The 102,786-nt window shown below is 42.7% G+C and overlaps 3 protein-coding genes across 3 annotated transcripts in view; all 3 read right to left on the bottom strand.

Moving 5' to 3' along the window:
* Window positions 1–14,826: 14,826 nt before the first annotated feature.
* Window positions 14,827–17,817, bottom strand: edn1 (endothelin 1). Its single transcript, XM_080787518.1, has 5 exons — window positions 17,563–17,817; window positions 17,133–17,286; window positions 16,859–17,005; window positions 16,432–16,530; window positions 14,827–15,776 (listed from the first exon to the last, which is right to left on the bottom strand). Exons 1-5 carry the CDS (start codon window positions 17,621–17,623, stop codon window positions 15,641–15,643), a joined length of 597 nt encoding a protein of 198 aa, XP_080643644.1. The 5' UTR covers window positions 17,624–17,817; the 3' UTR covers window positions 14,827–15,640.
* Window positions 17,818–21,261: 3,444 nt separating this feature from the next.
* Window positions 21,262–72,892, bottom strand: hivep1 (HIVEP zinc finger 1). Its single transcript, XM_080788278.1, has 9 exons — window positions 72,764–72,892; window positions 69,924–70,073; window positions 36,049–36,102; window positions 27,326–33,081; window positions 27,064–27,194; window positions 26,760–26,935; window positions 26,023–26,124; window positions 24,769–25,301; window positions 21,262–23,111 (listed from the first exon to the last, which is right to left on the bottom strand). The coding sequence occupies exons 2-9, from the start codon at window positions 69,961–69,963 to the stop codon at window positions 21,843–21,845; spliced, it is 8,061 nt and encodes a 2,686-aa protein (XP_080644404.1). The 5' UTR covers window positions 69,964–70,073; window positions 72,764–72,892; the 3' UTR covers window positions 21,262–21,842.
* A 27,412-nt stretch (window positions 72,893–100,304) lies between these two features.
* tmem170b (transmembrane protein 170B) overlaps window positions 100,305–102,786 on the bottom strand; it is a 7,657-nt gene continuing 5,175 nt past the window's right edge. The window contains exons 2-3 of the mRNA XM_080788172.1: window positions 102,564–102,734; window positions 100,305–100,472 (exon numbers count right to left, since the gene is read on the bottom strand). Of these exons, the coding sequence (XP_080644298.1) occupies window positions 100,342–100,472; window positions 102,564–102,734 (302 nt within the window). The 3' untranslated portion in view covers window positions 100,305–100,341. The remainder of the gene's footprint in view (window positions 100,473–102,563; window positions 102,735–102,786) is intronic.

Consider the following 102,786-nt stretch of genomic DNA (forward strand, 5'->3'; position numbering starts at 1 on the left):
ATTTTATTGATCCTTCCCCATCCATCCTTCCTCTTTGATGTCTCCCTTTTGACTGATACCTGTCCATTCAAACTCTAGACACACCTGCCCCAAAGTTATTAGTGCAGCCGCGCCCGGCAGCCAGTTCTCAACAGGCCTGAATATTTAGGTCCTGCCCTACCTGGGCCCTCATCAAACCCTGTACACTCAAGAGAATGTCCCTGCTACCACCCTTAGATCTCCATATAGGGAACTGACCTGTTCTGACATTGCATATGTTGATCTAAACTCATCAAACCCTGTACACTCAAGACATGACCCTAATATGGCCAGTACAGAATTAATTCCATGTTGATTTGACCCCCCATGCCAAAGCGCCAGCGCTCACCCAGCAGTCTGCCGTCAACGAGGCAGATGCGTGCACGCGACCTCGCCCTTAGGCGTCGTACTGGTTATTAAAAAGTCGGGGGAAGATCTGTCTCTACCTTTTTTAATAGTTTTATTGGTCTTGGTTCACTAACGGTTAAAAGTTCACTAAAAGATGGATATAGGAGGGGCTAGCGCCCCTCAAAAAGAGATGTATGAAGAAGAGAAAGTGACTTTCATCACATTCATTCAACTGCAGTAGAAACTTTAATGCTGTGAACAAACCTGACGAATCACGGATGAATCACTATCACCACAGGGAGTTTGTGGCACATTTGGTCCTCATCATTTCCCTACAAGCCCAAGTGGAATTCTTTCTGCTGCGTTGATGGTGGTCCTTTCCCCCCCAGATTATCACGCCTCTGTAGGGCAAGGGTGTGATGACCCGTGAGGCCTGAAAGGTGGACATGGGGGTCAGGGGAGACTATTAGGCCTCACACTGTTTGAGACAATAGCAATTATATTGCCCTGTTTGGAGTCTAGAGTGTCCAGCAGAGAAACACAGAGAGGATACGGGGGAAATGCTAGAAATACATGCTAGCACAGTGCTTTAAGCAATGAGCGTTCCTTACGTTAAGCTAGTTAAAATTAGTGCAATTTGAACACAAATAAAATGGATTGCTTAGCCAAGGAGTCAGGAAGCATGTAAAAATAAATCCCACCCGTGTGAAGTGAGGGGCGCTCTTATTATCATACATCATCTCATTCTGGCCAAAACAGGCGATTTGCTCGTCTACATATGACATACATTTTCCTTTCATTGTCAATGGCATATAATGTTTGTTTCCACACAAAAAAACAGCTCATTTGTTCAGACACATATGACGTAAATTCTCCTTTGATTGTCATTGGCAAATGTGACAAGAGTTCAGGACAAAAACGCTAGCGCCCCTCAAAAAGTAAGCCTTGTAGAGGCCCATAGGGGCAGGAGCCTATATTTCCTGTTTCTGTAGCATGAGGCAGCTTGATGTACAAGTACACCCCACAACCCTTGATGCCGAGTGCAAAGCAGGGAGGTCTTTGTTATGACCCACCCGGGGATCAAACCCTGACCTCCCAGTCTCAGGGCAGACACACTTACCGCAAGGCCAATGAGCTGGAGAGTCAGGAGATCCAGTTAAAGTACAGTAAAGATATAAAATGGACTGCATAGCCAAGCATAATCAGGCCTTTTATGCCACGGTCCAGCAGGCTGCAAACCTAGCTAGTTCCCTATAGTTCTATAGGTGAAAAATAAGTTTCATGCATGATATTTAAATGGCTTCATCTTTACGTCTACACAAAGATGTACAATATAATGAATGTGCCAGGGAAGAGAATTAGCAGGCGTGATTACTGAAAATCTTTAAAGATTGCAGGTATACTGTAGTGTAGGTGGCTTGAATAAATAGTTGTTTTACTAAACTTTCTGTATAAGACACCGCACTGAGATGTCAGACATGTTGACTTGTTACTGTCTGTCCCCTACATCGCCCTCAAAAACACAGTGACTGAAAGGAAGACAATGAACAGTGCTGGTTTTTACTGTTGTTATCAATGAACAAACACCCTCTGACAGAAGAAAACAGTCTGCTTTATGTAATGTCACACAAACTGGAGAAAACAATGACAGTAGAAGTTGCAAATGTTTTTTTGTCCGAATAGGATTAAGATTTTCTGTAATTTAAGAATAGAATAAAGAACAACAATTATTTTTGAATTGTTTCTATTAGTCTGTTTTTGCATCTGCAGGCACCACTTCCTTTTTTGTGTAGAAACAAGAATGCGGTTTGGCTCCTTTCTTAGCCCACCTAGCTCCTCCCAGGTGCTTCTGTGTTTATTCCTACTAACCACAACATATTTAAGGCAGTGGTGTGGACAAAAACATATTGAGAGAATATCCAATATCGAGCTGTATCAGCTTGGGCTGACATGCCAGCCCTCGGTTGGATAAGCTTTGGCAACGTATGTTTTACAAAGACAATGAGAAAATACTGTACCATTTGATCGAAACTTTAAATTAAATAAATGTATTTAAATTACTGCCATTCTTTCTGGCAAGTGCTTCTTGCGGCCAGTAGATTTGTTATTTTTGGTGCACGACAGCGGCACACAACTAATTTTAATTCAGGCTTACGGTAAGTTCCTTCGGCAGAGAGGTAATTTGTGGTGACAGTTGAGGGCAGGATGACATAGCTTTTGCTGCCATCAGCCCTAGGGCTGATATGGCAGCCGACCAATCGACCAAATCTTATCGTTGTCTCCTTTTTATCACCGCCTCAGGGCAAGTAAAGGCTGGGTATACAGTATGTGATAAAATCCATTATTGACAATACTTTGTAATAATATTATAAGCCACAGAACCAAAACATGAGTATTTAAAAATGCAGTACATTCATCGTCTGCATATAATGTGGTGTTACAACATGTAGTGAACAGTGTACAGGTCTACAAAAACAAGCCCAAAAGAAGTGACTAGGCCTCATGAGCAGTGAGTACACACACAGGGGAGGCCCCAGCTATAATATGTGTTAATATAGCTACATCTAAATCACATACTTTAACCATATATATATCAGCTATTTGAAAATAACCCTCCTGATGAAAGTCCTCACTGGGTCGGGTGAAAAGAAGTGGCTGATGACTCAGCATCAGGGAGCACAGTATGCAGACGTCAAAGACAAAATTAGGGAGAAAATGCAAAGTTGCTCTCAGTTGTCCAATTCCTCCACATGTACTCAATAGTTCTCAGCAAAGGAAAATGTTGACCAGTGCAAGCCTTTCAAAGCAGGGGCGGGTAAGGATGACCCCTCTTGCCCCCATGTCCTTCCCTCTATGCCTTTAGGTCTGTCCCCATGTGGGGAAGCCTGAATGGTGTGCCCCGAATAGCCCTCGTAAAGGCCCGGGTTCAGGACTCCTGAGTGGATCAGGTAGGCTATCAGAGGCCAAGAGATGGTGGTTTATGTGTAGAACTTTGTCTTTTATCAGTAAGTTACTCCCAAACAAAAAGAGCAGGTGGCCACTGCATCCTTTTCTGCAATCATTGTGCCATCTGTATGGAACTATGTTAATTATTTATCCAGTGAATAACCCATTATCCTTCTATCTTAGTTATGTCATAAAGATCATTGTACTGATTGTAGTAGTATTGTTTTTAAACTAGACAAAAACCGCAACTAGTTAAAATGTTCCCCACCCAAAATAATTCCAATATAGTCTCCTGAGTGTGATGAAAACAAACTGACATCCCTGCCCAGTGCCCACACATACAGTACACTCACACTGTGTACATGTACACTGCACTTTAATCATTATTGACTGCACTGTAATCATTATATTTAGTAAAACACCTTAAGCTTTGAAAAACAACCTCGTTTTAACAAGTGCAAGATTAACCAAGCAGGGCAGCTTTGATCCCATTTATAGCATAAATAGTTAAATACTTTATTTTATGAAACTTTTCTCTCCCTTAGGGTTGAAGAGATATGTCACACAAACAAAAAGAAACGCATAACTTATTCCTGGCACCTTCTGTTGAGTTAGGTGTATTAATATACACTGACAGTTACAATGTATCTTGTACACTACAGCATACAAGTTGATGTACAATGTCAGACATTCAGATTTTTGGGGCTTATGCTGGTTGTTCAATTGAATTCATTACTTGCGCAAGCAGAGCGAGCAAGTAATAGTTTTCGTCCAGTGCTTCGATGCGTATGTCGCCGTTTGATGTGTATGCGCCGTGCCAGCGTATGACGTAATGACTACTTGTGCTTGATATGGCAGTGGTGTATACATACATGTATACATAGGGGCATTACTATTAATCCTCCCGACACTAAAACATATCGTCATTACGTCACCATCGAAAACCAATTACACCCTGGCATTGGGTCCTTTAATCCACATCTTTATTACGTCATCATTGAGAGCTAGTTGTACCAGTTATAACCTGACGTCATATGCTGCTACGATACATACGCATCAAACGGGGCATACGCAAAGTAACCACAGTATACTGCTAATCAATTTACAAATTACATATACATAATACATAGAGGCATTTCCTTTAATCCACCCGACACTGATCGACATATACGTCACCAGCTGAGATTTGACAGTTTGTAGCGGTCGACAGTACTTGCGTGCTCTGCTTGCGCAATGCCAAATGTCATTGTACAGTTGAGGATTCCCTCAGTTAAAGTTCCCTTTCTACTCTTGGATATATGACTACAAGCTGTGGTTAGCAACAACAAGCAACCTACCCTTCAGTACAATCTAGCAGACTTATAAGGCACAATTAACTCTTTAAGATATGATGGTATATACCTGACCACTGAGGTTTGTATGAAAGGATGAGAATCTTTGAGCGGTGCTCCAATGACTGGCCATGTCTGTCTGTCTATTTGGAGTAAGAACAGCTGGAAAAAATTGGCCTGACAGCGTGTCGTGTGTTTGAGTCCCGTTCATGACGACCTTTGCTGCATGTCTCTCCCCTTCTCTCTCTCCTTCTTTCCTGTCTATCTTCACTTGATACTATCTATAAAGGCAGAAAAGCCAAAAGAACTAATCTTAAGAAAGATGACGCCAGATTCTTTGGAGGCCAAGGTAATGAGTAGGAGGTGCTAAGGTGCTTAGAGCTAGACTTCCGTTTTGGTAGCTACTGCAGTTGTAGGTAATACAATGCTTTAAATCTTTAAGACATATTCAAGTTCAGTTAGCTGATTGGTTTCATCTGGTTTCATTGATAAATATAATTCAGTATTATGTGTGTATAGTGATTATAGTGTTTCCTAATGATTTTACCTAAAGGAAGCATATATACAGTATACTGTAAGGTGAATTGTATTGGTCCAAGCATAGAACCATGTGGGAATCTGTGTCTAACCTTTCAGTGTATGGAAGATTTACCCATTGTTCTACCTTTGATTCCAGCGTGCTCTCTGTGTCTCATCACCTATTGCTATACATGTATCAACTATTTTAAAAAGAATGAATCAGAATTTGAAGGTTTTCGGAAACCTTAGGTCAGGCCCTATAGAAGGCGTTCCCAGATTCGGCCTCAGGCATCAATGGGTTTTAATGTGTAAACTGAAATTGATCTAGTACATGTCATGTATGTCTTAGGAGTAACAGAGGTTTGTGGTTTTCATAGTTTCACTTGTTGACAGAGTTAGAGGCTTGTTTGAGGACACGCAATCTTGTTTTGGTTCAGGCAGATAGCACCATTTCAGCAACCGGGAGATGTATATTAAATAGTGACAGAACAAAATGACAACCAACTGGATTTCAACTGGCTTGATCATGTTGCAACTGCACATTGTTTTTTAGTTTCATTAGTCAATGCACACAGAAAATACTACAGTATGTGATACATAATTTCCATGTTTCATTAGTCAATGCACACAGAAAATACTACAGTATGTGATACATCATTTCCATTTGAAAGCAAATATCGTTTTGTTTGAGTGGGAGGAGGGCACAGGCATGACCTGTGTCTGTCTGTCTCTCTCTCTCTCTCTCTCTCTCTCTCTCTGTGTGTGTTTTTGTCTGTGTGTGACTGTGGTATGCAATATGCATGTGTCAAGTGGGGATATGGGAGCTGAGGTGCAGACTGACAGCTAGCTCAGGAGCAGGGACATGGCTGTGAAGAAAATATGACTGGAATGTGTTGCCACTAATTTGGGAAAAGAATATCATTACTATTTCTCAGGTTTGGATGGATGGATGGATGGATGATAGATATTACTGTCATTGACTGACTGACCAGCTTCATCAGGTATCTCTGGGATACCTGATGAAGGTCGTTTAGACCGAAACGTTGTCATCTAATAAAACTACTGCTCTATAAGTGAAGACAGTGTGCGGGACCCTTTTCTTCTCATTAACTTGAGTGTAACTTCATTGGTCAGTAATGTTCAGGTTTTGTGTTATCATGCGCAGGCACAAAACTCGATACAGGAGCTAAATCTACCGTGAGAGAATAAAAGGACATCTATCATCTTATCAATCATGATGTTCTTTCATCTGAAATAAGTGTGATCCATAGACAAAACACAAGTGCCTTTGTGAAATGCCAACAAGTAGGCTACCTCTTGGTCTCTCTATCACTCTGTGTGTCTCACACACGCGTGCACACACACACACACACACACACACACACACACACACACACACACACACACACACACACACACACACACATGGACGCACACACGCACACGTGCACACAGCGCTGCGGGACGGGACGGGTGGTTGCATGCGTGTGAGTGTGCCTGTTCATGTAAAATTATGTCCTTGAATGCACATGAGTGATCAACGGTACAAGGTAATGAGGACTCCAGTGTATAGAAGACAAGAGTGAGAAAGTGCCTTGGGTGTTTAAGGGCCCTGTCGTTTCATGCTACAATGTTATTATCCCCTTAAAGAATCTTCCATACCGTACATAGGATTAAAAACAGTGCTGTTTTTCCATGTTGATGCCTTGGAGGCTGAACCACCCAAACGACAGCGAATCATCTAGGAAAGAATCCCATTTTGACCGTTCCTGCCTTAGACTTGGCAGTAGCCAACATGGTTGAGGTTCACCTAATACAGGGGTTCTCAACCCGTGGGTCGTGAGTCGCGACCCCTCGGGAGGTCGCCAAATACTTTTTGGGGGGTCCCCAAATATAAAAAGATTATAATAATAATATATATATATAATTTATATATATTAAAAAAATTGCAACTAAATGGCTGGAAAAATGGAAATGAAGAGTTTACATACACATAGTGCATAAACTTTCCTTAATGATTATATCTGGTTTCAGTATTCATTTATATATTTTCTCTATTATTAAGGTTATTTTTGCAGGCAGTTTGTATTGGTGGCGGGCGTCGCGAGACATGGCCAAAGCATTTCCGGGGGTCCCCGGCCAAAAACGTTGAGAACCCCTGATCTAATAGGTGACCCGATGCTTTTCTTTGCACTTTGCACAGACCTGTTCCTCACTTCAAAGAAGCTTGGTGTTTACATCATGGCTGCATCCACATATGGACCAGTGCATACATGTCAACAGTCCTCTCATTCCAGTGATATCCCGTATTTTTAGAACACATTTGAGGCGGATCCCGTATTATTGTTCCTCCCATATTTCACTGCCTCAGGAGGAGATTCAACTTGTGACCTTTCAATGAACTTTGTGGATGCAAGTTAATATGAGCAAGAAATTGTAGCCTTTTTCAGCTTGCAGTTGTAACTATCATGTAAGTCCACAAAAGCCAACAATCTTGTTAATTGTGCCACTGCTGCATCAAACATCAAACCTCAACCCCACATGACGTTACCAACTCCCTGTTGGAACAAAGACTTGAAAATAATTGTTCTTACTCTGTCATTGATAAACATCTCTTTAAACACTGCATTAATTATGGGTATGACCATGTCGACAGTCTTTGCAATCTGATCGGCATAGATTATATTCCATGAAGTTTGATTAATGGATATTGCAATGCAATGTTCTTATTTTGGCAATATCTTCATATTTTTTCCTTTTGGCTTTTTGCCCTTATTGATAGATGACAGTAGACTGACAGGAAATGGAGAGAGAGAGGGGGGGGAGGGGGGGGGGGGGGGGGGAGTGACATGTAGCAAAGGTCTTTGGGATTGGGAGTCGAACTGCATTTCGGTGCCCGGACCACTACCCTATAGCTGCCCGAAGCGTTTTGGCAATACCTTAATTTAAATTTTTATACACTTCTGAACTTCTGAAGTTAAAAAACAATAAATAAAATGCATCCAGAATTATAGTACTGTCAGTGCCCCGAGTCCAAGTTGGCAGCAGTATTTGTTAGCATTTCAGATGTGACTAATGTCAGATCCAGCAACAAATTGTTTCACTGACAATGGAAGGGCATGTTAGATTCCAAGGCCCAACATGAACAATCACCTTGGCATGGCTAAAGACAATGAAACTAACTACGACGATGATGGAGTAAAAAAAGACCTTGACACAATGAGTCTAACCCAGACGTTTATCATTTGGCAGCCGCCCTGTCATAACAATAACTCGGGGTTCGTACTAGTGTTGCTGTCCTGGCCCTGTGACGCTTGTCGCTGGCTGCATGATGGAGGAGACTCTGAGCATGTGCACACACAGTTCAATGACCTCATTATGATCTGGATTATTCATGCTTGGAGTCACTAGTGCAGTGGTTCCCAAACCTTTTCATGTCAAGGACCCCTAAATTGACACGAATTATCCCACGGACCCCAATTTGAAAGGATACGCCAGGGACCCTCATAAGAGAAGATTTTTTACGGCTAACTCTGCCGTAAATACTTTGTACACTCTCTGAGTTACAGACCCATAAGGGTCCATTTGGTTCCTAACTATCATTTAGCTATCATTTTCAACCTTTATTTATAGTTCTCAGATTTCTCTAGCCTGTCATTTCTGACGCAGGCAACAGGACAGTGATTGCTGACACCAAGAGCAAACACACCTAGTAGAGGTGTATTTATCTGGTCTATTTAAAAGATCAAGGAGAGTGGACCTTTTTTGTTGTTGTTTTTGGTCTAGTTGGCTCAGAGATCAGTTGTGTTAATTTTAGATCTACACAGGCATCCTTATACTACTGCAATCACTGTTGTCATCAGAGAAGACCGGTTAAAGCACAAGCAGTTGGGAGTTGACACCAAAAGTATGTTGAACTTTGTTAATGATTGAGTGTTTTGCACTCCATACAGTAGTGTACATGCACATGGTTATGAAATAAATATTTTGACTGTGTGTGTGTGTGTGTGTGTGTGCGTGTGCGTGTGCGTGTGCGCGTGCGTGCGTGCGCACCTGTGTGTGTGCGACTGTGCGTGCGTACTGCCTGTGTGTGTGTGTGTGTGTGTGTGTGTGTGCGTGCGAGCATCAATCTTTACCTTTCTTAGCCCCCAGTGGAAAAAAAGCTGACGGAAAGATAGGAAATTTAAAAAGCAGTATGCAGATAATGTATCATGTAAAGAAACAGAAAAGAGGGAGAGAAAGTTAAATAAAGATGGAGTGAGAGAGAATGAAAGATCTTAAAGCTTAATCTCCACCTGCCTAGCAATGTAAACAAACACGCTGACAAAGGAGGGCAAAGCAAACAGCAACTCAGGAGCTCTTACCACCAAGTGTTGCCATGCATGACTGTTCCTAAGCATTTTACTTCAATATCTTTGGAAAACGAATGTCACCTTTTTCTATTTCGCTCGTTCATGTAGAGGGGACATTCTACCAGAAACGAACATTTCCACTTCTAAAAATACATATCGTGCCATCTCAGTATTTTTTTCTATTTGAATAAATGTTTTTATACATATTTTACCCTTTAAATGTCAGGCCCTGTCACAGACAAATGTGTATGTTAGAATTGTTTCTTTTAAAAATTAGATACAAATAATTTTCTCATTCTTCACATATTCCTGTTTGTATTTAATATAGTTCTATAATTCCTATGAGAAATATAGAAAACAAAGGATATCTTTCTTTACAAAAAAAATCTAATAGACGTAAGACATAAACCCACATTTATCTACACAGTTCAACAGATTAATCAATCAATAGCTTCTTAATGATCTTTTTTGCGACAGAAGGTCGCAGTTAACTATGGAATCGTGCGTTTTTTGTCCGTCAGTGTATCACTCAAAATCCCCATACATGGGGAAAGCCCCCATATATTGTGCCCAGGTCGTGTGACATCACTATGACATCATCAGGGATATCATAGTAAATGATCATAGTAAATGCGACCTGCTGTCGCATTTAAGCCCATATATGGAGATCCCTGAGGTCATCAATATTAGTACATGGATATATGTCAGAACCTGTTCTGACATTCCATATGTTGATCCTTCCCCATCCATCCTTCCTCTTCGATGTCTCCCTTTTGACTGATACCTGTCCATTTAAACTCTAGTCCGGCCTGCCCCAAAGTTATTTGTGCAGCCTCGCCCTAGAGTTCTCAACAGGCCCGAAAATTAAGTCCTACCTGGACCCTCATCAAACCCTGTACACTCAAGACACTGCCCCCGCTGCCATCTTTAGATCTCCATTTACGGAGCTGACCTGTTCTGACATTCCATATGTTGATCTGAACTGTCAAACAGTTTCACTACCTCCTGAGCCACTGCCGCGTTGAAGAGCGAGATCGAGATCATTTAGAATGCTCTCAACCTCCTTTTCCTGTCTGTCTCTATGTTTGTCCTTCTGTGTCCTCCGTGACGCACTGCAGGTATGCCAGCCGAGTGAAAGATAGGGATAGATGGATGGATGGATGAGGAGGTTCTCCCTCAATAAAATGGAAGACATATTTATCAGTACATCTTCTGCACCTCTGGTTAGGCAGAGGTTTTGTTTGACATTGATGAAGAGGGTTAGAGAGGGTAAATAATTGCATCTGGAATTCTCCGGGTGCAACACTAAAACAAACATGTTCCTTTCGTTGCAGAATTGATGGATGCTTTGAGATGTCAGATGTACACTGTATATATAGCCTAGTTTTTTATCGTCTGCATGAATTCATGATGTGACTGAATGGGTATCAACATGCTTTAGTCCATTACAAGACCCAGAGTTTATAATTCCATACATTCTGAACATTCCCTTACCTTTAGGTGTGCACATGAACATGTGGATGCCAAGATCTGTTCTTAGATATGAAGCTCTAGTAACATTTAGTGAAATTCTGATAGCACATATGAGCTCAACTATACTGTAGTGACAGAATTTAAACTGAAAACCCACGTTGTCACACTCACAGTCACACACTCACATTTACGTCACCCATCATATCAGAATGTGTTGGGGATTCTCTCCCACAAGGCATGGTATGTGTTCTTGAACTCAGACGACTGAAGGCAGTAAGAGTGGTAAGGCGGGGTGGTGCTTAGAATGGGATTACAGGCAGACAGAGTGCTGAAAGACACCTGCACAGATTCCCATAATCAACACTTGTGGAAGTGTGTCATCGCATTGGCCCAGGTGTGAGGACAAAATCACAAAATTCACATATAAATGTTATCATTCTAACTTTCTGTTTGCCTAAAATAACAGATTTTCAGCAAGCAGCTCAACTTAGACACAGGTCTCTCCTGTCCGTATAGCTTCTGCTTACCTGTCCAGCCTAGTCCTTGGGGTGAGTCAGCCTACTGAGGTAGGCTACAGTAATTAATCCACTCTAAGCCACAGCAGGGTTTCGTGAGATATAGATATATTATGTTGGCACCGCTGGGGCTGTTCGCTGAAAAACAGGGCGTGTGGAGGTATCGCAGGGCGTCGGTCAAACGTCAGAGGTTTAGTCCTGTACACCCCTCCCTGACTTTTCATGCACAGAGTTCCATTGTTTGGCTCCTGGGCCCGAGAATTCCTATCGAGTTGAAGAGATTCCTCGCACTGTAATGGGCTATTATGTTAGTACTGGACCTATTCAATAGACTAATGACTTACGCCAAACGCAATGTCTCTGGGGAGTCCCGTGCATAGAGCTGCATAGCTCAGGGGCCGCCATTGTGCTCGGGCCCCGGGCCTGTCCACATGTCGTTAACCTCTTCAGGGGCCAGATACTGTACATGGAGAATCCTGCTTCAGGTGATTAGATTTTTTTGATAAATTCATGATACATTCATGATTCACCAAGGTGCGGATAGCGCAAAAAGTCAGACAACTTCATTCCATTGCGGTCCCAAAATAAATAATTGCAGCATAGGTACAACATCTAACTGATGACACATGGGTTACTCTATTTATAGCTAAATAAAGAACACTGTAGTAATAACATTCAACAACAAGATGGTCATAAAAACCAATATACAAGAGATAAATAAATAGAACATTAGAATTAAAAACACCCAATACCAGCTATAGGTCCAGTGCAGACCAACCAGGGGCCCTTGGCTCTATTCTAATTTACCAATTCTTCAACAGATTTTTTAAACTATTCAAATACTGTTCTTTCAGAAAGATGCTTCTGAAAGATTGTGGTCAATATACATCATGCATCCATATTCGTAGATTACGTGTGTCACCGAGGGCATTTAATGATTTAGAAGACAATTGTCATTTTGCTAAGATGTGTAATATGTAACTTTGTTTCTTTTTGTTTGATATTGTCAGAATATTTTCTCATATACTGTAAAAACCACAGAGAACAAGGCTTCTGAAATAAGTGATTGATGGGAGCCAGAATTTTTTTTAAATGTATCATCTGTTCCAGAATCCACATATCACTTTCCCCTTCACTGATTATATTACAATTTGTGGACGGAAATCTTGATCATATCAAACTTCATTTCTTGTCGACTTCATAACATTTTCCTCTGCCGTCCCAGGAGAATGATGGAGGTACCATCAGATCTCTCTCAGTCAACAGAAGGAACATGCCTATCATGGCAGTTCAGTGGTGGCAGTAATGGCCAGATTAATACACAACTGGCTAGAGCAAATAAAGATTGCCCAGTACAGGAAGAATCATCTAATTTCCAGGCAGGGGAATTACCATGCACTTGACTTTGCATGCATACAGTTTATATCCTGCTTACCACCTTTGTTCTATGTAATCCCATTCAATCCATCACAGTTTTCCAGTTTCTCTCAGCTGCCTGCTGAAGCAGACATATCATAGGGTAATCTTAAAAAAAACAATAGATCTGTGATTACAGCACTGTATTGTTATTGGACTTGTACTTAGGAGAGCATGGGAGTATGTCAATATGTAAGCCAGGGGCATGTGTTTTGCTGTGTGATTTGTTTGCTAAATGGGCTGGTTAGATCATTTGCATCATTTGGTTGTTCTGTTGCCAGTTCAAGCAGGTTTTTGATGACTGACATGGATGAGATATGAAAGCTTGAGCTGAGAGTAAATTATTTTTTACAACTTGCATCGTATGCAAAACTGAGATTTATATGTGGCAAATCTGCAGGTCATAATCCCTGCTTTGCAAAAGATGCAAAAAATTCCTGGTGTTAAATATGCAGCTCGGGAAGTGTCCTCTTTGAAGTTAGGCCTATAATAACTGCATAGGTAAACCCCCCAGCCACTCCTCTCCCACTCTCCAGAATGTTATAAAACTGTTTTTTTTAAAGAAGAAATGCCATGACTCATCCTCATCACCATCCTCTCAACCTCTACTTTCCATGGTAAACTCAGCCTGATAATCATTTAGGACTACATAATGTTGTTTAACTTTAAATGACATTTTAATGTCTCATATAAATATAACTTTTAATCCTCTCCCACCTTTCCAAACTCAAGTCTGTCAAACTGTCATTTCTAGGAAGGGTTCATGAAGTGCAGAGAGCAGGGAGGATGAAGCCTTATTTATGCCGGGTTTATACTTAGGTTTGGTCTGGTGTCGTGCACCCAAAATTGCCGATCTACAAGCTTAGACTGCGTGCAACAAAGTGTATCTATCAAGCCCTTATAGTGTACTTCATCGCATGATCACCTTCCTGCAACAATATAGGGTGCAGTATACTTAACAGCTTGGTGAAATGGAAGATGTAACAGAGCATATTATATGCAGAGGTGGCTGTGGTGCATTGTGGAAGACAAAACCCAAACCCCTTCCAAGGCAAGGCTTGGTAAAGGATGATGATTAAGGGACACCAGCTGCAAATAATAGCCTTTATCTTTTGATGACCTTCAGAGTGGAGGGAGGCAGGTTTCTAAAGGCCGAAACGGCCAGTTAAAAAGAGGGACCTCAGAGTGGCTATGCCTTCACTGGAGCTGGCTGGCGCTGAAATATTTGTCACCAAGTCATTTCAGCCGAAAGTGATGTTGCGGATTGGAAGGGACAGACTGGCACTTTGACAGTTTTGCTTGTCATTACAATTAAGGAAATATGGAAGTGTAAACACCTATACTGAAGCAAACATAATCATTCAACCCCACTATTTTCGCTTGTTGAAGAAAATGCAGTGTTTACATTTTGGTTTGGCACAGGGATGAAAGACAGGTTAGTGTTGCACTTAGATTGGCTTCAGCATAAACCCTTTCTGGTCTGCACAACTCTCACTGTTTCTCTCGCTTTCTCTCTCAACACTGAACTTAAAATACTTTATTTATGGGTATGATTAATGACCCCCATTATTCACAGCTGACCTGCCTGTGGTAAACCAATGTGTTCACAGTGGCAATGAAGGTTTGTGCTTTTTCAAACTACTGCTGTAGTTTCTTTCTTTATTTCTATATTCCAAGACAGTGAACTCTCACTTAATCCTGATTTACTTAGTTGTGTGCAGGTGTGTTTGAGTTTGTAGATTGGCTTTCTTTTGGGTGTGTGACAGTCTTGCTTTACTGTGCTTTGATGTGAGATGTCTCTCTATTCGGCTAATGGTCTAATAAGCGGATGGTCTGTAAGAATCAACGATGGCGTTAAATGATTTAAATAAGTAAGTCACTATTTATTTTTGCAAAATGTGGCCAGAAGTTGGCAATGTGTTGACACAACATTTCATAGAAATGACAAAGCATGAACAAAACATGATATGATAGACCAATATGACCAATAAAGTACAATGTGTAACATGAATAAATAAAGTAGAAGGTAAATACAATTTACATTAAATATTTAGTGAAACATTAATTTACAATTCAACATGTAGAGAAAACTCCCAAGAACCATTACATAGTCGCAAAAAACGGACTAAACATGGAATGGTCTGCTACATTAATGTACACTGTACTGTACTGTACTGTACTGTACTGTGAACAGTGTGCCACAAGGCACATGATCATTATGCTCGGATAGGCTTTAAGGTTTTTGAATCCAACTGCATATTGGACAAAAACTGAACTTTGAAATTGGAATCACAACTAATACTGGGATTATTATTTTCAGCAAAGCAATGCCATTGGTTGTGAAGTCCCATTGGTGGTCTTTTCAACAATATCAGAGTGATAGACTAGACACCTTTTTTATGATCATGTCTCCTATCCTGAGATGATCACTGAAGATCCATTTTAGTCCACAAGGGTCAAGTCCTCTCTATTAAAGTCACTTGAACTCCCAGTATTGGGCCTGACTTTTTCCCTCATATTTCCAACGGAGAGCACCCAAGTCCTTTCGGTGGCAGATGGACTTTTTCCACTGTCGCAGAGCCCACTTGCCGGCCTTGCGCGCAACATCGGATGCCTTTCTGAGGGACCACTGTACACAGAACGTGGCTCAGTAATGGCAGATGTACGGAGAGGAGGTTCCTCTATATCTGGCAAGGTGTGCAGATTTTCAGTCTTATTTTCCTTAGGAGGCTGTGCTTTCTCCCTCCCAGGCTCTCGCCCTGTGGTGCTGCCTCACCCTCCACTTCTCCAGCAGCAGGCGAGTCTTCAAAGCAGTCCTGAGTACAGCTGACGTTGCTCTCTTATCACTGCCGTTCACCCTGTAGACAAGCGAGGAAAGGAGAGACAATCAGCATTCTCAAATTCAAACCACTGATCGGCCCTGATTGTGTAGAAGGAAAGCTAAGCTGGGTGGACATGCTGCCAGTCATTACATTTTTGACAGAACCCAAGGTATGCTAGGTATCAGGTCCAGTACAGTTTTAACCTGATACACATAGCAATGTGAAGTTTCCATTTATTAATGTGTCAGAAAGAGCAGACACTTGGCGTCGTAAGATGGTAGTGGGTTTCATATAAGTCATGATGATACATGACAGCAGTTGTGCCAGTGTGGGGCTCAACTACCCCACATCAATTTGACACTTTTGTGAGGGGAAGAGATACAATTTAATTCTGGGAAATTCCATAAAATCCCAGCAATTTACCGTGTCTCAGAATTATTATTTTCTTTTTCTCATGATGATTTAGAATTCTTTGCTTGAGGGATGTAATTCCTAAAAAGTCTTAGCCCTAAGACACGATCAACTAGCCTATAAGTGACATCGTGCAGGCTCATTATGCACGCATAATGATGCCTCTGAGATGTTTTGGCCCACTAAAGACCTGTGCCTTGAAGTTATAATTATCGTGTACATTTATTTTCCAAATACGCTTGTGGTATTTGCCACCATCACTCTGAGCGGTTTGTCTTACCTTTTAATCCTGCTCGTTTTGCCTGCCAGCGTGTGTTTGCACTGCAACTTGCCATCGCCCTCGGCTGAGAGGATCACCTTGTCTGTCGACATATTATACCTGTGCACAAGACATAGAGTAATATTATTGGAATGGTGTACACTTTCAATTAATTACCCCATGTTTTCATAATATTTGGGCGGTTTAAAAATATTTAGGAGATAAGGTTACAAAACTAGTTTCAACATGTCTTATAAATAGATAAAAGAGAGCATGGAAAGATGGATTGGATTATTGGGCAGCTACATGATCAGTTACAGACTGAACGCAACAACATTGCTTTGCAATGGCTCGAACAGTCTTATGAATTGTTTAGACAAGTTGGAACTACGATAAAAGTGCGATATGTTATTACATAATAAGCTGTAGTGCTGTAGCCTGTACGTACCTGAGGCGGTTTTCCATCTGACAGAAGTTTGCACACGCATTGTCATTTTCTCGGACGCACTTGCAGCGCGGGTCCTTCTTGGTGACTTCGGTCCTGACAGCGCGCCTCTTCCTTGGAGCGCTACCCAGACCATAGGAGACGATGCGTCTGTGGTGCACGGGGAAAAAGAAGAAGAAAGAAAAAAGCCAAATTAGAATCAATTTGAGTCGAAATTGTGAACAACGTAGAGCCAGTATAAGTTGTAGAAGAACTATCTTTATTGTTATTCACTCACTCTGGCGTGTTGACCCATATGATATCCAGGTGACAGAAGTAGACACACTCCTTGTCAAGGAACGTGGCGCAAGAGCATCGTTTGGTCCTCGCGTGGTGCACTGGAGTGACCGTGGAGGAGGCAGTGGGCGTCTCACCGGCAGGAGCTGATAGGGCTGCGATTAAAAATAGAAATGTAGTATTTGTTAAAAGTACAAATGTAGTTGGCCTGCAAATTAAAAACGACTATAATTCGCCATTGCTAAAATATTTTGATATAGTTGGATATTTAGCCTATAAATAGACGTTACATGCAGGGTAAGAAATGTAGTGTTAGTGTATGTTGTAGTTGTAGGCTAATTAGTCTTAATAGAATGTGTCGTGTATTAATTAGAGACAGTGTGTCGAATAGCCTACTTAAATTAAAGTTTTTTTTTTTTTAAATATCTTACCTGTGTGCAAAATCCCAGAGTACATCACTGACAACATGGGAAATAAAATGCGTAAATCCATTTTCCCTTTAAATCAGTATAGCTCCTACAAACAAATTATTGATGCAAGAAAATGAAATAATCCGTGTGTTTCAAAAGTTCTAAAAACCCAGCAAAAATCGTGCATGCCTCTGACTGGAGCGTTCTTTTAAGATACAGCTTAACTAGCGCAAAGACATCACCACCCGCTCAAATGTCTTTCTGACAGTGTGCGGCCCCCACATGTGCAACCCAAGACTTTATACAAGTGCTTTACCACGTCCCCTCCTCCTCTCCAGTCGCGTGTACTAAAGTTCTGGCCTTTGGCTTATTCGCAGACAATGCTGTTTGTTAATAGTCACCGATAAGCAACGTGCAAGCCAAGATAAGAACTTTTGAAATTCCTTGGTTCCGAGTGAGGGATGGGGCAGACGCTGTGTGGCTGTGACTGTGCCAAGTTCTTATTGGACTCCCCCAGGCGAGCAATTGCAGCATTCATACAGCAGATGGCAGACAAGTAACAACTATCCCAAGCAGGTTCATAATAATGAGGGATCCTTGTAGGAGTTGCATTTGAAAAGGAAACTAACCTAAATATCGAAGAATTACAATGCGGCTGGGGGGCGTCGTTGGCCAATGTTTAATGTTGATTAACTTAAGGTAATTACCAGATATATTTCCATTTAAGCATTGGGCTATGTCAGTTGGATTGCATCAAATTAAGAAATTAGTAGTCTACACTGAGTCCATATGGTCTGCATCAAGTGCACTACTAGACCCCTGAATTAGGAAATCCAGACTGCAGTAGATTTAATGTGGTCATTTAATGTGATGGTTTAAAAAAGGAATCTGTCTATTAGGCTACACCCAACATTATAGCAATTTAGAAAGTAGGCCTGCCCTACAATAAGCTACTATACAAACGGCACCATGATGACAGTATAATCATATTTGTGCCTGGTACCTTTGTTGCTTCAGTAATACATTTCACTGGCAACAGATAATTAAGGAGTATTTGAGTAATTATGTATCATACATCATGTTCAATTATGCAATTACTGGCTACACAAGTCATTGTCAGCCAAAACAGTTTTTAATAACACCATGGAAGGTGTATGTATTCAAGAGATGCTGTGCTGTAGGTAATGGTGTGTGTGTGTGTGTGTGTGTGTGTGTGTGTGTGTGTGTGTGTGTGTGTGTGTGTGTGTGTGTGTGTGTGTGTGTGTGTGTGTGTGTGTGTGTGTGTGTGTGTGTGTGTGTGTGTGGAAAAATCTAGTGTTGGAAGGTGGTTTTACGGGGAAGTACATTTAATCTAGTACTGTAGGCTACTCTAGTACAATTTCGAGGTACTTTTACTTTACTTGAGAATTGCCATTTTCGATGAAGCTACTTCTACTCATATTCCACTATACACTTCAGAGACAAATGTACTTTATACTCCACTACAATGATTTGACAGCTTTAGATACTAGTTACTTTTCAGATTAAGATTATTATTACAAAACATATATTAACCACTTAAGCCCTATTTTATATTTTGGTCATTAGAAAATAATCAATAAGCTGAACTCATACAGTATAATGTGTAAGCCTGTAGATTAGCTATTTATGGAAATCTTTGACATAATCTATAAGTAGGCTATACTGTACCATTACTACTTCAAGATTATTTATACATGGGGGTATTGCTGCTTTGTAAAAAATCTGAGTACTTTTTCCACCACTACACTGTGACTGTGACTGTGTGTGTGTGTGTGTGTGTGTGTGTGTGTGTGTGTGTGTGTGTGTGTGTGTGTGTGTGTGTGTGCATGTGCGTGTGCGTGTGTGTGTGGACTGTGTGCGCACGTGTGCATGCATGTATAAAGTGGAAAAATCTTAGGTAAAGCATCCTGATATCGTTCTGTGGTCCCTAATCAGAGGCTGGTGTTAAGAGTTTCCACTGGACAGGGGAACAAACTGCTCAAGGCAGCATAAGAGAATATATCTGGTCTCTCTCTGTCTTTTCTCTGTGCAGGAAAGCAACAAGCTACAGATTTCAGCCATTTCCTCTTCACAAAATAGTTAGTAGATATGGTTTGTGTCATGATTTGGCTCTTTGCAGCTCTGCGTAAGAGAACGTGTAAAGCTTTGGAAGCTTTTGGGAATTCTGGGCCCAATGACAACATACATACTGCAAGAAATAACAAATAACATGGCATGCAATTTAGGCTAATAATTAAACTATTTATTAGACTATAGGAATATGTTATGCTTACAAATTTTACATTAATGCAGATGCTGTTTGGTGGGTTATTTACTTTAACAAAAATGACTGCTTTTCCACATTGCCTGCAGGGCTTTGACCTTCTGCATTAACAGGCAGTGACCTCTAGATGCCTCTGTTGGCTCACCATAGCACCTCGTAGGGTTTCAGCACCAAGGAGTGATAGACAAGACATTTCTGCGCCCCAAGAGAGATATGAGGAGTTATACACTAAAGTGGTGTAATGAGGAGGTTTTCATTTTAGTGCTTTTGGATGAAAGCCACTGCTGGTTCCCTCATTGAGTGGTGTGGTAATAAGTTTCCTTCACAGAAGCTGGTTGTGTTCTCGCACTCACGCAGAGCTTCAATATTCAATCCCTTATTAAATGAAGCCCTTGGTTTCCTAAATTAAAATCAGAATGAGGTTCCATCCCTCATTGAGAAACCGCTAACAGTCGGCCCTGTCACTCAAATGAATGTTCGGTTCAGTCATTGAGGCAGTGATTGGACAAAGCCCTTGGAGAACTCCTCATAGTGACTCTTCTGTTTAATATGGCATAACAATAATATTTAATACTGGCATAACTTTATTTATTTCCTTTAAGTCTAATTGTTTTGCTTAGAGGTTTATATGATATACAGTCAGAAATACAAATGTGTACCTGGGAAGGGAATTGGGATGACACTTAATAGGCCTATATCCAGAGAATATGGCTGGAACTTGGGGAAACAAATACATCATCATATTATGCATTATAAGAATTCTTCAGACTATATTTGGTTACATTTTTAACACCAGGAATTTGCCGTTGTTAGTGGGCCAGTGGTTTCTGGCTGGTGTAGCTAGCGCAATTACTGGTAATTGAGTCAATCATAGAGACAGCCATTTAGTGAAATAGTTCAGGACGGGGTCCATCCCACAGCTGAAATTCCATTCAGTTTCACTGTTTCTTTAACAAAAAGCTACATTTTGGGCTTGGCATTATGTCAGAGAAGGATATAATGGGTCCAGATTCTACAGGGCCACAGACTCCAAGCAAGTAATCTACTGTATATTTTAAATGTATGGCTTGTGGCATTGTAGCAATGTGTGGAATAGACAAGAAACAGTGCTTGTTAAATATATTTTGAAATGTAAGAAAAATATCAGGCCATTCTCAACAGCTGACCACCATATTACAAAATGCTAATTTCCCAAGGACACAGCAAAGTCAACCCGTTTTACTTGATTGTCTTAATGCTACTCTTGCAATGCAATTACAGTATTTAGTAACTTTAATTTGTCTCTGCATCTATTATCAATTTACCAATTGTCTTGTTACCTGAATAAAAATACATAAACTATGCCAATACTTGGCATAATTGGATGCCAAATTCAAATTCAGTTTGAATGTGTGTAGTGTTTGAAATGAAAAGACAGACTCTGCTTGAATGTTTGTAAACAAAGATTTACTGATACAGTTCATAATATTGATACCGCAATGTAAAGCTACCATATTGCACATACCTATGGACTTATGAATCATAATGGGCACTAGATGGAATATAATAAATAGGTGAACACAACATCTGTACACATAAACATTGCCCCAAGATCCATAGAAATGTACATTTACCAGTACAACATTAATTTTTCAATATTTACGACAAATTTTGCAAAATAACTGATATCCGTTTTCCCTGCTCCTACTTCCATCTTTCGAACACAAATAACTACTGAATTCATAAGGAATTATGTACAAGGTTCCTAAACAAGAAACTCCAAAAAGGCACAAGTGTCTATACAACATGTACAAAAAAAAAGAAATTGTCTCGAGCTGACGTGAAAGTAAAAATAAAACGATTGGTCATCATAATAAACACAGTCATTATATGATTGCACATACAATATGAATGTCAGATTCTGTGCTTTGAAAGGCGATTTGCAAAGAGACAAACCCCCGAAGAAGTGTTTTTCAGTCTTACAAAGTGACAAGCATTACAAAAAGAGAACAAAGAAGAGCTTTCCAATTGGGGCTTTTCATGTAGCGATGACAAGTCTGTCTTCATCATCGCTGGATGCCTCATTGTCATCGTCAGTAACCTGTTGCCTGGATTGCACTGGTGGCCTTTGAGGGGCATGGTCATTGGTGCCCCTGGCTAGTAACTGGTTGTCTGCTCCACTGTAGGGAGCTGGTGTTGGATGCTGTGGTGTTTTACCCCTTGCCTCCTTCTCCACTGTCTGTGGTAGCTGAGTACGACTTCCTATGCTGTGCCTAGCGCCCACTGATGTCACTTCTGAAGTGGTGCTTACTGTTTGAGGGGTTGGTGTCGAGTAGGATGAGTCTCTCCTTGAAGGTCCCGGCTCAGTTCGCACCAACTGGGCCATCGGAGCTGCTGGGGATTCTGGACTACCCTGCCTTTCCGAGGGCGCAGGAAGAGGACTGATGGAAGGAATGAGAGCAGGCAAAGCGATGTTGACGAACTGCAGACCAGGGATATGTGTTTGGGTATGTGGATATGTGACGGTACTGCTCTGGGAAGTAGGGCTTGCAGCCAGGACTTGCAGGCCCAATGTGGCATTGAGGGTGAGCCCCTGCTGGGGCAGCAGCTGTGCAGAGGCCAGGCCTGTGTTGGTCAGCCCCATAAGGTTGAGTGTTTCCAGACCCATTGGCTGTAGAGTCTGAGCCTGCAGACCAGTGACCTGTCCCAGAGGAAAGCAGGGCACAATGCCACTGATGGGTTCCGGGAGCACCAGGGGCTGGGTGGGGGAGCTCTCATGCTGGGGTAAAGTGTTTGGAGCTGGCAGTGGACTAGTGTTCCTGTGGATGACACTAACTGCAGGGATAGTGAGCTGCACAGGGCCCGCCTGTAAGGGCACAAAGGTGGAGTAAGCTGCCAGACCAGCAGGCACCAGCTGGATCCCTCCTATTGGGACCATGCTGTATGGGGAGCGAGCAGGCTGCTGGGAGTGCAGGGGCAGGTGGCTGAACAGGTGGGTCTGGACCCCTCGTGCAGGTGCGTGGATTGGGCCCTGGGCAGGCTGCTGGGAGTGCAGGGGCAGGTGGCTGAACAGGTGGGTCTGGACCCCTCGTGCAGGTGCGTGGATTAGGCCCTGGGCAGGCTGCTGGGAGTGCAGGGGCAGGTGGCTGAACAGGTGGGTCTGGACCCCTCGTGCAGGTGCGTGGATTGGGCCCTGGGCAGGAAAGTGCATGGCACCTTGAGGGGCATAGGAAGAGGTCTGAGTGCTGCGATCTACTGGGAAGCCAGACTCACTCGTTGGCACAGTTGGCACGCCATGGGATCCATCCTGCAATAGAAGTTAAATAATAAACATTAACTCAAAGTGAAATGACATGGGAACCTCAAACCCGTCAAAACCAACCTGCGCACCATGGGCAACCGGGCCTTCTGCTCGGCCGCCCCCGAACTGTGGAATGCCCTCCCCGCCCACCTGAGAGCACCACAGTCTGTTGACTCATTTAAGAGAGGACATAAGACTTTCCTTTTTAACAAAGCGTTTTTATAGCATGTTTTAAATTGTGTTCCCTTTTCTTAGATGGTTTTAATGATGTAATGCTTCTTATGTTTTTATTTTTTGCTTACTGTAGCACTTTGAGATTCAAACTAATGTAAAGTGCGTTATTACTTGCGCAAGCAGAGCGCGCAAGTACTAGTTTCGCCCAGGACGATATTCGATGCGTATGCACCGTCCCAGCAAATGACGTAATGACTACTTGTGCCTGATACGGCAGTGGTGCCAGATTATATACATGTATACATAGGAGCATTACCTTTAATCCTCCCGACACTAAAACATATCGCCATTACGTCACCATCGAAAACCAATTACACTCCACCCTGGGCAAGACCTATGCAGCGGTATTTTAGCGGAAGTATTGCCCAAGGAAATGACGTTGATGCTTTGGAAATCAGTTTACATTCTCCGCGAATGAAACAAGTGTTGTGATTGGTCTGGAAAATATCGTATCCAGGGGAAATACATCTGACGGATATTCCGGAGGATACGTCCGCCGATAGCTTCTCTGCCTTACGTTGTGACCAGGCTTTTCTTTTCGCAGATAAGTAAGCCTGGGACCGAGGCTAATTACACTCTGGCATTGGGTCCTTTAATCCACATCTTTATTACGTCATCATTGAGAGCTACTTATACCAGTTATACCCTGACATCATATGCTAGGACGGTGCATACGCATCAAAAGTGGCGCAATGTAACCACAGTATACCGCTAATCAACTTACAAATTACATATACATCTACACAGAGGCATTTAGTATTAATATCACTATAGTCCAACATTAAGTAAATTTAAAGCAATTGACAATTTAAAATAAATAATTAAATAATCATACTGTATACGTGATAACATATTTTATTTCAGTTTATATACCTTTTCTTTTCATCGGATATCGATGATTTATTTTTCTTTGATAAACTAAAAAGGGATCCAGAATAATTCTAAATCAATAAAACTATTTCTTTTATAGATAGAAACTTGTACCATACTTCATAATACTACTTTTTTACATGCATAAAGTAGGTAGGTAGCAAATAGCTAAACCTAATAATTCAACATTTCAAACGTTCCTTCACAGAGAAGCTGAGATTTGTAGCGGTCGACAGTACAAATGGCCTACTAGTGTGCAACAAGCAAGTAGGCACTCGACAGAGTGCAGTTCTAGTTATTATTATTATGGAAACATTTTACAAATTCAATGCTATGAGAATCAACTTTTTAAATTGAAAAATGGCCTGTCTATCTTCTTTTTTTTTCCTTTTTTTACTATTCACCTTTGCAGAACAATTAACAGAGCTGTGCAGAAGTGTGATGCATGCATGACTCAAGGCAAGGGGTATGGACAGGAGAGGAAATTAAGGTAGACACTACTAGAGGAGACAGGGAGGGACAAAGAGAGAGAGAGATAGTTGGAATGCATAGGTCTCACCTGGCCGAGCTTGTAGCCCTTGCCCGGTGCTGGGGGACTAGGGGGAAAGTCAAAATCAGGGTAGTCGATAGACATCTGCCTGCATGGTGATACAGGACTCATCATGTGCACTGACTCTGTGTCTGATGCGAAGGGATCCGAGGTCGGGGGAAGGGGTGGGGGGTTGTTGGGGAGGAGGCCAGGACTGGAACTGGACACTAAGGTAGGCATCTCCTTGCTCATGGACACGGGGCTCATCATTGGGACAGACTCTGTGTCCGAAGTGTGGGAGTCAAAATTCCGAGGCTGGGACACCGGGAGGGGAGCTGAGCTGATGGACATCTGGGCTAGCAGGGCACTAGGTGGTACCTCTGCCTGGTGGTACGGGAAGTGCAGGGGGCTTGCTGACACAGATGGATTAGTGGACAGGCCCGACTCTGCCTGACTGTCTTCCTCCTCCTCCTCGTTGTCATCATTGTCCTCGTCATCGGCACCCTCTGAGTCCTCGCCATCAGAATCAGGACGGTCAGTGCTGCCCACCTGACTGCGGTCTCCTGCAGTTGCAAGGTAGAAAGAAGGAATGCTGTCTGAGTATATTCCAGAAAGAACACTAGTCATCCGAGCTAATGCATTAAAGATAAGCTCATAGGCAGTGTTTTTAAACCACTTTCTCATTCATTAAATTCACCACTGAAGAATTACCAGCGCCACAGCGGTGGTGTTTCACACCCTAGACCAGTATAAAGTCCCTAAGCTAGGCAAGAGAGAGAAAAACAAACATGCTTTTAGAGAGTTGGACTACAGAACGCTTTCAGGCAGCTTCGCTCTCTCTCTCTCTCACTCTCTTTTTTTCTTCTAAAATTAGACGCAGCAATTTCCTCTCTAAATGCTGTGCATGCCGCCCACATGCGCTCAGAGTTAACAGGGGAAGAAGATGCATTTAGAATTTGTAATTAGACTGTGGCACTGCTATTGATCCGCACAGCTACAGAGCACAGGCAGGGACAATCGGCATCATACATTAGCACATGCCATTAGGGGAACTATTTAAAGAAGGGCTTTCCTGTTGCTCAATTCCATTGGGTAATGGTGCGAACTAAAATTTTTGCAGTTTGATTTTATAACATTCTGAACAAAACAAATAAGCAACATGTAATATTCTACTGGTAATTTTACTTTGAACCAACAGAAGTATAACATGTGTATGGCTTTGCAACACACAATGGCCCCTGTGTATTTCCCAGCAGTTCATAGCCGAACAGGGAAACACTGTACCTGAGTCCTCGGTGTCGTGATCGTCTAGGAGACCCTCGGGAATGCCCATCTCCATGCATTTCTTACTGTGCGCCTTGGACTTCATGTGTTTGGTCAGATTCCCTGTAACCAGAGAGATAAGATGCTTCAGGGTGGGTGGAGGTTGAACAAAAACCTGGTGGGAGTTTACATAAAAGAACTCTGCTTTCGGATAGGATGCATGTAACAGGTGACTAACGGAAGACATTTTTAAAAGAATGTGGGTTGCTCTGACACTGCAGTGGCGCGTGGGTAGGTTAGTTTGAGAACGAATGGTGAATCATCCTCTCAGTACTAGAAGCTATTCGGATAAAAAATGCCTGGTTATTATCAAGATTTATATAATTTCAATGAACATGGACATTCTAATCACGCATAATTACAGTATTTTACACAGTTGTATTCTAGAGTGGAAAACACATTATTGGTAGAAAAAAGGGCATACATTTCTATTCACAAGCAGCTCTAGTTAATGTTCAAATGCATTTTAAATGGAACAATTTTCAGATGCCTGAAGAAGGTCTTTGACCGAAACGGTGCATTTTTTCTGAATAAATGGCACAATTTAAAACCTTTACATAGAAGTGCATGTATTGTTTGTTAGACATTTTTACTCTTTACCAAGGGTGCAAAATACATGGATTGGACACCCATTTATGAAAGTAATAGAATGTATTACTATTCAAGACAAGTCCAAATAAGCAAATCCGCACTCTCACCTTTAGTCTTGAAGGAAAAGTTGCAGTGGGTGCAGTGATATGGCCGGACATCAGAGTGAGTACGGATGTGTTTGCGTAGCATGCTTGGTTTCTTGCAGCGAATCCCACACTCTTCACAGATGTATTTACCACGGCCACGGCCACGCACATACACATATTCCTCGTTGGATTTGTATCTGTGGCGTTGATGACAGAACCATTAGTGTTAAATAAACATAACTTTGCATTTCAAATAAAATACACAACTTGACAACTGTGTTGTTGGTATGTGAGTAATTATGTAATTATAAGATTGTATTCATACCCTCCATCAAATATTTTGACACGTCTTGGTTCTGTTTTGGATAGATCCTTGTCTGACTCACTGCTGGGCTGTGTCTCGGGCTGGCCCTTGATTTTGCTTTCAGCTGTTGCAGACTTTTGTGTTATTAGCACCTGGCAATGCGAAGAAAATAAATATTATAATTACATCACATAAGCAGATTGTTATCATAACATCATCAGTGTTTTGGACTGAACTATATGCATTCTGTTATCACAGCGTATGAATTAGAATTTGTTCTTACCCTCGGCATGATGTCTTTCAGCTTGCCGGAGTAAGACAGGATGTCAGATTTTCCACTCGTTTTTATTGCCGAGGTGTAGAGTATTTTCTTGGAACTCTGCTTGGAGTCAAAGAGAGCCATGACCACTTTGGTGGGCAGTCCGAGGGGATTTGGGTTATTGGGGCTGACCGGCCAGGCGGCGTATGCTGAGATCTTTAGGTCTATCTGAGGAACGTGGAGAGGCTTCCTCTTCATCAAGAAACACCACGTGAAGGTGGTTGCGGTCTTAAGACTTGGGAAAGACAAGCGGTGGCTGTCTCTCGTGTTGACGACAGACACAGATGAGGTTAGTTTAATCTGACTACCCTGGAAACTGGAGGGCCTTATGGGAGACTTGGCTGAAGACCACCTGTGTTCCTCAGTCTTGTCATGGGGCTTCAGGTTGAACTTGTTACTAGATGGAATGGAGGCACTCTGATTACCTGGACTGGTGTTCGACACAGAGCCTGTCTCCTGAGGAATTGCAGTTGAATGTTCTTTATCCAACCCAGTGCTGTCAGGTGACATGGGTATTGGGCATTCATCAGTAGCCTCTGAGTCCTTCTCCCCATCTCGTTTATCTTGAGGCAATGGCGGGGCCTCGGTTTCAATGGGGCTGTCTGCGGGTTCAGTGGTGCAAACTTGCCTGACAAGTGTAAATTTTCGTTGTCGAGTCACTTCTGCCATCTTGGAGTTCAGATAGTTCACTGACCGGCCATCAGTGAGACAGGCTATTCCATGTTCATCCTTAGCCCGCTTCTGGTGTTTTTCCATATATATGTCCAAGCTATTAGCAGGCGACAGCATTCGTTTGCTGGAGGCAGTTGGCTCCTGCTGTGGGCATAAGGTTACCGATGCCAGTTTCTGTGTGCAATGTAAAGACCCAAGAGAGGGAATTCTTTCCCCACTATGGTTCTGAGTACTGACAATATGAGTTGGAAGTCTATCCTTATTTACATTTGGTGCAATTTGTATATCACTATCTACACTGTGAATGGGTGAGAGGCTATTTTTAATGGACACAGGAGCCGGGTTCATCTTCTCATGGGTTATCAAAATCTGGGGCAGTGGAGCAATGTTTGGTTGGTTCTGATTTAAGGTATCCCTTTGTTGTCCTACAGGTTGTGTCTTAATGTCGGCTTCCTGATGACTGTGTTGAGCAATGTAGACTTTGTGGATCACGTCTGAAGGCTTTGAAACACTCAAAATCTGATTGGCAATAGGTATTGTTAAAATTGGCAAGGTTATCTGAGATCCCTGTGTGCTAGAGAAAGAAAATGTTTGGCTAGGTCCCAGATCAGGATATTGGAGTTGGTATTTGGGCACAAAACATTTCTTTTCATCAGAGTCAGATAATTTATTTGGGGCATTTTCTCGACTGGCAGAGATCTGACCCAGAGGTTGCAGTAACATTTGGCTTGTTTGAACCCTTGATGTTTGATGCCAAGGGTGTGGAAGGCCATGGACTTGAGCGTGCAGCATTGGGTTACCCAAATTAATGCTTTGAACCATTCGCTCATTCTTCTGCAAGGGTGTTTCTCCAGAATATAAGACAAAGGGTTGAATGGGTGGCTTGTTGGCAATATGAATCTGTTGGGGTCTATGGTGAGAGATAGGGCTTACATTTGTGATGGTGAGTTTCTCCAGTGGTATGATATTTTTTCTAACATTTTGATGACTTTCTGGACCTAATTTTAAAGACATCTGACGAACTAACGGCCCCCGACGCCTTTCAATGAGTGGCACCTGGGTTACTTGAGGGATCTGTGCAATTCTAGGCTGCCCTACAGGGGACAAGGGTCTGCTGGGTGATACATGGCTACAGTCAAATGATTTGCTACGGTAGTCAGATGAAATCTCCACAGAGGGCTGAGTGCAGCTTATCTGTTCAGAGGCGGCCCGCCTCATCATCCCTGGTACCCCGAGTGTGTTGAAGGCTGTTGGTATCCCTTGAGGCTCTGTGCTTTTGCTGACAGAGTCCCCCCTAGAGGGACTCTCTGATCTGGATGGCTCATCTCTGTCAAAAGAGGCTGAAACACTGGAGCACCGAGAGAGGCTACTGTCCCTGCTGAGGCTTCGAGAGAGGCTGGACTCTAAACTAGATTCACCAGAGGAGTGGTCCATTTGAGCGAGACGAATTCTCTTCTTTTTCGGAGGAAGTTTCTCTGCTGGCAGCTTGGACAAGCTCTCGCTCCTCTGAGGCCAGCTGAATGAATCTGTGGGTTTATCTACTACCTCAGTACTCTGTACCTCATGTTCTCTGTCAGGCTCCTCTGTGACCAGAATTTCAGGGACCTGAATGTTGTTCTGGCGGACCAGTCGTGACTGGTGGACTGGGGTAGAGGTCTCACTCGCCGATGCTTCCACAGCAGCAACACAATGTTGCATACCTTGTTTTCCATAGTCAGCACCCTTAGGTATAGACATCTGTTCATGGTAACTCTCAATTGAAATATTTGCTGTAGTCTCTGCTTTGATCTTGCTCTGGACATCCTTCTCCATGCTATCGACAGGAGAAGCCCTGTCAAAAGATTCCGCTGTCTCAAAAGAATTGGGTCTGCTGAGAGAGTTGGTGTGTCTAATGACCGATGTACCACTGCCTTGCCTCTGCAGATCCCCTCTCTCCTTAGTAGAAGTACTGATCTGGGCCTCTCGTATTGGCGACAGTCTGGACTCTGATGTATCTGTACCTCTTGCTACGAGCTGGATCTGAGGTAGATGCGTTGGACTGTTCTTGGGCTGGATGTCCAGCACCACCGCCATGGCTGCTGGAAGCTGATATGAATCCAAGCTGACGGAGCATGGGGGAATGACGTCGGTGGGAGATTGGTCTTCATCATCTCCAACACTCTTCATTTTCCTTCTCTTTCGAATTGACTGTTGTTGATCCATTATCCCCGAGATGCCTGTTGATCGTAGGGGTATGGGATGCTGTGTGCTAACCTGGAAAACATCATGCTCGGTCTCCTTCACAGCTACTGGCTTGTTTTTTGGACCATGAAGCTCGGAGCAATAGAATTTCTTGTGATTTTCAAAATTCTCTAGCTTTCTGTACCGGTTTCGACAAGTCTCACACTCATACATTGTGCCTTTATTCTGCTGCAATTTCCTGTTTCTGTCCTGGCTGTGCTCAAAAGATCTGCTTCTTTGCATCATCTCTGTGGAAATACTAGGACCAAGACAGCCTTCATCCATGGAGCGGACAGTGTGGAGTCCATGCCCCTCATTCGTGGAAAAATCCTCTACTGCTGCTTGCCTCACCAAAGTACGAGAATGTATAGCTGGATTTGGGGTAGATGGGGCTGATGAAAAGACATCGTCATTTAAAGAACCGATTTTATCATCAAATGATTGACAGATTCGCAAAGGGTGAGGTTGAGGGGCAACGTTTATAGGAAGAGCAGAGTGTCCTGGTGTTGTAGGCATTGAGTTACTCCTTGTTATTGGCAAACAATCCATCGGTGGATATTGAGGAGGTACAGAGAGTAGAAATACTGGCTTTGATTTATCTGTGGGGGTGAATGGCGACTTGGGTATGTCTGAGCTTGAACTTGACCTTCTTCCCATCATTGGTTTGAGGTCAAACTGAAAAGAGTCTTTAAATATGTACGATTTAGGAGAGTCTATGCTACCTCGCCTTGAAAGAGATGTCCGTCTTGGTTTGACACTATCTAGCTGCTTGTTGTCAACTACTGCCTCATTGTCAGATATCAACTTTGAAATCCTTTCCTCCAGGGAGAGTGCTTTTGTTTCCAGTGGAGGGCGCATTTGCCCTAGTGTGGCTCTTGGTTTTTCCTCTGCTGCTACATACATTACTGTTGCAACCACAGGGGGGAGATTGGTCTTGGAAACGTCCATGTCCATTGGGGGGGTTAGCTTTACAAATGGACTTGGGGGGCTCATGGCCTGATCAGCACTTTCAGAGCGTGAGAAGTAGCCAGAGTCTGTGCTTCCTAAACTGCGGGGACTAAGCAGGCACTTGGCCTGCTGCTGTTGAGAAAAGTCTGTTGCTTGTTGTCGCTGAAGTTGAGCATGTCCACTTAAGAGTGGAGACCTGCACTGTTGGTCCTCATCCTCACTTACAATGTCCAGAGAGGGATTGGAGCAGTCCACCTCTTTCAAGGATGAGAGTACGGTGATGCTGGATCTCAGATGGGCAGACTGGAACTCTCTGCGCTGCACAGCAGCTTGCTCCGGTGCAGCATCAGTGACTCTCGGGCTATCAGCTCTCAGAGGGGATACATTCACTGGATAAACAACGACTTTTGGAAGTGCAGCTGTCACTTTGGGCTCATAACCCCTCTGACTGGAGGACAGTTTGACTGACTCTAAGACAGATGCTGAGTCGGCTTCGCCGTGGCTTGCTTGTGTTGTGCCTACACTTTGCAAACTACTCTCTGAAAAACCTGTGTTACTGCTGTGTGAGGAGTCATGGTCCACATCTGCAGTGCTGCTTTCTCCATCACTGTCCCCACTCTCCTCTACATCTGATTGTGTTCCAAGGGCTTTATCAGATTCTTGGGAGAGTGAGCCTCCTCCAGATTCAGAACGTGCAACAAGGCCAAGTTTTATAGCATGAGCGTGAGATTTCTTATGCTTGTACAAGTTGCTCTTGGTCTTGAATGAGAAGCCACATGTAACACATGGGTAGGGTCTCTCTCCTGTGTGAGACCGTATGTGCTTGAGCAGCACACTGGGTTTTGCACATGCTCGATTGCAGTATTCACAAACATATTTCCCCTGCTTCTTCGGCTTCTGATCCTTAGCTGTCTGCTCAGGACTAAAATTCATAACAGAGGCCATCTGAACTTGGTTGCAGCCAGGTGTGACAGGGACTTGGATGGTACTGGGGACACTGGCTGAGAGGGACTGGCACGTATGAACCACAGGTGGCTGGCTTTGAGGCAAGGCATTGGAGCATGAGGGAACAGGAGCATGAGTTATGGTGGCTGGTCCAGTGCTAAAGCTCACACGTAAACCAGGTTTTTCTTGATTGGCAGCAACGGGTATGAAATGTTGTGCAGTAGCTGGGGTAGACATTTGTAAATTACCCTGTAGTGGTGCTGCTATGCCAATAAAGTTCCCTTGTTTGTCTACATAGTAAGTCTGCATATGGGGCGGTTGACCTTGGAGACCAAAACTTACTGATGACATTGGCTTTATTTCACCACTAGACTGGGCAGTGAGTGCTGGGGTAGGCCTTCCAATGGAAACTTGGAAAGAGTTTTTCCTTTCAGCCAACGTGCTGAAGTCTGGCTCCATGGCCTTTAGCAGGACCTCGAGGGGTGCAGTCGTGTGGTAAGAATCCCCTTCAAAACTGCTGCCACAGCTCTTACTATCCTTGGACTGAGACACTGCAACTGCAGGTGCAGAGGACTCTTTTCCACCGCTGGGTCCAAGAGACTGTGGCTTCGAAGAGGAAGCTTCCCCCTGCTTCAGCTCTTCGTGGTCAGTGGAGGATGCTCCTTCCTCAGGGGATGCTGCAACTGGCTGGGCATATTCAGGATTTGTGCTTCCACTGGGTGACCCAGTGGGGTTGTGAGTGGGGCTGTTGGGATAGGAGGAGCTGGAAGGTTCAGTTTGGTCGGATGGTGCTCTGTGGAGAGTCGTTGTCTTGGACTGCAGGGGTTTCTTCACTGGAGATTTGGGAATTTTCTTGAGCTGATTCTCCCCTACAACCTTTTTCCTCTTCAGGCCTTTTATGTTTTCTGCATTTCTGGCACTGGCCTCTGGTATCCCTGTGGACGTAAATGCATAAGCATGAATTCATAGGCTGTTGCCGTGTCTGATTAAGTGTCATAGTTTATTAAATACCCATGTATATCTGTATATCATCTAGAAGTAAAAAAAGAAATCACACCCGTGTGAAGTTAGGGGCGCTCTTAACATCATGCACCATCTCATACTCGCCAATCAGAATGCCTGTTGCCTGTGATTGGTCAGCTGATTTGCTTGTTTACATATGACGTAAATTTTCCCTTCAATGTCAACGCCGTTTAATGTTTTGATTTTACGTCATATTTAGCAGAATTTTGACCTAATTTCTCCGCACACACACACACACACACACACACACACACACACACACACACACACACACACACACACACACACACACACACCAAATGCTGGATATAGCAGGGGCTAGTGCCCCTCAAAAAAAAAGAAGAAAGTACATTTTGTTGGCATAGTGAGCGAAATGTCAGTCCATACAGTATAATTTATTTGTGTGCATAAATTATCTACTGTATATTCATTGAATATTATCTATATTCCTACAACCTGATCCACTGAAATCACAAATTAGGCTTGCTAGTTATATTTTTGTATTTGTCTGATTCAGCACCAATATTTTATATAGGCCTTTTGGTACAATTAGAATTTGTACATTGTTCTGTTCAAATTATTGACTCTAAAATATCTTCATTTGCATGTCATATGACTTGCATTCGATGATGACACATGATAAACTTGTGCTGCGAGTATTTCTCACTTTTCTCGATTTGTGGTAGATAAATAGAATTGTTATATTATAATACATGTACAGTAACAATTCAATAAACTATTGAAAATACATATTGAGTGACATGTTATACACACACACACACACACACACACACACACACACACACACACACACACACACACACACACACACACACTTTATACTTTATACAATGTGTCTAATTCAAACTAGAATAATAGTACCACCTGAAGTTGATAGCACAAGCAATCATCTACAGTAGCCCAAGGCTTTGACTGTGAGTCTTCATGCTGTCACCACAGCAATCCAACAATAAAGCTCCACTGTTGTTGAACAGGCGCACCCAAAACAGGGTGGCCCATATTTTTCTTTTTTCATATTGGCCATACAATGGCCGTTTTCAGAATGTGGTTTAAAGAACTAGTTGCATAAGTTTACCATTGCCCTGTCACAGTTTCCTGGCTTTTGTACAGTAGGTATTTCCCAAGATGAGGTCAGGATTCCTTCTGGTTTCTGGCATAATTAGACTAAGACTTAGGAACGCCTAGTCTTTACATAAGTTGGGCTAATCCATTCTCCACACAAACATGCAGCCAAAGAGCTTTTAAAATAGCCTGTAACCAACATAACATGTTCTGCAGACAAACCATGATAGTCCCGAAATAAGCCAAATCATACAGCACAAAAATATGCCTTTAGACAGAAGAAAAACATAAATCACTTACAGGGATGGAAACTAGCCATTTTTAATTGAATTAAAATCCATCACTGACATTTTCATGTTTTCAATTATATATATATATAGCACCCTAGTTGTGCCCCCTAGTTTGTGCGTGTGGTGATTCGTTTTGATTATTTTATTAAAATATATATTCATTTCTATAATCGATTAAATGTATTAGTTGTTGCTTGCACACCTAGCCTGAACATATAATGTTGAAGGGTTTCACCTTTGATCTTGTAGAGCCTGGATTTTGTAGGAACAGATCACAACATGGTGGTCGAAACTATGGTATGTATGTAGCCTACACACAGGGTGTTGTTGGAATGAACTGTTTTAAAAAGTGGCTTGTCACAGGGATTACCCTTTGGTTAGTGACATCTTCACTAACGGCAGTATTTTGAGGAAGGGATTTAGATATTCCCGTCAGGTTTTAATCCTTGCCGTTTAACATATCCACACCCAGCCTCATGAAAAAGGGTGACTCATTGCAAGCTTGCACATCCTGCAAAGAAGCTTGGTGTATTTTCAAACAATAAAGTTCTTCTAAGGACAACCTAAGTTTAACTGTTTAATTGTACTGTAGTTACTAAAAATTCTCAAGAACACAGACAACTTAAACGGGTTAGCCGAAAACTACGGTAACTTGGCTTGACACTTAAGTTAACCTTATTGTAACAGATATTCTATTTTAATTTAATTACATCACAAAAGCCAAATTGCAATTGTAAGAACAATGGTTTCAAAGCAATGTATACATTAAAAATGTAAATGTTTGTTATGCAAAAACTGATGGATGGCTGTCTTAAGACATCTCTAGACAGAATCTAGTCATGCATTTCTACTTTTAATTTCAAGATGTGTCACAAGATAGAACATGTATAAATTCGGTAATCACAAATACAATTGCATAAACCAAATATGCAATTGTTTTGGATCATTACCGATCTAAAATCTAAATTCAGGAACCAAATAAAAACTATTATTTCCTAAATAGATCCACAAATAGATCCAATACAGATGTGCTAAAGGACTATGTTGAAACAGGAAGCACTGCTGCAGAGTATTAGGTTTGTGCAGTGGCATCTGCTACAGTACTACTCATAGCCTAGTAACAAAACAAGACTAGTAAACTCTTTGCTATAGAAACTCTTACTTGAAAATGTGTATAGGGCGAAATAAAAACATATAAAATACCTTTTAAAAAAAGGAGGGAAAAAAAACTAGAGGGTAAAAAAAAAACACTAGATCAATATATAAATATACACATACTATTGGACTACTAACACAAAACAAGCTTATTTTTGTCTGTGAGTGCTGGATGAATGGGACATTTTCTAATACAGAGCTTAGAAACACAATTGCTGTATGATTAACGCAAAAAGTCAAATTTAACTTTTCCAAATAAGACATCTCCCATAAAGAACACAAAGTGAAAGCATTCCCATTTCCTCTTTTGAAAATCTTGCTCATTTTGATCTTTATCAGAAGGCATCTTACCTTTCTGTGTGCCTATGGGATCTTTGAGTTCTTTCTGTGCCTCCTCGATTTTATCTGCAACACAGGGAGAGATAGCATTTTGAGCACAGTGAGCACAGCAGATGTGAAGAGATGGGCGCCCCGTATCGAAGGCAGTGAGCACAGAATGTAACTAATGATACTGGTGGATGCTTCCCACACTGTTGCAGGCTGCAGGATGAAGGTTTGTCTAATGAAAAACAGACGTTCTTCCATGGCAAAGGGAGTACACCGGAGCATTATGGAAACTACCATAATTATGAACAGGGCACTTCTCAGTGCATCCGCAAGCATGCACACACAAACACGCAGTCTTGCAAGCACGCAGTGACATGCGTGCGGACTGTGCGCACGCCGCACGGACAAACATGCTTATAGCTTGAGTATGGAATGGATGGTAATAAATAGTACACAGGTCACTCGGTAAACAAGTCAATACAGTGTTCGCCGTCTCCTTATTACTAAGCTGGCTCAGTGCTCACCCACAGATCGATTTACATATTGAAATGCTGCTTGCAACCCTTGGGAGAGATCAGTTCAGTCTATTCAAGCCTTTTAATACAGCACGACGTAGAATCTAGCAGGTGAGGAACCTGTTTCATTACGTGCCATATGGATATGTGGGAGGAGACACTGGTGCTGGCCGTGTGCTGCTGTAATCAATTTTAATTATATAAGCAGGCATAATGTGGCCCGCATGAGGTATATGACGTGCATCGGATAAGAGAGGGGAGATCGGGAGAGGGGCGAGTAAATGGCTCCGCTTTGCAGCGCTCCTGCAGAGCGGCTGGCTGTGGGAGGAGGCAAGAGGGCGCACGCATCGGGCCTTGTGCTTGTTTAGATGCACACAGGTAAATACAAACAAATGCACGTGTACATACTACATGTTAACACACCAGTGCATCAACATGCACATCAAACTCAAGCTAACATGTAAGCATGGAGAAACATGCCGGTAACGGTGTTGCTTGAGGAACCCCATTGCATGTTGAAGTATGAATTTGACACAGATACTGTACGTTACAGTGCTGTACTTTGTTTCCGTCTCCTCTGCCCATGGAAACAAAACAAAACCCATTTCTGTGCCCTACACATAACAGCAACAAAAACGGAGCCTCAAGGACCTGTGGTAACAATTTTGTCCTAGATTGCACAAATGCAAATTGAGGGTGAAAGAGGATGTTCTTCTGTGGTTTCCAAATGGCAGCTTGCTGCCGGGAATAGGCCACTCCAGAGAGGATGGATGGGGGGGGGGGGGGGACCCAAGCAGGCTATTGATGGGGTCAGTGGATTATGTCATCCAGAGTGTGTGTTACTATAGTCACACCCTGCTCCATCTCTCTCACTATCGAGAGGCACACGCCACAGATTACATAACGCGTCCCCACCCCTGCGCTGCTGTGGAGAAAAACAAAGGCGCCCTCCCTGCAGAAACACAGCGACCAAGACACACGGGGGGGAGTGGGAAATGTCTGTGTGTATGTGAAAGAGAGAGAGGAGATAGACGCAGGGAGAAGTGATACACAGAACTGAGAGAGACATCTCTCTGTATGTCATTTGACAGCATGTTATGCTGTGCTCGTGTACAGTATGTTTGCATATAAATGACCATGTGAACTGAACTCACCCTCCGACAGAGGAATGGTGCAGGCTGTGTTTTCCTGGCAAAGATATTGGCTTGGTATGAGGCCAAAAAAGAAAGTATCCGTAACCTTGAGAGTGTATCTGAGCATATTCCAGTGGCCTGCACCATGCATACCCCCCACCTCCTCAAATGCTCAGCCGCCATATACCTCTACTACAGTGCATCAGAGTCACGGCTTCTTCCTCATGTTAAGTATACACTACTAGATTATGTTATTGCAGCCCAATTGGAGATAATAAATGCTTTTTCAGTGGTTAGGAGCTCTGGGCGATTGGTTTTCACTTGTGTATGCTTTATTGTTTACACACGTCTGTGCATATGTCTTGTATTAGAGACCACACTGGCATGCACTGGAAAGTGATTACTACCCAACAAAAATCTTATTAGTGGCTATGTATGGTGGGAGAGCGCTGTGTAAGCTATACATCAGGTTTCGCCCATTACATAATAAACCACAAACGGGACCTCTTCGTGCTGAAAGACAACCATTAAAGTCAGCACCACTATGCTCACATTTTGAATGTACAGCCAGCTCTGAGCCATAGGGCAACAAGGAACAGCGGAAACCAACAGACCGAAAAGGACATGAAAGGCACATGATGCAAAAGTTAATATTATTATTATTGTTATTGTTTTTAATAAGGCGAGGCAGGCCCTCTCTCTGCTCTTTTACCTTGGTAAAATCTGAAAGCGTTCCATCAGAATGGCGGAGTTAGGAAGACAGCAGGGAATGATTACAGGGTTGTTCATATTTCCCTCATTACGGCCGGAGGGGTTGCTGCTGTTATTACTGTACAACGGTTATGAAAGGATTCTGGCCAGCGTTTAGAAGAAGGTCTTTTATGATGTGCTGTCTGAGGTGGTCAGGGTGACAGCTACATATTTCACCGCAGGCACAGAGACATTTATAACACAAGCTTGAATGCATGTAATTGTCCTGTACCCAGGGGAAACAATAAAGGGAATGTAAATAAATGTTGTGTGCGGCCTGTGATGAAAACCAGAGTTCAGTTAGGAATATACTCAGTGACCATGGAATGCAATAGCAAAGAGAGAAAACACAGTTGGAGAGCAATGAACTCATGAAGCTTTGCTTAAACGTTTGCCAACAACTTGACTTCTCACAATTGCGGTCTGAAACTAAATAAAGAAAACTTTAATTTCGCACAAGCACTCAAATAGTTTGGGGAATTCAGTCTATACACATAAAACAAGTGTGTTGACATATTTTAAATGGCGCTAATACCAATTAAATCTATTAAATGGCTCAATGATTACCAGGCTCTTTCAACCACGATTGCAACGTTTTCCTAAATAATTAATGCATCACACACTGTCAATCCATATATCCAACTATTAGAGAGAAGACCAATTCAAGGTAAAACGTACTGCACCGTCAGTATCTAATTTAACAATTGTGGAGTTGGTCACGTGGCAAAAGCGGTGGACAGAAACTGTAGACAAACTGCTGTTGCCACAACAGGGGCAGAAACAAGGACTTTAACCACGCTACTTACACACACTGCAACTCGCTTACAATTCGCAAACCTGGCAACACTTCTCCGTGTTCTCATAGGCCCTCCAGGCCCGCCCCCACAGCTACTTTTCAGTCTCACAATCGGCCATCTTGCTTTTTACTTCGATGCGCGAGTGGACATTTAATGCAAATACATTAATTATAGCTCCAGCAAGCAAACACAAACACCTCAACTCCATCTCATTGTGAATAAGAATTCCGAGGGGAAAAATAATTTTTGGAACGCCACTTTCACCCAGTATGAAGCTAAATGTGGAAGCCGTGTGTGTCACACCAACACTGGTGACCCAGAGAATCCTGTGCCGATTCTCAGGCATCTGGCCTGAGGCACTGCCTGCGAGTTGGCTCTGCGTGCGCTTTTTCCAACTCTCACTGATTTATCCAGCTCACACGTCAATCACAGTCAGCAGCTCTCAGCCTGCACACACACGCACGTCTGTCTTGCGCACACGCGCACACACACACACATACACACACACACACACACACACACACAGAGACACACAGGAATAGGCATGCAGGCTAAGGCGAGTGGCAATTTAATGCAAATAAATTATTTATAGGTCCAGCAAGCAAATCATGATGGTCTGTAGGTCACAATCACATTCCGATTTGAGGGGTTGTGTTTTGTATGACATTTTGGCCAGTAGTTTTATATCTATCTCAGCTTTTGCCTGATAGCACACATGCTAACAGTGCTGACCACAACGTTAGCAGCATTTGATGACAGCTTGCCATAGCAACGTACAGTGTGCGCAGACCTAACGTGAGCTTCTGGGACAGAAACTTGCGTTTTCATGACAGCAGCAGCTGCTGCACCCTGTGATAGATACTGTGCTAAAGATGCTAAAGCAACACAAAACAACATCCACACGCAAACCAAACCAAAACAAACCAGGGACCAGGGTTGCCACATATCGTGGATGTGAGAGTGAAACAAGCAACCAGGTCTATAAAAATGTTAATAGGCCAGTTCAAAGTAGGTAAATCAGAAATGGTCCGGAAATTAGTCTTAAAATAATCAATTATAGTGTTGACTGTCACACTTTGTTGTCTAATGTTGTTTCAGAGCAGTGGAACTCAAACATTTCCATGTCAAGGACTACCAATAGATAAACAAGTCCAAAGTAGCTTATAATGATCAGACTTGGCAACACTGTCTCTAGGTTGAACGTTCGACTTTACAAGCTCACACATATGAAATATGTTTTTTTGAATCTTCAAACTGAGACATATTTGATGATAATACTGTTAGCACAGTCATCATACTCCAAGAGCATACAAATGGAACCAAATGGACCCTGATTTTCCCAGAGAGCAAATGGTATCAAATGGGGGTCTGTGGCCTAATGCATTTCAAACTGGGGCTTCTTGGTATTATATTCTCTGCATATCTTATCAACTTGGGGTGAATATTTCACCACAATACTTTACTGAATATTTCACAAGAATAGAACACAAGAGTCAAATGTACGGTCAAATGTAATCACAATATAGGCTACAGATGTAAATATTTATGACACAGTAAAATGTCGAAAATTAGTGCTATCCCCCCCCCCCCCACACACACACACACACACGACAGGCAAGGCTGTTGTTTGCATCGTTAGCAGGCAGCAGCTACCTTGCCACTGCTCTCTGTGACTGTAGTTGTTTCACCATGTTTGCGTATTTATGAGAAATAAAAAACACTTTCTGTTATTATAATAATTTATAACCCATCCGTTACTACATGTGCAGGGCACACTACTGAGTTTAAAAACACAGCTGAAACATGAAGTGGAGTCTGTCAACTCGCAATTTCCTTCTTCCCATATTGTGCTGCAATGTAACTAGGATTCGCCGGCCGAAGGCCGGCGAAATTCTAGTGCTTCTACAGATTGCAAGAAAAATGCATCTGCTTCTAATTACACCATTACAAGCAAACATAGAATAAACAGCAGACCCTGTACACGAGAACAATGCGGCTAATCATAAATGAGCACTTAATTCTTGATGCCACACGTGTGAGCCGAGTATTGCCGTTGACAGCCAGATGTTGTTGTAGTAATGGTGCAGCAGTGCTAGCTAGGCTGCCCTGTTATGTACCAAGAGTGAGCAGACAGGGCAGAAAGATCAGCCGCAGAGGGGTGATTGATGGTGCAGAATCCTTCACCTCCTTTTCTTAACCAACATCCTACACCCCCAGCCTTCTCTGCTCTCTCATAACATCACCCCCTGATCTTGCCTCATCTGCACACAGTCACTGCTGCTGTTAGGAATCAGTGAACGAACCAGCAGGCTGCATCAGGGTGGAGCAATCATGTCATCTTTGATCAATGCAACGTGATACCTGAGAATAAGCGGGGGCATGGCAGTGGGAGGAGTTGGAGTGGGCGGGGTGCATGGCAATTAGGCAGGGATCCATGGGCTGTCAGTCTCCTTGGTGGCGCTACCATGACAACCGGGAATCTTTCAAGTGCCCTCCTGCAGACTCTACCCACACCCCTCTCTCTCCCCGACTCCCTCTCATTACTTGTCCCCAAAGGGACACAGCGATGTCATCACAGAGTGATCAATCAGCTACTGTAGGGGTGACTCAGAAGGTGGGGAACGCCATTTAAATATATTTTACGCAATACTATTCAGCACGGACACCCTCTAGAAAATGGGCCTAATCTAAGCCAATTTCCTTCACAAAACCAGGCCCCTGCTTGCGTTATGAAGAACAATATTACATTAGAGACTAGACTGTCCACATAAACCCATATAGAACTGGGGCACATCTGCATGGTACAGACTTCTTCCTGGGCAAGGCATTAACCCCTGCCCTGCCTACTGCTTGACTCTGTCAGCCGACCACAAGGCTCTAAGCACCCATCCACCCACACTGCCAGCCTGTACCACACAGGCTTTGCTCAACAGCCTGCCCTGCTGTGCCTCGCCATGCCAAATGGCACACATTGACAGTATAATGGTAGCTTTTTATGGCAGAGCACATAGCCCATATGCATGGTGTGCATGTGTTTCAGAAAACTTGGATGGCTCTCCAGGTTGCCGTTTGTCAGGCTAACATGAGGGGAGTGTCAGTGTTTAGCTTTGAGGGTTCTAGTTGTTTTGGTAAAACATCATCTGTGAGTTTATGGTAACACTAACATAGAATGGCACTGATAACAAGCTAGGACAATGGCAATTAAGCAATATTACACAAGAGGATGTACTATACCGTGATTATTGGCAGGAATGAGGCTTTAGCAGAGTTCCGTAAGCATCACTGAAGTGCCAATAATCTACGTAAAGCACACCCTCGAGTGTAATATTATACAACAGTTACCCTTAAAAAAATATGAATGACTCAGTCAGAACTGCCAGGTGCAGCAAGCTCTCTGATCTATAATCAGTTTGTGTCCCGCAGCCCATGCAGCTCATGGCTCATGTTGCGGCGTTCATCTGCAGCGTTCAGAGTATGGGTTTTATGCCGTTCAGACTATGGGTTTTAGAGGAAGCCAAGAGGGAGACAAACATGAAAAAGAGTATAAAGAAGGATAGAGACCGAACTGGAGCTATCAGAGACCGAAATCAGAGGAGCGGTTAGGTTCTGCTGTCTGTCTGAATAGCAGCATTTTGATGTCTTACGACGGAGGGAGGAGGGGTGACGTGCCAGTATGGTGATGGCTGCACTAGTAGAATGGCATACTGTACACAGACTGCTGAGAGAATAGGAGAGAAGAGTCAGTCCCCCCCCCCCCCCCCCCTTCCTTGTCATAGTGCGGGCGGTAGATATAGATTATGTAACCTGAATACCTCATACCTCCACCAGTCCTGCTGAACACAGCTGCCTGACCCCCCACACGCATTTATGGAACACAGTTCTTATATATTTCCCTATTTCAATAACAAAAATTATACTTCCGTGACCGGGAGTGACGTCAGGACTCAATGGGGCATAGCATTTTGTGGTTCCACTCAAATTCACTCCATACATTTTTCCCATAGAGATTTCCAAAAATATTTATATCGGTTATTTTAAGCCTAGATTCAAGCCATCCAGGCTCCTGGTGAATCATGACCATAAAACATTTGATTCTGTGAAGAAAGTAATAATAATAATAATAATGAAGAAATACCCTTTGTTTTGAGGTTTTCATTTATAAATCTTTTCACATACTGTAATCAAATGTTTTATGGTCATGATTCACCAGGAACCTGGGTGGCTTGATTCTAGGCTTAAATTAATTGATATAATATATTATGTAATATGTATATAAATATGTTTGAAATATGTTTGGAAATCTCTATGGGAAAAATGAATGGAGTGAATTTGAGTGGAACCACAAAATTGCCACGACTGCTATAACAATATAAATTTTAATCTGGTTCTCGGGATGGGATTTGATAAAATTGGTGACCTACCTGAAAATGTACTTTTTGTTTTACGGAGACCCCCGTTACTGAACAAATACTCTATAGCGAGGATGTTGTTGCTATCAGTACAGTAGTACAGTCAGTGTACAGTGACAGTCATACACTTGGTCTAAACATTATTAAAATTATGGACTTATGGACTATTTAACTTTTGAAATATCTTCTTATATCACAAATATCACTTACAGCACCTTTTATTTTCATAACCTGAAGAACCTACGCAACCTACGCTACGTGTAGGTTATCCCAGTTGTTTTTACTTCTATTATAAACTAGCCACTTCAATTTTTTCCACCAGAAGAGTGCCTTAGTTTATTTTTCCTTAGTTGTACCTTTTATTTTTCATTCCATGTCCTGGCACCCGTCCATTTGGTTTCATTTTACACTCTCAAAGTTAAAGATCTATAAGGGTCCATTTGGTTACCAACTCTCCAACATTTAGCTGGGGACCAACTGGAACCCCCTCAACTGGTGGACCACTGGTGGTCCCCAGACCAGTGGGTGAAAACACTGTTCTAAACAATTAAAATCTATGTTTATGTTAATGGCAACACCCTTATAAAAAACCAGGAAACAGGCACGGGTATTTCAACCCTCTCTCCTGGCCCAAAGAGGTCCATGCCAAGGGGGGGATATTAGGCTTCTAGGCTACTCTGCACACGCACACGCTCAGACACACAGAAGGTAGAGGAAATTAAGTGTCCTGACTGTCCTCTTCCTCCCTTGTCCCGGCCAGGCTATAGATGGCCAGAGTGTTCCATGGAAAGCGGAGGAGGAATCCCCTGTTCTGCCACAGATTGAATGTCCCATTACCCCACAGTCCATCATCATTACCCTGCTTAGAGAGAGAGCCAGTGCAAAGTGACTTTCCTCCCTCTCTCTTACCACAAATTACACATTAACGAGGCTGGGCAATGGAGTGGTTTGATCCTTGCCGAATAGACACTGAGAGATGGAGATAAGAGTGAAAGACGGAGAGATACATAGATACATACTAGCGAGAGTGAGACAGTGAGAGAGCGCGAGAGAGAGAGAGATAGCAGAGTCTGACAGAAGTCAGACATTAGCATGCAGGAACAGGTGTGGTCCCAAAATTCTCAGCACAGCATAAATAAAGCTCGGAATCTCATCCTTATTTCTTTATTAATAATGTATTTGCGTGGAGTTCGGCTTCTGACTGCTAAGCATCCTGCCAGTTTAGGAGGCTAGTCTATGTTGGAAAGAGGGAGGAGAGGGAACAAGCATTCCGTAGACATGAGGCAAGTCTGGCCGTAACGCTCCGTTGGGAGAGACCGAGGGAGTGGGGTGTTTATGAGGGACATGAACTGGTACGGTGAATGGTAATGACACTGCTGTGTTGAAAGAATAATTTAAAATATATGGGAGAAAAAAAAACATTAACTATTGCCTCAGGCAGGCAATGATTAAGTATTACTATTATGGCAAGGATACAGATTCTGGACCACTACTTTTACATTCAAGTCACTCACTCACTGTTGTGGAGGTTAGAGAAATAAGGAGACCGTGGATATAGCTGTTACAGTGGTTTGGTGTTATATCTGTATAGTGCAGCTGCCCCCACACAAAACTGTAGGTTTTGTAGGCAGCCCAAACTGATTGTTTGGGCTGCGTGGGCACCCTTGTGAAAAATTGATAAAACGAGAAATCCAATGGGCATGTGTGTGTGTGTGTGTGTGTGTGTGTGTGTGTGTGTGTGTGTGTGTGTGTGTGTGTGTGTGTGTGTGTGTGTGTTTCTATAGGGGAAGCAATAGTTGAGGAGGTGGTAAGCATTAATTTAAGTGAAGCCATTTTCAGCTCTCATCCAGGCAACATTTTCTTCAAAATGTGGCCTGCACCAACAACATGACACATTGCCAAGTTGATGCTTACATCAATTTATGGTAAATCATGGAAGGGGTGATTATGCGGTCTTGAAACCACTACTCAAAAATAAAGCAAGGCTTCACAGTAAACAAACACCCTCTCTTTTCTCATATACTGTATGTCAAGCGTCACCCGGTCAACATCTCGAGTTCCTCCTTGGGGGCATCAAGGCTGTGACACACAACTAACAACAAGCCAGTGGTTCCACTGATGTGAACCCCGCGAGTGACGGCCAGCATGTGTTGTCAAACCACGGGCAGGAAGCACATTTAATTAATTTCAGTATGAAAACACGCTTCATGTGTGCACACGGATGCACAGCCGAGGAAGAGAAGGAGGAGCAGTGGGGGGTGGGGGTTGTGGGTTGCCACACAGCTCAGACTGAAATAAAAAAAGGTCCTTATGGCACTGTATAATCATGTTAATTCATTCTAGATACTTTGCCTGAGGTTGCCTCGCCATTGCACACACAGGCTAAGCGCTTCATGGAAGCGGCCATTAGCCAAGGCAATTAGTATGAGGAAGTCTGCCACTTATGCCGATAGTCTCAGTCGCAACCTTGTGTCGTTTCAGAGAGAACAGCGGATTCTGGTGTTTTGATTAACCACACAAGTATATGGTTATATTTTATACTCGAAAGAAAATTGTGAAAAGCTTCTGTTTTTTTTTTGGTTTTTTTTAGGGATGCACCGATATGGAAATTATTGGCCAATACTGATGTTTAAAATATCAATTCATCCGATGTTTTTCGTTATCCCTTTTGTGCCAGGGAAACAAATAAATCTCAATACAAGGAATAAATGTTCAGAATCTAATACAGCTTGGTAGGCTGCAGATAACCAACACACCAACATAGCCAACACAAAATGTATTCTTATCAACAACTAAATATCGGCTACTGCCATCGTTAATGTCAGTTTTATTTGCCAATAATGACCGATAACAGCAAATCGGTGCATCACTGTTTTTTTTTGGCTATAATGACATCCCCAAAATATGGACACAAATTCAGCTCAGGAGGAATAATATACTTCAATATCAACTTAAATGTTTGATCCCCAAGACTTGTCAAATTCAAACCGCAGGTCCCATACGAGTGTAAAAAGAACTACCGGTACTGTATACTCACAGTGACAAGGTGAATCACATTAAGAACATAATGCTGGCGCACTCCTCCCATTTGCTGATTGGTTACCGTGGCCACAGCTGATTGACAGCAGGGTGACAGCTGTCACTTCAGCTTTAGTCAAAGTCATTCCTTTGGACGGCGACACTAGGAAATGGGCAAATCAGCATAGCCCAGCCCCTCCTCAAGTCATCTAGGAACAGTCCACCTTGACCCTGACCCAGGCCCTGGGCAGGGGAAGCCCTTGACAGCAGGGACGGCTGCAAATTGACCAGTGACGTGCTACTGTTATGTCAAAGACAGGGCCTCACAACAGGCATGTCACATGGTACATTGCTAATGTAGAGTGTGTGTGTGTGTGTGTGTGTGTGTGTGTGTGTGTGTGTGTGTGTGTGTGTGTGTGTGTGTGTGTACGTGTCCGTATATTAGACCATAGAATCTACAGAACAGAATGTTCGCTTCTTACCCCGGACCATCCTGATATTTCAGCGCACAAAGACTCAGCAAGTCCCTTTGTTTTCGAGAACAAAAAGGCAGAAAAAACAACTATATGGCCGCATGTCAACACAAGCAGTCACAAGTCCCCATTTCCGCCCAATCAGCTGTGGCTCTGCAGTGTTTGGGGCGTCGCCGGCGGTTTCCTCTGAACAACGTGACGAGGAGGGGAATTCCTGTAAAGGCCCAGGAAGAGGGGGGAAGGGGGGTAGAGGACGAAGGGGAAGGGAGGGCCTGCCCAAACAGAGCAAAGGGGCGTGACGTCAGTAAAACAGGCTCGGGCACCCTCCAGGGGTTCCTGCTCTCTCTGTCTGTCTCTCTCTCTCTCTCTCTCTCTCTCTCTCTCTCTCTCTCTCTCTCTCTCTGATGAGCCAGAGGGTGGGGGGTGTCGACTACTGAGCTCTGCCAACTGGTGTTTGCCCAACAGCTCACTCATCAGGAGAGGTGGAGCTTGAGCTGTTTACTGGAACATGTCTAGTATTTTCTTATTTATTTTTTTGGCTTCTAAAGCAATAGCAGAAAAACTAAATGTTTGCCTATCTCTCAGCCTTGATTTAGCTGCTCGCCTAAATGTTTTTTTTTAGTCGAGTTGGAAGCAGGTCTCTGGACTCAGAGGACTGCATTACTTGCATAACGTAAACTGGAAATAAATTATATTTGACTAGGAGCTGATCATCCTTAATTGTTGTTTCTAGTAATAGAAACATTCTTTTGAAATGTAGATTATCAGTTTAAAAAAGTAAAATCTTATAATATTTAACAATAAGTTCAATACGTCATTCTGCAATTAAGATTTCCTAAGAATCGTGCCTTCATCAATGTGGGTTAGTTCTCTATCCCAGACAGTTACAGATTATTGCGAGATAGAGTCAAGGTTGTGGAATACAAAGTCTGGAAAGTGTGAAACTGAAACTGGCAAACTGCAGGATGTTTGTGTATCTTGTTTGCCTTTCATTTGTCTGCGATAACAGGGTGATGTAATTCTGACTGAACATAGGAAAAACTAAGTTGTGAATAGGTAGCAGGGTAATGATCTGCCTGTTAAACAGAGAGACAGCTGTGACACAAAACCACAGGGTCTTAGTCCTATAGAAGCTGTGGTTTTTGTGGTATTGTGGACTGTTACCATTTAAAAAAAGGGAGTGGAGTTGATATATAAAGTAGGGGTTTCAGTCTTGTAGGGCACACAGGGTGACAACATAACGCCGCTGCCAAGATCAACACAAGGACCATCAGCCAAGCTGTGAGCCAGAAGCTCAAAATGGCGCAAATGTCTCCTTGGATGACACCGTCCGACACGTTTAGCCTCGCTGACTTGAGCCAGGCCACTTCAGCAAGGGAACTTCCTCCAGCATTATGTTTAGATTTAGTCATTATAGGGGAATTCTGAGGGCTGCACAAGGCTGCACAGTTTAGCCACAAAATGAGCAAACATTTACCAAGGCCAGGGACAACAAACACTGTGACCAAGCTCTTTCTGCAATGTCACAATCTGGTGATATTGAATAAATAGCTACCTTAGAGGTATGGTCAACATCATATTCATGACCTGTGATTAAGCTATCTTAAAACCCTTTTCACTTCAGATTGATTTGAAATTGAAACCCAGTAACGGTCTCTTCTGCTCTGAAAGAATATGCTTTACAGTAATCAGAGGGAAGATCCCATTATATAAACAATGTGTTCCATGTGGTGGTGTGAATCTATTTTTGAACATGGGCGGCGTGCGTGTGTGTGTGTATACATAATGTATTAACACAGAGTGGCGAGCACGGACGGCGCTGGATGCGAACTCATCCCTGTGGGAACATCTCTGTTAATGACAGCTGAGCTGGCGATAATACAGCAGCGAGAATTAACTAATCCAGCTAGTAACCTCTAATGCCCTGCCCTCTGCGTGGCCCATTAGGTTAATAACACCTACAAATACCAGGGAAATGCACACGTACTGTATGCACAGAAACATACTCGGCTAGGGAACAAACACACACACACACACACACACACACACACTACAGTGGTTGTATATCGGACTGAACGCAGTCTAAAAGCATATTATTTAAGGGAGGACAAATGAGTACCAAAGGTCATGTGGGGAGTTTTAGACCGTCTCGTGTGTATTCAGAGAGGTCCCATCCAAACCCCTCTTTTCTCGCTGACCACGTCTCTGCCTGTGGTTGCGTATGGCTGTGCTCCGAACTATATTCAGCGAGGACACAAAGGCTACATTCAGATCTTCCTTTTATGAATCTGAAATGAGCTGCTCTTCTGCTCTCCTCTCGGCACGCGCCTTCTGCTTGTGTCAGCTCAGCGACGGCTTAGAAAGTAGGGCTTTCAATGACGGTGACCACTTTGGTAAAGTGCTCTGAAATGTGTTAACGTTGATTAACATTAACCCACCAAGGTTGCACAATGCATTTCAGTTTATCCCCATAAACTGTACTGTATGCTGTATACACAAAAGCAGTGACACAACCACATGTCTAGTCTGTATAATCTTTACACTTTTCTATTTAAATAATTATGGCCCGGTTGATAGAAATCTCATGACAGTGGCACAGTGCCATCCTCACTAGTGAAGGAGAGAGAAACCATTACAATTGTGACACACATTCTAGGAAAGAGACAACTAATTAGATCTGGGGCTTAGGAGACATGGTTACAGTTAATAGGCAGGGTTGGAAGCCTATACATTATAGTGTATGGATCTGATAGGCTGATCATTTTACAAAATGCATTACAAATCCCATCCCATCTAAAAAGAATCCCCATCCATCTCTCATTCCAGTCAGCCATCTTTTTTGTTTGTTTGTTTAATGACATTTAGGGGGATACACAGGTTCACACATTATCTATTGGTTCACTGCCACTGTCCATGTATAGGTACCTGAAAGAGGTACTACTGGAGAGGGTTAGACTTCCACTGGTAATAAACTGTCTAATAAATTGATGTATGTGGAGTCATGACATTTTAAGCTGCTTTGAATCAGAGCACACCCACTGAATGCCAACATTCTATAGTGAGAGAAATGGCAGAATGTAAATGTACAGATTTACATTTGTGCACTCTTGGATTTAAATTAACATTCCTGATTTGACAGTATAGAATAAGACCCTGTTTTTTTTTCTTTTTGGGGGGCCTCATCATGAGGCATGAGGTAACGTTACATAACGTTAGACCGAGATGCAGGAGGATCGTTCCCGCGCTCTCCATTCCATTTTCTTGGCTCTCCCTACTCTCCCAATCATCCTCCCCTCCTCATCACTCTCTTCCTGCAGCCTCTCCTCCACCTCAAACCTCCAGTTTCTCTCATTTATTTTTTGCCTTCTGCGTTCTACCTGCTGCTGCTGCCCACTCATCTGTCCTCTTGTGTCCATCACGCTGCAGTGCACGTCTCACCGAAGGGCCGAGCTATTCCACAGCCTACGCGCAGTCGAGCACCCATGGCAAAATCCTGAGTTTTGATTTAACTCTGAAAGTGTACAAATTTACTCTTACGAGTCCATTTTGCATAGTGCACTCAGCCTCTTTCCTGAGTTCCATGCATGCAGGCGATATAGAGAACACCCTCGTCTCAGTGCCAAGCTTCCCAATTACTGTGAGCTCAAACGGCCACGGCGGGAGTGTCTTATGTGGGTGTGTCTGCAATATTAAGCTGACAATGTGCAAGTTCGACAGATGACAGCCAATCGGCCATATCTATTTTTGTGTCTTCTGTTTGTAACTGTCATATTAATTATGCTGCTGCCTGTCATGGTCAGGTCTCCCTCCAAAAAAAGAATTTTGATCTCAACGGTGATGACTATGCTGTGGTGGGCTGTCCCTTTTCATTAGGTCCAACTTTTAATTCTGTTAGCGCCGGTACTGCTGAATCCGCTGTTGTCTGTCAAACGACCAAACCTATAAATAGTATTGCAGACATCGACGTTACCTAGTACCTCAAATTAGAGGCCAGAGAGGGTAAAATGGACCGATAAGTGTCCACTCCCCGCACAAGCGCTGACATTTCCACTGTTGAGCTAAATTAAGTTTGGACTTGGTTGCAATTCCTCTTGCAATACCTCTTGTCAACCAGGGTCTCTGTCGGTTCTCTGCTCTATATGTAAAGTGCCTTGAGACAACTTGTTGTGATTTGACACTTTAATAAAAAGTATTTGAATTGAAGTAGTGGTCCTACCCAACCACGCGGTCTACATTTCTCAATAGCTATGTTGATCAGCGTATCTTGGATTAACAATTAATAGGCTATAAACATGGCATGTTATGCCATTCTGAGCATAAATAAGACTAATAACCCTGTGCGTGTGCACGTGTACCGCAGATTATTATGTACGCTGTTTCTACAATGAGAGGCCTATGGATGCTAGCCGCGGAAGCTAACCGAGGTTTTAAAAACCTTTCCACGAGAGATCTCGAGGAAAGCACGGATTGGGTTAACATACTCTACTACTATTATAGATTGCTAAACATAACGCTTTTATTCACAAACGAAAGTTATGGATTGCAGCTTTAAACAAACTTTTAGGATTTCACTGTGTGTGGTCATCACCATTATCATTCCGCATTGTTTTGTCCATCTAGACGCGTATTATGAAATGCAGAAGAGGTTGCGGTAAACACTTCTGTGTCATTCTGGACAGCAAGCACAGCAATGGGTTAATCAAAACTGGCACTGATGTTCCTACCACTTATTAATGACATCATTATAGAACTTAAAGGACCATAATGAAATTAAAGAAGAAAGACAAAGGGTGCCAGGAAAATCCTCAGTGTTCATTTATCCAGACCATAACTCTGAGTGTGTCTAAATGTAACCAAATGGACACTCTTGGACACTTGGACACTTTGTACACTCTCAGAGTTACACGAGCACTCGTACAGCATATGGCAAGTGAAAAGTGACAGCATAGACTAAGAGTAAGACCATGCATGACATTCATAACGAGTCCACCATCATACTGAACTTCCGACATCCTAGAGGTGCCTATTAGAGCACCTTGTCTGTCTGTCTTATTATCAGTCTGGCCGATGTATCTGCACATTATTTAACTTTTTTGTCAACATCCGTATCGGCAATTATGCAGCCGTGTGTGTTATGTGTGACGATTTTTAACCACTTTCAACTTGGTGTCCCTATTTTGTGCATGTCATTATTGCCAACATTTTTCAAAAATATCTATATCTCACAAGTAGTTTTTAGCATTTGGAATGTGGCATTTTTGTAAAAGAAACAACTTCAAAACACATTTTTCTTTTCAGACTGATTTGAAAATATCCGCGAAAACATCAGTTATCAACTTATCAGTGAGCTAACGGTCTAACCGACTCTCCAAAACCGGGACTGGCGTCGGACTCAAAGATCTCTCCTTTTAATAGTGTTGAGTAATTGCGTATATTTACTTATTTGGAGCGATGAGGACCCAACGAGGAAGTTGTGAGCTGGAGGAAAGCTTAAGTGAACTTGGTGATCTCATGGCGGGTGGAAGGAGTCAGGAGCACCTCGGCTCCGCTCCCCTCCGCTGAGCTCTGCGCTATCTCTGGACTTGGCTATTGCATAACCCCTCCAGCTCATCTCAGCTACGGTACATAGGCTTATCTTGTCCTCTTTGTCACACAAATGCGTCAGCGCCTTAGCCATGCATGATGAACACATGCCACGGGTATGCGCTCCGTCTGAGCCAGGGTAAGGAGTCACTGAGCTGGGTCTGAACTAAGGGGGTTAGCCCCTTGGCCGACGTTGTCATTACTTTCACACCAGCTGGTGGCGAATGCATAACACAATACACACACTGATGAACGGGTGGGCTATAATGGCGTATGACAATCTTTAGACATGGGAAACTATAGTTATACTCATCTTAAATAAATGTACCCTTCTGTTGAATTGTTAAAACGATATTTTAGAAATCGAAAAGGTTCACCTGAAAATATTAAAACTAATTAAAATGTAGGGGGGTATGCCCATATGGACCGGAGTATGACCTCATGAGAGGTCATATATGGGGAGGGTTAAGGCAAAAAAGATGAGATACAGAAAGAAAGGCAGATAGGAAGAGGTAAGAAAGGAAAAGTAGGGACACAAAAGGAAACTATAAACAACCCTCGCTAGCAAAACAAAAACAAAGAAACAAGCTTAAACCGAAGGGTAGTAGAGCGAAACGGTAAAAAACACAGAGATCAAGCAACCACACAAAGACGAGCTCTATTAGCTATCTGCACAATAACAGTTACCTGTCTGGAGGAGGTGAACTATACCGCAAAGCTCCGAAGGCGCGTTCGAAAGTCAACACTTTTTCGGAGTGGCTGCTTTTTCCTCTCTGGAGTCAGGCACGCTTATGCGGGGGAACACCTGACATTCCGGACTCACACACACACACACACACACACACACACACACTGAACCAACCAATAACTTGCTGACATTCCTGACCCCCCCAAACTCTGAAATGCCACAGCAGAGCAGAACACGGAGCGTCTGGCCGCCGTCTGTCTGAGAGCTCACTCTTGCGCCTAATACAGTCCTAGACACACTACACACACACACACACGTATACACACACACACACACACATACACGTATACACACACACACAGCTGTGTCCTTATACACGGCACAGAGAGCCAAGCTTTCACTTCCCGCTCCTGCCTCGCTCCTTCTCTCGCTGTAGCAACCACGCTTCCCTGCCTGCCTTAGTTTTCTTTCTTTCCCCTCCTTCCCTTCGCGTCCTCCTCCTTTTTTTTATAAGCCCTACTCTAAATCAGGGAAAGCCCTGCCTGCCAGTGTGTCGACTTCCCCTAGCTGAGCAACATCTCTCTCTCTCTCTCTCTCTCCCCCTCTCTCTCTCTCTCTCTCTCTCTCTCTCAAAGCAAAACAAAGCAGAACTGTTGCTCTAAAATAAACCATGGTCCCTAATTTCCTTATTTCTGTACATGCACAAGGAACGCCCCCACCACAAACACACAAACACACACACACACACACACACACACACACACACACACACACACACACACACACACACACACACACACACACACACACACACACACACACACACACACACACAATCAACTGCATGTCAACATCAGATTAACTGCTAACCCACTTGTGGTGTTACAACCTCCCACACCCCCACAGTGGATATAAATACCCTTTCATCCATTCTGTGCATTGATCCTATCTGTGCAGGGGGAGCTCAGTAGCGCTGGGGACAGCCATAACATACAAGAAGAGGACTAATGAACATGCTAATGGGCACAGTCACAGTAACACACATTCGCTACAGAGTCTGAGATAAAGAGAGCATGTGACACATCATGGCATTAAGACTATACAGTTCTGCCCACACGCACAAAAACACACACACACTGTGATTTCACAGATGCACTTTCCAGCACGCATTCACATACGCACATGTGTCCAATCAGGAATGGGAGTCTGACGATATATGGACATTGTGTGAACATTGTGTACGTTCTCTCTCTCTCTCTCATTCATTATGGCCTGGTTTCCCTCTACCTGCAGGGTACTAATGTATTCCTCTGGTGAATACACTGTCATGTACAGTACATGGTGACTGACAGTACCTGCACGAACGTGCTGAGAATGCCCACACTCCTGAGACTCAGCATTAGTCATGCGTTTCACATATGGTTTCATGGGGGAAGAAAAGATCCTACGTTACCTGTCAATGTGCACACAATGCCCACACTTTATAATTTTACAAGGCACATTCTGAGCAAGCATTGAGTCACACACACCAGCCTCAGCGGTTCCCACATGCAATCTTAATCTTATCTTCTCTCCCACTTCAATTATTGTCTTATTTACTGCATGATCACATTGATGCGGCAAACCCTGTACTCGCTGGTATTTGTGGGTTACCAACAACAGCCATGGCACTTTGGCACTGAAACCAAACCGGCTTGTGAGAGGGAGGGGGTTTGAAAATGAAAGCCACAGAGCTTGAATCCAGCTGTTTTCTCTGGCCATTCTTTGGTGTGCGTTGTGCTATTATTGGAAGAAGAAAGTCTCGGGGATAGTCGCAGCTTAAGAGTTCCCCAGAGAATTTCTCCCATGTGAGACAGTGGGCTCAGAAACCACCCCAACATCGTTCCCCATGGCAACGGCGCGAAGGGAGGAGACCGACGCGCATGTTGTGTTATGCAAGAGGATGAAGCTCTGCCAGGCAGTAAGCCCCCCTAGCCCCCCTCCCATTACACATGCCTGTTTTCAAAACATCTGTATTAACCCTCTGTCCCACTCATTCCCCTTTTAATCAGATTCTAAAAATGTCTTCTACATCCTGACAGTTTTCTGAAAAAGCTATGTTTCTATGTCAGTGGTTCTTCGATTTTTCAAAAATAGCAGACCTACAAGCTCATAGCGTGCCACTCGGTGGCGCACTATGAGCGATAACACAAACATATTTTATAGTATAGCCCCTTCTATTTATTTATTTTCTTATATATCTTATATCTTATTTCTTATTGAAATGAGGCTTCGGCTTCGAAGCAGTTGCCTTTAGGCTTTGTGTGTACAGTAGAAACATCCTGCTATACGGGGGTGACTGGCTGAAAGCTATTTCTGCAGTCACAACAGATGATGTGATGGCCTCGCTCGCTGAATGCAATCGTTTGACGTTGGCTCGACATGACCGCTTGACCCCACGTTGATGGGGAGCGGAGCGTGAGCTCCCCGTCGTGAAACCACCACCACACCATGTATCATGTCCTCACACCTGACCGGCCTGTCACTACCAACTCCAATCCTGCACTCAGGAGAGAACCATGATTCAAAGGCTGCGAAGCTGCTGACCCTGAAGTGTGTCTTGTGTGTATTTTACAGCATCCATTACTGTAGTACACTGCAGTATGTGCTTGTTGTGTGGGCTTGCTGGTGTTTGCGTGTGTCTATGTTATGTGCACGATTTAAAATATTGACCCGGGCCGACCTCGCTGACCCCACTCGTCCGGGTAACAAACACGTCATCGTGTCAGGCCTTCAATCTTTCATCATCGATCGTTTGGAATCTGTCAGATCTGCGCAGTCAAGGACATCCCCCTGACACAAGCAGACACTTTGGGACAGGCATCCCCATTCATTTCCTCTCCCATTTCCTCCTCTGCCTCACTCAGTCAATATCCGACGAGCACGTTCGCAGTGTTCGATTTGTAAAAGAAACATAAGTGGGGGAGGGGGGCGAGCATTTCCTTTGCAACTTAAGCACTATATACTGTACATCTTTGTACGATAAATAGCATGTTTTGTTTAGTTCTTTTTTTTTTTTACCAATTTAGGCACATTTTGTCAGACTAATAGTATCAAACACAAGTGGTCTACACATTTCCCGAAAGGAAATGCATGCATTTAATACAGTCTGGCCATAAGCATGGATAAAACATATCCCTATCGGTCATCCAGCAAATCGGACCCTGCACACGTAGCACACACATACTGTACTACTACTGTACAGGACGACGCATCACCAACGAGGGAAAAAAGGTGGCTACACATAGAGAAAGGAGATCAAAACAAAGCATGATGTTTATGAATGAACAGGCTAGGCCTCATCATGTCAAGAGGCGGGGTGTGGAGTCCACACAGAGGGGACTTGTTTTGCTGACCTGTGGAGTCCACTGTTTCCAGTAAAACGCCCACCGTCTACATGCTGGGTTTATTGCCGTTCAGTTCTTTATTCAGCGTTCGTACTTTCCACCGCTAGCGGAGCTACCTGGACCCGCTCCAACGAGCATCCTCTATATGCATAGACATGCATGTATCCACATGAGCACATGTGTGTACAGTATAGACGCGGTTATCCCATTTTGACCCGAGATCAGATTAAAAGTGTCTTCTAAATCCTGACAGTTTTCTGAAAAGCTATGTTTCTATGTCAGTCGTTCTTCGATTTTTCAAAATCAGCAGACCGTAATAAAGCTCGTAGCGCGCCACTCGGTTGCGCGCTATGAGCTTGTAGATCTGCTATCTGCTATATTTAGCTAAAGCATAACATATTGCTAACACCAAAAGGGGTTTCCGCCCAAAATGGGTTATAGTCATGCTTCGCAGACAGCAGACTATGTGAAATGAATGCACATAACAATGTAACATAAGAAACGATTATTATTAAAATAAAATAAAAAGTGTAGTGAAAATAGCAGATATACAGTACAAGCTAATCGGTTATTTCCGCTATTTCTGCACGTATAACAAAGTATAACAAAGTATAATACAGGGTTTAAGTGGTTAGTCAGACTAGTCGGTTTAGTGGATTCATATATATACAGTATACAGTATGAGGAGACAGTAAAATCTTCTCGATTTGAGCAAGATTAAGTCGGTTACTGGTTCTATTATGTTGGTTTCGATACATTTTCGGTTTATTGCCCAGGCCTACTACAATCAACAATGAAACTGTTACGGTGAATAACGAATGCGTGCCTCAGAAGCGCCACTACCAACTGTTGTCTTAATAACAGCACAGGGCAGAAGTCTCAACAGACACACTCTGCAGCATAACGTGCTTGCTGCAATTTCCTCCAATCACGTCAATCTGCTTGTTGAACTGATAATTACGGTGCCCTCATCACATCATAGTTTAGAGAAACATTGTCCTCTGAGTAGCCTCCTCCTTCTTGTCACATCACTATCACAAAGTGTTTAGCAGGCGAGAAAAAAACTGTCAAAGATGGAGGGGACCAATGAGGCAAAGCAGAGGGATCTTTGTTTTTCATTTTGGCATTTGACCCCTTTTTAGCTTTGATTGATTAATTGATTAATCACTGCTCACCTTGCCAGTGATAAGCGCCTGCCGAGAGGAGGGTAGAGCCTTCGTCCTATACTCCTCCCACCCAACGCTCCCCGTTGACAGGTGTCGCCCCAGCCTATAGGTGTACGTGGCGTGTATTGACAAATATTACCCCCGCCCACTTGCCTTCCACCGGCCAATTGTGTTCGTATAGACGAATCTGTCGCTAAGCAACCATAACTGCGGTGTCAATCAGCTCATAATGAGATCGACGACCCAGTTTACTGTATGATTGCGCCCACGGCAGCGCTCCGCGGATTCGTCTATAGACGCTCAACAAAGCCGGATGCACTGTGCTGGATTCAAACCCACAAATTATCCACTTTACCATCATGTCTAATAGTGGAGAGAATTGTGTTATTATAATACGTTGTCATAGGTCAAAAAGCAAAGTCAAAATTATAGATCTAAAAGCTCACATGAGCTTGTAGATTTCTCAAAATCTTTGACAATTTCGCCAATGATGACATGTCCAAAACAAGGATGCCAGGTTTAAAGTGGGAAATGTGGCTTCAGTCAATTTCCAACATGTAGCAGTGGTATATAGAGTTGGGCTTCCGTTCTCAATGATAATTAGCCCCTTCAAGCCTGATGCATGTGATACTTCTGCAATCTGCATAGATGTGCATTGATACACCAGGGTTTGGTGACAACGGCCCTAGTCATCATCCTACACACAGAACAAAGACATAGTGTTGATAAATACAGCCCACTGCCTGACCTTTATCCAACCACAGAGCAACCTCCACCTTAAAACCCAATCTGTCTGCCCACCTGGTCCAGCCTGCAGATCAACATCTGGTGGCAGGGCTCGAAATAGCGACCATTTTGGTCGCAAATGCGCCTGAATTTTAATCTGTGCGATCTCAAAATATAACTGGGCGCACCAGTGCTACTGCATATAATTACTGTAGTGCGACCAAAACGACCGCGACCGAAAGTGTCGCGGGCCGGTTCCGTCCCGCGAGATGATTTAAACTTGTATAGCATAAAGATCTGAGCATGTAAAAAAAAAAGTAAGTTCCTAGTCCATTCCTGTCCAGAGTTATGATTGTTTAAAGAAATATCTCCTTGGCTTCTTCTACTTCCTCTAACCTCCCGTCAGTCCGTGGACTGATTGGGTGATCAACATCAGCTGGACCTGAGGTCCTCAGCTGTGAGAGACAACAAAAGGGCTCAATTCAAATTGAATGGAATGTGTGGAGTCACACACACACACACACATTTATGATGACGTTATGAAAATAACTTCTCATAAATATATACAGTATATATACATATATATATATATATATATATATATATATATTATTTTTTTTACTTCAATCAAAAAGCAGGCCTACATAAAACAAAGGGTTTTGTAGCCATTTACACATTCAGAAATTATAGCAGAGACAGTATTTAGAATTTAATTATATTTTCAACTGGTTTATTGCCACAAAAATAGCATCTCATACCAACTGGCTTGTAGGCCAGTGGTTCCCAAAGTGGGGTCCGGGGATCCCTAGGGGTCCTCGGTTAAATATGATAGTTAGGAACCAAATGGACCCTTATGGGTCTGAAACTCTGAGAGTGTATACTACATACTATGGGTAAACCAATTTCACTGTACATTTGTACACTCAGTTAAATTAACTTTGATTTTATGGGTCCCAGAGATAGAAATGGGGAACGGTAGCCTAATTCAGGTCAAACTGGGGGTCCTTGAAATGTAAATAACTGAAAATCACTGCTAGAGCCGTAAAAATCTTCTCATATGGGGGTCCCTGGCATATATTTTCAAATGGGGGTCCGTGGGCTAATGAGTGTCAATTTGAGGGTGCTTGACATGAAAAATGTTGGGAACCACTGTTGTAGGCTACAAGTGTAATAATAATGAATGTAAAAAATCGATTACATATTGGTGCTCGTAAAATTTTGGTGGGTGCTCCTAATTTTTTTCTGGTGCTCCTTCATTCTGAATTTGGGAGCACCAGTGCTACCAAGTAAAAAAGTTAATTTCGAGCCCTGGGTGGGAAGATGCCACTTAATGATTCTCGGTCACACCAGCAATATCTGCTGCCATGACTCAAGGACAGGGTTTCTTTGAAGGCCACACGTGTGTGTGTGTGTGTGTGTGTGTGTGTGTGTGTGTGTGTGTGTGTGTGTGTGTGTGTGTGTGTGTGTGTGTGTGTGTGTGTGTGTGTGTGTGTGTGTGTGCAATCTCATTTTGTGGAGAATCATGAAGAATTGTGCAGCACTAGTTGGCTGTCCAATACATTTTAGTTACTATTGTGTTTTTGTTTGTTTATTCTTATAAATATTTTCATGGAAAAAATGAGAATCGTGTGAGAATTGTGATCACAATTCTTGTGGAGGAAAATCGAGATTCACATTTAAGCAAGAATCGTGCAGCACTAGCGCAGTCGCACGCACAAATCAATGTCGGACCACCAAGTTGAGTTTATGTAATGTATCAACCATGATCACATACACTCGCATAAGCAACTGGTGTTGAAAAATGCCTGTGTGTTTTGCGGTCGATATTTGTAGCATGATGATGTATGCACGTCAACGTGGGGCTGAATGTGTGTACTGTGTCCAGAACAAAGACGACAACATTGAATTAATTACGTGCTGAGCTATTAGGTCACGACAAGTACAGAACACGCATCTGCTGCCATTATTATAGTAATGGCGCTGAGTTCACAGTTTGTAATACAGAGGAAAACTGGATACAGCAGGCAGGTGGTGAATGCTCAGAGAAATCCTATGAATCAATGCATGATCTGAGAGGTGCCATACAAACACCGAATGGAAAGAAGGACGAGGAGAGACAGGGAGAGAGAGAGAGAGAGAGAGAGAGAGAGACAAAGATCCCAGCTGAGGGAAATCACAGACTCTAAGAGCGTATGTTATTGTGTCAGCCGGGAATGTTTGAATTCTCCTCCAGGCATGTCAGTCCCTCTCAGGCAGAGAGCGTCTGACGGAGGGGAACAGTGCCGTTTCTCTCTCCGGCCACTGGATCCAAGCCGACGTCCACATACCATACCATTGTTGTGGACCTGCCTGCTCCTTCAGCAGCAGAAACTCCTCTCTCTCTCTCTCTCTCTCTCTCTCTCTCTCTCTCTCCCTTCCCTTCACCAAACCTCACGGTTTGTTCTTTGCCAAATGCCAACCATTCTGGCTGAATTCGCAGCATTGTTGCTCCGACTCCTTCTGCTCTATTCCCTCTGTCTCACTCACCGTCTCGCTCTCTCTCTCTCAGCATGACTGTAACTTTGGTTACGATTCCCTACTGTGTGGCTGCTGAAGTCCTGGACTGTAGTCAAGGATTCCTTTGGTGTGAAATTACGCTCCCTATTCCCTTCTATTCTATTCTATTCTATTCATCTATGTCCTCCCCTATCGCCCCCCCACCGACCCCTGCTTCATTTTATTCTGCCTCCATTCCCTTGCCCTTCGGCCATTCAATAGCACTGCCATAGTAAACTTTACATTTACTGTCATTGATTTATTTTTAATCTTTTTTTATTTTATTATTATTACTTGAAACTGGGTTGTGCTGTATGTCCACGCGGCTGCCTTCTCCTCTCCCGTCCTCCATCTTTGTAGGAGATTCCAGCAGTAGGACACAAGGAACAGCACCTGCAGACCACGACTCTTGCTGCTCTGTTTCCCTGGCAACCCCTACATTGAGCTTGTGCAAACCATTAAGCATTGCCAGCTCTGCACTCAAACAGCGCGCGCACACACACACACACACACACACACACACACACACACACACACACACACACACACAATGTGCCCCCACGCAGCTATCCTTTTAAGGATTTCCGGATGGCACACGTCAGCTTTACTGCCTTTCTTTTAATTTGAGCAGTTTTTCCAACTGCTTTTTTTTCTTCTTCGCTCTTTCGCTCCAGCGACTAGGCCCACGTCACATTTTCCCCCATCTTAAATGGAGCCCCCGGGAAAAAGCAGTTCCCTCTAACAGAGGCAGGTTTTGTTGAGGGGCATTTCTCTGACTATGACACATACTCCCATAAAGATACAGGACTCCGCCAAATCTGGCTGCGATAGGAGCGTGTCGTTACCACTTTAAACATTTAAACCAACTTTTTGCATCTACAAGCTCACATATGAATTTGTAACGCATTGTATTGCATTGCTTGTATTTTCACTATATCATTTTTTTATGAATTTAAAGTGGTTAAAAGAACGTGACTTCCAGCCTAACCACTGGACCGTTTCATGACCACAGGATATTGCTCCCACCGTTTGTTCATGTTTTCCATGCCTCCCACACACACACACACACACACACACACACACACGCCACACGCCCCAGGCCCACAACCCCAGTCTGTCACCAATGCTCACCTTTCCAAAGTTGCCAATACCAATGACTAACCAAATTTCCAGGAAATTACCCTGGAAAGTGGAAACCCAGGCTGCAAAGCTCACCTGCAGTGGAAAACTGTGTGTGTGTGTGTGTGTGTGTGTGTGTGTGTGTGTGTGTGTGTGTGTGTGTGTGTGTGTGTGTGTGTGTGTGTGTGTGTGTGTGTGTGTGTGTGTGTGTGTGTGTGTGTGTGTGTGTGTGTGTGTGTGTGTGTGCGTGCGTGCGTGTGCATGTGTACGTGCGCTCATATGGAAAGACCTCTTCTGTTCCTTAGCTCCAATTTGACTTGGCATGCCAGAGCCCTTCAGTAACACTTTAGTTTGAAAAGTTTAAGCCAACTAATTTTACTGATTGGGAAGGAATCCTTGGTCCTGACCCAAACTAAACCATAGCAACAAGAAAACTGTGCAAATATAGCCCTGTAGTCAGGTGTTGTCACCAGGCAGTCGTGTGTATAATGGCATAGCAGCTGGGTAACTTGAGGTGAGACATCTTCCTCATATCATGCATTTTGAGCCTTGACAGGTAAATTGACTGTAAGAACAATAAAGGCAAACTATGAACTATTCAGACGCACATGCAAATATATCATCACCAGTATGCGCGCGCGCACACACACACACACACACACACACACACACACACACACACACACACACACACACACACACACACACACACACACACACACACACACACACACACACACACACACACACACACTCTCTCTCTCTCTCAGTCCAGCCCACTGCCCAGTGTCAGGCCACAGTCAGGGTCTCCGACAGACAGGTGGGTGGTGTTAGTGCTGGTATTAGTCAGAATCGTCTGATAAACCGTCACTGTTTAACAGACATTCAGACTGAGAGTCTGTATAAAGTTTAAGAAAACAGACGTAGAAAATACAAAAGTACCATTAGGCCCCCCAACAGTGAGAGATGAGAGAAAGAAAGACAAATTACAACAAATCCAATCCCACACCCTCAAAAAATGTAAAAGCATAAAAACTGAACTAATGAGCAATGTGTTCAAATCCAACTCCCAACGACCAAGAGAAAACACTCTGACATCAGAGACAAAGGCTGTCCAAATACCCCAAAACGAACTGCCAATTGAAATCGAGCCAGCTGACAAATTGGTTTCCTCAAAACCAGATGTTCCCAGGTGTTTGGGAGGTTGTCCTCTTTGCCACCATAGTGGAGCTTTGATTAAAAACACTGCCATTTGTGAGATACAGCCAATAATTACAAGTTCTGAAAGTGGAAAAATGGCACAAGACAATCTAAAATTGTTATGAGCTCAAACTGGTTCCTAGTGATATTCATATTTTCCATCATCAAGAGTCATTTTGCAGCTTCTGAACTACAGACCTGTCTGCCAGCCGTAAAAAGCCAGAGCACAGTGAGCAATGATCAAAATATACTTGATTGTTTTCCTACATTAGAAAGAAGGAATAGACATTAACCCGCATTCAAGAATGGCAAAGTGAGCAACGCATTTTTCTTTTTTTCCACTATATTAAATTTCATTCATACAAAATATGGCCATAAAAATTCCAACCCTGCCCCTTCCCCCCCTCCCTGTCCTCATTCTCTCCCTTCCTCTCTCTCAAAGTGAAAGCTTCTCTGAGGTTACCACCAAGTTAAACAGACATCCCTGAGCTGGTTTCAGCCTGTCTGTTGTAGTTACTGTTGCTAAAACCCCAGGTTATTCCTGCCTCTGGGAGAGAAGTTCCCTTTGTGCGAGTCGCAATGCTTTCACACACACACTGTAATTTGAAGGTACAGTACGGAAATACTGGTTTGGCTGCATAAGCATGACACAACATGTAAAAATCTATTCACTTGGGCCAGGGTATTAACTCCTTCTTTCCATTTGCTCTAAAGATTGAACACACAATTAATTAATACATTTTTTGACAGTGGTAGGCAAATATGGCTTTTTCATGTTTGTAACTTTGATTGCTTTCGTACAAGGATAGAAATCACAGCATTTTTAAGCCAACAGAATTCTTCTCTCAACTACAGTTGTACACAATTATTTATGTAACTCCGAGTAAAACTCATCAAAACATTATAATTTACATTATATACGAGTCTCAAGTTATTAAAATTCAAATTTTAAATAATTGCCTGCAATTGTCATTTAAATGTCCACCAATGATATAGAACTTGCTTGTTGTGGTCAGCCCCATTGTGGCAGGGTAGGGTTGTTGTCGGAGACCCTGACTGTGGCCTGACACTGGTCAGGGTAGGGTTGTCTGTCGGAGACCCTGACTGTGGCCTGACACTGGGCAGTGGGCTGGACTGAGATTGGAGGGTCGAGGTCAGGGCAGGTCAAAGCAGAGGGGGCATTCTTAAGTCTCCCTATATCTCTGACTTCGGTGATAAAGACAGAAGACACAAGAACTGCAGAAATAATGTGACCTTTTCTATGCATTTATTTATACTGTACTGTGTCTTTAAACCATGAACACATTACGGTAGGTCCTGTATCAGGCCATCTCTAGGTTGCCCTGCAACTTTGATCGTAGGAGTAGAGGAGTGGTTTTCTCTGACCCCTGAATACTTAACCACAGTCAGTGATGAGGTCAGAGGTATGGTTGATCATTAACAGGAGACTGTTGTTGCTTTGTCAGAAATTACTGAGGTGGTAAAACACTCGATGGGCTGCTAAGCGTTGTGAGAGAACTCGATGAAGCCAGGGTGTGAATGTTGTTCGGCCAAATGGATATCAGAATATGAAACAGTTGCATTGCATATTCTTACTGTGACCATTATCAATTTATGGATAATTTAAGGAATTGTATCTTGAGGATTTGGAGCACCAGCCACGTACGTAGTAGGCCTAAATATTGTACTGCCAATGCTATGACATACTCCATTATGTTTCAATTTATACAAGACAACTGAATTTCCAGTTACCAGATGAGAACAAATCAAACACTAGTAGGACTATAGGAAAGTAATTTCAAACCTCATAAATTACTGAACATTATCACAAAATCAATCAAATGTAACAAATCAACCAAATGTACAGCACTCAGTGTTGTACAGAAGGTTCTGCTCCAACGTGTGTTGGGTGCAATAAATGGTACGGGACTACGTTATGGGGAACCCCATCCTTTTTCCCCCTCCCTCGCTGCACTCGCTTTACGGGGGTAAACATTTTCCACTGTGTTAAATGTACCCCGTTTTTACTGCAGTTGTTGCCCATTTATCACACAGCACGTTCTCTGCCATAAAGCAGGTGTCCGGGCACACTGGGCTTCGGTGTGAGAACCTTTTTATAAGACAAAAAGGAATGTAGAGTTGGCTCTATAAACGCTGTGGTTGCTAACAAGTCTGGACATTTTCAGGGGCACTTTTTGGAATGCAACTTCCATGGTTATAGAGCCATAGACAGGAGACTAGTGATAAAGACCAAACACCCACGGAAGAGGTTGTGCAGCGAAAATAGCCGTTCTACAAGCTCACATTGCTTCTCTTCAAGACATGTTGTGAGAGTGTGAGTTTATAGATAATAATTTCGTATAAAGTCAGTCTTTAATCCAATAATTAATTTAAGAGCATGGGAAGAAAGGAAATAATTTTAGTACAGTAAAAAAAAAAAAAAAAATACAAATATCATGGTCTGATTAGCAGTCCAGGCACCTTGGCTGGTAATCCAGCATGACAGTGTGTCACGGGTTCGAGTCCCGATCCCGGCGAACTTTACTGTGTCTCTTCCTCCATCTCTCAAAACGCCCAAATAATATCTTAAAATACATATATATAGGCGGCAGGCCTATATATATATATAAATAGCTGTGGTGCTTCTTGTTTTTTTAGACACAACTCACAACTCTTCACAAATAACAACTATAGTAAACAAATGTTAAAATTATAAAAAGATGAATAATAATAATAATAATTTAATAATAATAATAATGGGAGGGGGGGTCAAGGTGGTGAGGCACTATAGAAGTTTAAAGATGGAGTGCCACAATTTTTGTATTTTTCCAGTTTTTCATGTGTATGAGGTGACAGTACTTCATTAGACACCATGGAGTTGTTTTTATGTGCAATGGTGTATTCACTTTGTATTTAGGGTTTCTTCCTGGAGGCTGAACCCTTGACAGTCAAACGGGCCAATGAAATAAACAGTAATATAGTGACATCACACTATCAGCCCCTCCCCTAACCCCTCCCCCTTTATCATACAACTACAGCTGTGGGTGCGGCTTCAGTTCAGGTGGATCACCACCCATCACCACCCACCAGGCAAACCAGGCATACTTAATGAACTGGTGGGCGTGTCCACATAAAAGCATGATTTTAACAAATACTGTACACTTTTTGGAAAAAGTTCTTCCCCCTTATATTGTAATAATACCTGATGATCATGTTTTAGGGTGGAAAAAATGGTGGCACTCCATCTTTAAAAGAAGGCTTGCCAGTCAAAAGTAAACGTTTTTAGATGAAAATGAGGTACGTACGATAAAGTGTCCATTAACTTGGCTGTATAGTGTACTACATAGTGTACTGTCATCAGAAAACCCTTTCAAACTTTGCCTTCCAGCTAAGTACTGTGTACATCAACTCTCAGTCTACAGTACTGTGTTTATGATGCCCACAGAGTGTGAATCTGTCTCTGTGAAGGGATATGAGGGGCAAGGGAAACCACTGCAGTACATGTCCCGCCAAAGCTGCTTAGAGACCAGCTGTTTGAGAAAATTAAACAAAAGGACATGAAGGAGGAGGCATGAGTTCCAAACTTCCTGCCTTATTACCCACAAACTGCGTCATAGGATCATTCCTAATGCTGTGCGTGTGTGCGTGCGTGCAGCTACAGACCATTCATTCGAATGCCACCCTGGCTCACCTGCATAAGCATCATCAACGATCTGGGACTGGGATGTTATCAATAGAACAATATAGTATTTTTGGCTGTATTTCAACAATGGCACGCAAATGTCTCTGACTGACCTAAACTCACGTCAATCACCAGGCTTTCCGTGGAACCTGTGGAAAGACTGCTTCTATTTGAATAATGGATGTAGTCTTTTATTGACCTGCTACTGTAGGTTGGCCTAACAAACTAACTTGACTAACACAGCGTAATCGTCCTTCCAGGCTATGGGATGTAAATTAATCTATCCGTGTGTGTGTGTGTGTGTGTGTGTGTGTGTGTGTGTGTGTGTGTGTGTGTATTGTGGCCATATGAAGTTACATTATTGAAGTTACATGAACATGCTTTGGTATGCATTTTATTAAATGAAAAGCCCTCTAGCGTTTCCTAGACAGTCCAGCAATATACGATACGATATATCTTTGTATCGTTGACAAGGCAAAGACTGATAAGTCTTGACATGACTGTTGGTTAGCATCAGCAATCAGAACTGTGCCAGTGTGCTCCAAGGCATTGTGGACATAAGTCTTCTCAGCTAACCAAACGCAATCTACTGCAACCAAACTCAAGATGAAGCTACTGTAACTAAACTCAAGCAACTGAGCTAAACTGATGTCCGTTTATGTATGTACAAAGAGATGTCCAGCGCGCTTCAGCCAGTTGAAGGTAGAAAGGCTCGTCAGTGCTCAACAGGGGCAGCTTGAATCAGAGAGAATAATACCAGGGCACTTTAGGAGAGACTACCCAAATAAAATACTGGAGCACTCGACTGGTCTGCACGTGTTTATTATTTTACAGGGGTGACTCAGTCCCCCCTGTGAAATAATAAATACGTGCAGACCAGTATTTTATTTGGGTAGTCACTTCTGAAGAAGTTCCCAGGTATCTCTGGTCCATTTATGTATGTTGTTGTTTTTGTTGTTTTGTTCAAAACTATTTGTAATGTAATAAAAAGGTGACATTGACAGTTAAAATACGTTAGACGGTTAAAGGCTTGTCTATTATTAAGTAAATGTCGTACTCTTAATTGTTAGTCTTGACTCTTGACTATAGTCTTTCTTCAGCACCAGGCATCGTCATGTGATGGCTCAGATTGAGGGGGGGGGGTTTGGGGGGGTTTACTGAGTTCGGAAGAAAGAAATTCACTGGAGCAGAATCTAAGCATGTGATAGCATGCCATGCAATGAGCATTTCCTGTCTGATGAAGGGAACGCCTTCAGTGCAGGGCAGGCCTGGAAGAGGGTTGTTGAACTAGGTCATAAGGCAAATCAACGAAGCCAGAGCATGGTCTCATCAGAGTAATCTAGTAAGAGAGTAATGACACTCCCGTTGACTCTCATTGTAACAATGGAATGTGGAAGTGCTCATTCTATCTCAATGGAATAGTTCCAGCCATAGGAGCAATGTTTGGAACTATCGCCCATAGGTACCCGCTTTGCGACGAGATCAAAGCGCGTCACCACTCTCTTACTAGATTACTCTGGGTCTCATCAAGCTGGTTTGATAGTAAGGATTGTTTGTGTGCAACATAAGTGGACAGCACTGAGAAAAGTCAAATACAGTTCATGTAGTCACTACATGAACTGCTGGCTACATTGTAGTGCAAGTGGTGAGAATAGTCAAGAGAAAACTTTTAACTGCTTTCATATTCAGTATCCATCAGTATTTTCTAACCTTCAAGAATCAATCAAAATCTCAAAAATAACACCAACTAAGAACAGCTGTGGCACTGTAGTCTGCTCTCTGCTGTGTGAAAAATAAGTTTAAGACCCTCCATCAAACATAGCATCCAGAGCAATTTGGCTGGAGTTTGTATGGACCTCTGTTGGGTAATGTGCTGCAATAAAACTTAATTATTCATATTATTTGGCCAAGTAAGCTCAATGCAGTACGCACAGGGGAGGTGTTTATAACACAAATAACGATGAAAATCTGGGTCACTGCTCACAGACAAAAGCCAAAGCATTTTATTCAATGCATAGACTTCATATAAAACCACCACATTCATAATATACACATCACACCCAGTTTCAATGAGTCCACCATATTTTGTTATGTCCTGTGGGCTAATCACACAAGTACTGTAGACCGACAGTCAACCAACAGGTCACAACTGCTGAAATCATGCATGTGTGGAGACATAATAAATAATAATAATAATAACCCAAAATAGTCTATTGAGGTAGAATGTATGAAAGGGGATTTTTCATACAGAACCCACTATGGTGAAATGAAGCCACTTGCCGTGTACAGTACCTAGAAGTACAGTAGCTATACGGTACAAGTGTATAAAACAGTGCAGCATATTCAATATTCAGCATATCAATAGCCTCCTACAGTACCTCATCCCCACATTAATCTGCTTGATTTCTAATACACTAGTTATTTTTTGACCTGTGTAATAAGGAAGTAATTACACTGTATTACAAGAAATTGCACATATAAGGCCTACATTACTTGGTGGTCAGGAGCAAGTTCAGTAACTCATGTTATACTCATGTGCAATGTTACAAATTCTGCAACCAAATAGATGACATTATGAAGATTTTCACTCCAAAATAGCAACATTTTGAAAGAATGCTACCTGATATTCTTGAAATAATATTTCTAATACATTGTTGACTGTATACAGTCAAAAAAGTAATGTTTAAAAATGTATTTAATGTATAGAATTGCAACTTACCTTTTAAATTTCTTGGGTTGTTCTGCTTGGTGCGTGGCATGTTTATTTTCGCTCACGGGTACATCTTGAGTAAAGTAGGTTCTAAAGTCCTTGGATCTTGAGAGGAACTGACGTCCACTCCACACAGTTAGGGCCACACTGTGGGTGCATCTATAGAACAAACACACACAGAGACAAATTCAGCATAAAACCACAAAGATCAATGAACACTAAGTGGGCCTTTCAGAATTCCCGCTTGAGCTTAATTTATGCTTCATCGTAGGACAGTGTCACTCGTAACATAACTTGTTTTCAAGCTAACAATGCAACACCCACCACCCCTCTCTCACTTGGCCTTCTGGGCCTGTCAGGTGGAGTCAGCGTAGTTAGTGGAAGGAGGTGTGAGTATCAATATAAGCTGTATGGCAGCAGTTATCTCACATGCTGATCTCTGCAAAAACCAAGAAGCGAGAGGACTGTTGTTTTTGGTCAACGTCTGATTGACAAGTCAGTGTCTGATATGGGTCGCCTGCCCTTCTCTTTGACGAACAACGGCAGCTCGGATGACGAAAGGCGCAAACAATAATGTTCTGTTTGCGCTGGGGTATTGAATGCTCCAGGCTACTTGGGAAGCCAGCAGATAGGTTGCTATCAGGCTAATCTAATTGTATAAGTTAACTCTCACAGGCCGCTGCATAAGGGCTATGCAAACATCAAAAGGGCAGATTGAACTCATTCTGACAGGGGAACTGTTTTTACTCTCTGTATTGTTTCTGATGCCCTTTTTACACTGGAATGATCAGGGGTTTAAATACAGACTTCATGCAAATTCTGGCTTGGTTAAAGAAACACTGGGTAAAAGGGGACTGTTCAAGTTAAATGTTACCAAAACCTCAACCTTTCAAATCCACTGCACTGCACATGCTTCTGTGGGCTCCCTGATATACATATAATATTAATAATCTCACCTATACAGAATGAGCTCATCTCCCTTTGAATGGACAGGCACGGCATGAGCAGCAACAAGCATCATCTACAGAATTCTACACACATAAACACACCTGTACTGCAGATTCTACAGTAACCATATTAACACTCATATTTTAATGCAATCTCTGTTTCTAAGCTATATTCTTTCGTAGAGAGTTTATATACTGTAGGACTGTGACCCATTGTCGTGCACATGCAATGAGCAGCATTGGTCTTTGTTTGTCTCACCAGGAGTATTACATAACAGTTACTACAACTGGTGTTTTTTCACCATGCATTGGTACATGTGGCACTACAGCAATGACATCATCTCCCCGTGCATCTCAATTCGGCAGAATGAACATAGCACATGCACTACTATAGCCTAGCTAGAATAAGAAACACTAAAAGTCACACAGATGCTCTCACGTAAAACACATGCAAAGATGGAAATTTTAACTAGGTCTGACAGGCAGCAATGATTAATGGAAAAAAAACGAACATTCCCATTTTTTGTCTGGAGTTGTGTGTGTGTGTGTGTGTGTGTGTGTGTGTGTGTGTGTGTGTGTGTGTGTGTGTGTGTGTGTGTGTGTGTAAGAGCACATAAAACTGTGAGAAAACACCCTGATGCTGGTCGATACAAATACAAGGAAGAAGGATGCACTACAATGAATGAATTGAACGCATAAACACTTGACTGCACTGAAACGCCGTGTCCTAAACCTGTTAGAATGGAATGCATGCATTTGCAGGTGAGGTGACTGAGTCATTCATTCACACATGAGAATTCCAGACCTCACCTCTCTCTCTCTCTCTCCACCTTCACCGGAATCAAAGCCTTATATAAAACCAAGACATCGCGCGCACTCTATGCGCGCACTGCGTTAAGAAAGCTGTCAGCGGCACAATCACGTGTGTTTGTGTTATGATAATTACACGCCCATCACAACGTAGCATATTGACGAAAATGTACCAATATACTCGTATAATGGTGATTATCTCCATTGTTGGGGTGCGAGTGGGAATGGACTCTGCGTGCATATACAAAAAAATAGATATAGTACACACATCAAAATGCACAGACTTGATTTGAGTCCTGTTGGTCATTGGATGGAAAATACAGTCAGCAAAAACAATGCGTGGGAAATGGGAATAGCATACGCTATGCCTGTTGCAACACATGAACGCCCTGCAACTGAGGGAGGAGTCAGGGAAAACCCCTCGCCGTCTCTGCAACAGCGCTCTTATGGGACGCTGCTTCCCCTATCCATTACAAAACCTGCAGTGTTATCTCTGCCTTCATCCGTTACATATGCATAGCTTCCATTAAAATGAGGGATGGCATTGAACAACACGAACGGGAAATGGTTTAGCTATACGGTACAAACAGAGAGAGAAAGAGAGAGCGGACAGCCTGAGCCAGTTACACGTTGCGTAGTGAGCAGTTAAGTTGCCAGTTGTCTGTGTCTCTCTCTCTCTCTCTCTCTCTCACACACACACACACACACACACACACATCACACACACTGTACACTGTATCACAACACACACACACAATGCTGCACAAGTCTCCACCAAAACAGCGATGCTATATGCTGGCACTTGAGAGACCAGCTCTGTATAACAGCGAGCTTATCTGCATTTGATATACGACTGAAAGTGAAACATGCTGCCACTGCCACAATGCGCAGATCACCAAACAACCCATTCCACGGAAAACAGTGAGGACATTGATAAGGACCAACCAACCCGACATCAGCAGCCCAGCCAAACACGAGCGCCCTGTACGTGAATGCACTGACCGACTGAACGGTACCAATGCAGCTCCGAAAGTATATACGCCTCGCGCGTTCACTTAGAAATGTTCTAAAACTGAATTGATTCATACTCACATTAAGTGCAGTCTTAAGTTACTGCCGGGGGTTTCTGGTATAACGCACCATAACGATAAATAACGGGGAGGAGGGGGGCAAAGAAGGTCTGTAATTCTCTCTCTCTTCACCTTCTCGCTCACTTTCTATTGCAGGAAACAGACAGGCCCACTGACGTCAACGGGGGTCCCGTCCCCGCCTCCCCAACCACAGGATGTCAACTCTGGGAGGGAGGTGCTCGACTTGCGCATACGCTGCTGCCAAAATGACGGTGTAATTAGACGATCGCAGCCATACATTTATCGCCGTGGTGATTTATGTGCGTTGAGAGACTTGAGAAGTTGAGACCCATCTCGCCGCGTGGCTCAAGGTTTCTTCCGAGTCGCGTTCGTGCGAGAGCGAGTGCCTTTTCTTGGTGTCGTCCGTCGCGAACCCCCTTAGCGACGTCCCCATTTGCTACATAGTTTAGCACTGACGGTTTTCCCCAGCGCCGGTGGTTCCTTGTTGTCAGGGTCACGTTGTTGAGCCCCGCTAGTCCTCCGCCACTACGGCCGGGCTTTCCCTTTCCCATGTATACATACTGGCCATAAGGATACACAACAATTAAGTTCAATTTAACGAGAGTGGGTTCCATTTGGTAGGCTACACTTTTGAATGTAAAATTAAATTACACTAGGTATTTTAACAGTGTGATCTGTCAGTGTGTAATTGAAGAAGTACACGTGTCTACTCTAGTTTAATCCTTCCCGACCTTCACAAACCACAATGAGTTTTAATAGCTAGTTAGTTTCTGAACCATGATCGTTTTCATCTTATTGTTAAATAACTCAAATAAGAAACATTGTTAGTGTTACTGGCCCACTGTATATTATGTTTGAGTGGTGCTAGCCACTCCTATGCGGAGCTATGTGTGTATGTGTACTGTACATGTGTAACAGTATTATATAATTACACAAAATATGATACAAATAAGTGCTTCTACCTGACTTAATTCTCCATGGTTCATGTGTAATACATAGTGCATTAAAGGTCACAGTTCCTTTAAGTCTCCTCCTTTTGCCCCCTGTATAAATGTCCCAGCTGCGACACCTCCACCTGAGACACCTCTTCCTTCTGTACTTCCGTCTTGGAACGAGGTGGGTGTCTTTGTTGAATGCTCTGTATAACATGATAAGCATTGTACTTGCAAATTGATTTATACAGTGTTTGTTTAACCCTGTTTAGAGAGAGGCGTTGTTGCACTAAGAACTAACGTGGAGACGTGTTTGTTATTATTCATTGTCAGGTATGTTACGTTCTATTATTTGTTGTTGTTGTTTGTTACTGTCGCGCTAGCTAAGCGGCTTCTGTACTTCCGTCTTGGAACGAGAGAGAGGAGTTGTTGCACTAAGAACTAACGTGGAGACGTGTTTGTTATTATTCATTGTCAGAATAAAGCTGGTTTCCAAAGAGTTCTGGGTCCGTCTGTCCATGATTCAACACAACGCAGAGAGAGACAGATTACACTGGTTACACATGTGTGTATGGGTAACAGCACAGGTACAGTCGCCCCTTTTCCATCTCGCCCCACTACTCTACCTAGCTGTAAATAACAAACATAATTCATGTTGGTGAAAGCACCTATTAGGCAAGCCATGGTGGTGGTATTATTATGAAGGCCTATCTGTCGCCAACCATTCTTCGAATTATGACCACGCTCAGGGAGTGAATATAGTAGACGCCATCATCACCTAAAAAAGGAGCATACTATTTTTTTTCTACATAGCCTATCTAACTATAAATGCACCAAGTCTCTGTGTGCATGTGTACGTCTGAAATACACGTAACTCGAGAACCGTCCGCCACTCCGCCCCACCGACTTCAAATTCGACACACGCGTTCCAAGCTCCATACATGTTCTGACATCACAAACATGTTCTGACATCTGCATAGACTCAATATTTGGGCATGCCTGACAAAGAACTCCATATATGGGTATAAAAGAGACACATAATAACTGGGTGGGGCATGCATTTCCAACTTGCATCGTTTCAAGTAGGCCAGTGCCCAACGGGCACCGCTCTAGTACTGTAAATAGAATAGCTCCTGGATAGATAACGAATAGCTCCTGGATAAATGGCACTTTTCCTAGTAGAAATGAATACACTGCAATATAAGGACTCAGTCTCAGTCTGTGAGCAGCCTGAGCAGGTGACATGCTGAGATGATCAGATAAAAACAATAGCATCAATTTGCTACCCTCCTGGCAGGTTGTATTAAACGAAAAAGCTGTCAGCCAGAAACTGAATAAGGGGTGAAAATGTACAGATATCTCCAAACTGAAAAACTCCACCTAATTTACAGACTATCTTAGGCATGAATACTGAACTGAAGACTGAACTTTTTTTTATAAATGTTACATTAATGACTGCGTTTGCCACAACGAAAGAAGAAAAAAGCGCACTGACATCCAGAGAAAAGTTTGCTGCAGTGAGGCAGATCTATATATTAATAAGTGATTTTGTGACAGCCACCCACCTTCATGTCACAGGCTTCCTGCAGACTGCAGAGTGGGACTTTATGACTCACCCGTTTCAACTGCAACAACTTTAAAATGGCACAATTGAATAATAGGATTTTTGTTTCTCCATAGAATGGAATAAATAAATCAGGCTTAAGTCATAATTTTGGAGATGACGCAAAGCTCATGACTATTCATTTTAGGGCATAGTGATTGGGCTTGTAAAAAATAAATGACATAATCAGGAAATCATCTGACTATCTAATACAATAAGAAGTAAAAATGTCCATAAATGTGTATTCAGTATTCACCGCTGTCTACACTCACAGTGTGAGGCAGATGTTCCAGCAGGAGCAGATGTTGATTCTTAATCACACAATAAAAGAGGGGGAGATGGAGAAACAAGAGAGTACAGTATAACTTAAAACTTGTGGTGGGAACATTTATTTTATGCTAAAATTTGTTAAATATATAATGTCTGAGAAGAAAGATAATATACAGTAAGCAGTAAAATCACAGAGCGTTAATTTCACTCTGACAGTGTAAAAGTAAAGTTAAATTGACATTCAAGATTTTACTGTGTAAAACATCATCTCAGGGAAAGGCAGTTTAAAATTAAGTGTTTATGTGGACTTCTCATGGGTCTAGATTTGAGACACTCTGAAGGCTGTGGACGGATTCGCCTGACCACAGGATGGGTTCTCCTGACCACAGCACAGTTCCGTTCAGAGTTCCATTTCATTCCTGAATTCTAGCCATGCCAGTTAAACTTTTGTCTGGTGCAGCGATATAATCTTGATTTGGTCAGAATGATGAAGGGGACTTCCTCTGCTGCCTCCACAGCAATGGCAGTGAATGGCAGCGGGGCTATTAATATCCTGGAGTGGTTTCAGAAAATAATCACAGCTGCCCTCCAGAGCTGTCCTGCTGAACAATAGCCTCTTATGTGACTTTGTCGACTGGAAGGCACTTCTGGTTGTCTGCTTGCTGTGGCCTATGTTCATGGGCTCTCATGTTTTGCTTTCTTTGTTTTCCCTGGTATCAAAAATAGATATTCAGTGAACACAAACTTCCGAAGAAAGACAGCATTCACAAGGGGAATGTCTCCATGTCCTATTTCTCTTGGCTCATAGTCGAGCACTTGGTTAAGGATTAATGTTATTGAAGTATTTATAGGTTAATGTCCTTTCATCCCTTTTCCCCACATATGTTTCCGATTGCTAGATGTGAAAGGAACTGGTCTTAAACATGTCATATAAATCCAGTGTGGTTGGCACCACTGGCTGTCTGTGGAGATAAGGACTACGACTACCACATATCACAGTAAACGGTGTTCTATTTAAATGCCATTATAGAACACAGAATCAAAGAACAAATAGACATTAGTCTTCCTAACCGACTATATTGTCAATCAGCATTGACACACGTGGCTGTTAAAATGTTCCTGTTATTGTAAATTATACACGGCTATAATGTCCAGTGTCCACTGCACTACAGTCTTTGTATTCTTTTTAAATCCGACAATGCATAATCAATCCAACAAGGGTTTGCATTGATTTGCATTGCTTTTTTAAATGTAAATTCCTGCCATGTATGGATTTTAGCTACATGTTTGAGCTGTCTATTGCCATACATTCTCTATAGCACTTAAAGGAGAAGGGGGATGAGGGGGTGGTGTACTGTACACATTATGATATTATGATGTTACATAACTGAGGCTGTTGCCCCAGCAACGCTCCAAGTCCTTCGCTACCCTCCACCCCCATTCCTTACTTGTTATAGCTATAACCTAATTGGAGAGGGTTGGGGCCTAGGGACATCGAAAATCGGACATGAGGCACTAGAATTATGAACAGCGAGGCAGCAGATTTCACAAAATGTTATTTTCACATGAACGTCCCATTTGGTTTCATCAAGTGGTGGGTTTTTATAAGAATAAGGGGACCCAGGCCTGGTTGGTGGCAGAGCAAACAGAGTAATGGTTTTTACTCCATGTTATAGGAGCACTGATCAAGGTCAGATTGAGTTCACCTGTTTCTGCAGGCAACACAGGTGTGCCCATTGCTACTTCCAGAGCTTTAGAGGAGATCTTGAATAAACAAGAAGGTGGCCGCACACACCAATAGCTAGAGTACCAATATTTATTAGGACAGCAGGTAAGACAGGAATATCCTTAACAGAGTCATGGGAGACATGCATTGCTTCCTCCCCTTTTGAACAACAGTACATTCATATCCTTTATACTGTACATCTCTAGGTCGTCCTCAGACGAGCCCTCCATCGTCGCCTCCAGTCATCTCGGTTCTCCATACATCCGGCCAGCTCGTTGGTGCTTTGCACTCCTGCATCTTTCTTGAGTACATCCACATATGTTAGTATGGGACGTCTTCATGACCGGTGCCCATATGTTGGTTCCCACAGCACCAGTTTGCTGGCTGGGAGCTCTTGGTGAATTGGCGGACATTTGACCCAATTTCTCCTTTCATTGTCAATGGCAAATATTGAGACGTGTGGGGACAAAAGCTGTATATAAGGAGGGGCCCCTCCAAAAATGGGAGGGGCCTAAACGATGATTATAATGACCGTGCACCAGTTCAGGTAGTACCCAGCGGAGGTATTGTGTAATAAGACAGTGTTATGCTTACTGTACATGGTAGAAGTACAGTAAGGATGCAGAAAGTGGCTATTATAATAGACAGAATACTGAGGAAGATTTGTGGAAAATGTGGAATTATTTGGAGCATGCGTGTGCGAGGAGACCCCGGCATAACGCTCCTCCGGACTCCATGTATAGTGAGCTGTTGTCTATTTTAGTAGCAGGATATACTGTACCTTTACAGACAGTACAGGGTTTCTGAGTACAGGCTTCAGGAGCATGTGTTTTGCAGCATTTCCAGCATTGCTTGTTCTCAATTATCCATTGGCTTTTCTGGATGGTTGATAGTTTGCTGAACTGGGCAGCTGTGGAGGAAATGTTTTGATATTGCAAAAGGGAATGAAAAGAATGTGTGTTTCTTGGTTGGCAGGGCGTGCATCGTGGCTGTTATAGGGGAAACATTTTTCTGCTCAATTGTGAAATACATACAGTAGTAACCTCTTTTGCATCACCCTGCAACTGCCTGTTTTGTGATGCACCTGGCATGGGCTTTAAACTGCAGTAAGCCAATCAGAGCACTGATAGACAGTGAGAATTCCTCAAAAGCTTCAACACCCTCAGCCTTAAAGGGACACTTCACCCCTTTTGCAACCAGATCTTATTTTAATGATGTTTGGGAGACAAGAAACAATTTCCTGGGGTTTTCTGTGGGTATATGTGTTTTTAGATATTTTATTATTTCACATCCATGATGTCATGGATACTTGCTCACTTACTTCCTGGACTACATGTTGTATCAGTATGACTCCCCCTATCCACAAGGAGGAGAAGTGCACCAAAGCATTATGGGAACTGTAGTCTAGGGAGGAAGTGAGTCCAGTGTCCATATCTCAAAACACATATTACCCACAAAAAAACCCAGGAAAGTGTTTCTTATCTCCCAAACATCATTAAAATAAGATCTGGTTGCAAAAGGGGTGAAGTGTCCGTTTAACTGCAGGGTCATCGTGAATGCTGCTTATCTCATTTCGTATCAACTGACGTGGCAGTCCATACATACTTAGCCTTCAGGGCTCTCATAGCTATTTTTCATGTAAGCTCTGGCTAGTTTATGCACTTGGGTGTTTGAGGTGGTCCAGAAACAGCTGATATTTGTGTTGCCCAGATGCGTCTTGTTTACCAAGTAAATTATTGAAAGCCATATCTTCAATAAGAGGAACTCTCTTTAATTTTTTAGATTAAAAGTAAGGCGAACAAGATTTGGGCATGCCATTAAGCTCTGTTAACGTAGCATCAGTTGTTTAAAACGTGTCTATTGCTGGTATGGTGATGGTGTCTGAGAGGCTTAGTGCCACAGTTAGGGAAGAGGTGAGGCTGCTTTCTGGCTGGGTGAATGATGGACCGACCATCCATGGTCCGTCATTGAGCGATCCTATTGCACTGCAGAATAAGGTGCCTATAGCCTAATGAACAGCCTGTACTAAAGTGGAAACTTGGAGCTGAGGTTGCATGGTTACTAACAGACTCATGTCTTTTCCCTCTGCAGATCTGGATGAATTTCACCTGCAGGCTGCACTTGTGATGGGAGAAGCTGTCTGACCAGCATTTAGGTACCTCCTTCAGCACCATGTATGGAGGATGAAGAGGAGAGGGGTGTGGTCAGACACTTGGTCCACGCTTTGCTCTGCTCAACATCGGGTTTCTCTTCCCGCAGCAAAGAAGGTATGAGTTTTGTTCATATTTCCTTTCCATCTTCCTATAAGCTTCCTAGCTTGTGAAGTTGTGACGGACAAGCCTGGTCATCCAAATTTCTGGAATAGCTTTCTACCTGTTCTTCTTCCTCTTGCTGCTGTTCAAAGAGTTCACACAGTTCCATACCTTTAACCACAAACCGTATAAAGATAAAATCCAAAATGATTTCCAAATCCTACTATAAATGCGCCACGTCTCTGTGTGTCTGCGTGTGTGTGTGTGTGTATGGTTGTAATGCACGTAACTTAAGAACCGCTCGCCCCACCGACTTCACATTCGACACACACGTTCCACACCCCCACAGGGAGTGCAGTGCCTGGTATCGAGTCGGTCGGACCCACGGTTCTCCAGAACCACCACAAAAGGCTCTGCTCAGGCTCTGCCAGTGGGCCTAATCAGCCTAAGTCCCCTCACCTGTGCAATTCCCAGCCTCTGCCAAAGCCAATTGATTGCCATGGCAACCCCACACCTGCAAATTGATTACTTAACCACTACACTTTTCACAGTCAGTTTGCACTCTTCGGGCACAGGCAGACAGACAGAGGCAGACAGACGGATACAGAGATCTCCATATACAGTATATCGATATTTGATAGTTCAAAGTTCGGAAGTTTATGGAATGCATTGGTGTGTATAGGCTTTACAGTGACACGAGTTACATGAACCACGTGACCAGGCTGTTTTCTGCCCCCTCAATGCCGCAACTCTTACTCTATGGCTCTGTTTTCAGTCCTTGACCTTCATTGGTGTAACTTAGCCACGGCCTTTCTTCTGATTGGTCTATATTTGATAGTTCCTATTTTTTCCTATAACTTTTCAACGGTTTGTCATACAGACTTGTGGGTCGTGTCATTGGGCTTGATTCAGAGTCCTTGACCTTCATTTGTGTAACTTAGCCTCTTCTGATATTTGATTGTTCCTATTTTTTGAGGGGCGCTAGCCCCTCCTATGGTTTAATGTTTGTTTGTCTTTAGACGCCATTGAGAATGGACAGAGTTTAATGTTTGTTTTGTCACTAACACAAACATTAAATGCCATTAACAATGAACAGAGTTTAATGGTTGTTTTGTCTGTTACTTCGCAAATTGTCCTTGATGTTGTAAGATGATAAAAGCCCCTCACTTCACACAGGTGTGATTTTTCCTTTAACTGTTCAACGGTTTGTCATACAGACTTGTGGTTTAGTCATTAGACTTGATTCAGAGTCCTTGACATTCATTGGTGTACTGTAGCCTAAACCCGCCGCTCTTCTGATTGGTCGATATGTCATAGTTTCCATTATTTGCCATAACTTTTGAACAGTTTGTCATGAGTCATGAGTTGCCTCACTGGACTGAAATCCTTGTCCTGTGCACTGACACGCAAGGGCCCAGCTTGCAGCTTTAATTATCATTTCTTCATTTGTTATCGTCCTTGTTAACTTGTTAAGTCTATCTACAAGATTAACTGTTCAAACTGCATCCAAAACCTATTTCTCTGCTCGATCTCTTCCTTATTGGGAGTGGATTGTCTGCGACTGCTCTCCCCCATTTTTCTGCCAGTGTTGTTTATAAGCACATCAAATATTTGCTCCATTTTGCCATGTCCATGCTGAAACCTTTGCATTTTCAAGGAGGACATAACAACATTTGTACCGACACACAAGATGTAACAGTAAAGAAACCTTGAACCGTGATTATAGAAATGTGCTGCACAGTAAAATAATGTATCAATTTGTAACTCTGCGAGCGTATACATACCAAATAGACCCTTACGGTCAGAATTAAATTAGCACTGAGGATTTGACTGTGTGAGGGTTGGCCAAGTCACACTGTGGCTGTGGAGTGTGGACATGCTGTCAATAGCTGCATGGTAATAGTGTGAGTCAGTTTTCATTACTTTGTGTGAGTAATCCCTCTCCACTAGTTGAATTCAAGGTCAGGGAGGCTCTCCTGACATCCTGAGCCATACAATAACAACACCAGGCATTCCCACAGAAGAGCTGTCTCTTTGTGTTTCCAGGACACTGCAGCGAGTGCTCTCATAGCTGTCTCAGAGCTCCACTTAGACACCATGTGACTGTCCATCGAACCAATCTGTTTATCTAGGCATACTGTAAATAGAAGCTTCCTCCATTTCAATAATCAAACTTTGTTTGCTGGTACATCACTGTCAATGGAATAATCAATTAAAAGCATTTATTTTCACATGCAATATTTGCCTATATCTTGGTTCAAAGAGAGCAATCAGCTATGCTTTCTGTCTGCACTAGTTTATTATACCCTCCAAAATTTGGAAATTGTGTTTTTAATTGATTATTGGTTATGCAACCCAATCAATTTGTCATGCAGTACAGTATGTGTTGTACATACAGTAATAGCCTTTACTGTATGCACACATACTGCATGACAAATTGATGCAGTATATGAGTGCCTGCGCTTACAGTATGTGTGGGGTATGTTTTGCATTGCAGAAAGAGTGGCATCTCACACACAGATAAATAACATTATAGATTCTCAAGGTCTTTGAAGAGCAGTCACACACAACATAAATCAAAATAACCGTCATAAAGCTTTCAGGCTAAACTCAGGGATTCTTTCTTTCTCTTCCTAATAAAAGTGTGTGTGTGTGTGTGTGTGTGTGTGTGTGTGTGTGTGTGTGTGTGTGTGTGTGTGTGCGCGCGCACACCGAACACACACGCCTATACATGATTAGATGGAACATTTGATGGCATCTTCATCTGCTCTATCATATTTTTTTAAACAAAATAAATGGAAAGACATCGACCAGTCTATGATGTGAAACAAATAGTATTTTGCCTCAATGCTAATCCCTAGTGAGAAAATCACTTCACTCAGACAGCTTTAAGCATAACATTTCTCAGAACAGCATCACTGTGGTAAACCCTTATTTCTGTGCCCCGTTCGACCCCAAATGCTCAGTCCTACTCCCAGTGCTCCACCAAATTAGGCTTTAGGAAAAATAAATCCCCCTCTTTTCACTGTCCCTGTATGACCCATATATTCAGGGGAAATTAAGGAGGATGAAATGCTTTTCACCCCTAAGTGGCTCTTTCAAGCATGGCCAGCATTTTTGGGAAGTACTCTACTTCTCTAGGGTTTGCCTCTCCTGTGTTAGCAACCATTGCCACCGATGTGATAACAGTCATGCTGCATTTCCATTCGGCAGCAGTCATCCTCCAACTGCAGCCCAGCAAGGCCAGGTTACTGTGACAACATTGCTGAGGAGGATGTGGGATGAGAGAGAGAACCTCACCCAGGGGAGGGAACGGAGACTGGATTCGTGAATGCTGAAGTTGTGCCTTTCGGGAGAAGACCAACCTTGTGTCAGCGTTTCCAGTGACATAACGGGGAGGGAAAATAATGCTTGCTTCGGCTCTTGTGCAAGGCCCAGCCGTTCGACTAGGGTAGATGGTCAGAGGGAAAACTGTAATTCATTAGCATAGAATGCCTCTCCAAATACTGTAGATATGGTATGGAGATGCTGCCGGATGCGGTTTCCCTTGTGGATTATACATCAGTTTATTTATGGGCTTCACAGTGCACTTAATAACCCTCTTGTATCTCCACTGTCCCCGTAGCGTGTGGGACCCCAGGGAGCATAAAAGCAGCATGCATGTAAAACAAGAGGGACCTAGAGGGTCATTGTAAGCAACATGCACTGTATTGATCATGGATAGAGTTCTCTGTGAGCTTGGAGGTATAGTGCTACTATCCAGCTAGTTTCGCCATGTACTTTGGTCATAGTTGAGTGGGACGGGAGACATCAGCTTTTTACTTTTATTTACATATTGACTTTTTTTGCTTCTTCTCCAATATCCCTGTTATATATATGTCTCAAGAGCACAACTGGCAGAGATTCTAGCTTTCATCGTGTTGGCTGGCCTGATGCAAAATCTAGAAACTTTGACATGCAACCCTGTTCTCTCTTAAAAAACAAACAAAAAGGGTCACAGTGGCACAGTGGCGGTTCGATTCCCGCTGGGGACGCTGTGGGCACTGGGGGCGTGTTCCCTCCTCCGCGTCATCAGTGCCCATACCCGAGGCAGTGTTGGCGAAAGGGCCTTTCTGTGTGGAGTTTGCATGTTCTCCCCGTGTCCCCTAGGGTAGGTAGGCTCACAAAAACATGCCGTAATCCTGGTCTCTAAAACTACCTCCCCCTGGCCAGCCTGATGGAGGGGAAAGGAACTGGTCGGAATAACGTGTTCCTTCCACGCGCTACGTCCGGCCGGGGAAACTCTCTCTGTCAGGTAAAAAGAAGCAGCTTGGACTCCTCATGCATACTAGGAAGCATGAGGTCAGTCCGCTGCCCCCCCCCAGGTTGGCAGAGGAAGTGTAGCGCCCAGGATTACATTAGATAATTGACACTGGGTGAAAAAATGGGTTACAAAATGGTGGGATAAAACATTTAAAAAACAAAAAAACAAAAATGAATACGTTGCTTCATATGAAGGGACTTTATTTTGGATGCTAAACTAAAAGTGCTACACCTTTCATTTACAGAGACTAAATGCTAATAATAATGTCAAGTTCCAGTACTGTAAAGCTGTATGTTTGCGCCCTCTGTGGACAAATGAGAAAAAGGCTCAGTTCAGAATTTATATTCCAAAGGTCTGCAAGTGCATGCTATAGTAACTATAGCAGACAAATAACAGAGGATGGGTAATAACTATAACACTGTAATAACTAGTCTATATTTAAAGCGACACTATACGTAACTTTTTAAATGAATACAATGTAATTTCGTTCAATCTGCATGGAGTATGTTAATACAATATATATATATATATATATATATAATTATATATATATATATATATATATATATATACAGATGCCTCTCGTGCCCAATGCGAGATTAGTAGTGGTCGGCCCTGCAAATCATGCATATTTCATTTGTTTATATTTTATTGTATTATTTTGAGGGCTACGGTTAGGGACCTGGCGCCCTAGGCGGGGAAGCGTTCAGCCTGCCCCTAGGTCCAGCCCTGTAATTGTATTTTGTCATCCTGCTCTTCTATTGATACATTTAGATCGTGTCAACGTGTCTCACCTATAGACACATGATCTGATTTTGACCTGATGGTCATGATTCAACTTATCTGAACAAGCAGGCATTGAACAAGCTCAATGGTAAATAGTTCAGCAGCTAACCAGATTAAAATCTGCGGGGTAGAGAGAAGTTTTAATGAAAATGAAGCCAGGATTCATTGTAAAGTCTATGGGCAGAAGTGAAAGTGCTTTTGGAGCTCAGTCCAATTTGGGGTTGATTGGATATTACGTTCATGATATATGGTGCTAAAACAAATGCATGCAATGTTTGACACCATTTAGTGGTGTCGGAGATTAGCTGCGCCCGCGCATGCGCGGGCACACACACACACACACACACACACACACACACACACACACACACACACACACACACACACACACACACACACACACACAGGGACGAAGACGTGTCCTACCATGCTGTCGACCTGGTGGAGATAATGATTTACAGCAACAAACCAATGAGGTGGTACTATTGTCACATTATGTTCAGCCTTGAAAGCTTCATAAGCTATTCAAACTCAAGGTTTATTTTTACATGCCTACATGGTCATGCTCCTTCCCTGCTTAATGAAATTGTTACCAGACACCATGCCAATAGTCAACCCCACAGGCTCGATACATGGTAACTGTCACATTGTAATATGCAGAGAAAAGGAAACCTCATGGATTAATCAGTTTATCTGTTCAATTAGTAAAACGATGGAACTGATTTGAAAAATGCATGTTTTTATTAGAGGTGTTACAGTACGTCATGGCTAAAAGAGAAACAAACACTGTTCTCACACCTAGTACAGCTATAGATACAGCTGTATGTTGTGTTTGTGGATCTGTCATTGTTTTCTATTTCTATACTTTTAAAAAGCCTCCTTTGGACAAGTGTTGTAAATTAGCTTTTAGCTACAAACACTGAATCCAGTGCATTTGGTCTCTGCATGCATGAATGTGTGACGTAATGATCAGCTGAGATGTGAATGAGAATAGGAAGCTTTGCTGATCAGCTGAGCTGACTGACAACTGATTACAGCTTAGGCATGCAAACTAACATGTATAAACTAACGTTGTGCTTCATTTCTACAAATGTACAAATGTAATGCTACTGTGGTGTCCATATCAAATACAATGAAGCACAGTGTTAGTTTATCAGATATAACAGGGACATGTTAGTTTGCATGCCTAAGCTGTAATCAGTTGTCCGAGTCAGCTCGGCTTCCTATTCTCATTCACATCTCAGCTGATCATTACGTCACACAATCCTACATCAATCAGAATTCACGCTCAAACATAGCGGTTCCTTTAAATATGGCTTAGTTTGCATTCAATTCACCTCTGCTTGTCTTGCTGCCTGCCTCGCATCCGCTGATGCTTAGCTGCCTCCTCCACCCCAGCCTCCACCTTTTGATCAGAGCCTGGCATAGGCTAAAACACTTATGATTATATCTGCTGTTCGAATGTCAATGTCTGCTAATTCAAGCCAATGTCAATGCTTATGTTTGTATTACTATTGTGTCCTGGGTTTTTGCTAACATTCCCTGATTTTGCTTAACATGCTTTCTTTGACAAAACTCAGGGTACTTAGGGTGATTGTTTCCTTTCTAAAATAAACATCTACACTATATTGCACTCATAGCATTATGTCTCTACAGAGACCATGCACAGTGTGAATGGCCCTTTACTTTCCCGTTGAGCCACATATTTAAATTAATGGCGAACGTCATCTCTAGCACTATAATATAATCGATAAATGTTTAACTTTTCAATATAATGCTCATGGAACATCTGTCAGTGCAAGGTATGTTTTGCCTGCGAGGAGTTGGCACTTGGCTCAACTTGGCTGATATAAAACAACACTAGCATGAGAGCACTGTATGCTGCAATCCATCTAAATATAACCAAAACATTAGTGACATATCGGGGGGTTTGGAGGTAGGGGCTCGCAGCTTCATTTGGAGATTCAATCTAAAGCCTGCAGTAATTTACATTATGCTTTCTTTATTATACGATGGTGTCGCTCACGGAAAATAACTGATTCCCGCCAGTGAGCGACACCACTGTTCAACAAAGTATAAGTTAAGCTTTACTGGTGGATGTTGCTGCTTCTCAATTCAATCCCACATTGATGAATTATACATGCCTCACATCACACCTCCCACGCTCCAGCTTATGTAATGTCAGCCATGCGTAGGGAAACGTGTGTGTGTGTGTGTGTGTGTGTGTGTGTGTGTGTGTGTGTGTGTGTGTGTGTGTGTGTGTGTGTGTGTGTGTGTGTGTGTGTGTGTGTGTGTGTGTGTGTGTGTGTGTGTGTGTGTGTGTGTGTGTGTGTGTGTGTGTGTGTGTGTGTGTGTGTGTGTGTGTGTGTGTGTGTGACGTATATACAGTACATGTTTATTTATATCCAGACTGGGATTGAGGGAACGGTGACTCATTCGCTTTGGTTTGTTTTGACCCCCCCCCTCCCCATAACCCATCCACCCACCCACCCTATTTCTAAGAAGAAAAACTAAACGGAACAGAGAATATTAGTTTAGATATTTCCCAACTGTACCTTGTTGTCGTCATGCCATTTCTATCTTTAGCTGAGCGAGATGCTGTCTCTATTTTTACTTGACAACAAAATATGTTGGGAGATTATGACACATAGTCAATTAGCCTTCAACTCTGTGCCTTTCTAGGAACCTCATATACGTAGAAGCCCTGCTGGGCCCCAGAAGCAGGAGGGACTTGAATGAGGACATTAATTATGTAGCTCACTCTTTCCCATCAGTCAAATGCCCATCTGCATGTTCATGGCTTCTAACAAGAATTTCGACACAGTCATCAGCTTCACATAATGGATAATGTTTGAAGAGGCTGCAGTCAGCACCAATCAGCATTATGTTGACATTTTTACAGTGGCATTATGTTTGTGTTGCATAACACACTATACCTGCCTGAGAGGCTCTCGTCCATTAGTAACCTGCTCGCTCAGCTCACAGCCTCACACCTGTCAGTTGTTGCTCCCTCTTCACACTCCAGTTCAGTGCAACAATACCAATTGGCATTAACTTCTCATCAAGCACGGGTGCAAAGGTCGCCATCCTAGCTAGTGGACTGAGAGTAATCCTCGCTATGAAAATGGCATCCCTTTTGTGTGAAAGTCATAGGATGGTTAAACGCAGCTCAAATCAGCTGTGGCGTCGTCGCAGTGGTAGCTTGTTACCAAAGACCCCAGTGTGCTCAATCATTCAAAATGTCAGGCTCAGGGTCAGGCGGGATAGCATGACAGGGGGGTGGGCTTATAGCAGAATGATCTGGGGGGGGAACTGATAGGGTTTTTTTTCTCCATTGTAACAGCCAAAAGGCCCACCACCTTGAGGAATGTCATGTTGGCTGTCTGCGGTCCTTTGTTTTGCATACCACCATAGAGTTACATCCAACATGGTCCAACAGAGTGAACCATCTTTTCATGGTGGGCAATCCATTATTGATGCAGGTGAAGCATGTTTATTGGCTGCACAACTCATTGGATTCAGGAACTCAAAATATGTCTCATTTACTTTGAATAGGTTACATAAGTGTTTCTCAAACATTTCCATGTCAAGAAAGGACCCCCAGGCCCAGGCGGTGGCGTAACCGTCTGGGCACCCGACTGGTAATCCAGTCGCAGTGTGCCGCGGGTTCGACTCCCGAGCCCGACACGGCCTTTACTGCATGTCATCCACCCATCTCTCTCCCGTTTCCTGTCAGCCTACTGTCTGTCCCTTCAAAAAACCAATAAAAGGCGTAAGAAAGGACCCCCAAATTCATATTTACTTGAAACTTTCTGCGTTCAAGATTTCTTAAATAGCAGTGTTTGTGGCCCAGGCTGGCCTAGCAGTCTGGGCACTTACTGTAGGCTGCTAATCCTGGCAGTGTGTCGCGAGTTCGGCTCCCAATCACGGCGACCTTTTCTGCGTGTCACTCCCCATATCTCTGCACCTGTTTCCTGTCTATATATTTCATATTTCAAATAGCCTTATATAGCTACGTATGTCTAAAGTTATGCTATATTAACCAATTTTGCTGGGGACCCTCTGGAACCCCCTCAAGGACCCCTGGGGCGTCCCCGGACCCCACTTTGAGAACCACTGTGTTACATAACTGCACACTGAAGTGGATTATAAGTAGGTCTTTAGTCTACTCGAAAAGGCATCTGACACGTTGCTCAGTGTGATGTTATCTGTGCTGTGTCTTATCACCCTGTGTAATTGGGGTGCCCCCCTGATTCACCAGGACAGGGGTTCTGTCTAATAGAGATGCTTATCAAGATGCAAATACCTTTGAGCCCAACCGTGGAAGAAATATATATTAATATTGTAAGTCAGAGAGAACGGAGGATAAATGATACTAAGCAGATATGCGGTATGGTGTCTTATACGTCTGTGCACTCTCCACTCACACAGTACTCAGCAGGTCTTTAGACTGCAGAAATCCATAACTTATATTAACTATCATGGACCCTAGCCGGAAAAATGAAGCAACACCGTCCCAATTATGGGCATGTCATAACAGTTGAACATTCTGCTAAAGTAGGCGATGGACAAGTTCACAAGCGCATCATGTTGCAATGCATTGTATAAGCCTGTGTAGATCAACTGTTTTTGGCGAAGAAATTTGGTCTAGAGGGAAAAAAGGAGTGAATCAAGTATAGAATGAAGTAAAATCACGTTTTATGTATGACTGATATTGGTGGCCTCTCTCCGAGATGGATTACTATTTATAGTACACAGGTATATATGCTTGTAGTGAAAGAAGAGATATGAGCCCTTTGCTTTGGATGCATTATATTGATTTAATTACCATAAATTACCAATTGCCATCAGGGCCAGGACTTTTGTTATTTTTGAGGCCAATAAATAATATGTCAAAATTTTAATGACCTTTTTTATTTTTAACAAATTTTGTTTCTGTGACACATCTAGGGGCTGCAATCTGCATTCAAAAATGTTCCTAGAAGCTTTGTCATTGGTCGAAACAAAACCTGGTCGAAAAATTACTAACCAATCAGGAAGCAGACAGGCAAATCGACCACTGACAAAGCTTCTAGGAAATTCTTTGAATGCAGATTGTGGCCCCAAGATGTGTCACAGAGACTAAATTGTGTGTGTGTACTGCTTTGAGAGAGTACACTAGTACAGGGATGAATGGAGGCCGTCCATCACCCACTAGGTCCACAGGTGAATTTAACTCTTAATGGCTCAATTTCCACCAGATGATCTCTGCTTGGACCAGTGGAGATCGTGGAGTGAATGATGGGATGCTTTGACTCAATCAGTCCCCCTGGCACTGGAGATGAGTCACAGAGGGGAGTCCACTGGGGAGTGCTGCAGGATTTAGAGAGGCAACAAGTCAATGGCAAATGCAATGCTGCCCCCTTGTGGAAGTTGCTGATACAACATTTGAAAAACTCACCAAAATAAATTTAACCTGAATTCCAATGGGAATATCCTTAAAAACTTGCTCGGGTACTAGACTATTTGACATTCAAAGTTGTTTTTCCACAGAGAGTCTTGAAAAATGGGAGTCGTCTTATAATCAGAGTCGTCTTATATCCGGGACAATACGGTACCTCAATGCCACAATTTGGTGAAAATCCAAATTACTATTGTATTACTATTATTTAAATTTCACAATGACAGTTTACAAAGTGCGTTATTGAAAAGGAACAGAAAACCATAAAAAACATTGGCAATATAAAAACAATCAAGACAGTGAAACATTCTAACAAAATCACGGAAAAACTAACAATGATTCTAAATAATAATTTTAGATGAGAATAAACACAACTGAGTTCATTTGCCAATGTTCTGAATCCTAGATCCTAAAATGTGGTCACATTTTAATTTGTATATACATCTATTAATTGTGGTGGTGGTGTTCGTGTGGTGTGTGTGCCTGTTTTAAGCACATTGCTTCCTTAATGTCAACGAAGTCCATGATCACAACACCAGAGGGAGTTCCACAAACCACGTTCAACCCAGATTCATCTCCAACAAGGGGTTAAATTAATTTCGCTCCTATGCCACTAAAATGTGGAACGCCGCTAAGAAATGTGAATCCCTAGACTCCTTCAAAACCACTCTCAAAGAGCACTTACGGGCAGCTGCAATTTGAAACTGGCCCCTGTAAAAAAATAAGGTAAAGTCGTCCCCCCCCACCCCCCCCCCCCCCTTTTCCATACTGTACACACTTTCCCTATGATGAGTGGTGCAGCCACTCCAATGCACAGCAATGTGTGTCCCTGGCTGGCTGGCTGGGTCTGTCTCTGGGTCTGTCCGTCCCAGCACGGAAATAGTGTTATAGCGTTTTTAGACCACCAAGTGTCACTGTTGCGCTAGCCTAACACACAGCCTGCACACACACACGCACACGCGCACACACACACACACACACACACACACACACACACACACACACACACACACACACACACACACACACACACACACACACACACACTTTTGCACGCAACACACACACGACATATACTGTAAATGCAGGTTTTAGCCATCCAGACCAAGGTGGTGTCAGACATGGAGTCAGGACCAAGGGTTTTGGCAGCCAGTCACAGTGTCCACAGTCCTCGCATGCGACTAGTGTTATTGTAGACAATGGTCCCTACACACATCGTTATCATCAAGAGTAAAGGACAGACTCTCCAAAGGGAAGACCCAGCAGGGGTGAGGATCACACATTGTGTTCACGCTAACAAATATCTGCAGGGGCATGTCAAAGAGAAGCCAAAAACAATGGAGGTCATGAATGAGGCTATTATTCAGATTGTCTATTAATAGGGTAATACTGTACTCGACTGCTGGTAAGGTCAGTGCTGTCTTTGCTATACACTCTGGCACCTGCTAAATGCAGTTCTGTAATATGTGTGTATGCAGTACAATAATCGTATGTAGTATAAACTGTACAATACTATTGCCAATCTGTATAGTATATGGGTACAATAATATTGCTATATATTTTTAAATGTGTGCATAAATGGCTTATAATCACTCATCAAGTCTCTTCTCAGCCGTACACTTGTATTTATCACTAACTGGACATGCTCTTAACAGGTATACATGTTGACTTTTTTCTCATCTCATTGAACTTTTTGTCTATTTTGTGACAAATTAATTTTATGTACACATAATAAAAATATATATAAAAAAAGAGGACACCATTGTAAAAGGATTATACATCCAAAATGTACTTAATGTTAGGTTATCGGTTTATTTAGAGATTACAATGATTATAAAAATCTGACGTGAAATTATTCTTTTACACTAAGGGTGTACAGATTATACTTTTTAAGAATCGGTATGTTTTTCAAAAGAATCTGTTCTCATAAAGCTACAAAGACTGCCAATTAATATCTTTAAATATTCAGATTCGGATACATCACTGAGGATATGTCCCAGGTGCATCCATTCAATGTTCTTAGTTAGCGCCCCAGCCTGTGTCCTCCGTGAGGAGGAAGCCTAAAAAACCCTCGGTGAGGCCTTTAGGAGGGCCAGTATAATCCACCACTCCTGAATGAAGTGTCTGGTGCAATGCACAGGTCCTGGGCCTGGTGAGAGCAGGAGTGGACCTGGTGAGACGTACTGTAGGAGGGGCCCGGCCAGGAATCAACCCACAGAGCCTAGTCCTTCCAAGCGCCAGAATCTGGTTCTCCCAGTTCTGGCAGAGTAGTTCCGGAGCAACGGATTGTGTGGCTCTGGTTTTTCCCTAATGGGACTGATTGAGGGTAGCTACTAGGACGTAAGTCGGGACTTTAACCCCCCCGGCTGGGTCACCTGAGTGAGGGGTATGATGTTTGAGAGACCCGAAACCTTGATGTCCATGGGATACATCACTGAGGATACGTCCCAGGTGCATCCATGCAATGTTATTTAGTAAGATTAGTGCAATGTACTAATCTCCCATACCGCGCACTGAGGTTACATTGAGCAGGCATACAGTAGCTGTATAGAGTGTGCAGGGTCTGTCTGAAATAGTGGAAAATGTAAACAGAGAGGAGAGCTCTGTCCCACCCACCGTTGAAGTGTCCAGACAACAGGCGCTGGGATGATAGGAGGTCCGGCCTCTCCTGGAGACTAGCCTCATGGACTGTTTGTGTGTTGTCTGAACTTTTATATACATTATGAGCAACGGGAGTCGAGCCGCCAGGCGCACAGGCAAGGTCAATAATGTGAAGTGATCTGGCAGGTCAAAGGAATTGGTCTGACTCCAGCCATTGTTTAGGGGGTGTTTTTTTCAAAGCAAGCATGCAATCCCCTTGTCTACACTCATGCTCAACTCTTGAGTATTTCCTGAAGAGGAAACAATAAGACAATAGCAGCGAGTGGCTTGGTGGTCCTATTCCTATTCTAGGAAGCCACGCAACTTTACTGGATATTCAGCCATGGGAGACCAATCATTTGATTTGGTTGGGGGTAATCATGTTTGATTGGGGTTAAGATAGGGTCAGGGACTGGCAAGTACCTTAATCAGAACCCTTCATTGTATTTCCATTACCAATGTCATCTAATATCTGAATAACGACTTTCTAAATTATTTGCCAAATTATTTATTTATAATGGACTAGTGTCCGTAAAGTGTACCATTGATAGCATATGCAGTGTGAATTCTCTACTAGAGAGCATGATTTAGAAAAATACAGTAAAACATGCGCGCGCGCACACACACACACACACACACACACACACACACACACACAAATGTCACACAAAAAAAATTTGCTGAGAGAAATGTCTGTGGGTCAGGGTGTGTATTTCAAGTTGGAATACATCCTAGTGAAAACAGAGTGCTATTAAAAGGCATTTAGACAATCAATTTATGTGACATTTCGAATTCCAGAGCAAATTTTGACAAAAACAGGAAAACACCTCAGCAGTTCTGCACTTGAGCAAAATGAGTTATAGTGTAAAGTGAACGGTAGATTGATAACACACAACACACACGCATGCACGCACACACCTGTTTCTCAGACATTCCCGTCAGATTACAGACTAGTATATATATAGGCCTATATATATATATATATATATATATATATCACTGCCCAGCTTCTTGCTTCTTATGAAACACTTCCTGTCCCCAGCACTCTGCAAAGCAGCCGCCGACCCCTTATCAGCGCCGCTCAGCCACTCTCCCAGTTATAAAACAGTGTGGACGCTTGATGGAAATGAGCAGTGTAGTCTGCAGGATGCCATGCTCTGGCATTAAAGAATAAAATAACAAAAACACAGCAAAACAGCATGATAACAACACGGCCTTTGACTGTTTTATTCCACTGATTAAATTCCATCAGCATGAATCCATTGTTGTCACACCCCAACATTCCAGCCAGGTTATAGGCCCCCAGTGCAGATTATAACTTTGACCCTCGGTATAGGCCGCGCCGTATGAGGTCTTGGAAATGCTATACAGCCTTGAGAAACAGGGCTGTAATCGGGTACTTGGAAGACACAGGCAAGGTAAAACCACTTGCCCTGAATAGCAATGAAATGTTAGAACAACTACGTGAATGACCGATTGTGCTCAGGTCTGAATTGTCCTTTGTTCTGTCTCGGTGCCCCTCAGCTCCAGTAACGGCAATGGCGAAGCACCGCGTGCCGTATGCTGTAAAATACAATTCAATACAACTCAATTTAACTCCAAGAGCGTAATATAGAGGGCGAGCGCAAATGTGTAGCCTATACCATAACATTCTGAACATCAATTTAGCCCTTACAGTAAAATCATCAGTATTCATTTATCCATTTGTCATTCAGAATGTAACAAACAATGAATGAAACAAAGGGATCCTTATGGCCGATAACCAAATCACATTATCACAACCATTATAAATACTGTCTGAAAGTCCAACTACTCTGCCAGCTGGAATGATATTTCGAGGACAGACTTCAGGGTGATCAGCCTGTTCCAGCCTGAATCCACACCAGTCTGAGCAACAAAGAGAGAAGTTGTCAATGGACATAACAGACTTTACCCCAGGGACAATGGAGCAGCCGGCTCCGTGTCTGCCTAGCTGGCTGGCACTGCCCTTCTTGAGTGCCTGGCAATCTGTGTAAAAATGTATCGGTTTTACACAAGTTGAGTTGACACTGAGGATTTTTACACTGCATTTCTATGTGCAGAGACATAGTACATGGTATTTAGCAAGACAGACATTAAATAATTTGGTACTTGTAGTGGTGAACACTAGTGATTTCAGTCAAACCACTTATCACTTATGCCTCATGCCTCATACTGTATAGCTCAACAACCCTGTGGACTAGCACAGTGGTTCTCAACCAGTGGTTTGGCGACCACCAGTGGTCCTTGAGGGGGTTCCAGGTGGTCCCCAGTTAAACTTAAACGATGGAGAGTTGGTAACCAAATTAATCTTTAACTCTTGAGAGCGCTCTCAAGAGTTAAATTATTGTTAAACATCTGCATTGCTTAATTTACAAGATGTCTACACCAATGGTTTCAACCCTTTTCATATCAAGGCCCATTATTTATTTGGCATTTGAGCCACGGACCACCATTTGATGAGATTTAGCCTCTCAGACCCATATCTTGGTATCGTTGGATAAGGTTTTGTCCACAATTCCATACTGTATTGATGTTTAACAATACTTTAACAATACTCTTGAGAGCGTAAAATCATTCATTTTACGCTCTCAAGAGTTCAAGATCTACAAGGGTCCATTTGGTTATCAACTCTCCATCATTTAACTGGGGACCACCTGGAATGTTTGCCTGTGTTCTCTCTCTCTCTCTCTCTCTCTCTCTGGTATATCACATCATGGAATCTTATTCAATGACAAGTTTAGGATCTGAGAGGATAAAAGTAATCAAATGGTGGTCTGTGACTTGCAATGCAGAATACAAAGTGGACCTTGACATGAAAAGGGTTGAAAACCACTGGACTAGCACCATTGAACAATCTGTAGGACTCAGAGCAGTGGCAAAAAGTGCCCTCCACGTCCGGCATCCCTCCTGCAAACATAGCCAATTGCCTTTGTTGGAACAATGGCAATCTGGATGCACCGTAGAGGATTTAAACCCCTGTCTCCAGTGGTGGGCAGGGCAACTTTATCCCTGGAACACCCGAGTGCCTCGGGCTTCCAGTATCTTTGACGAGGAATTTAATCCCCTACCTGTTAACCGATTGTACGTGGCTCTGGATCAGATCGTCAGCAAAAATCCTACAACGTACAATACACTATTACACATCTTAGGTTTCATACAGGAAGCAGTCAAAGGACAAACTAGGAATAACAGCGTCAAAGGACAGAGGAAGTCTCCAAGGAGAGGGAGATTAATGGCAATAGCAAGTAGTCAGATCACGCGTGGCATGGCAGACGAGATACAAGATATAAACGATCGTATGAGCAGGGATCCTTCGGACTGCTCCAGTAAAAGAGAGACTACGATTGTAAGAATAAAGGCAGACAGACACCTGGTCCCCACAGACATTATTTTCTTCAGCTATTATAAAAAGATAGAAGAAAGTATTGAGACAGTTCACCAAGACACATTACTGTATGTCGGAACAGAAAAAGCATTCCTGAGTTTATTCTGCAAAACATTTGTTTTATTTCACCTGACTGTTGAGTATGTACAGGAGAACAATTTGTACATAAATATCCAATAGTTATAAACATCAGCTGTTTCGCTGGTACAAAATGTAAAAAAAATAACATTATACATTATTTACAGGTGCCACTTTGGGTTTTTGTGTACATTGTCTCTTGTTTGGGATTGTCCATAATCCTTTGACATGTTTTCTGAGCTGCATTACACATGCTAACACAAGAGGGGAGATACAGTAACAGAGTATGTTCGTCCATGGTGCATACTGTATACAGTACGTGTGGCATTTGAAACACTGATCTGAAGGGTAGCATTACTTATAAGCCAAATGAGTTATTTGTTATTGGACTGGGCATATCATTGAATGGCATGTTGAGGTCCGGGAAGGGGTTCACAGCTAAATCTGGATTTAATTCTGAAAATGTAAAACATTTTACACATTCAAACTTACATTAACATTCCGACTTTTACTGTAGTGTAGTGTAGGGTCAATTCCACCTCTTTTAGGTAGTGCGGTACACACAACATTGCCCACCATATTGATGGTGGTGAAATTGCCTAGTCTAAAGCAGAAAATCAATTCTCCCTCAATCTTATAACATTACCACGTGTGGCATAGATGTTAATATTTTAATGCATGGTCACTATACTGTAGTAGAGAAATACATTTGTGTGAATATCAAAATACTGTCAGTAAGGTTAATTCTGCCATTAGCTACATCTCATTTATGTATATATATATATATATACTGTATCTTTCTGATGAAGATTTTGTACAGTATTTTGTATAGTACAATTAAGTGCAACTGACCTCGTCCACGTAAGCAAGCTTTCAACTGTCGGTGCTTGATGTTTTGTTTTGGACAAAAAAGGTGGTTCTAAACACTTTGTTGTAATAAATAAAACATGGTTTCTGATACATTACGTACTGTAAGACATTTCTCATGGACCAGTATGTGACGTCTTTGGACACACAGTGCCATCCATGTCACTTAAAATTAGATTCTTAAGCCTGATTAATCATATGATAGTGTCACACTCCGAAAATAGCCAATGTTCATCAAGCTCACAACAGCGACATGACGGGAGCTGCTATTTTTTGTGCACTCACGACACCATCGTACGACGAAGCATAGACTAGACATCATCTGATTGAGACATGAGAAAACAATTTCTAAGGGTCTGCAACAGACAAACCTCACATGAAAGAAAAATAAATAATTCAATATTATAGTACTCACATGCACAGCCACACAGACATACACCAAAATACAACAAAACACTCAAATATCACATCTCCTATGAACCATATATTCAGCAAATTATTCAGCAATTCAAACAAAGTTTCACATAATTTTCATTGCTATGATGATAAGTGAGTCATCTGCAAAAACGCACAATTTGGTCCCTGAACTTGAGCCAAAAACATTCACATGATTACTATGATTACTGATTAGTACTGTAGTATGTGCAGATAATTCAGTGTTTCACTATTTCCTTTCTTTGATAGTAATGTTTATTATTTTAAATTCTGGGTTTAAAGATCGCAGTAGGCCAACAGTAAATGGAAAGTGAATTTTCAAATGACAATATCAAAACTGTATTTTCACTATTAAATCTACAGTCATCTTTCAATTCTTCAACATTACTGTTGCTACCTTATTCATGAGCAACATTGCCCTCTTCTGTGCCGTGTTGGTACTGAAGGTGAGTGGAGTCAATTACATAACAATCGATGGTGAATATGATGCAATCTTACCAATTTAGGTGAGAAATGTCATAATAGATAATCGCCCAAATCATAGAAACTCAAGGTCTGGGTCATTCCTATGCCATAAGAAAACAAAAAGATAAACTGGGCTACAGTCATTTAACTACTTCTTGATAATAGCAATCTAATAGACTATCTGTAGATAATGCAGTAATTAGTATGTGAAAGATACTTTGGCATTACAAAACTCCATGTGGGTCTGGTGCAGTACAGTATACTACTGTAGTTTAATGATCCGGGGAGGGAAGCTGTTATCCTATTTGTTTGCTGCAGTAGGCATAAAAGTAAATTTAATTCTTAAATTGTTCAAACCAATAGTAGGTAACACAAACTGTAGTGTACATGGGCAATATAAGTCCTAAATAACTCCTTCTTTCAATAGGTTCACTGGGAGAATGCATTTGTCATCAATAACCCCACACATTATTCTATACGAAGTGACATCAGTGAGTCTTTTGAAATTGACTTCAAGTGTGGTTATTGGGTATGCTAAGCACGTAATACTGGATGGGTCACACTGGAACAGTATCATCACACACGAAGAAGGGAGATATTTCTCAGTGCAATAGACAAACTTAAGGAACATGGGTTAAAATAAATAGATACTGGACTGGTAAAAGCTAAGGAGGAGCCATATAAAATGGCTGTGACAGCAGCAAAATGTATTGTGTATTTGATCTTCTCCAGGGAACTATAGCCTGCCCCAGCCTGTGTGATTTCTGGTCTAGAGGGGCGGGTGCCGGTCGAAAACAGGTGGTGGACCCTGTTTGTTCACCGATCTGATCTGAGCGATCTGACTCCCATTCCACTCCACTCCCTTCCCATGCCAGATTTTCTAATGGTTTTGCCCGGGCTTTTTTTTTTTTATCCGAATGTGAACGAAAATAATAGCCTGGATACCGAGGCTAAGGGAACTATATGGCTGAAACCACTTTCAACCTGGCATACCTATTTTGGGAATGTCATTATAGGTGACATGTTCACAAATGAAGGGGGAAATAATAATTATATACCGGTAATTATATATAAGCTTGAGAAATGTATTATTAACTTAAGTTATTAAGCGGTGGATTCTAATGCTTCATTTATACTTCCTTGTACGCAATTAACAGATTTAAAAAATAGCGATTGTGCGACCAAGTACAAATAAAAAAATATAGGACTCGCACAGACAGTATACCAGACAGTATAGTATTGTCTGAAAATCACAGATTTTGATTAGAGTCACTGATCTAATGCTGACCTGAAAGAAACTGCCCAAGGCTAATTCAACCAAGTGCACATACTCTCAGGATTTGAAATACGATGGGATTTTTTTGTTCCCTGTCTTAGACCCCATCTGTCACATAATTGGCACGCAATGAAACACTATTTCAAAAATACAAACTGAGAATGCTGCAGGGATGCTGGTAATATGATATGCTTTGTAACTTTCAACTGATGTGTCATATTCCAACATTTAGAAGAGTGCAAATTCAAAGACACATCTATGGAGTGTGTTAGTACTGGAGTATAACTCAGCAGAAGTTGTTAAACCACTAAACAGAAAGTAATGGCCTCGATAATTCTTATTTTAGCTGTGAAAATCTAGCTGAGGCTGACATTAATACTGAAAGGCATTTTTGCTGATGAACATTGGTGTTAGTTCACTCTTGTGAAATGTGAACCTTCTCTGCTCAAAATGTTCTCACACAGCAGCACCTAAAGTGCATTGTGACATGGTACCATGAAATCATCGCAAATTACAGGTCATCCTTCTTGCTTCCCTTCACTCGGTTAAAAAAAAAGAGAGATTTTCACCACAAGTGCAACAGAAAGCCTTCAAGAGTCAGTGGAGATTACCACAAAGGCATCTGGATGTCCCAGACAGGGCTGTTGGCACAATGACAGAGCATTGAGAGAACACTGGAGACACCTAAAACATGGCTTTCAGTCTGCGATGTGGCATCGCTACACAGAGTTGCTGTAGATCTTATCCTCTTGTCCAGTGAGTGCTGTCCCATCCCATGGAGAAGACAAGAGAGGCCTCCACTGAGTTCCCTTTTAAACAGAACTGGAGGAGCACTGATGATTGTAGCAGTGATAGAACAGAGACACCAGGGGTCTCTCTCTCTCTCTCCTGCATTGAGCCCCCAACTTTCAGAGCATTCCCGCCTTCTCTTTGCCCATGCAAATCAGGCCATGCCCTTTCGATGCTCATACGAGTGAACAACCATAAGTCTCTCACTGACTTGATCCGTGGCTTAATATGCCACCTCTGCTCACCTCTCCAGTGTACTGTATGGGTCCTTCCATTCATCTGAGTGTGCCCTTGGAAGTGGAGTGCTTGCTTCACATAGTGGCCATGACGCGCGAGAAGGAGATTATGACGGAGAAGGTAGTCTGTCCAACGCCAAATACCAGAGCCTGCAGGGGGGCCATATCTTTCCCCGCCACGCGGTACACCCCTGCCACAGCTGCGCCTGAGGACGAAAAGAGCTAGATCATGAGCATGAACACACATTGAGTAAACAGAGTGGCATTCGCACACACACATGCCTGTCACTCAAGACTCATCAGTCATCACCATGACCACAGATGACATGCACAAGGAAGCTAAAACTGCTTTCTATCCGTCTGTAGATTTTAGCACCGGGAGTGCAAGTGTTCTGCACAAAAGCCATGGTGTTCTGTTCTGTGCATATTTAAAAAGGAGCGCCATTTAAAGTATTCATCTGCTGCTCCACACAGCCAGTTGGGGGTGTGATTGAGTGTCTGCCCACACGTTGTGTTGACTCGCCGCTCTTCCTCCAAATGTTAGTCACGCCTTAACACACAATACGCCATTTGGACAACATCATGCAGCCAGAGATGAAATCAAGGAAGCTTATTCCTTGATAGCAGAGTCAAAAGATAGAGACCTCATCGACAGATGATGAAATTGCATGATTTTGTGCAGCTGGAGTTTACATGTTGATGGAAAGCTTTCTAGCACAACCAAACTTTTTCTTCACTAATACTTTTTTTTAAGTATTATTTTGGTGCAATGTTGATGCCGATACTTTTGTATTTTTACTAAGTAACATTTTGAATACAGGCCTTTTATTTGAAACTTATTTTATATTACTACTTAAAAACAATGGAGAACTTCTTCCATCACTGCCTGTCGGACATCATATTTACATACAGACAGTCAGTAGTCTTTTCCCCCTCTTGCTACACATTAATAATAAAGCCTCGTTCTATTCACGGACCGGCTCTGTGATTGAGAGTCATTCATAGTGCTGTGCCCTCGAGAGCTCCTGTCCTGTAGTCGGATAGATTAAGGTCTGTTTACACACACTGTAACCAAACTGTGTTAACAGCGACTGACTTAAAGGAACATTCTGTATTAGATTTTTCTGTTGATAGACTGAAATAAAAAATAAATTAAATTTGCACACCAGTCTCGTTTGCAGAATGTATTGGTGGTAGTATTTTGAGCCACCGGGCTCTGCCCCAAACAGTAACAAACTCACTGGTCAAAGTTCTGGTCAAAGTTCTGGTCAAACTGAATTAAATACATGCATTTCCTTATAATAACTGCACAACGACATTGCCCACTTTTCATATACTTCACACGCCAAAGATGGAATTTACATTTGAGGACCCATAGTATCGGAAAGTGCTGCCTGCATGGGAATTGAGGCAAAAGGTGTGCTTGTAATAGTTTGAATAAACAACGAAACACCTTAATTTATGCTACAGCCATAGCATGATTGAGAAGTCCTCAAAATACCAAAACCAAAAACATCCTACTTTGCCTCTGGAAACGGTCAGTTCGCCCATTGGCTGCACGCCTCACGCCTATCTTTATTAGACCATCCTAATCGCCTCCTTAATCTCTCTCTCAATCGCTATAATAACTCATACACCTCATACACAATCCTGAGTCTCCACGATTTTGTAACCCATTTTTCACCCGGTGCCAATAGGCTAAGCTGTAATCCTGGGCGCTACATCAGGGCTGCCAACACTCCTGGATCCTGCAGGAGTCTGCATTGCATTATTGTCATGTCTCCTGGATTTGTCTTTCATTTCCTGGATTTCAAAGTATCAAAGTCCCAACATTTACCAGAATACAGGAATCTACTATATTAAAAGGTTTCTGGGGGGAAAAGGGAGTGACAGGGGGAGTTTCCCCGGTAGGACATAGTGCGTGGAAGGCACACGTTATTCCACCAGTTCCACCATTATACCAGTTCCTTTCCCCTCCATCAGCTGACCAGGGGGAGGCAGTATAGAGACCAGGATTACTGTTTTTGTGAGGGTACCTAGTACCCTAGGCCTAGGGGACACCAGGAGAACATTCAAACTCCACACACAGAAAGGCCCTTTAGCCAACCCCACCTATGGAGGAGAACACGAATTCAGCACCCACAGCGTCCCCGGCGGGAATCAAACACGGGGCCTTCTAGCTGTGACGCGCCAGCGATACCGACTGCGCCACCGTGCCCCCATGTTCTTTTTTGTGCTGCATGTGGTTCTAAGCACTGTGATGTCAGACTAAAATTAGGGTGAGGCAGTATACTTACTGGTGATGACCCCTCCAGAGAGGGAGGCCAGAAAGCCCACACTGACCAGCACCAGCGTGATGAGGCGGCCCCGCTTATGGCGCTGTAGCATGACCAACATGAGCAGCGCCATGGCCCCGTGGACAAAGAGCGAGGAGAAGAGACACCACAGGAACACCCAATACCACATCTCTGAACAGGAGAGGGGGGAAAAAACAACACAGCACAGACAAATTAGATAACT

Source organism: Protomyctophum bolini, assembly GCF_963924005.1.
Source record: "Protomyctophum bolini genome assembly, chromosome: 17".
Classification (NCBI taxonomy): domain Eukaryota; kingdom Metazoa; phylum Chordata; class Actinopteri; order Myctophiformes; family Myctophidae; genus Protomyctophum; species Protomyctophum bolini.

Coding starts and splice junctions, on each gene's coding strand:
- hivep1 (XM_080788278.1), bottom strand. CDS start 69,963: ATGCCACGCACCAAGCAGAACAACCCAAGAAATTTAAAAG. Junction 36,103..69,923: donor CAACCCAAGAAATTTAAAAG/GTAAGTTGCAAT, acceptor CCTGTGTTGCAG/ATAAAATCGAGGAGGCACAG. Junction 26,936..27,063: donor GTCAAAATATTTGATGGAGG/GTATGAATACAA, acceptor TCAACGCCACAG/ATACAAATCCAACGAGGAAT.
- edn1 (XM_080787518.1), bottom strand. CDS start 17,623: ATGGATTTACGCATTTTATTTCCCATGTTGTCAGTGATGTACTCTGGG. Junction 17,287..17,562: donor CTCTGGGATTTTGCACACAG/GTAAGATATTTA, acceptor TTTTAATCGCAG/CCCTATCAGCTCCTGCCGGT. Junction 15,777..16,431: donor AAAACGAGCAGGATTAAAAG/GTAAGACAAACC, acceptor GCTTGTCTACAG/GGTGAACGGCAGTGATAAGA.